This window comes from Brachyistius frenatus, unplaced genomic scaffold (genome assembly GCF_029030835.1).
Source record: "Brachyistius frenatus isolate BFR_SWC_R1_liver_20210118 unplaced genomic scaffold, ASM2903083v1 Contig_482, whole genome shotgun sequence".
NCBI classification, from domain to species: domain Eukaryota; kingdom Metazoa; phylum Chordata; class Actinopteri; family Embiotocidae; genus Brachyistius; species Brachyistius frenatus.
This window is the reverse complement of record NW_027211081.1, coordinates 1-110,000: the sequence shown is the minus strand read 5'-3', so window position 1 is coordinate 110,000 and position 110,000 is coordinate 1. Positions and strand designations below refer to the sequence as shown.

The 110,000-nt window shown below is 41.0% G+C and overlaps 6 protein-coding genes across 7 annotated transcripts in view; 5 read left to right on the top strand and 1 right to left on the bottom strand.

Moving 5' to 3' along the window:
• dnajc25 (DnaJ (Hsp40) homolog, subfamily C, member 25) overlaps positions 1-1,238 on the bottom strand; it is a 7,827-nt gene extending 6,589 nt beyond the window's left edge. Inside the window, exon 1 of the mRNA XM_069687701.1 lies at positions 827-1,238. Within this exon, the coding sequence (XP_069543802.1) occupies positions 827-1,201 (375 nt within the window). The 5' untranslated portion in view covers positions 1,202-1,238. The remainder of the gene's footprint in view (positions 1-826) is intronic.
• Positions 1,239-12,227: 10,989 nt separating this feature from the next.
• Positions 12,228-14,770, top strand: LOC138614333 (GTPase IMAP family member 4-like). Its single transcript, XM_069687704.1, is given in 2 exon segments — positions 12,228-12,256; positions 14,025-14,770. Coding segments are annotated over 2 exon segments (654 nt in total). The 5' UTR covers position 12,228; the 3' UTR covers positions 14,651-14,770.
• Positions 14,771-17,061: 2,291 nt separating this feature from the next.
• Positions 17,062-27,292, top strand: LOC138614332 (uncharacterized). Its single transcript, XM_069687702.1, has 3 exons — positions 17,062-17,098; positions 17,221-17,368; positions 23,980-27,292. Exons 2-3 carry the CDS (start codon positions 17,232-17,234, stop codon positions 26,702-26,704), a joined length of 2,862 nt encoding a protein of 953 aa, XP_069543803.1. The 5' UTR covers positions 17,062-17,098; positions 17,221-17,231; the 3' UTR covers positions 26,705-27,292.
• Positions 27,293-33,674: 6,382 nt separating this feature from the next.
• Positions 33,675-50,714, top strand: LOC138614330 (uncharacterized). 2 transcript variants are annotated; one of them, XR_011310264.1, is made up of 7 exons: positions 33,675-33,915; positions 37,101-37,242; positions 38,671-39,106; positions 40,814-41,056; positions 41,152-41,474; positions 46,312-49,147; positions 50,157-50,714. XR_011310264.1 is itself a non-coding variant. In XM_069687700.1 (6 exons), exons 2-6 carry the CDS (start codon positions 37,109-37,111, stop codon positions 48,767-48,769), a joined length of 3,594 nt encoding a protein of 1,197 aa, XP_069543801.1. In that variant the 5' UTR covers positions 33,675-33,915; positions 37,101-37,108; the 3' UTR covers positions 48,770-50,714. The 2 variants fall into 2 exon arrangements, 1 of the variants encoding a protein (XP_069543801.1); XM_069687700.1 differs by having other exon boundaries at positions 46,312-50,714.
• Positions 50,715-58,853: 8,139 nt separating this feature from the next.
• On the top strand, positions 58,854-64,554 carry tdgf1 (teratocarcinoma-derived growth factor 1). Its single transcript, XM_069687705.1, has 6 exons — positions 58,854-58,935; positions 59,021-59,061; positions 59,718-59,936; positions 61,084-61,198; positions 63,319-63,428; positions 64,457-64,554. The coding sequence occupies exons 1-6, from the start codon at positions 58,913-58,915 to the stop codon at positions 64,552-64,554; spliced, it is 606 nt and encodes a 201-aa protein (XP_069543806.1). The 5' UTR covers positions 58,854-58,912.
• Positions 64,555-73,408: 8,854 nt separating this feature from the next.
• On the top strand, positions 73,409-82,942 carry LOC138614329 (protein FAM240C-like). Its single transcript, XM_069687699.1, has 3 exons — positions 73,409-73,478; positions 73,574-73,698; positions 82,719-82,942. Exons 2-3 carry the CDS (start codon positions 73,577-73,579, stop codon positions 82,840-82,842), a joined length of 246 nt encoding a protein of 81 aa, XP_069543800.1. The 5' UTR covers positions 73,409-73,478; positions 73,574-73,576; the 3' UTR covers positions 82,843-82,942.
• Positions 82,943-110,000: the final 27,058 nt, after the last annotated feature.

The following is a 110,000-nucleotide window of genomic DNA, read 5'->3' as shown; positions in this document are numbered from 1 at the left end:
AGGAACATTAACGGAGTTCTATCTGAACATTAACGGAGTTCTATCGGAACATTAAAGGAGTTCTATCGGAACATTAAAGGAGTTCTATCGGAACATTAACGGAGTTCTATCGGAACATTAACGGAGTTCTATCTGAACATTAACGGAGTTCTATCGGAACATTAACGGAGTTCTATCGGAACATTAAAGGAGTTCTATCGGAACATTAACGGAGTTCTATCGGAACATTAAAGGAGTTCTATCGGAACATTAAAGGAGTTCTATCGGAACATTAACGGAGTTCTATCGGAACATTAACGGAGTTCTATCTGAACATTAACGGAGTTCTATCAGAACATTAACGGAGTTCTATCGGAACATTAAAGGAGTTCTATCGGAACATTAACGGAGTTCTATCGGAACATTAAAGGAGTTCTATCGGAACATTAACGGAGTTCTATCTGAACATTAACGGAGTTCTATAGGAACATTAAAGGAGTTCTATCGGAACATTAAAGGAGTTCTATCAGAACATTAAAGGAGTTCTATCAGAACATTAACGGAGTTCTATCAGAACATTAACGGGAGTTCTATCAGAACATTAACGGGAGTTCTATCAGAACATTAACGGAGTTCTATCAGAACATTAAAGGAGTTCTATCAGAACATTAAAGGAGTTCTATCAGAACATTAAAGGAGTTCTATCTGAACATTAAAGGAGTTCTATCTGAACATTAAAGGAGTTCTATCAGAACATTAAAGGAGTTCTATCAGAACATTAAAGGAGTTCTATCAGAACATTTAACATTATTTATTAAAGGTCCAACCCGTAAACAAAGTCTCGGACCTTCAACGTCTCGTACGCCGTCGCGATGAGCAGGAACTTCTGGTGAGCGACCTCCTGGGTTTCTCCCTCCGAGCCGGGCTCTCCCGGCCGGAACCGGTCCGGGTGGTACCGGCGGGCCAGCTGCCGGTAAGCCCGGGCGACCTCCACCTTAGAGGCCTCCCGGGAGACGCCGAGCACGTCGTAGCACACCTCCGTGCCGCAGTACAGGCCCTCCACCAGCGCTGCGGCCGCCGGCAGCGACGACACGGAGACGAGGAGCGCCGCCAGCCGCCACCAAGACCCCGCCGTCCGGGGACACCCGGCGGACCCCGCCGTCCGGGGACACCCGTCGGACCCTCCGCCGCAGCCGCAGCTCCGTTCCGTGGGCGCAGCCATGTCTGCTCGACTCGCCGCTGCTGACTGCCCAGGCTGCCCCGTCGCACAATGTTTACGTCATCGAGACGAAGGATGACGATCCAGTGAAGATCGTTTATAAAGTAAAAAGGTCGTCGATGTTCAGGCTTCGTTTATATGAAAGATTGAGTATTTGATAGCAGCTAAAAAAGACCAAGACTGTCGGAGTATATTTAATTGTATGTATTTATGCATTTCGTAATTATTTTCTGATACTTTAATCATTATTTTCATGTATTTCTTTGTATTATTTTATTTTATTATTTCCTTGTTTCCAATTTTTTTCTCGAGATATTTTGACTATATTCACCGACATCTTCTTTCAGTTCATTAGAAGAATATCCACATTAACTTGTTTTACAAAGCGTTAGATGAGCACAGTATCTGTCAGTATATTTATCAGAGGTTATTAACATAAACACTGGAAACAAGGTGAAACAGCCCGAAAGCTGAAGCAGGTTGTATATTTAACGGAATTCAATGTTATCGGTGTTTTAAAAAGAAAAGAAACTCCAACCTGTCGCTGCAGTAAAACCAGACTGCGTATAAAAAACTGGGTCAGAGTTCTGACTTCGCAGTGAACCTTCTTCCTGATATAAACAATCTTTGACTTCGGGAGAACGATGACGTGCCAAGCAGCTACTGACCCTCTGTCGCCCCCTGCTGGTTCATATCCTAATCGTTGCAGATGCCTGAATAGCAAGTTTTTCTTCGGGATTTCCGCTGAATCAGGGTTCATATCAGAATCAGGTTTCATATCTGAATCAGGTTTCATGTCTGAATCAGGGTTCATATCAGAATCAGGTTTCATATCAGAATCAGGGTTCATATCAGAATCAGGTTTCATATCTGAATCAGGGTTCATATCAGAATCAGGTTTCATATCTGAATCAGGGTTCATATCAGAATCAGGGTTCATATCTGAATCAGGGTTCATATCAGAATCAGGGTTCATATCTGAATCAGGGTTCATATCTGAATCAGGGTTCATATCAGAATCAGGTTTCATATCAGAATCAGGGTTCATATCAGAATCAGGTTTCATATCTGAATCAGGGTTCATATCAGAATCAGGTTTCATATCTGAATCAGGGTTCATATCAGAATCAGGTTTCATATCAGAATCAGGGGTCATATCAGAATCAGGGTTCATATCTGAATCAGGGTTCATATCAGAATCAGGGTTCATATCAGAATCAGGTTTCATATCAGAATCAGGGTTCATATCAGAATCAGGGTTCATGTCTGAATCAGGTTTCATATCAGAATCAGGGTTCATATCAGAATCAGGGTTCATGTCTGAATCAGGTTTCATGTCTGAATCAGGGTTCATATCTGAATCAGGGTTCATATCAGAATCAGGTTTCATATCAGAATCAGGGTTCATATCAGAATCAGGGTTCATGTCTGAATCAGGTTTCATATCAGAATCAGGTTTCATATCAGAATCAGGGTTCATGTCTGAATCAGGTTTCATGTCTGAATCAGGGTTCATATCTGAATCAGGGTTCATATCAGAATCAGGTTTCATATCAGAATCAGGGTTCATGTCTGAATCAGGTTTCATGTCTGAATCAGGGTTCATATCAGAATCAGGTTTCATATCAGAATCAGGTTTCATATCAGAATCAGGGTTCATATCAGAATCAGGGTTCATATCTGAATCAGGGTTCATATCAGAATCAGGGTTCATATCAGAATCAGGTTTCATATCAGAATCAGGGTTCATATCAGAATCAGGGTTCATATCTGAATCAGGGTTCATATCAGAATCAGGTTTCATATCAGAATCAGGGTTCATATCAGAATCAGGTTTCATATCTGAATCAGGGTTCATATCAGAATCAGGTTTCATATCTGAATCAGGGTTCATATCAGAATCAGGTTTCATATCAGAATCAGGGGTCATATCAGAATCAGGGTTCATATCTGAATCAGGGTTCATATCAGAATCAGGGTTCATATCAGAATCAGGTTTCATATCAGAATCAGGGTTCATATCAGAATCAGGGTTCATGTCTGAATCAGGTTTCATATCAGAATCAGGGTTCATATCAGAATCAGGGTTCATGTCTGAATCAGGTTTCATGTCTGAATCAGGGTTCATATCTGAATCAGGGTTCATATCAGAATCAGGTTTCATATCAGAATCAGGGTTCATATCAGAATCAGGGTTCATGTCTGAATCAGGTTTCATATCAGAATCAGGTTTCATATCAGAATCAGGGTTCATGTCTGAATCAGGTTTCATGTCTGAATCAGGGTTCATATCTGAATCAGGGTTCATATCAGAATCAGGTTTCATATCAGAATCAGGGTTCATGTCTGAATCAGGTTTCATGTCTGAATCAGGGTTCATATCAGAATCAGGTTTCATGTCTGAATCAGGTTTCATATCTGAATCAGGGTTCATATCAGAATCAGGGTTCATATCAGAATCAGGTTTCATATCAGAATCAGGGTTCATATCAGAATCAGGTTTCATATCAGAATCAGGTTTCATGTCTGAATCAGGGTTCATATCAGAATCAGGTTTCATATCAGAATCAGGGTTCATATCTGAATCAGGTTTCATATCAGAATCAGGGTTCATATCAGAATCAGGTTTCATATCAGAATCAGGTTTCATGTCTGAATCAGGGTTCATATCAGAATCAGGTTTCATATCAGAATCAGGGTTCATATCTGAATCAGGTTTCATGTCTGAATCAGGGTTCATATCAGAATCAGGTTTCATATCAGAATCAGGGTTCCGTATCAGAATCAGGTTTCATATCTGAATCAGGGTTCATATCAGAATCAGGTTTCATATCAGAATCAGGTTTCATATCAGAATCAGGGTTCATATCTCAATCAGGTTTCATGTCTGAATCAGGGTTCATATCTGAATCAGGGTTCATATCAGAATCAGGTTTCATATCAGAATCAGGGTTCATATCAGAATCAGGGTTCATGTCTGAATCAGGTTTCATATCAGAATCAGGTTTCATATCAGAATCAGGGTTCATGTCTGAATCAGGTTTCATGTCTGAATCAGGGTTCATATCTGAATCAGGGTTCATATCAGAATCAGGTTTCATATCAGAATCAGGGTTCATGTCTGAATCAGGTTTCATGTCTGAATCAGGGTTCATATCAGAATCAGGTTTCATGTCTGAATCAGGTTTCATATCTGAATCAGGGTTCATATCAGAATCAGGGTTCATATCAGAATCAGGTTTCATATCAGAATCAGGGTTCATATCAGAATCAGGTTTCATATCAGAATCAGGTTTCATGTCTGAATCAGGGTTCATATCAGAATCAGGTTTCATATCAGAATCAGGGTTCATATCTGAATCAGGTTTCATATCAGAATCAGGGTTCATATCAGAATCAGGTTTCATATCAGAATCAGGTTTCATGTCTGAATCAGGGTTCATATCAGAATCAGGTTTCATATCAGAATCAGGGTTCATATCTGAATCAGGTTTCATGTCTGAATCAGGGTTCATATCAGAATCAGGTTTCATATCAGAATCAGGGTTCCGTATCAGAATCAGGTTTCATATCTGAATCAGGGTTCATATCAGAATCAGGTTTCATATCAGAATCAGGTTTCATATCAGAATCAGGGTTCATATCTCAATCAGGTTTCATGTCTCAATCAGGTTTCATATCTCAATCACGTTTCATGTCTGAATCAGGGTTCATATCAGAATCAGGTTTCATGTCTCAATCAGGTTTCATGTCTGAATCAGGGTTCATATCAGAATCAGGGTTCATATCAGAATCAGGGTTCATATCAGAATCAGGGTTCATATCAGAATCAGGGTTCATATCAGAATCAGGGTTCATATCAGAATCAGGTTTCATGTCTGAATCAGGTTTCATATCTGAATCAGGGTTCATATCAGAATCAGGGTTCATATCAGAATCAGGGTTCATATCAGAATCAGGTTTCATATCAGAATCAGGTTTCATGTCTGAATCAGGGTTCATATCAGAATCAGGTTTCATATCAGAATCAGGGTTCATATCTGAATCAGGTTTCATATCAGAATCAGGGTTCATATCAGAATCAGGTTTCATATCAGAATCAGGTTTCATGTCTGAATCAGGGTTCATATCAGAATCAGGTTTCATATCAGAATCAGGGTTCATATCTGAATCAGGTTTCATGTCTGAATCAGGGTTCATATCAGAATCAGGTTTCATATCAGAATCAGGGTTCCGTATCAGAATCAGGTTTCATATCTGAATCAGGGTTCATATCAGAATCAGGTTTCATATCAGAATCAGGTTTCATATCAGAATCAGGGTTCATATCTCAATCAGGTTTCATGTCTCAATCAGGTTTCATATCTCAATCACGTTTCATGTCTGAATCAGGGTTCATATCAGAATCAGGGTTCATATCAGAATCAGGTTTCATGTCTCAATCAGGTTTCATGTCTGAATCAGGGTTCATATCAGAATCAGGGTTCATATCAGAATCAGGGTTCATATCAGAATCAGGGTTCATATCTGAATCAGGGTTCATATCAGAATCAGGGTTCATATCAGAATCAGGGTTCATATCTGAATCAGCATTTGTAGAAATAATGACCAAAGAAGCGTGAAATTAGCCGTGACTGCTCTAAAGTCTCGGTCACAGACTCTAAACCTGAATTTACAACCAAGTGGAGGTGCACAAGTGAAATGTTCTCCCAGACGAACTACAAAATGCTGAAAAGGTTATTTTGGAAATTTTGCCAAATGTCTTCAAGCTGTAAGAACTCATAATCTTGAAAAAAAAAAAAAAAAAGGTTTTACGCAAACTTAAAAAGCAATATATTAAAAATGTATGTCCAACATTTTCTTAAAGCTAATTTACGTGGAAATATTGGAATTTCCACATTAAATTCAATTAATGCCTTTTATAAACCAACTAATGACAGCATAGTTTAATCTAGTGATTGATAAGATCTTCTGCTGAATGTTTTATTGTTCAGAGACCAACACCTGAACTCCTCCTGTGTACTCACACTGTCATGTTTGAAAGCAGCCACGTCAGTGAGGTGTTAGTCTTAAAAAAAACACAACATACATTAAACATGAAGTATATTTTATTATTCAGTGTATTGCATTATTAAGGTATTCTTTAAGGATATTACGGATATTTTTTTGTATAAACACAAAAATGTTACGATAATATATTCCCCCACTGCACGAAAAAGGTTTTATATAGAGAAAAAAAGAGATTATACACACAATGCTGTAGATGTATATAAAGGTACCTGATATAGAATTAAAAATAAAATGAAGGTATGTATACATGTTCATGAAAAGAATGACTAAAACACGATCAAAGTATACTCTATAATAAAATAGGAAGGTTACACATTGGAAGACATTTAGACTGCATCAGTCAACATTCAGAACCAGTTTCCTTCATTTTTACAGTTTTCTACATTGAAGTTAAACACAAGACATCAAGACTATAAAAAAAAATACAGATGGGACTGTGTAGTAAACATAAGAGTGTAAACATATCAAAATGTCTAATGTTTTAGATTCTTCAGAGGAACCACTGATGACAGATTTGCACATTATGTTGACCAGCTTCATGAAGTTGCTCCTGTTTTCAGTTTGCTGGTAGAACCTCACTCTGCTGTTACATCATATGGACATCAGGCTGGTAGTTGTTCAGTAATCCTGCTGACACACGTCATCACCTCCTTGGTGGAGGTCACAGAGAACGTGTCTAGTGTAGAAACTTCAACACAAACAGTCTGCAGCTGCTTTTCCACGGACTTGGAATATCTCTTGGTTTTCTGGGACTTTCCTGATGAGCTCTAAGACTTGTTGAGTTCTTTTGGAGTTGTTGTTGAACAGGTGGTATCGATTCCCGCTCTGCTCGATGATGTTCTTCAGGTGAACGTTGCTGCCGATGAACTGCTGAGCAGAACCTTTCAGATCTTCCGCGTGCGTCAGCAGGACGGCGGCGAGTTCCTGAAGCTGCAGCCGAGCTTCTTCTCCAGCTTCTGTAATAGTCCTCTCTCCCCGTCTGTAAAGCGGCTCAGCTGCATCACCAGCAGCACCACCAGCAGCACCACGCACCGGCCCGACCTGTCGTCCTTCTTAAACTCCTGCACATCCGCCTCCACATTTCCGAGGTGCTCGTGAAGGAAGTCCGGAGTGTCGACCACTCTCACCTCAGTCCCGAACAGCTTCTTCACCGTTTTGGCTTCACACTGCTGGGTCACCGGCACGGAGCTCCACTCCGATTTAAAACCTTGTTTTGACTGCAGCTTGGAGTTTCCCGCAGCCCGGATGGTGTGAGCAGACGCACTGTTCCCGGTTCCAGTGAGTCCCAGCAGAATGATGTTAAACACCTGGTCTGTCGCTCCGTTATCACTGTGACCTGGAGACCGTTGGAGACAATAGTTCAGGGTTTGTAAAACGCTTTTATTGATGATTCCCTGTGAAATATGTTTTATTTGCAAAGGGATAAAACAAAACACAGATATGAGCGATTGAATTGGCACATTATTAAAATCTGACCTGCTGTATCTGTCCGGTGAAGCCGACCAGATTCAACAGGTGCTTCTACAGGTGCAGCCGCTGCATGTCGGCGGGAGGACGGACCTGCAAGCTCTGCATCTGAGAAGATGTTCATCAGAAAGATCAACAACGTGCAGAATCCTTCCGAAAAGCTTCTTAATCTCATCACCACAGTTTTACTGCTGACATCTGTGCAATTTTTTAACTTCTCACTGTCAAAATAGAAGGAAACCTGCAGCGAGTGATAAAAGTCTGAGTCCATGAAAAATCTAGAAAGGTCAGAAAAGTTCATGAAACTTAAACTGTGATTGTGTAAAAAGCTTGAATGACATAAAGAGATTAATTGATATGTGAAGGTGCTTTTTTTTAGGATAATTTTAAAGTTTGAATGAAGTTTCTTTTGGGTAAATTTATGAATGAAAAGGTTGAAGATGTTTGGTGGGATTTATGACATTTACTCAAATTATGACTGAAGTTGAAACAAAAGTGATTAAAATGATTTAAAAAATGAAGACAACCAAAAAATGTTTGAAGGTTTCCTAACTTTTGGACATTTATTAATGACTATTAATATGTTAAAAACTACGTGAAAATCTGTCATGAAGACTGGTCATACAGAACATTTCTCTGTGGGAAATAATGTCTAAAAAACATTTAATATTTTAGATAGGACTAAATATATATATTACAAAAATGGAATAGATGCAACAATGTCATAAGTGAGCTGAAGATTTTAATGTTTGAATGGAGTTTTTATTTTAAAGTGTGTAAGGTATATGAAAAATAAATAATACTGGAATAATATTAACCTGGACGTCACGTTTTCAGGGGTCAGGACTCAAATGCACGACTCGACAAGTGAAGTAAAGCTCTTTACTGAAAATGGTGAGTTCAACAGACAGAAGCATGAACAGCAAAGATACAGAAATTATGAAGAATAAATTCCAACCAGATCCAAAGGGACAAAAACAACACTTATGGAACTGGAAGATTTACTGAAATAAACCAGTAACACAACAACGATCTGACGGAGGAGGTCGGGAGTACGCAGACTTTCTCCACACGAGGTCAGAGGATGACTGAACGCAGCTGAAACAATCAGACACAGGTGGGAAGACGGGGACAGGAAGTAAAGACAACAGAAGGGAGACAAGAAGGTGAGATGTGAACGTGAAAGACTGGACGGACTGATAAAACTAAACAATGTGAACACAAAAAAACATGAGGAAACTGATATGAAAAAAAGACAAAACAAAACAACGATGAGCTGCGACACTGGAAGCAAAATGAATCGTTTGTGAACCTGAGAGGACGATCTCGAAGTATCCCACCAACTAAATGTTCGTAGACGATCATAAATCCAAATCATTGGTCCCTAATTTCTGGTATTCCTCAAACTACTTGTTTGCTGTTAGAAAAAGTATAAAACATGTGGTATGACTGGTGTTTAATGCATCAGTAATATGACCTGACACTTACCTGCTCTCGTGTCGTACGGAGGAGGGCTGCTCCTTCTGAAACAGTGAACATCAGTATTTATTTTTAGAAAGCAGAAGTCACATCCTGCTTTAAATTTGCTTTTGTTGAAACAAGTATTTGAACCGTTTTCTGCTATTTTACTGGACATTACATTCTAAGATTACACTGTGCACTAATCACTTTATTAGGAACCCCTGTACACCTGCTTCATCCAATCAGACAGGCTGGTCTGAGTAGTTCAGAAACTCCCGATCACCGACTTCACCACACCGACCTCAGAAATGAAGTACGAGCTCAACGTTTGATATGTGTTAACAGTAAATGTGGTGTTGCTCTATCTATGATCAGCCGGGACACCTGCTATTTATTTGTCATTTTCTGACACACTTTAAGAGTAGCCCAAAGCTTGAGGTGAAATCGTAATTATTAACAGTAGTGTAAATTATTCTAGTTAAATGCAAAATTGCCAACAATTTTGTTAAAAATGCATTAAAAGGATTCAGGGCCGCTTGGTCTGTTCGACTGTAAAGACAAGGTTAACTTCAGTTTGGTGTACCTACACTAAATCTAAAACAGTTTTCTCACTTAGGTCGGAAAAAAAACATGCTCAAAAAAGAAAATACTCAAAACCAGTGGCAACCATCAGTGATGTCATCAACCATCGGTGATGTCATCGTTGGTTTGTGAACGTTATGAATCCTCCAGTTCAGATTCTGTCCGTCACCATCTTGCTAGTTCGGAGCGGTTTGGAGCAGGAAGTGACCATATTTGGACGAGCTGGGGGAGGAGCCAGCAGTGGATCTGACTGATCTGATTGGACACCTGACAATACTACGTCCCACCCACCGATAGCTGTAACCTGACTGCACCACAGACCTGTCAATCAAACAGACACGCCCCCAAAAACAGGTCTTCTTGAATCTTCTTTTCTAATGAATGAGGGATTATTTTCAGATGGACCTCCAGAAAACTAAGAAGAAGGAGTGACTTTAGCTAACAACACCGAGATAACTGATGGACACATTTTATTCACTTTGGATTTGATGAGAGAAGTTGAATGGGAGTCTATGGAGCCGGAGGCTTTTTGGAGCCGACCTCTAGTGGCACTCGCTGGTATTGCAGCTGAAGACACTTCTGGATCGGAACCATTTTACAGACCTGAAGCTACAAACACTTTTATATAAAGTCAATGATTAGCCCTGAATCGGGGCGGGACTTCTGCTGTCCGTATCTACGTGGTAAGAACAGTTATAAAAGGATAAAGTTTCTACCTTTTCGTGTCCAAAGCATCCCGTCTTCTTAAGACCACGCATTCGCTGTAATCGTTGAACTTGTACACAAACAGCTGATGATTCAAACACCACTTCGTACATTCGCTGCTCAGATTTTCATTGCCGATTGCCAACTGGATGTTGAGCTCTTCCTTCAGATGACTGAGATCTGACATGTTGGGGAACATGACATCTAAATTAAACATGACTTCTTCTCCAAAGATAGTTTTGAGTTTTTTGATTTGAGCCTCGACTTCTTCCTTTGAGCTGTTCTCTTGATCTACTGCCAGTATGAAGAGATGAGGGACGGGATAAGAACGTGCCATGCAGTCAATGATCTGCTGGTCCGGGTGGAGACATTCTTCGGCAAAGATATCAACGGCGATGATTTTGAACGTCTTGCTGTCTTCCAGCTTTACAATGATGTCCTTTAACTGGGCTTTCTTTCCAAACAGAACAATGGTAAACTTGCTTTCACAGTTTTTCATATTTTCTGTAAAAACAGAAAACATAATGTTTGTAACAGTTTATATCAACAATTGGTAAATGATGTCTTTGTTTTCTGACTCCTGGGATAGTAAATGTAGACCTGTTAATGATCTGCTTCAGTTTCTATTTCCTCATATCTACATGTCAAAGAGAATTATAGCTGATGTGAAGAATTTTTTTCTTGTTCTCGTGATTAAGAAGTGAACAAGTGTTTTACAGACAATATTTGACCTTTATTTTGGTCTATCACACATTTTTCCTTGAGAAATACATGTTCTACCTTTAACTGCACCATGTAGTCATGTTTTAATGGGCAGTCCTTCCTTTTGTTATTATCCGCTCCACAAGAATGTCACACCGATGTAGATGCACTACTTTGGTTATGTAATAAACCTTCGGCCGACAGCTACAACTCATTGACACAGGTGGGGACAGAAGCTTTCATCAAACTGCTGTTTAAAGCAATCATCAGTATTTAATATGTAATAATGTTACGCTGTAAAGATCTGATCTCCACTGAAAACACAGTGAAACATTTGAAAACACATTTAGTCCTTTAAATTCAAAATACAGGTGTAGTTGTCAAAAGCAGAAAAGATAATATCATCACTGAAATAACTGACATTGCAGTTGGTAACTGGAAAATACTAAATAAATAATACATAAATAATCTTTAGAAAAGAGTAAGAAGAGCCTCATATTGATCCTTGTGGGACATCTTTATATTTCATATGTTGATGTAATATAATGTGAGGTAATATTGCTTACAGCTTGAAAAATAGGACACATTTCAGGAAGATATTCTGATAAAGTGATATCAATGGGGTTTTTAATTTTACTGTTTCATCAGACATTTTCAAATATAAATGTTTGTCAACAATAAAACACAAAGTTTAACAAAGCTGATGCCCAAAAAATTTAACCAACATAAAAGCATGTAATGGATTATGAATATAGATAATAAATGTTATTGATCTTGATTTGAAGTAATCAAAGACAATAAGAGAGAAGAAGTGAAATCACTTACGTGTTGGATTTCTGTTATAATAATCCATCTTCCCTGTTTCTTTAAGAGCAGACAGCAGGTTTCCTTGAGTTTCAGGATCAACTATGAAAAGTGTCAAAGTGAATCTCTGTGATATAGATAGAGAAGTCGGATCCACCCAGGAGGCGGAGGGTTAAAATGCCCCGGTAAAACAAAATGAAAGTATGCGTCTCTTTATTATTCACAAAAGGTGAGCAGAGATGGGAAACAACTCGTCAATCCCTCGAGGTAAACCTCTTTCTCAGCTTTATTAATTCTTAAATATTTGTGATCATTTCTGATCCGATAAGTAATATGTGGGCTGATACAGATATGATAAAAATATGCAAGCATTTTGCACAAAAGCTTAACGTGTTCAGAAAGGAAACGTACGCAGCCTCTCTAAATACATTTTAGCTAAGCGAAGAGGAACTGACAGGTTACTGAGATTTGCTGTTATATAAAGAATGTTCAAATGAAATGAAATCAATGAATCCAATACAAACATAGAAATAAGTCAATATTTACATTTTGAAATAATCTGTCAGCTGTCAGTCAAAACGACTGACATTGCAGTTGGTAACTGACGAATGTCAGTGAACATTATTGGATACTTGTAGGTACATTTAGTAGGTAAGATATCTTACCTCCAGAATAAATGATTTCAAATGTAAATTCAAATTTACAGAGTAATTATCAATAAAACAGTTGTTTCAGAATCACTTGGACCTTCGAATCGATTTTGAAAATACAAAAACAGAGAATTTTTTTCTTGAAGTTGCTGCCCTTCCCTCCCTATAGCTAATTTTTGTGGCATTTATTTATTTCATGATGTACATCAGAACTAAAGTTATTTATTCAGCTGTCATTCATTTCAGTTTGAATGAGTCGGCCTGCTAGTTTTAAGAATGTGGGGAACTCCTGATATTTTAACATCAGCACACATGAAGCCTGAACCAACTGTTTGTGTCCCAGCAGCATCTTCCTCCTCTTCTTCAAACCACTGCTCCGTCACCTCTTCATATTCTGGATTGTTATTCATTTTCGGACGTTTAACAATTTTATGATGTTGCTGTTTTCAAACTGAGCTTTGTCCCATCATGTGACTGTGCTATTATTAACTAGACAGGCGGAAGGAAAAGTAGTTCCTGGCTGACTCAGACTGATTCTGGTGTAATTACTTTCTTTTCCTGTTGATGATAAAAATACACATTTACTCCAAATTACTATGTTTAATTAAAACATTTTTTAAATGAAATTTGGTACTAGAAGAGAAATGTTTGGAATTGGAATTATCGATACTTGAGCATCACTCCTCGCACCACTGTTCAATATACAGCAGTCAACACTTGTTAGATATCACCGAGCACCAACCATCAGTGATGTCATCAACCATCAGTGATGTCATCGTTTGTTTGTGAACGTTATGAATCCTCCAGTTCAGATTCTGTCCGTCACCATCTTGCTATTTTGGAGCAGTTTGGACCAGGAAGTGACCATATTTGGACGAGCTGGGGGAGGAGCCAGCGGTGGATCTGACCGATCTGATCAGAAACCTGACGATACTACGTCCCGCCCACCGATAGCTGTAACCTGACTGCACCACAGGCCTGTCAATCAAACAGACACGCCCCCAAAACCAGGTCTTCTTGAATCTTCTTTTCTAATGAATGAGGGATTATTTTCAGATGGACCTCCAGAAAACTAAGAAGAAGGAGTGACTTTAGCTAACAACACCGAGATAACTGATGGACACATTTTATTCACTTTGGATTTGATGAGAGAAGTTGAATGGGAGTCTATGGAGCCGGAGGCTTTTTGGAGCCGACCTCTAGTGGCACTCAGTGGTATTGCAGCTGAAGACACTTCTGGATCAGAACCATTTTATAGACCTGAAGCTACGAACTCTTTTATAAACAGTCTGGTTTTATATCCAGTCTGTGGTCACCACAAGCACACTTAAAAACATTTCAAAATGTTATGAATTTATAAAGCAGATATCTTTTACTGTTTGCAGGTCCTCCTTTAAGGATTGTGATGATTGGGAAAACCGGAGTTGGGAAGAGTGCCGTCGGTAACACCCTCGTGGGTGAAAAGGTTTTCGAATCTTTGACGAGCGCGCAATCCGTGACGGAGACCTGCGAGAAAGAACGCGTCAAAAGTCGCAGAAAGATCCACGTGGTCGACACGCCCGGCATCCTGGACAAGTCCAAGAGCGCAGAGAGCATAAAGGAAGAGATCGTTAAATGCATCCAGGTGTCCACTCCCGGCCCTCACGTCTTCCTCCTGGTCATCCAGATCGGCAGGTTCACCAAAGAAGAAGAAAACTGCGTGGAAGCCCTGGAGAAGATCTTCGGACCGCAATCGTCCAGGTACATGATCGTTCTGTTCACGCGCGGCGACGAGCTGAAGGACAAAACCATCCAGGACTACTACTATTACTTAATAAAGTAAATACCTACCTACCTACCTACCTACGTGCTGGACGGCCACCCCAAACTCAGAGAGCTGATCAACAGGTGCGGGAACCGGTACCACGTCTTCAACAACGACGCTTCGACAGATATCAGCATGCTGTTCCGCCTTCTTATCAAACTTTATACGGGAAACAACTCGGCCGGGATGAAGAAACAGAAACTGTAAAAGAAGAGAGTGAACAGTATGTACGCATGTATGACCCATATCCTCCAACATACATCACATACCTTCACCTACTTACAGCACAGATATCCGTGTGATTGGCTGATATGCTGGCAGCATGTGGTGCTGCTGGTAAATATAGAGCCGCACAGTCTGTCCTCATCTCAGACATGCACGTGCTGTCACGCGAAATATAAAGATAAAATATCCCGCCCTCTGCTTTGGGTGAGCTAAAGGTCTTCAAATAGAAACTTCTAAGTAAAGGTGTTCAAAGGATGTATTTTATGAATGACTGACAATGCAGCGGTGAAGCACATGTTTATTATTGGTTTATTATTGGTATGTCGAACATTTGTCATGAGGTATTTAATAAACTCAGTGAATGCTGCTACAAACAGCTGAAGCACAAATACAACTTCTGTGTCTGTTAATGTTTTAAAACCAACTCACGGTGCCAAATTTGTTTCTGAAACGTATATGAATTTAGATTTAGTAAAAACACAAATTTTGAAAAACAAGATCTCATAAATTTGACTTACATACATTTTTTACTCCCCCAAAAAAATTGATTTGCCTTTTTAGGAATTGGATTTACTTTTCCATTATTTAAATTTAATATCTAAACTTAGATTTGTGAAATCAAATTGTGTACATTATCCCATAATTTTGACTCATAATCAAAGTCAAAGTCAACTTTATTTTTAATTTCACCATATATATAAGACATGCGGAGATGGAAATGCAGGTCCATATAGTGCAATGATTGCACCTGAGTCTATTTTTATAAAGTGGATTAGTTACTCATAATTAGTCAACTTCATTTTGACATTACTTTCTCTTTTCCACCCTGGAAGACTCTGGGACCGGTCGGCATCTCTTATAAATACTCAGGAGCCCTTCGGTACCATCGTGGTCTGAATGGATGCAGCAACTCTGAGACCTGTTGGAGGAAGTGACGCCTTGATTTGTGTGGAACTTAAGGGCACTTCAGCCTTCAATGTTTGACTTCCAAAGACTTCATTTGGAAACCCCGGTCCTGATCCCGACCTCTCAACCTCCACGCCACTGCTGAATCGCAAAGTTTGCCCAGTTGAAGTTTTTCCATCCTCCTGCTGTGATGACTGACTTTTTTGTTGTCATGTGACTCCATCTTTATTCAGCAGACATGAAGCTGTGCTCGTGAAGATGACAGTGTGGAAGACTTCTTATTAGTTTTCTGGAGGTCCATCTGAAAATAATCCCTCATTCATTAGAAAAGAAGATTCAAGAAGACCTGTTTTTGGGGGCGTGTCTGTTTGATTGACAGGCCTGTGGTGCAGTCAGGTTACAGCTATCGGTGGGCAGCACGTAGTATGGTCAGGTTTCCAATCAGATCGGTCAGATCCACCGCTGGCTCCTCCCCCAGCTCGTCCAAATATGGTCACTTCCTGCTCCAAACCGCTCCGAACTAGCAAAGATGGTGACGGACAGAATCTGAACTGGAGGATTCATAACAAACCAACGATGACATCACTGATGGTTGATGACATCACTGATCGCTGCTGCTTAGTTCCAGTAATGGTGACGGTGGTGGAGTTTCAGGACACAACATTCGGTTTAAGGTAGTCAGTACTGATTGGTTAAAGGCTTCAATAGTTTCAACAACTCCTCATCGGAGTGAGTCCAGACATAAAGCCATACATGACCACCGAGGCACCGCCAGCTGGAGGTGGCAAAGAGGAGGAGGACATTTTCTAACTGGTCATAATCTGCATTTAATGGTCTGTCGCTGACATCTTACGCGTTAAAACACTCTTCAGTAAACACATGAACTGATGGAGGGATGAACCTGACTCAACCTGACACTTCCTGCTTTTACAAAGCTGCGCTTCATTTGCTTTTAGTCACTTATGTTCCAGGCAAACATTATGATCCATAAATCGTAATTGGGATACGTTCACAGGGTCCTCAGCTGCAGTCGTGTAGTCAGAGAGTTGGTGTGTTTAACAAGAGAGTCTGAAATGATGAAATACCGCAAGGTTTAAATCCAGATGTTTGTTCAAAATCATCCCACTGAACTCCAGTAAATTTTTATTGTGACACGCTGAGCAGCAAAATCTATAAAAACAGTGAGTCGTAGGATTTTAACCACATTTACAGTCAAACTTTACCTTCAGATGAAATAAAATATAAAATCTGAGCGTGGTAGGTTTATGCACAGTCACTGTGTGTGTGTGTGTGTGTGTGTGTGTGTGTGTGTGTGTGTGTGTGTGTGTGTGTGTGTGTGTGTGTGTGTGTGTGTGTGTGTGTGTGTGTGTGTGTGTGTGTGTGTGTGTGTGTGTGTTGTATTTTTAGACAGGCCAGCCCCCTCACATATCTGACAGCAGGTTAATGGCCCTCAGTGACAGTATATCGGAGCAGAGCTGTCTGCAGGTCCTCCACACACATCCAAAGGATTATCACCATTACAAGGTACAACACCGCTGCCTCTGCAGGGTTCAGGGTGTGATCGATGTTATCAGTATCCAGAAAAGAGACCAAAAGGAGGATATCATAATTATTTTATGTATTTTTTTTCTCTGTGTGTGTTTGAGGCAGTTTGAAGATGTCTGGCGAGAAGAGCCCGGAGGTGGCCGGCTGCGACGCCTCCATCATGACAAACTTGTGGGCGATCAGGGAGCGAGAGTACATGCAGAAGATACAGCAGGAGGACGAGCGGATGGAGAGGAGCGCTCTGCCCTCGTAAGGACCAAACCTGTTCATGTCTGTGTGTGCACGACCCGTCTGCGGGCCCTCAGAACTCTTCATAAACCAAAACTTTATGAGATCCCAATGAAAGATTTTGCCTTTATTGGACAGGATATTATTTATTTGAATTTAGGATTAAACCTTTCGAGCAGTAGAACATGATACCGAACCCAGATCTCTGCATCCTGACCTGCAAAGAGATAATTACAAGCTAATCAGAAGTGACCTCCATGTATCTGAACACATGTAATTCATGTCACTGTTTTCAGAAGGAAACTAACATTTGCAAAGCTGAATGTATAAAAACAGTGCAAAGTGCACAAAACGTCATGGTTCTTTTCCAAAAGTAAGAAAACTTCATTCAAACTCCTCTCGAAATGTGTAACTCTGCTTATATCTCATAATCCCTGAATTTTCATCATATATTCAGAAATAATTAAAAAGAAATCCACTCAAATAGGTGGAACGAATCCATCCTGATGGAAATCTGATCCATCGGCACACTGAAAGGTCAGAAGTTAACTCTGACACCAGAACCGAGACGGGAGAACGCATCACATATCACAACCTTTTGGGCAGCGAACATATTTAGTCGGAGGTGTAATGAACACCTGAACATGGTGACACAAATACTGTTTTTACAGTTGACACTGACCACTGAGGGAAAGAAGTTCAGGTTAAACCTGCCGTACATCAGAGATCAAGCTCAAGAGTCAAGTCCATAAACTTACAACCAAGGACATTTTAAAATAAGATACTACATTTTTTTTCATGTTTTCATGTTATTTGCATCTCTTTGACATTTATAAAAAGAAATTGTTTTTAGGTTGATTTGATTCAACTAAATAACAGTGAAACGCCCACTACTGATCTTCAGTCCTGCTCTATGCATCAAAGTTTATTTGTACTCAGTTTGACTTATTACGAAGACAAAGTTTTTATGTTGTCGTGATACAAAGACCAGAAAGATTTTCAGCTGTCTGATATTCTATTTTTCTTCTGGACCTTATAATACACATTATAAGCAAGTTCATTAGTATGACACGTCTATTCACTGAAGCAATTTAAAGAAACAACATCAAACATTATGCTGGAGTGCAAAACTTTGACATAAATAAATGTCCGTTAATTCAAGCAATTTCCAAAAGAGTTGTATTTTCAGTCCCAGACGGATTAACCACGTAACCATGCTTCATAAATGGAAACCGCATCCATACATGTGGTTAAAATACATACATATGACAGACACATACGTGAGATATAATAAAAATAAAAAAGAAAGGCTCTTGTTCTCCAAAAGTCAGATTAACATTCAGAATATAGATAAAGTGCATAAATCCTCTCCTCTGAAGAGTCGCACAGTAACAAGGAGACATAAAATCCTCCTGTCGATGTTCTGTGGAGTAACGAGTTAATGAAGAGCAGCTGCTCAGACTAACTTTTTACATCTGATTTTCCCACCCTGGCTGGGTGAATGTAAACCGATCAAGCTCTGTGGGGAAGAATGGAGACAAAAAGTTTCCGTCATGCAAATCTTCTTGACTTTTCAAAATGTAATCGGACTGAATGGATCAAATTCTAACAGTGAAAAAGTCATATTTTGAAGTTTGTGTTGACTTTTATTTCATCTACCCTTCATTTATGCACAATTTAGCAACGTGTAGGACATACGTGCGTGTTGAGAGTTGAGAGGGTATTTGTTATTTTTCTCTCTGGCAGAAAGGGGACAGAAGTTCCACACTGCAGATTTCAAATGCAAATTCAAGAACAGAATAACCCTAAGCCCCGCCCCCTTTTATGACTTCCTCCAATCCTCTTAGTCCCGCTCCCCTTTTTTATGGCGTTGATCGTAGCTGTCAATTAATTAATGACCTATTGATCTTAGTCCGGTGTTGTTTGATGTTGATTTTACAACATGTAATAAACTAGTTAATTACCCTGGGAAAGGAAGGAAGGATTTTATGATCCATTGATCTTAGCTGACCTCAACCCCCATACACACTTCCCTCCGATCACGTGACCCAAGAGGTGGAGTTTAAAATGAACCAATGAGAGTGGAGTAGGTCGGCTTTATAGGGAGTGAATGGATTCATACGGTCAAAATGAAGTCGTCGCTCTAAGCACCGCCATGACAACAGGTAACTAAAAAGTTAAACCATCCAAGTCTCTGATTATCTAATCTATTGTCCCAGAATCAAACAATGTCCACACAAACACTGTTTAGCAAACATTTAGGGTATCGTGTCAGACAGTCAGCCTTCAACCACAGAGCACACAGAAAAGTTGTATTTTCTGCACAACACAATCAGACTTCTTTTGTCATCTCCACTCAAACATTGAAGCACTGAGGTTTAGATGATGAGGAGAGAGAAAGTTATTCAGGATATGAGGATCCAGAGTTGTGCTGCCGGTACCGACCTGTACTGAGCCGGCTGAAGCAGAAGAAACAAGCACGGGATAATTCTTTTACTTTTGATATCAGTGTTACTCACCTTCGACCACCAACATGAAACGGGAGGTTCAGTTCATATTATATCTTCAGGATCCCTCTGCAGGTCACTCACATGGTTGAAGACAATCTTTTTTCAAAAAGTGACCTTTTTGAATGACAAAACATCTTTATATAATCAGATCAAATGTAGTAATGCTCACTTTTTTTTTTTCCAACGTTTATCTTTTTCAAAATATTAAGCATTTTTGAACATGTTTTTAACATTTGAGTGAATGAGGAGATTCTTCAACTCCTCTAAAACTTTCTGTCGTTGTCACAACAGCAGCCAGACATCATCTCTCTGATTCCTCATGTTTCCCGTGTTTCTTTGTCTGACTGATTATTTGTGTAACGTGTCCGAGCCGTCCTCTCCTGAGTGGCAGCTCCACCTCACCTGCTCCTGATCACAGGTGACAAAACTGCACTCAGTGAACTCATCAGCCTCCTGATGAAATGATCTGGTCCTTCAACTACTCTGTGCCAAATGAAGTCATGCCAGGTGGAAGTTTCAGTCTTTGTGTACCTTTTGCATAGCTTGTTTTTTTGTTGTTTCTTCCTGGATTGAAACCTGTTCAGTCATCAGCTCATGTCTGCCTCGCCTCATATGCGTCTTTTGTTAAGTTTGATTATGAAATGAATTTCTTTTTGTTAAACCTCTGGTGTGCTCCGTCTTTGCTGTGGCCAAGAACCGGTTCATAACACAAAATACACTAAAATAATATAAAATACTCGTCAGAACATTTCAATATTTTAGTTTTTGTCATAAACAGCAACATAATTCTTCATAATGCTTGTAGGTAAGATTGGAGGGATATAATTTATGTTGTTATTTTTTGGACACCTGGTAGCAGTAATTGGATGCACATGGGTGTTTGGGTTAGTGTATATCCAGGGCACAGGAAACAGGAGAGGTGCACAGGAAGAGCTACCACTTCAGAGCACAACCACCAGACCAGAACTACACAACCCAACACATTTCATGGTATGATTTTTATTCATCTTGTACAACTACATCTCTTCAATAAACTGCAATCAAACATCAACAGACTAGTTCTCATCTCAATGATCTGCGTAAGAACTTCAACCCTTCATGTGACTAATGGAAAAAGGGCACTGGAAGGAAAGGATTAGCATTACAACCACTGTTAGTCTAAATGACAAAGAAGTTTTGGAAATGAAATCCCTTCCTCTAAATTATATCCCTCCAATCTTACCTACAAGCATTATGAAGAATTATGTTGCTGTTTATGACAAAAACTAAAATATTGAAATGTTCTGACGAGTATTTTATATTATTTTAGTGTATTTTGTGTTATGAACCGGTTCTTGGCCACAGCAAAGACGGAGCACACCAGAGGTTTAACAAAAAGAAATTCATTTCATAATCAAACTTAACAAAAGACGCATATGAGGCGAGGCAGACATGAGCTGATGACTGAACAGGTTTCAATCCAGGAAGAAACAACAAAAAAACAAGCTATGCAAAAGGTACACAAAGACTGAAACTTCCACCTGGCATGACTTCATTTGGCACAGAGTAGTTGAAGGACCAGATCATTTCATCAGGAGGCTGATGAGTTCACTGAGTGCAGTTTTGTCACCTGTGATCAGGAGCAGGTGAGGTGGAGCTGCCACTCAGGAGAGGACGGCTCGGACACGTTACACAAATAATCAGTCAGACAAAGAAACACGGGAAACATGAGGAATCAGAGAGATGATGTCTGGCTGCTGTTGTGACAACGACAGAAAGTTTTAGAGGAGTTGAAGAATCTCCTCATTCACTCAAATGTTAAAAACATGTTCAAAAATGCTTAATATTTTGAAAAAGATAAACGTTGGAAAAAAAAAGTGAGCATTACTACATTTGATCTGATTATATAAAGATGTTTTGTCATTCAAAAAGGTCACTTTTTGAAAAAAGATTGTCTTCAACCATGTGAGTGACCTGCAGAGGGATCCTGAAGATATAATATGAACTGAACCTCCCGTTTCATGTTGGTGGTCGAAGGTGAGTAACACTGATATCAAAAGTAAAAGAATTATCCCGTGCTTGTTTCTTCTGCTTCAGCCGGCTCAGTACTGTTATGTGGTGGGTGTTTTTCCAGGACCCAAATGCAAGCTCACAGACTCGAGGTATAAGTTCCAAAGTACAGTCTTTATTGTAAAAAACAACAAACCAAAAGGTGGCACCTATCGTGTCCACTTGCTTCCAGTCGGGAGGGCAACTCGACCGACAGCTCCAGGGGGACACGGCTGGCAGGGCAGCCGGCAGGCCAGCGGAAGGGACGGCGTCAACAATCCTCCGAGCCGGGAGGGCAACTCCACCGACTGGTGACTTTGACAGGGAATATCCGCAGGAGGCACAGAGGCCGGAGGAACGGGAACGGGAACAGGACTGACGGAGAGCTGACGGAGAGCTGACGGACGGGTGACTAACAAAAATGAACCGACAACCAGAGGAGTGCAGGGGCAGGGTACATATAGTCTGGGGAGGTGATCAGGGAGATGCAGCACACCTGCAGGTGGTGATCAGGGGTGAGTGGCTGCAGCTGCTGGGACTGGTGAGGGGCGTGGCCACGGGAGGTGAGGGGCGTGGCCACAGACAAAGACAGGGGACACAGGAGGAGAGGTGAAAGGGGGCAAAACGGAGGAAAAAACCGGACTCCTGACAAGTACAGGTCTGTACCGGCAGCACAACTCTGGATCCTCATATCCTGAATAACTTTCTCTCTCCTCATCATCTAAACCTCAGTGCTTCAATGTTTGAGTGGAGACGACAAAAGAAGTCTGATTGTGTTGTGCAGAAAATACAACTTTTCTGTGTGCTCTGTGGTTGAAGGCTGACTGTCTGACACGATACCCTAAATGTTTGCTAAACAGTGCTTGTGTGGACATTGTTTGATTCTGGGACAATAGATTAGATAATCAGAGACTTGGATGGTTTAACTTTTTAGTTACCTGTTGTCATGGCGGTGCTTAGAGCGACGACTTCATTTTGACCGTATGAATCCATTCGCTCCCTATAAAGCCGACCTACTCCACTCTCATTGGTTCATTTTAAACTCCACCTCTTGGGTCACGTGATCGGAGGGAAGTGTGTATGGGGGTTGAGGTCAGCTAAGATCAATGGATCATAAAATCCTTCCTTCCTTTCCCAGGGTAATTAACTAGTTTATTACATGTTGTAAAATCAACATCAAACAACACCGGACTAAGATCAATAGGTCATTAATTAATTGACAGCTACGATCAACGCCATAAAAAAGGGGAGCGGGACTAAGATCAAAGGGGTTACGTGATTGGAGGAAGTCATAAAAGGGGGCGGCGCTTGGGGGGGGGTCATAAATCACATGGCAGGTCATAAATCAGGTCGTAAATACCAGTTTGACAGAAGGTGTTGCATATCTCTCTCTCTCTCACACTATATAACTTATTTGATGTAGCTAAACTCTCAGTACAAGATCACACCAAGATTTCTCTGGTTCTTCATTTTCAGACTCAGGATAAGTGTAAACTTCCAGCTTTTTTCTTCTTCAATAACGTCTATTATCTCAGGTTTGCGGATATCGGTGGTAGGTAATGGTGTAAGAATGATAATGATGTTATTGTCGTGGTCCAAAAGAAGAGTGTAAATGACCTCCACACATCATGCTGCTCCTACTGGGGCAGGATTTACAAATTGGTTAGCTTAAATGTTAACCTATTTGATAACATAAACATTGGTTCATTATTTAGTCTTAACCCAATTTCAAATGTATCATCTGTCAGTGATTCATACTTTAAGTTGACAATTTAAACAAGTAATTTCCTGTGTTTTAGTAGCATTACTTCTGGATCAGTGGTAGCAGCACAACATATACCGTGTCAATATAAACAAGGTGGAGTTATTAAAGAGATGTCAGCGAGTATTTTAGCCAGAGTATCACTTCATCAGTCAGTAACATTACCTCACCCGACGCAAAGTGTCATCACAGGCCTAAATATAAACAGCAGTCATATATACATACTGCTGCCGTCACACCTCTGCGAATATAAATTAATCTTTACTTTACATTTAAGACGAATGAGATGATTCTTAAGTATTTTGTATTTCTTCTCTTGTATGTTTCAACAGCATTAACAAGGACTGGGCGAGTCGTTTGTCTGCCAAATTGGGAAGTTACAAAAGGGTGGAGAGGAAACCTAAACTGGCTGAGAGTCAGGCAGATAACAATATCTGGAAGAGCAAGCAACCCCAGGTTCCTCCTACTCTTCCTCGTGGATCAGGTTCAGATCCACTTGGCAGACCGGGAGTCCAGAACAGAGGCTTCTCCACTCCAGCGTCCAACAAAAAGGACAAAAAGGGCCAGGACAAGACTTCCAACAGGCTGCAGTTACTCGTCTCCATCACCCAAACCCAACCTTCAGCTTTGGTGTGGGGGAAGTCATGGAAGTACAACAAATCCTTACCATCACCAGCAGAAGGCCCCACAGCTACCTCAAGCTGGGGTCAGTGCTGGATGTTTGCAACCCAGCAGCCGTACTCTGAAGCAGGCGAGCCTTGGGTGAATGGGCCTAACTTCCTCGATCCTCACAGCCTTCATCTCTGGAGGAAACCGGGCTGCAGGGTGGTGGACTCACAGGACCTAGACTTGAGTCTTCCCCCTGAGGAGTGGCAGATATCCTGGAGAAAATCTGACAAAAACAATCAGGCGGATTCATCTGGAAATGGAAAGAATGTCCCGAAAGCTGAATTCTTTACTTTGCTGATGGAGACTCAGCACCGCAATGAAGCCTTGTACTCGTCAGAGTGGAGTGAGTCGTGGACATCCACCAAGCCAGCAGATCGGCAGGATCCCTCGACTGTTCCAGATGATGGTTTAATGAATGAGTGTGTATCTAATGCGCAAGATGAGGATAGAGAGATGAGCTCAGAGTGGGAAGAATGCTGGAAGCGTGTTAACCACCATTGCTGCAACAGATCCAAGTTGCCTCAAAAATCTCACAGTCTAGAGTGGGTCAATTCATGGAGAGCAGCCATGACGGTCCTCAACAACCACAAGAATTCAAATCCCTCCGTAGTAGGCAGCGAGAAGAAACGGTCCTCCATCCACGAAACACCCCAAGAGCATAAGTACAAAGATTTGTACTTGCAGCTCTGCAGTGAATTTGAGGCCCTCTCTGAGTGGAACAAGTCCTGGCAGGTGACCAAGAACAACTCCAAACCATGCGAAGAAATCGAGAAAGTCCTAAAGGCTGCACCACCAAAGATGGAGACCGGCGTGGAGGCTCAGCGGGTGGAGAAGAACCATCGGGTGAAATGTTCAACACCAGAGAGAGCAGATGCACGCTATGATGAACTGAAACATGATGTAATGTATATACCAAGGAGAAAATTCACCTATTCTAAGCTTCTTATTTTGAAAAACATAGAAAACACCTTGGCGTCTGAATGGAGGGACTCATGGAAGGTAATAAACCATCGAATGAGGGTGGAGAGAAGAAGAATGAGGTCTGACCCTTTGAAGCCTTTCAGAGAGTCGGAGAAGGGGGAGACCATGAGGCCAAGTGCCTCTGAGTGGAAGAACTCGTGGAAATATACCTGCCAGCCCTTGAACCAGGAGCCTGATCAGTGGCAGCAGAGTTGGTCCACCACAGCCCCAATCCTTGTGAATAGGGCATTGAACCAGAACCATTTTGTGCCTGTGGAACTCCCTAAGAATGGGCCAACCACAGAGCTGAGTTGGGGAGAATCATGGAGGTTCTCGAGGCACCAGCATCGATCAGAATCTGTACAAGGAAATTCACAAGTCAGCCAAAGAGGGTCAAGTGTGGCTTCTCACCTCCTCGAGAATCCGCGGTCACAAGAGACTCTCGTTGAGTCCATTTCTGACTGGCAGGCAGCCTGGATGGTGTCAGAAACTGAGTTCCGTCATGACAGACCATCCCTGACTCAGTGGAGGGAAGCCTGGATGTGGTCGGTCTACCACATTCAGCACTGGACTGAACAGGTGCCGAGAGTAAACCGGGTGGATGAAACGATGGAGATCCAACCCGTCAAAGAGAAGACTTCTCTGCAGAGCTCCAAAGCTAAAATGAGCCGCTCTTTTGACAATCACATATTCAGAGAAAGATACCCTGAGAAAGACTGGAGCACTTCATGGAGCACTGGGTCACTCCTCAACCATCAACCGGGTTATTCCGGATCTTCAGGAATAAATCAGCAAAGCGTAAGCAGCACTACTCAGCAGCAACACGGTGGTTCAAGTGAGTATGGATCGAAGTGGGGGAGATCGTTCAGGCTCGCCAACCCCATGCCGCACATTGAGCAACCATGGGTGGAGTCCTGTCCTAATCCAGGTACCTATTCAGCCATGTGGTCAAGAGGAAAGAAAATACAAAATGACATCAGAACCAACTTCTGCACCAACCCTGCAACCTTCAAGCTTTGGGGAAGCTCCCATCGGTTCCTGCAGGGTGCCGGTGCACAGAGCAAAGACAAAAGTAAGCAGAAAGTACCCAGTGATGTGAGAGTGATCGTAGCAGAGAAGACCAGGACAAGAAGGACTCTGTTCTCCATCATTGAGAAGGAAAAACAGTCAGAGAGGCGGTTGGCAGGATGTCACCTCTTGGGTAAAACACAACCACGTCCCGAGAAAGGTCCTGGTTCAGTAAAGATTCAGCTTAAAGACAAAACCGAAGACAAGTTCTTTGAAGAGTGGGCCGAATCGTGGAGGTTCTTGGTCCGACCTGTTAGTCTGAAAAAGCAGATGTCCCTCAAGTCCCCCTCAGGCTGGGATGAGTCATGGAAGTTCCTCATTCCATTGTACCATCCGATGAACGGCCCAAAAGCCAAATAGTTCGTTCAGTCATTTTTTAGCTCCATCAAATCAGACAGGTTTTTTTTTTTCAGAATTCAAACATCACAAACCTTGAACCATTAAAACATTAAACAAATTTGTGTAGCATTTCATGGCAATACACAAACAATTATAAGGTTTCCAACTTGCAGTTTTTGGCTCATCTCCCACTAGTTGATAATGTATTAGTAATGGTGAGGTATTACACAGATATAAGCTCGTAAAACACTTTTTTTTAGACAATGTGCAAACTTTTATTTTCCAAAGAACTAAACTGTTTTGCAAAAAGGGAAATCATCCAGTTTTGTCTGATATTCATCACATCCGTAGGAATCACCACTGTGTTCCCTTTTTATTATCATAAAAAGATCACGTTTTACATCACAACAAACTCTTTTAATCAGAACTCATTTTTATTATGGAAAGAAAAACATGAAGAGGAAAATTGTAAGTTGAATTTTGAAATGTAAAGAAGAAATTATTGTAATGTTGATGAGCTGGCAAATGCTGATTGAAGTACTTGTTTGCGTTTGTGGAAATGGATTTATTGCCAATCACTCTATTTTGAATAAAGGAGTAAAAAGATAAGTTTGTAGTGTTTATTTTTGTTCTGTACTACAAAAACAGTGTAACTCAAAATGTTACAGATTTACAGGAAGTGATTTACATAACTCTTCTTCCAGAAGGTCATAACTAAACCAGTTTTCCTGCAATTATCCATTGGTGTTTAATAGTTTTAAACTACTGACAACTTGTTGTCCAATATTGCATGCTTCTTTGTGGCAGTTTCTTGTTTAAAGTTTGGGAAAACATTCATATTTATCAGGAAAAAACACTGAAAACTCAAACTGCATGGTTTCAAAATGATTGAATCATAAATGTGAATGTGAATGAGTCTGTTTACACATTTCCTCCCCTGTCACTTGGATCCAAATCTGAAAGTTAAACCTGCAGATAAAATATGACTCAACTTGAAAATGGCACTTCTTCTTATAACACTCTCACCCATATTTATATATGACCTTTATTTAACCAGGTAGAATCAATTGAGAACCAATTCTCATTTACAATGATGACCTGTTATTTGATTTTGTTAGACCTGAAGTGCATGTTTTTGGATGATGGGAGGAAGCCGGAGAACCCGGAGAGAACCCACGCAAGCACAGGGAGAACATGCAAACTCCGCACAGAAAGGCCCAGGACCGGATTCGAACCCAGAACCTTTTTGCTGTGAGGCGACAGTGCTAACCACTGCACCACCGTGCCGCCCGGTATTTCAGTTCAGAGGGTTCAGACTAAAGGAAGAAACGATCCACTGTTTCCTTTTGGATGTGGTCTGTTTTTTTCACACTTATTTCACATAAAAAAACAAGAGGTGAAATGTTGCACACCAGTTTCATTTTCCCTCTCTGATCCTGGAAAATCCCTGCACCCATGTACTGATACATCAAACAACGACACATGTGTGTCTGATGATCTTGCTTGTACAGTAGCTACATTGCTAACACTGATTATGCAGATAGATGAGTTAAGAGTAGTTTGGATTGAATGAGTAATGGCTGCACGGAAGAGCAACACATTTGTTTATGGAGAAATTTCAATCCCAGACAGATTTTCATCAGTCCTGCTGGTAAATAGATATTACACCTATATAGATGGTTAAAATGTGTACATATGACAGGCATATATACATCTGACCGTTCAATAAGTGCACAATGATATTCACTCCCAAAAAGGGAAAATACAAAGAAAAAAAGACCTAAAAAAGAAAAAGTTAAAAATTCTTAAACAGAAGGAATGCTCTAGTTCTCATAAAAAAGACAGATTAACCTCCGTTCAGAAAATAAAGTACAAAAACCTGTTCTCTTAAGAGTAGTGCAGCCACAAGGAGACATGAAATTCTCCTGTCAATGTTCAGTAGAGTTATGAGTTAATGAAGAGCAGCTGCTCTGACAGGTGGCTGATTTCACTGACAGCACTCAAGCTGTAGGAGAAGGACGCTGAGTGCACCTAGTGGACAAGTTGGGTGTGACATGAATCTATTAGTTAAACAGAAAACAGAGACTGGTTCTCTTCCCTCTTCACACATTCATCAGAACATCTCCTCCTGAGGTAAAACCGTAACTTTCAGCCTAGTTTTCCATTTATCCATCGAGGCTGCGTCCAACATGAGATTTCCTGTGATTGTTATGCAACGTATATATTTCTCTCTGAACTAGTTTTAAACATAGTTTCTCACAACCTCAGACCACTGAGACCTCTGCTCACTCAGCTAACAGTTGCCTTGATCAGGTTTCAGACAGAAACTTCTGTTTTTAGGTTAGTCACATTTCAAGTGTGAAGTTGTTGTCATTTCAGTTCTTTATGAGGGTCGAACACAAAGTTAAGTTGGTTAACTTCACAGTTTCTGTTGAGCGTCAGTGGAGTGCAGCACCGTGATGTTCATGGAGCAGGGGGAAGTTTCATAAACAAAATCAGCACCTGGGTTCCACACGCTTTTGCGACCACTGGTACATGGACATTTCACCATGGACATGAAACTTGAGCAAAGAGTGCACATAGCATTTTGTGTTGGAGGTTTGGATTGTGTTGTTGCCGGTGAGAAACTTGACCGTTTTCAACACTGTGACCAGGTGCGTTGTCATGTTGGAGAACCCTGTTGCCATTGAATTGTAGTTCAGGTGGTTCACAGTGAATGTTGTCCATCATTGTTGTAGAACTTGGTGTTGCCAGTCTGACCCTGAGGGACGAATTCACGGTGACACAACCCCGAGAGTGTCAAATTAAAACCACCTGGTTGCTCCTGACCTGACGCGCCTGGTTCAGTCTTGAACGGTGACACTCAATGCTTCAGTGGCTTTCTGAAACATTTCAGGAGTCTCCCTTGTTGATTTCCTGAGTTTGACATCCAATTTCATGAGCTCCCTCTTGCAAAATCAGCTCATACCAGTGCTGATGGAAACATAACTCAGGTGCTGATGTTAATTAAGCAACCTGATGAAGCTTGTCGCTCCCTGTGCTCCATGCATGTCATGGTGCGGCGCTGCAGGAGCAGACTTGGAACTTTTAGATCCACCTTTGTAAATTAAGAGAAATGTTTCTTCCTGCATTTAATTAAAGGGTTTTTAATATGATTTGTGTTTGGTTAAGGAGGCTGAGGTGGTCAGGCAGCAATATGTTTATTACAATGTACAGGTAATACATCATCCGTCAATGCACAATCACATCATGTCCACTCCAAAGTTGTTCGCAGCGTGCTTAGGACACGACCAAGAACACAAACGGGTATATTCAGAGTATATACAGTATACAGTAACACTAAAACAAATAGAAGGGGGAAATGTATGAAGGAGCAAAATTATTCTGCAAAGCTAATACTTCTAATCCTGTCCCCCACCATGCCAACCCTTCTGTGTGATTACATCATCATATTATTCAACAACTGTGTGAAAAATGAGAGCAAAGACAGAGAAAACAAGTAGGGATACTTAATCATTGAAAGATATGAACAAAATAAAATGGAAAATATCCTAAACACTATTATGTTTAAATTTCCAACCCTGTTAATGTTCCTATTCAGACAGCTGTGGTAGAGTTCAGTGCAAGCAGTTCTCTGAAGTTTAGGATCAAATATACTTTGCATTTTGGTGCTCAGCACTAGAAACCTGAAGGCCTCCCCTGAATGCATCACCAAACAATGGGAGACAGTCAAACTCACTACTTCTTACCTGAAGAGTAGATTTTATTATACTTGCCTGCAGGAGAGACACAGTTTCACCAGCAGTTCATGGTGGATCTGAAGGGAGAGATATAAGAAGAAAGCATTTATACACATCATATTGAAGCTTGTGCAAAGTTCACTAAGGAAGTTCTGTTTTCTCACATCTCATATTCATTCCTCTGTGGGTGAATATTTGCTTTTCCCGGTTTCCTTTTCTTTTTTCTACATTACATTCTCTTTCCCACGCTGTCCAATCACTCATTCATAATTCATAACTTGCCCAATGACGTGTATTTTTAACCAATCCATTTCACGTGTCACCTGTCTCCACTCATTCAAAGGTCTAAAATCATCACAGAGCTCACAGGCTGCAAACCTAAACACATTTACCAATCACAGCTTAAACTGGGGTCCATCTGTAATGTGACATACTCTACACATGAAGCATTAAGTTTGTTTTCTTAGTCTTAAACCAGCTGGTTCAGTGATGACGGACATGCAGACTGCAGCAAGAGATCAGGTTTCATCAGTGACTCACTCGCCTCGATGTTTCTGCTGCTTCTGTAGAATGGAGTCTGAATCTGATGTGGATGAACTGAAAGTTCGACTGCGACAAAATAGGATAATGAAACAGACAGACGGGAGGAAAAGAGGGAAAAGGTGAACGATGTGGGGAGAAATGATGTTGTTGGTGTAAAAGCTAATAAAGGGAGTTATAAAGCAAATATGTGGAAGACTTCTTATTAGTTTTCTGGAGGTCCATCTGAAAATAATCCCTCATTCATTAGAAAAGAAGATTCAAGAAGACCTGTTTTTGGGGGCGTGTCTGTTTGATTGACAGGCCTGTGGTGCAGTCAGGTTACAGCTATCGGTGGGCGGGACGTAGTATCGTCAGGTTTCCAATCAGATCGGTCAGATCCACCGCTGGCTCCTCCCCCAGCTCGTCCAAATATGGTCACTTCCTGCTCCAAACCGCTTCGAACTAGCAAAGATGGTGACGGACAGAATCAGAACTGGAGGATTCATAACTTTCACAAACCAACGATGACATCACTGATGGTTGATGACATCACTGATGGTTGATGGTTGGGGGCACCTCTGACTGGCTTCCTCTCCATAGCAACAGCTGCTGAATCTTATGGGTATCATAGTATTTAGTGCCACCTCTCATACCAAAGTGACACAAAGGTGAAGTCATTCCAACTAGTTCGGGTGGTATTTTTAAAATAGAGGTTCTCTTCTATGTTGGGGAACGCTGAAGGTCATGAAAAGGACATTTTCCAGTGCAAAAAGACGTGATGGTGAAAAAAATCACCACCAACCGTTCCCAGAAAACTGTATCCGAATTTTCTGGCTGCAAAATCCACTTAAACAAATCCACTGTCTGGAAACACATTCATCACATCCAGGATATAGAGCTGACTGCAGGTTGAAATGTAGTGGTTGTTGTAAAGATAGTAGTGACTCTCAGTTTGAGACCCGTCTGGTCTGCAGCTCGACTCGATGATCTGAGGATCCTGTTACAGGTGAAGGGACCTCCCGCTGCTGGGTGACCTCACAGAAAAATGAACCCAGAACAGCAGCAGTGCTTCACTTTGTATGAAGAGAGTTCAGTAAGTCACAGTAAAGTGTGTAAGACACATGAAGTCACAAGGACAGATAGGTAAATGATTTATTCTGGTGATCGTCCTGCATCATCAGACTTCACGTGTCAAAACAGTTTGTTCTGCTGAGTCACGCTGAAATCCTCACAGCCTGTTGACCTGAAGTATAAATAGTTGTTTACAAGGAATATTTGTCCAAATTGTATCTGAGGTTTTTTTTAGACTGATGCAGCAAAGTGCGAAATACTTCTCATGACAAACCCACATTTCCCAGAAATCCTGCCACCTCCATTTTATGTTTTTTTCCTGATGGGGTTTGTGTTGATGATGAGAGGAGAAGTTGGAGAGCTTTGCAAAGAGCCATATGGGTATTTTATTTAATCTTCTTTAAGTGTGCGGGCAGCCATAATGAAGTTGGCGCTCTGTGGACCTGCAGGAACATGAAGAACATGAAGATACTTTATAGAGGGAGAAACATTTCCACTGAGCAGCTTTCATCAGAATGAATGAGGTGCAATTATATAATCCTGTGTCCATTTTCGACCCGGTATCACGGCAAAGCGTGAAATAGACACGCCCGTCTACTACACCAAAACGTGAGATTGACACGCACCTAAATATCATGTGATGAAGCACTACGTGACCAATGTAGAGCAACAAAGGTATCGACACCAAGCACAAAGGACATTTTTCAGCAGTATTAGGAGGAAGTTGTGGCTCGGTGGCATAAATCTAGATGAATCTCTGACTGCCATGAGTTACCACGAGGTTCAAATCCAGGAGTTGACAGTGTTGTTCTCCTGAAAGTTTAATTTCCTGTAAATCACATGGCTCTAAGCATGCAGTAGGTTTCATTTCTGTCCACTACAAGAAAATGTGTAACTGTCACTGTAAAAGCCAAAGCGTGTCTATTTCATGTTTCTCTGTAGCGGACGGGCGTGTCTATTTCACACTTTGCAGTGATACCGATTTGCCATTTTACCTTATAACATTCATGGCTGATACCCAGTTAATCAGTATACACCTCTTACTTATTTCTTATGTATTGTCATCACCAGGCTTCAACCGTTGTCATGACAAAGCCTCTCCTTCAGTTTTTATGTCTGTGATCTTATGCCTGAGACTGTTTTGTTTTTTTTAGTTAATTTTCAGACACCTGTACTGATGATTCAACCAGGTCAGTTTCACATCCATCCCAGCATCCCTGCCCTCCAAGTGTCAGTCATCAACCCAACTTTTCTCACACGCACCCTGGATGCCTGTAATTGTATACCGAGATGCTTCACAGTCTTGGCAACGATTGGCCAATCGCCAGGCAGCGAGATGGAGGCGGAACCATGACTTGGATTCTTGTCAAAGTAATGTAAATGTCTCTGCATTTAGAGCGACTCATGAACTGGTGGTTTGAAAACCAGCCGTGATGCGATGTGATTGGCTCACACCTGCTTGCGGCTGTCCGGTCTGTTTGTGCTGTTACACCTGTTAAATAAAGAGTAATTTAAACTTCAGTGTTTTCATACAATTGATGTCACTTCTCTCCGTTTCCAGGCTGCTCGCCTCGTGCTTCACCCCGACACTAAATTTAGAGCTGCAGCTCTGGATCTGTTAACATCTGATATAAAAATAGCAAAGGAGGGAAGTGGGCTCACAGCGGAGCAGATACACAGGACGGACTGACAGTAAGCTGTTAAAAGTTAACGGCAGAAACAGGCTGAAGACAGACAGACACAAAGAGACAGACAGGTGCCTGTAAAGCTGCTGTAAAGATTAGAGACAGACAGGTCCAGAGGTTGAGACAGACAGTGGACACACACTGTAGTTCACCTTTAATTGTACTTAGTTAAAACCAGGAATACAAGACAGACTGAGAGACAAAGAGACATCAGGTAAGTCAGGACCAGTTTACTGATTTCTCTGAATTTATTAAACCTGAACAATATATATTTTTCACATTATATGTTTTGTCTGACAATATTTGTAAACAGTGTTGGTGTTGTTGAAAAGAGAAGGTTGGGTTACATAGCTTTGTGCTAAGCTAGGCTGAATAACATACAAACTCAGGGTCATGTGAGCAAAGTCCACAGAGGGAGGTTTGAAAAATGTGAAACCTTCATGGATTAAAAATTCATGATGAAAGTCTGCAGTTGGAGTTGTGCGCTTAACAATTTCATAGACATCTTTTATACAATATACGAGAAATATTTGATTCACGTCGCAGTACCGCGAGCAGTCACTGGGGCAAATTGGCAGCGAGTCTATATGGCACTTCTGTATCCAGCTCTCTTAATACATCCCTGGGCTATCATCTTTAGGCTACATTGATTGTACCCTCTAATCTCTGACATAGACTGGATATAAAAGTGTCCGTAGCTTCAGGTCTGTAAAATGGTTCTGATCCAGAAGTGTCTTCAGCTGCAATACCAGCGAGTGCCACTAGAGGTCGTCTCCAAAAAGCCTCCGGCTCCATAGACTCCCATTCAACTTCTCTCATCAAATCCAAAGTGAATAAAATGTGTCCATCAGTTATCTCGGTGTTGTTAGCTAAAGTCACTCCTTCTTATTAGTTTTCTGGAGGTCCATCTGAAAATAATTCCTCATTCATTAGAAAAGAAGATTCCAGAAGACCTGTTTTTGGGGGCGTGTCTGTTTGATTGACAGGCCTGTGGTGCAGTCAGGTTACAGCTATCGGTGGGCGGGACGTAGTATCGTCAGGTTTCTGATCAGATCGGTCAGATCCACCGCTGGCTTCTCCCCCAGCTCATCCAAATATGGTCACTTCCTGCTCCAAACCGCTCCGAACAAGTAAGATGGTGACGGACAAAAAAAGCACATTATTTACTTCAAACAGACAAGTTTCCTATTTACAACAAAGATGCACATTTAATGAAGTGTAGAAGGCTCATCGTCCAATATGTGATGATAACTTTCACATACACATTTTCAATACAACAAATAAAGCTCAAAACAGCTTAGCCTGGCCGCCGTGGGGCACTTAATAGAAACCACTATCTGTAGCATTAATAACACGAACATACACGAAACAAAAATGTGCTTTTCTTTGAGTTTCCCAACACAAAATGGTGTTAAAAGCAGAGTAAAATAGTTCCGAGAAACAAACTGCACTCTATAAAATGTGACATTAAGTGTTATGTGTGTTTGAAAAGACAATATATTCCTGGATGAGAGAATATATTTGCTGATTTGTATGCGTTGTTACTTCAGTTGTTGAGATCACTGCTATTTAATTCTCTGTCATTTCCACTGGGGACATTTCTTACCATCCTGTGTCGGGAGGTGATGAAAGAGGCCTGAGCTCATATCCGAATTTGAAATCATCATCATTAGTCTGTTAAGTCCGTCTCATTTAACACCGCTAAGTCCCCGAATCCATCCTCCAGACACACAGATTAAAGCCTCTATATCGTTCTCTGTATCACCATTGACTTTATTTCTCGTCTGGTAGTCATTTAAAGGTCCGTACAGATGTTTTTGTAGATCTAGCCTGTTAACTATACCCTTTTTTTTAAATTAGGGTTTTAATTTATCAATTTTTTTTTTTTTTTTTTTAATTAACTAAGACAAAGACACTGTGATGTCTGGGATTTCAAATGTGAAAAAAGCAGAAGGATGGAAAATGACCAAATCTTTGTGAATAATATAGTAAGCACAGAATGAGGATCTCCATCTTTCCCAACTGAGAGCTGTTTTCTTGTTGTTGTTGCTCCTTGAAACACGTTGCTGAGTTGTGTTTAATTATAGAGCGATGCTGGTCGTCTCGTGTCACAGTTAGATGAGTCGGTCTTCAACAGGACGCTGCGCTGAGAAATGGATCAAAACTGGTCAAAGACAGTCCTTTATGTATAAACATATGCGCTTGTAAATATTGTGTTAAATGTTTCATACAACTGTTTTATATACGCAGACTGAGATGAATCAGAAAACCAGTATTTTGTCTTGACATTGTGTTTTTCAGTGAAATTCAGTGAAACTTTAAAATCCTGAATATTATCCCAGGAACAGTTGTGTCCTTTTTGTTGCGCTGTGGTGTGTTCGTGTGCTGTGGGAAATTGTGATAATCTGTTTGAGAAGTTCACAAACTCACATGACCTTTTTTGATTGTTTTCCAGTATAGCTTGTGAACTCAAGTATCAAATCAATTAATCAATTAATCAACCAAACAGGTTAATGTGATTCAAATATATTAATAAGACAAGTTAAATGTTGACAGGAAATCGTTTGAGACTAATTCACACAAGAAACAAAAATTGCAAAACAGTATTAATACCCTCAAAAGAAATTAAATGAATAACACTAATTTACAAAAATAAAAGAATGAAATAAAAGTAGAGCAGATATAATTGCAAAAAAACAAAGAGGGAATAAAACACTCAAAAGCTTTTTAATTCTAATTTTAATTCCCTAATTCTAAGATCCTCAGACTGTTCCAACTTTAAGATACAGTTCCTGCAATCTGGAACAACTAAAAGATACTAAAACTGCCAGAAGACCAGAGAGACGGTCCTGGTTCATAGATTGGCAGCATGTTTGATAAGTGGGCTGCTACAAAACCATTCAGTGGTTTAAAGAGAAGTACAAGAATTTTATTATTAACATATATCTGACGATTCTTCACCACAAAAGCCACAACAGGAACTTTTTTCCAGGAACTTTGTATTACATGCGTTTCCATGGGATGAACCAGGATCTAAATGAAATCCCAGGCAGATTGTTCAACGTGTCCCTGATATGGGAATACTGTAGTACAGGAACCTTTAGGGCGGGGCTTAAAGCACTGAACGTTGCTGATTGGTCAAATGTGTCAGCGTTTTTGCTTTGACTTGTGTGTAAAGCTAGACCTTACAAGTTTATTAAAATCGCCACTGTTTTGTAAAGTTGTGAGCGAAGATAAAGGCTAAAAGAGGAATAAAAGTTCGCTGACATTAGTCCCTGAGACCAAAGTTTCTGAGCAGTTTTGGGGAAAACCTAAGATATAAGTTAACCGGACGTGCTGAAGAAATGCAACCTGCCTGTTGCTGACTGTTATTTCTGCTTCTTTGTGAGCGTCTCCTAGGCGACAGGATGTTGTCAAAAAAAGAGGGTCAGAGGACATTCAGCAACGGGCCTCTGAGAGACCAGTGGGAGAAGAGAGCCCAGAGCCTGGCGGACCAGAACAAGCAGGAGGCCGAGAGGAAGGAGAAGAGCTCCGTCAAAGTGTGAGTTGTTGTTGTCGAACAAACAACTGGCAACACGAACCCCAGAAAGTAGAGCAGAACTGATCGTTGTCATGCGATGGGTGAAATGAACACACATCCAACAAACAATTACTGAATCACTTCCAGCTGCGCAGTTTTATCTTATGATGACTGTCGTGAGGAACTCAGGTCACAAAAAAAATAATCTGAGGATGTCATCGACATTTTTATTTAAAACATACAAACTAGCGTCAGAGCTTGTTGCTAATATCTTAAACAATCTGCGTTCTGTCGCCAATTTACCGTTTTAACATACATTCACTCTTCTTTCTGTTTTGCGCGACTAACCGAGCGAGTGCTTTTCAAAGTAAGAGCCTCAAAATAAAACAGGAAGCGAGACCGTGGAAACTCAGAGGAAGACGTACAAAATAAAACAGCAACTGTCTATAACTGTCTGGCCATCCTTAGATAGAAGCAAAACACATATCAGGTTATTTACATCAGTCGTCACTCTTCATTCTCTATTTCCCATGTAGAACATCCTACGTACACATTACTGCGTATTCAGACATGGGACAGTTTGAAGTTGTTTTATTTTTATGTTATTGACAGTTGTTGGTGCACAACAGTCATTTCTATATGAATAAAATGCAATAGTAGGGAGGCGAGGTCATAAAACAAGGAGAGTCAGGACAAAATGACAGAAATCAACCATAACTACAAGGACGTTTACAAGATTTGTAAAAACAGATTATATCTTATAATTACATTCAATAGTTATGAGAGCCTTTCTAAAAAAAATTACAAGATGTCATCATTACGAGGAAAGAAAACATCTTTTTACAGTTCAAAACCTGTTTATGAATAAATATTTTGAATGCTGTCAAACCTCAGTTAATAACATGAGATGTTTGGTTCACTGAAGCTGTTTTTAACACTAGAAATAATTAAGCAAAGCATCAATTAAATGTTTTTTAGGAGGATGTTTTAAGAGGCCGGTTTTTCTGTGTCTGATAACATCCGGAGTCTCCATGATACGTGGAGGACAAGCAGCCATTACTGTTTTAAAACCTGCACACAGTATGTTATGTATCAAAGGATTTATCTTTTTAAGCACCTTTGCCAATAAAACTGTCCAGCAGACCAAGTAGGACTGATGATATGTTGAAAATAGAGTCATTGAATACATTTAAGATAAAGGACATAATTAAATTTAGTCCAGTTTTAACAAATGGCCTGACATCTTTTCTCAGCTGCTTCATGGACTTCAGAATAAAACTAAAGTAACAAGAGCGAAATCACAGGCTCCATGAAAAATATTTCACTTTTATGAATCAGTATTTAAATCCTCCATGTTTTCGTCATATTCTGAGCAAGTGCAAATACATCACATCCTTGTATTTGTACTTACTTGTATTTGTAATTATTGATGTATTTTTCAATCTGCAGACTCTTCTCAAAGTGGAAGTATCACTGGTCGGTTGTTGCCAATGGCGAAGTGTCAGAGTTCAGCAGGATCACCAGCGGCGCGGATGAAGCCGATTCAGCCAAGCCCAGAATTAAATTCAAAATCGGGCCTCCTCCTCCCAAAACCAAAGCGGCGCCTCCCCCCCCTCCGCCTCCTCCCAGGAGGTCGGCTTCACCCAAACTTAAAAGGCCAAAACGCACAGTGGAAGTAGATGTGTTCAGGCTGTGTTGGAAGGAGTCCTGGATGAGCCTGAAGCCTCCGAAGTATCTTTACCTGAAAGCCAAAGAGATGAAAGCCAGAATCGCCGGTTTCACAACCATCGAGATGGCTGACAACAGGAAGTACAAAGCCGAGCGCTGCGGATCAGAGCCCGAGTGGACGTCTTCGACCAGTAAATGGAGTCAGTCCTGGAAACAGGTACCGAGACCGACACCGAGCGATGGTTTCACATTCAAACATGTCCGTTTCAGGCTGGTCAGGACATGTTTTGGGTTCAAGTTTGACTATTTGAAGTGTGTGTTGGCTTGACGAGGTCGAGGGAACATTCAGTGAGTTGAGACTTTTCTCTAAAGTTTTAATTTAAACTAACCATTATAAATAATAACGTCATGCCAAAGAGTTGCTGTGTAGTAAATTGCACCAACAATCATGGTAAAAACGCTGATCTCAGATTTGTTGTCTCCTGACATGTCTGAAAAAAAAGATCCTGAAAGAAGGACTTCATGGCACCACTCTGCACTATGGAAGGGAAGTCAGCTGGCAAAGCACACTGCTAATGTTAGTTAGCATGCTATTTGTGGAGAATTACTGAAAAGTAAATTATTTTGGTGGTAATTAGACCCAATAAGGTAGAATTAGATGTCTGTGGAGGACCTCCGACCACTAGGTGGGGTTGTAGCACCAGCTTGATGCCGGCCTGAAGGGCCTGATGAAGACTCAAACTAAACTTTTCGATCTCGTGTGTTCTGTGGCCGGCAAAGTAGACATACATGAAATTGACTTGGCATTTTACAGTCATTTATAAACTAATTTCCCTCTGGTGGTTTGGTTTTGTACCATTATTTTACACTATTTATTATTTTACACCATTATTTTGCACGGATGTGCTGATCTGATCTGTGGGGACACGAACATTATAGTCTAAGAGCAACTTGCTTTTCTCGGTAATCACAGAAAACTTGTCAGGCATGATTCTTTGCTGTATTTACAGCTAAATAAACAGGCGTGTCGGAGTCTGGTGCCGTTTACGATGTGAAACCGTTGGATTTAAGTTTACATCTTATGGGGTTTAACTCTGAACATGCCTGTGATTGGTTGACACTCCTGCATGTGCTGGAGTTTTATTACTATCAAAGCACAACCATGTCGACACACTGACCAGACACAACTTAGATTTTACTGTGAAAATCAAGAATCCACAGCAGAGACATCTACAAACTATTGAAAGAAAAAAGTTTGCTTTTTGAATTTTCAAGTGAAAATGACTAAATGGAGTTTTTGATAGATCAGTCGGCTTCTTTCACACCAAACTGGAAAAGTCTTTTCTCCAAGGATTTATCTTTGTCCTCTGTCATGTTGGAACCATGAAAAGAATGGATCGTGTTGAGAGCACACTATGGTCATATCATTGGATACTGAAGCGTTAAGATTTCACCTCATTTGAATTATTACTAACCCAAAACAGAAAACATTCAGAGTTAAGATTACGCAACATCTACCAACGGACCACCACCAGACGCTTGGCTTTGTCCACGGTGGTCCTGTCTTGCAGTATATCTGTTATCATGCCAAGCAGAAGTTCAACAGCTTGGAAATGTAATATAACAGAACATCTCCAGCTCCAGATCTGCAGCTTCTATCAACATAGAACCAAAGTGGAGCAGCTGAGATGTGGTTTTCTGATGGTTTATTTTGTGCTCCATCATCTATTGTAGGAAAATAATATCCTTCAACACCACTCCGTAAAATCCAGTGGGTTTTATCTCTTTTCTTGTTCAGCTGTCATCAGTCTCAAGCTAGATCCTCCGTGACCCAATCAAACCACAAGTGAAGAGAAACTGTGAGCGAGCTACAAATGGGACATATTTTTTAAAGCACCTTTTGTTTTCTTGTTCTTGTTTCCAGGTGAAGAGTCCGGCCCAGCTGGAGCTCTCTGAGGAGAAACAGTTCCAATGGGAGGTTCTGTTCGCCAAAGAAATGGTTTGCAGAGCTGAGATAGGAACATATGGCCTTCCTATCTGGGCTGGCACCTGGAAGATCATGAACTTTGCCTTCAGACAGCAGAAGAAGGACTGGGATCACATCTGGCCTGAATACCAACAAGATATCAGCGACAAGTTTGAACAAATAGAGCAACTGGAGGAGCAGGTGGGGGTCATTCACAAGATCTCTGCATCCTTGTTTCTGATCTTTTGGGCTTTTTAATATTCCTGTTTAAAATATGTACTGTGATGATCATACAGGATGAGCTCGGCTGGGACTGGGAGGATTCATGGAAAATGTCTGAGGCAGAACTCGACACAGAAGACATAACGGACGACATCACAGACGACATCACAGACGACGACGCAGACGACATCACAGACTACGACTCAGACTACGACACAGACGACGACGCACTAAGTGGAAGCTCCTCCACCACCGACACCGAAGTCGTTATCAGGATACATGATGTCTTCATGCCAGGATGGAGCCAATCATGGCTGCTCTCTGCAGCTCCTCCGGAGGAGCATGAAGAGCGTGAGAGAAGCTGGAGCTCCTGCTGGGGGTTCAGTCAGCAGTTCAGGTGGGTGTTTGCTGGGCATGTCATGTTTGGTACTAAACTCAACAAGAGCTTTTTCATCATGGATATATGCTGGGATCAATTTCATGAATGACAAGGCTTTTGATATTTAATATTTAGCCAAAAACAGAGAAGACCAAAATCAACAACCTCTTTCTCCATCTGCTGATACTTTATGACCTTCTGTTGCTCACTGCAGTTTCTACTGAAGATGTAAATAAGTTAAATGTGATTCGTTGATTTAATTTAATTGAATTTAAGTCACTACATGAATATGTGTCCGTTCACCCTCTATAGAGAATCGTTTGCAGTCGTTCCATCCTACTGGGCGTTGACCTCCAGTTAATTTAACCAATCAGACACTCTGCCACCGCTGCAGCGACCTACCATGTACAGAATATTTTTTAATATAAGCCAGCAGCTTGACGAGGAGCTGAGTGTTTTATTCTGCACTGAACGTTGGACAATTATTTTCCGGTCAGCAAGAGTAGACAAATATTAATGCTGTGCTCATCAGCAGCCGTCCAATCACAGTGAAGAAGGGGCAGGACAAACGCAGGTAACCACCGATGCTGGTCTCTGATTGGTCCACCCTTCAGAGCGGCTGTACAAACGCTCTGTATTCAGAGAAGAGAACTGAAGCTGTGAGCGAGTAGGTGCAGATAGGCTATGATTTCATATCCAACAATGCCAAATCAATAATCAATAACCAACCTCTTTTATCTTCACAACCTACATCAGTCACTTCCTTGCAGTAAATGATGATTCCAGATGCTGCTATTTTACTGTAGAAAGTTTATTCATGAGTGAGTGAGAATTCTTCCACTGACAGAAATAACCTTCAATATTTGGACACATTCAATGTCCGTTGTTGATTCGGGGTCCCTGATGAAGGCAAACGTGCACAGATACGATAGACACCAGAGATAGGCTAGACACCAGAGATAGGCTAGACACCAGAGATAGGCTGGAAACCAGAGATAGGCTAAACACCAGAGATACGCTAGACACCAGAGATAGGCTGGAAACCAGAGATAGGCTAGACACCAGAGATAGGCTAGACACCAGAGATAGGCTGGACACCAGAGATAGGCTAGACACCAGAGATAGACTAGACACCAGAGATAGGCTAGACACCAGATATAGGCTAGACACCAGAGATAGGCTGGACACCAGAGATAGGCTAGACACCAGAGATAGGCTAGACACCAGAGATACGCTAGACACCAGAGATATGCTAGACACCAGAGATACGCTAGACACCAGAGATACGCTAGACACCAGAGATAGGCTAGACACCAGATATAGGCTAAACACCAGAGATAGGCTAGACACCAGAGATAGGCTGGACACCAGAGATAGGCTAGACACCAGAGATAGGCTAGACACCAGAGATAGGCTGGAACCAGAGATACGCTAGACGCCAGAGATACGCTAGACACCAGAGATACGCTAGACACCAGAGATAGGCTGGACACCAGAGATAGGCTGGACACCAGAGATACGCTGGACACCAGAGATACCAGAGATACGCTAGACACCAGAGATACGCTAGACACCAGAGATAGGCTGGACACCAGAGATAGGCTGGACACCAGAGATAGGCTAAACACCAGAGATACGCTAGACACCAGAGATAGGTTGGACACCAGAGATAGGCTAGACACCAGAGATAGGCTAGACACCAGAGATAGGCTGGACACCAGAGATAGGCTGGACACCAGAGATACGCTAGACACCAGAGATACGCTAGACACCAGAGATAGGCTGGACACCAGAGATAGGCTGGACACCAGAGATAGGCTAGACACCAGAGATAGGCTAGACACCAGAGATAGGCTAGACACCAAAGATACGCTAGACACCAGAGATAGGCCAGACACCAGAGATACGCTAGACACCAGAGATAGGCTAGACACCAGATATAGGCTAAACACCAGAGATAGGCTAGACAACAGAGATAGGCTGGACACCAGAGATAGGCTAGACACCAGAGATAGGCTAGACACCAGAGATAGGCTGGAACCAGAGATACGCTAGACGCCAGAGATAGGCTGGACACCAGAGATAGGCTGGACACCAGAGATACGCTAGACACCAGAGATACCAGAGATACGCTAGACACCAGAGATACGCTAGACACCAGAGATAGGCTGGACACCAGAGATAGGCTGGACACCAGAGATAGGCTAAACACCAGAGATACGCTAGACACCAGAGATAAGCTGGACACCAGAGATAGGCTAGACACCAGAGATAGGCTAGACACCAGAGATAGGCTGGACACCAGAGATAGGCTGGACACCAGAGATACGCTAGACACCAGAGATAGGCTAGACACCAGAGATAGGCTAGACACCAGAGATAGGGTGGACACCAGAGATACACTAGACACCAGAGATACGCTAGACACCAGAGATAGGCTAGACACCAGAGATAGGCTGGACACCAGAGATAGGCTGGACACCAGAGATACGCTGGACACCAGAGATACACTAGACACCAGAGATAGGCTGGACACCAGAGATACACTAGACACCAGAGATAGGCTGGACACCAGAGATAGGCTGGACACCAGAGATAGGCTAAACACCAGAGATACGCTAGACACCAGAGATAGGCTGGACACCAGAGATAGGCTAGACACCAGAGATAGGCTAGACACCAGAGATAGGCTGGACACCAGAGATAGGCTGGACACCAGAGATACGCTAGACACCAGAGATACGCTAGACACCAGAGATAGGCTGGACACCAGAGATAGGCTGGACACCAGAGATAGGCTAGACACCAGAGATAGGCTAGACACCAGAGATAGGCTAGACACCAAAGATACGCTAGACACCAGAGATAGGCCAGACACCAGAGATACGCTAGACACCAGAGATAGGCTAGACACCAGATATAGGCTAAACACCAGAGATAGGCTAGACAACAGAGATAGGCTGGACACCAGAGATAGGCTAGACACCAGAGATAGGCTAGACACCAGAGATAGGCTGGAACCAGAGATACGCTAGACGCCAGAGATAGGCTGGACACCAGAGATAGGCTGGACACCAGAGATACGCTAGACACCAGAGATACCAGAGATACGCTAGACACCAGAGATACGCTAGACACCAGAGATAGGCTGGACACCAGAGATAGGCTGGACACCAGAGATAGGCTGGACACCAGAGATAGGCTAAACACCAGAGATACGCTAGACACCAGAGATATAGACACCAGAGATAGGCTAGACACCAGAGATAGGCTAGACACCAGAGATAGGCTGGACACCAGAGATAGGCTGACACAGAGAGAGATACGCTAGACACCAGAGATACGCTAGACACCAGAGATAGGCTAGACACCAGAGATAGGCTGGACACCAGAGATAGACACCAGAGATACACTAGACACCAGAGATAGGCTAGACACCAGAGATAGGCTAGACACCAGAGATAGGCTGGACACCAGAGATAGGCTAGACACCAGAGATACGCTAGACACCAGAGATAGGCTAGACTAGACACCAGAGATAGGCTAGACACCAGAGATAGGCTGGACACCAGAGATACACTAGACACCAGAGATAGGCTAGACACCAGAGATATAGGCTAGACACCAGAGATAGGCTGGACACCAGAGATAGGCTAGACACCAGAGATAGCTAGACACCAGAGATAGGACACCAGAGATAGGCTGAACACCAGAGATAGGCTAGACACCAGAGATAGGCTGGACACCAGAGATACGCTAGACACCAGAGATAGGCTGGACACCAGAGATAGGCTAGACACCAGAGATAGGCTAGACACCAGAGATAGGCTAGACACCAGAGATAGGCTGGACACCAGAGATACGCTAGACACCAGAGATAGGCTAGACACCAGAGATAGGCTGGACACCAGAGATAGGCTAGACACCAGAGATAGGCTGGACACCACCAGAGATAGGCTAGACACCAGAGATACCAGAGACACCAGAGATAGGCTAGACACCAGAGATAGGCACCAGAGATAGGCTGAACAGCACACCAGAGATACACAGAGATAGACACCAGAGATAGGCTGGACACCAGAGATACGCTAGACACCAGAGATAGGCTGGACACCAGAGATACGCTAGACACCAGAGATAGGCTAGACACCAGAGATACGCTAGACACCAGAGATAGGCTGAACAGCAGAGATACACTAGACACCAGAGATAGGCTGGACACCAGAGATACGCTAGACACCAGAGATAGGCTGGACACCAGAGATAGGCTGAACAGCAGAGATACACTAGACACCAGAGATACGCTAGACACCAGAGATACGCTGGACACCAGAGATAGGCTGAACACCAGAGATACACTAGACACCAGAGATAGGCTAGACACCAGAGATACGCTAGACACCAGAGATAGGCTGGACACCAGAGATACACTAGACACCAGAGATACGCTAGACACCAGAGATACGCTGGACACCAGAGATAGGCTGGACACCAGAGATAGGCTAGACACCAGAGATACGCTAGACACCAGAGATAGGCTAGACACCAGAGATAGGCTGGACACCAGAGATAGGCTAGACACCAGAGATAGACTAGACACCAGAGATAGGCTGGACACCAGAGATAGGCTGGACACCAGACTGAAGAGATGCAAAGACTCAACCACATATTTGTGGTGGTTTTGCATCTCACTTTGTTTCTGTCGGACCTGTGGAGACTCGATTCATTCAGCAATCTTTCCATGGATGAAGGAACAGATGTGGTTTCATATCCACTCTGTTAAGAATACATTTCAATGCTCAGTTTTTCTGTTGTAGGTGAAGCTGATTTGACCAATCTTAAACTATATCCACAGATGGTGCAGAGCTTCACTGAAGTCCCAACATCAGCACAGCGCCATGTTGGAGAGGAGACGCAGATCTACCAACCTCTTCCTCACATCAGAGCTAGACGATGACATCATAGACAGCGTGGAGTGGACTGAGGCCTGGAGGGCTCCTAAAGGATGGATTCAACCAGAGGAGGAAGAGGAGGAGGAAGAAGATGAGAGTGAAGCAGGAGAAACAGTGGAAGGCACAGAGGAGGAGGAGGATAAAGGAGTAGACAATGAAGAGGATGAAGAGGAGGAGGACGATGAAGGTGTTGAAGAGGAGGAGAGAGCTGTCTACAAAAATGAAGAGGGCAAAGTAGTAGACAGTGAGAAGAAAGACAAAGACTTTAACAAGGAGGAAGAGGAGGAGGAGGAAGAGGAGGAAGAAGAGGAGGAAGAGGAGGAGGAGGAAGAAGAAAAGAAGAAGAACATGGATATGGATAAGGAAAAGAGAAGTGGAAGAGAAGTAGAAGAGGAGAAGGGCAAGGAGACGGAGGAGGAGGAGGAAGAGGAGGAGGAGGAAGAGGAGGAGGATGAAGACGCAAAGAAGAAGTACATGGATGTGGATAAGGAAAACATAAGCGGAGGAGAAGAGGAAGAGGAAAAGGGCAAAGATGTCAATGAGAAGGAAGAGGATGACCTAGAAGGAAATGAGAAGAATGAGGACAATGAGGAAGAGGAGGAGAAGGAAGAGGAAGAGGAGGATGAAGCAGAAAACGACGTTGAAGTCAACAAATCAAACAAGAAGGATGAAGAGGAAGATGAGGAAGACGAGGAAGAAGAGGATGAAGATGTTGACAATGAGAAGGACAAGGAAACACAGGACGAGGAGGATGAAAGAGTAAACAAAGACACGGATGTGGACAAGGAAAAAGAAAGCAAAGAAGATGATGAAGAGGAGAAGTACGAAGATGCAAAGGAGGAGGTGGAGGAGAGTGAAGAAGAAGATGAAGAAGAGAAAGACAAAGTTGTGCATTTAGGAAAGAAGAAACAGGAGGAAGACCAAGAGGGAAACAAGAATGGTGAGGACAATGAAGAAGATGACGAAGATGAAGAGGAGGAGGATGAAGAGGAGGAGGAGAAGGAGGAAGTAGAAGAGTTAAATAAGAAGCAGGAAAAAGACAAAAACATAAATAAAAACACTGAGGATGATGAAGCAGAAACGGAGGATAAAAAATCAGAGAAGGAGGATGAAGAAGAAAAGGAGGAGGAGGAAGAACTAGATGAGGAGACTGCAGAAGGAAAAGAAACTGACCAAATAAACAAAGACAAGGACAAGAACATAGAAGATGAAGAGGAAGAGGAGAACGAGGTAAACAAAGAGAAAGAAAAACATGAGAATGACGAGGATGAAGAGGAAGACGAGGAGGAAGAGGAGACAGAGGAGGATGAAGACGACAAGGATGAGAAAGATGTCAAATCAAAGGAAGAAAAGGATGTGAAAAATGAAGATGAAAAAGATAACAGCAAGGAGGAGGAACAGGAGGAAGAAGAGGAGGAAGAGGATGATGAAGAAGAAGATGAGGATGAAGATGATGAAATACATAAGGACAAAAAGAAAGAGAAAAAAGAGGACATCAAAAAAGTAGATAAGGAGGAGGAGGAAGATGAAGACGAGGAAGAGGAGGAAGAAGAGGAGAAGGATGATGTTAAAGCACATCGAAAGAAGGAAGACAATAAAGTCGACAATGAAGATGATGAAGAGGCCGAGGATGAGGAAGAAGATGAAGATGATGAAGAAGAGGACAATGAAGAGGAGGATGAAGAATCAGAGAAGAAAGATGTTAAAGCACATATGAAGGAGGAAGACAATAAAGAGAAGGACAAAAAAGTCGAAAATGAAGAGGAAGAAGATGAAGATGATGAAGAAGTGGATGAAGAGGACGATGATGAAATACATAAAAAAGACAAAGAGGAAGACAAAAAAGTGGGCACTCAGGAGGATAAGGATGATGAAGAGGAGGAAGAGGAAGACACCGGTGAAGCAGAGAAGATAAATGCTGAGGAAGAGAAGAAGGTGAAGAAGCGTCGGAGACGCGTCACAGCTGACGTCCCGCTGCACCTGCAGTTCCACAAACTCACCGCGTCCTTCGCCTCCTGGAAGCAGTCGTGGGCGGTGGCGGTGGCGCACACAGGGGGCGAGGACGAGGAGGAAGACGAGGAGGAGGCGGGCGAGGAGGAAGAGGGCTGGCGAGCTTGGAAGGAGTCGTGGAGGATTTGTCGCTGGAGGAAGCCGGACGAGGACGAGGTGGTGTGTTTCTCCGCGCAGCGCCGGACTCACGGACTCACGGGGCTGACAGGGGGGGGGGGCACGCCGGAGACGGAGTGGACCCTCAGCTGGAAAATGAACAACGCTGCTGCGACGGAGGAAGAGGACACTGAAGAAGAGGAAGAAGAAGAGGGGGAGGAAGAAGAAGAGGGGGAGGAAGATGAAGAATGTTGAAATGTTCACAAAGATGTTGAGTTGTGAAGGACAACGACATTTTAAAGTGTTGCTGAAGTTGGCGGGGTCGGGAATCGAACCTGTGACTAAACGAGTCGATGGTATCGGCTGTTGTTTTATGAGGAAGTTGTTCCTTTCAGTCCAAATCTTCCTTCTTCCCGTGTTTCCCTCAGAGTCCGCCTCGTTTCTTAATAACTGCAACCAATCTCTGTTGTCATCGATTGGCAGCAAATAGATGAACATCACTTGTTACCTGAACATCTTCAGATCTGTCAGCCCTGAGGAACACTGCTCACCTGGCGTGTGCGTTTCCTCTCGCGTGCCGCTCAGGTGTGCGTGTGCGTGTGCGTGTCCACATCGGCTGCGTGTTCTGCATCAGTGAGTGTCTCTTTGATAACGGCCATTAGTGTTGCATTTTTTAATGTATGACAAGTGATAAGTAGTGATCACAAAGAGGAGTTTTGTTCACCCTCGTTTAGAGCGAGAGAGAGACACACACACACACACACACACACACACACACACACACACACACACACACACACACACACACACACACACACACACACACACACAGGAGCAGGAGGGCGAGACAGATCATCAAGATATAACTGAAGCCCTCACTGGGTTTCTGCTGTGATTTGATGACACGGTTTCCCTGTTATATCTTAGAGGAGGATATTCTATACGGTTCTATGATACAAATGACGTGTTGCTGCTATAATTCATTCGTATAGACGCAGGAATGAAACGACGCCACGGAGCAACAGGTAATGCACTCAAAAAGACATTTAAAATCAATCATGCACACACCTTTCTTTTTTTGTGTGCAAAGCTGCAGGAGGCTCACGTTGCCGTTTGTACGCTGTTTTACGGGCTGCTCGTTTCCTCGAGTTTCCAGAGGTGGTAAAGAGTGAACAGTTAGCATGAACCATGGAGGCACTGCAGCCATGTTCATTATGAATACGCCTGCTTGAAGTAAACTGGAGGTATTCCTCAGCAAACCTCAAAGTTTAACACTAAATGAGACATTTCAGGAAACAAACAGCTGGATAAGAACATCCAACATGAAAGCAAAACTTTGGTATCTGAAAGAAAAAAGACACAAAACGACCTCGATAAGAAGAGCCGCGTTCTTATCGAGGTCGTTTTGTGTCTTTGTTTTAATGGATGCACAAAAGACAGTTTTGAGAGCAAATTTCTTGCACTGCGATCAGAAATCAAGATGTAAGTTAAAACATATGAACTGGTTTTGTAGCCGGAGTCATTGCTGTCAGTTTATTTAGAGGTGAGATCTTAGATCAGCTGCTGAGAAAGTGTGAGCGGCTAAATGAAGTGATTTGTTGGAAATCTGTGACCTCTGACCTGAAGCTTTATTTCCTGAAAGGTGTGGTGATGTCATCAGTGTGTAAACGTGGCCACCTGGAGTCTGGAGTCTTGTTCTCTCTCTTCACACTGTAACTGATTCCTCTGGACGCTGTCAGAAGATGATAAACTACCTTCTGCTGCTCAAAATACAAAAGAACACCATAAAGTGAGCAGTTAATGTTCAATGAACTGGATGGAGTGACGGTCTGAAAGTACGCAGCACTTTAACAAAGACCACAGACATAAACGAAGAATTTATCAAACTGTGTAAAAAGTGTCTTTACTGCATCGTTTTATGTTCAAAGTAAAGAAATGTTAAACTACAAGTTTTACTAAAGTTACAAACCAAACATGTATTAAATTAAATGGTCTGTGTTTTGTTTTTGACACATTTTAACTCCATTTTATGTCTTTATTTAGTGTCAGATGATGAAGAAAAGAGATTCAAGAAAATGTATTTCAATCTCCATTAAGTATTTATTTATCATGTATTTACATGTTTATTTCTTTTACTGAAGTCATTCTTCTTCCTTCATATGCACAGATCTCTTTTTGTGGTCATAAAAGGTTTCTTTCACTTTGTCCTGAAACACATTATTATAAAGTCCATTAGATGAATTCCTCCAAAGTTCACTTGCTGCCTTCAGTCTGACCGAGTATTCATATTTCTAGTTATCCTCATTTCATAATGTCATAAAACATCATAGAACTCACTTTGTGTCACAAAAAGTAGAAGAAAAAACACATGTAGTTCAACATTTTTAAATTCTACTTCAGATAAAATCACTATGACATATTCAGGAAGGAAATCTAAAGCTGAGGAAAACTAAACTCACACCTTTAAAAAAAACCTGAAGTGGAAAGTGGGTTTTGATCTCTTTCATTAACATTGAAAGAGAAATAAATTAATATTAAAGAGCATCGTGGTACACTTGTACAACATAAACATTACACCTGAATCCTGATCTTCCTAAAATCGTGAAAAGTTCCAGGATGTTTTGGTCTCATAATGTCAGATGCAGCTGAGCTACAACAAGTTCCTCATATTTGTAAAATATAAATCATGAAATCAGAAGCGCGTCGGTAGATACTTCATAGCAAAGGCAGGATTAGGAAATGAGGTGTGTTTTTAGTTTTCTCCAGTCACTTTCCGGACAGTTAACGTCATGAATCTACTCACTCCGACACACTAGGTGGCGCTATGCACCGAGAACACGTGTTTACGACCTGCCAATAAAGCAGAAGAAGAAGACGTGCGGAAGTGGTCGGTAGAATTTACGAGGACATTTTAAAACATTTAGAGTTGATTTTTAGATGAAATGGCGCCGCGGGAGGAAATGAAAGAGAAATGGAGCCTCAGGGCGGTGAAGGCTTTCCAATCATGGAAAACGGGCCGGCATTTGTGAAGGCCCGGTCCGTCCGGCGGCCCGGTGGGACCGGAACCTGCAGGGTGGTACCGGAGCCCCCCCCGGTGGGACCGGAACCTGCAGGGTGGGACCGGAGCCCCCCCCCCCCCGGTGGGACCGGAGCCTGCAGGGTGGTACCCCCCGGTGGGACCGGTGGTACCGGAGCCTGCAGGGTGGTACCGGAGCCCCCCCCCCGTGGGATCGGAGCCTGCAGGGTGGTCTGGTGTTTGGCCTGCAGCAGGATGCTTCTTTTTTTATTTGATCTGCAATAATGATGAAATATAAATATATCATCTCATATAATATAAATATCTCATATAATATAAATATCTCATCTCATATAATATAAATATCTCATCTCATATAATATAAATATCTCATATATTATAAATATATCATATAATATAAATATCTCATCTCATAATATAAATATCTCATCTCATATAATATAAATATATCATCTCATAATATAAATATCTCATCTCACATAATATAAATATATCATCTCATATAATATAAATATATCATCTCATAATATAAATATATCATCTCATAATATAAATATCTCATCTCATATAATATAAATATATCATCTCAATATAAATATCTCATATAATATAAATATATCATCTCATATAATATAAATATATCATCTCATATATAAATATCTCATCTCATAATATAAATATCTCATCTCATAATATAAATATATCATCTCATAATATAAATATCTCATATAATATAAATATCTCATCTCATATAATATAAATATATCATCTCATATATTATAAATATATCATATAATATAAATATCTCATCTCATATAATATAAATATATCATCTCATATATTATAAATATATCATATAATATAAATATCTCATCTCATAATATAAATATATCATCTCATAATATAAATATCTCATATAATATAAATATCTCATCTCATATAATATAAATATATCATCTCATATATTATAAATATATCATATAATATAAATATCTCATCTCATATAATATAAATATATCATCTCATATAATATAAATATATCATCTCATAATATAAATATCTCATATAATATAAATATATCATCTCATATAATATAAATATATCATCTCATAATATAAAGATATCATCTCATAATATAAATATCTCATATAATATAAATATATCATCTCATATAATATAAATATATCATCTCATAATATAAATATCTCATATAATATAAATATATCATCTCATATAATATAAATATATCATCTCATAATATAAAGATATCATCTCATAATATAAATATCTCATCTCATATAATATAAATATATCATCTCATAATATAAATATATCATCTCATAATATAAATATCTCATCTCATATAATATAAATATATCATCTCATATAATATAAATATCTCATCTCATAATATAAATATATCATCTCATAATATAAATATCACATCTCATATAATATAAATATCTCATCTCAATATAAATATATCATCTCATAAATATAAATATCTCATCTCATATAATATAAATATATCATCTCATAATATAAATATCTCATATAATATAAATATCTCATCTCATATAATATAAATATATCATCTCATATAATATAAATATATCATCTCATAATATAAATATCTCATCTCATAATATAAATATATCATCTCATAATATAAATATCTCATCTCATATAATATAAATATATCATCTCATATAATATAAATATATCATCTTATATAATATAAATATATCATCTCATATAATATAAATATCTCATCTCATATAATATAAATATCTCATCTCATATAATATAAATATATCATCTCATAATATAAATATATCATCTCATATAATATAAATATATCATCTTATAATATAAATATATCATCTCATATAATATAAATATATCATCTCATATAATATAAATATATCATATAATATAAATATATCATCTCATAATATAAATATCTCATCTCATATAATATAAATATATCATCTCATAATATAAATATATCATCTCATAATATAAATATATCATCTCATAATATAAATATCTCATCTCATATAATATAAATATATCATCTCATAATATAAATATATCATCTCATATAATATAAATATATCATCTCATATAATATAAATATATCATCTCATAATATAAATATATCATCTCATATAATATAAATATCTCATCTCATAATATAATTATATCATCTTATATAATATAAATATCTCATCTCATATAATATAAATATATCATCTCATATAATATAAATATCTCATCTCATATAATATAAATATCTCATCTCATATAATATAAATATATCATCTCATAATATAAATATCTCATCTCATATAATATAAATATCTCATCTCATATAATATAAATATATCATCTCATAATATAAATATATCATCTCATAATATAAATATCTTATCTCATATAATATAAATATCTCATCTCATATAATATAAATATATCATCTCATAATATAAATATATCATCTCATAATATAAATATCTCATCTCATATAATATAAATATATCATCTCATATAATATAAATATATCATATAATATAAATATATCATCTCATAATATAAATATATCATCTCATATAATATAAATATCTCATCTCATAATATAAATATCTCATCTCATATAATATAAATATATCATCTCATAATATAATTATATCATCTTATATAATACAAATATCTCATCTCATATAATATAAATATATCATCTCATATAATATAAATATCTCATCTCATATAATATAAATATCTCATCTCATATAATATAAATATATCATCTCATAATATAAATATCTCATCTCATATAATATAAATATCTCATCTCATATAATATAAATATATCATCTCATAATATAAATATCTCATCTCATATAATATAAATATATCATCTCATAATATAAATATCTCATCTCATATAATATAAATATATCATCTCATAATATAAATATCTCATCTTATATAATATAAATATCTCATCTCATATAATATAAATATATCATCTCATAATATAAATATCTCATCTCATATAATATAAATATATCATCTCATAATATAAATATCTCATCTCATATAATATAAATATATCATCTCATAATATAAATATATCATCTCATAATATAAATATCTCATCTCATATAATATAAATATATCATCTCATAATATAAATATATCATCTCATATAATATAAATATCTCATCTCATATAATATAAATATATCATCTCATAATATAAATATATCATCTCATAATATAAATATCTCATCTCATATAATATAAATATATCATCTCATAATATAAATATATCATCTCATATAATATAAATATATCATCTCATATAATATAAATATATCAGACCATCAGTAGGAATCATTTAATTTGATCATGTGAAATAGAAATTCTGCCTCCACCGGTTGGGGCGAGGGGAGAACAGAGAGAGAAAAGGACAGCATAGAGATAGAAGAGAAGAACTGTTGGTGACAATTCTGAAAGATTTAGAACTGAAGTATATTGACAAGCACTTTAAAGAAATGTCTTATTTCATGGTGACTGAGTGTCTCAGGTCCACCATGATGTGTTCATGGGACTCTCGGGGATCAGACATCCATTTGATGCACCACGAAGACACTGGGCGACTTCAGAGCTGCTCCTCTGGTACAACGCTGGGAGGAGAAAGCCTTTGTGTTTTAAATATATTCTCCCATGTATTGGTGATGGATATCAGGCAGTTTACAGATACAGGTACAAAGAACTCAGTGAAAGCTGCTCATTTCTGCTCTGTATTCTCACCACTGTTGTTTTTCCACAGAAACAAAACAGTTGTGTTGTTGTTGTGTTAAAGTGACAGATGCCCAAGTTACACATCTTAATGGTGAATTATGTATATTCCAAGACTTTAAAAAAAAAAAAAAAAAATCCTCTTGAATCCCCTTTGCTGCCACAATTTGAAATGTGACCGTTCATTAGTCTTTTGTAAATAAAACGTTGAACATTGTATGTTTGTCTTGTGTCGCTTTGACTGAATATTGTCATTGAAACTGTTCTCTGGACTTCAACCCGTCTCACTCCGCGTCTTCTTGAATCCGGTCACCTCAGGTTGAACAACGCGGCACAAACCACCAGTGGTTCCCACTGAGCATGCAACGCAGCAGTCTGCAGGTGGCCAGCAGAGGGCGCCCTCGTTAAACACAACTCTGTCCTGGTGGGAAACTAATACAACTACATACAAACAATTTGAAACAAAATGAAAAAAGAGAATATCTTAATATTAGAATGGGAAGAAACTAATAATGAATTAAATTTACAGTTATATTGGCAATAATTAATAATTGAGGTCAGTGTTTATTTTACAGGAGGAGAAAAATTCTTGCTTTTTTAGTTTTTCTATGATGAAGTATTGAAACTCCAATAAGGAACCAGTCTCCTCATTCAGACCATCAAGTGATGAAGGCCAACTCTGCATAAAAGTCTGTCAACATGCCGGTGACAAAGAAACCTGACTGGGTACCTGAGTGTGATGTAACCATCAGCTGATAAAATCGAAATGATGTTTTACTGACCTCTGAATCTCTTATTTAAGCTATAAATGTCTGTGCTTTCCGACACCAGTCCAAGCAACGACTTTCACTGTTTCTTCACCCTAGTAATGGCGAATCTGTGCCCTCCTCCCCCTCCCAGTCCTCCAGCAGCTCGCCAGCTTTCAGATGCAGATTTCCTGTTGTGCTGAAATCAGGCTGTCCCTCCTGCTGCTGTGTATTAGCATGCGATCAGACTGCATTGTGATGCTATGCAGATTACAAAATACCCATTTCCACATTTCCACCTCTGAGTTTAAAGCACAGACAGATTAACAGAGGGGGGTAGAAGGGGGGGGGGCAGTCTGGTCAGAGGAGTTGTGAAACTTCTACTTTCAGGGTCCACAAGGGCTGTAATGATGGAAAGATGCTCATCATCTCAGAGCCATGTTGTCTTTAAAATGAACACAGTTGTTCTGTAATGTTTCTTCCAAGTTAACTTTCATTATAAAGCAGCAACCAACCAGTTCTTCATGGTTTCAGGATATCTTTCCTAGAAGCTCTGGTTGACACTCGGCCCCATGAACGTGTCTCCTGCAGCGTTTACGTCCACCAGCTTCAAATGCAGGAAAAAAAGGAATAAACTCGACTTTTCTGCTGGTGTTTTTACAAGTTTGATACGTGTCAGGTTTACACTGTTGTGCTCACTCTCAGCCCAATACTACAAAAGCTTTTATATGTTACCAACTAACTGCAAATGAAGGCATTATGACATTAATACTGTGGTGATAAAAAGATGGATAAAAGGTCAAAAGTGGAATAAGAAAAGTTTTCTTTTTGTCTTCCTGAGTCTCTCTCTCTCTCTCTCTCTCTCCAAAGGTACTCACTCAACACCAATCAACATGTTCACATTTACTCACATCTTATTGAAAAAACAGAAACACAGGAAAAGAATAAAAATAGAAACATAAAAAAAGAGAAATAGAGAGAAATCAAATGTAAAACTCTTTATTTCAGTAGACTGTGGCGAGAGCAAACAGGCCATGTGAATATAATTGTAATTTTATGAGGAATCTGAAATCCAGTTTACTGTTTAAAAAAAAAACACATCTTAAAAAGCATGTTAAACTAAAAATGTAATTGTACTTAAAAGATGTGAAATATCTGCTTCGGTTTTAGAAATCTCCAAAGTGGCTTAAATTTGTCTTTTTTTTTTTTTCAGCTCAGCGCAGCGCACCTGAAATAACGTTGTCTCTGGTTCGTTGGTATCTGAACATGATTACATTCCAGGAAACTTGAAAATTCAAAGTCAATAACGAATCACGTGTTGATTTATTTGTGCATTTAACAGGTTCAATTAAATAATGAAAACATCTGCACCATTTGTCAATTTTAGGAAGTTTGAGGGTAAAATGAGAGAAATCAGAAGCTTTGTGATATTTGTTTGTTACATGACATCTTCAGCAACAGGATGTGATTTGAAAGATAAAATATATGTATTTGTGTTTTCATGTGTATAAAAGCCAAGTTGCTTTCTGTTGCTGTCTGCAGTGAAGAATGTTTCTGTAAAGGAGGACTTCCTTTTAGCAGCAGGCTCATTAAGATGTGAAAGTCAGACTGCACCAGGGAGTGAAGTTAATATACATGTCTATAGGGGGCGGAGGGTGGGGTGGTTGTGGTGGTGGTGGGGGGTACAGGGAGGTAATGGCTGAGAAAGAGGAAAAGGAGGCAAACTTGAGGGAGGGGAAAGATTTGACTAATTTGTCAGCAGGCAAAATGGAATGATTTCCATCTGACAAAGAAAGAAAGAAGAATACAAGGAACATAAATGAGTCATGTTTCACTCTGTTCTTTAATCTCATTAAAAGTGGAGTCAAAGTACAAATGATCTGAACTCAACATTTGTAAAATGGCTCAAATTTCAACCTGTTGATCTTCAGATCAAGAGTATTAAAACTAGATTATTATTATGTTTAAAGTCACCCAGGTTTACTAGTAAGTAGGTTCTTATCTCATTCTTTCCCATACAATCGGTCTGTCTTCACCTCATAACAAGCTGTCATTTCAAAACTAAATGCAAATTCTTTTCAGGCTGGGTTTTAAAAAAAGTATTAAATTGTTCAATTAAAGTTCAGACAAGTTCTTACTGTTCAAACACACTGAACGCAAAGAAGAAAGTCATTGCAGAACATCGAAACAGCTTATCAGGTTGAGAAAATGATTACCTTCTTCAGAGAAACAAACCCGTTATTTAAAAACAGAAACCAGATTAAAACTTTTTTTCAGGGGTTTCTGTTGTACAATTTGCAAAACTTTCCATCGTTGTTGATTCAGACTGAAAACCCACGAGACAGACGGAAACGAAGAGCCATCGAGAGTGGGCGTGGTTTCCGGAGCCCCTCCCCCTGTGATGGAGTCACCTGGAGTCAAACCTGTTGTGGAGGAAACCAGCAGAGAGGCAGAGAGCTGCAGGCTGAAGACTCAGAAGAGGACTCACTGCTTCTGATGTGGATTCTGTCAAAGTTCTCAAATCTCTCCAGAGAAGAGTTTACTTCGTATTATTTTTACAGATTTCTAAATCGATGGATAAGTAGATGAGTGAAACCTCTCAGGGCAGGAGGAGGACTCTTTTTAACAAAATATAGATCTTTATGGACATTTCCTTTTTCGGACTTTTGAGACATCAAACGGAGATTTCTGGAGATCTTTTCCGGTACATTTGAGCGTTTCTTCTTCTTTTTTTTTTTTTTCATTTACGACGACTGTGAGTTAAAAACTGTGAAGAAACGTGCAGAACGTGTTTGGTTTCTCCGGTGAAATGATTTGTCCGGTGCTGCCCAGGTGAGTCTGAGGACCGAATCAAGCCGGTTAATCGAGTCTTCCTGTTATCTCATTATTGAATGCGTTTGTTTGTGGCTGTTTTCAGGATTGTGCTGTGTGCGTGGATGTGCCTCCAGGCTGCTTCAGGTCTCTTCATCACTCATACAAACATTTTGAGAGCTTAACACGTAAACAAATAAACAATGTAGAAAAGGTCACATTTGTTTTCAGATTGTAAAAAGACATTAATCATGTTGCAAAATCATTTTGAATTCTCAGTTACAAGAATCAGATTTTCCTTTGATTTAAACATTTTGTGATAAACTACAAAATGCTTGATGACTTGGGGGGATTTTTATATGCAGCTGTGTGTTCCTAATGTCACATCAGCAAAGCAGCTGCTGAGGTTGTGTCCTTAGAGAGTTCAGGAAACAACAGAAAACTAATGGACCACAACAAAGCTTTAGCCCTTTAAACTCAAAATTTCCGGGTTATTTTCAAACTCTGTATTATTTCAGACTTTCTGCACTCTTAGAAATTAATTTCCATTAATTTGCATACAACATGAAATCAGCTGAGATTCAATAAATTCTTTACTTTTTAAGTCAAACAACTTTTCAGAAGTGTGCTGAATGATTTTCTGTACCAAACTGGAAAAATCATGACATCAGCAGGATTTGATGGCCCGTTTCCTGTGATGTCATGATGGATGATTTGCTGTAGATGTAGATTTGTCCTCCTACTTTGATGATTTTCTAAATTTAAAATCTTTTCTTTTCTGCCTTTTTTCTTTTATTTTGCAGGCTGTGAAGGAGATGAGTGTAGCAGAGACCAAACCTCACCTTCATCACCTCCTCCTTCTTCCTCCTCCTCTGCTCCTGCTGCTTCTCCCTCTGAGGTGGTTCAATCCAAGAACTTCCAGGACCTCCTGGATCCGTTGACCCAGGTGAACTCCTCAAACAGCGGGGACCGTAAACATCGTGACGCCAGCGCCGTCCTGCCCTTCATCGGCCTCACTGGCAGTGAGTTCACACTTCACTACTGTACACACGGGGGAGGGGGGGGGGAGGGGCAAGAATTCTGCAGTTTACTTAAAAGTTTGTACAAGTAAAGTTTCACTTGGTGAAGTAAAGAAACAATTAAAAACAACAAATGTTGTTTAGCCTTTTGGAGATTTCAGAGCATAATAATTTGAACAAATGCTCTCATAAGAATTTACTTATATCTTCATGTATTTTAAAACCATCCAATAATGAAGTAACATGAGGAAAATTAGCAACGTTTTTTTTTTTTTTAAATTAAATTTACTTCGATAAGAGTGATTTGAAATTTGAAAAAAACAAGTCGGCTTTCATTGAATGAACATTGAAAACTTTTTACTGCAGACTAAAAATTTAAGAACTAAATTACAGAAATATAAGCTTAAACATTTCTGCATTAAATAGCACAGAAAATCAAACTTTTTCATGGATATCTGAGCCAAATTATTTAATTAAAGTTTAGGAAAAAATAGTACGACACAATTATTTGAATAAAATAATGAAAAAGTACATTTCATAGAAAAACTATTAAATCCATAAATTAAGAACAATCTTTTTTAAGTAAAAAAACCCAATAACAACATCATGTAATGTATGTAATGTAAATAAGATGTAGTTTATTTCCTTTTGAAGGGATGTGAAGCTAACGAACACACACACACACACACACACACACACACACACACACACACACACACACACACACACACACACACACACACACACACACACACACACACACACACACACACACACACACACACACACACACACACACACTGGTTGTTTCAGGCCATCGTCAGCTGAGTTTTAGTGTGTTTCTGTTATTTTCAGATGTTTGTTCAGACTTCGTATTTGCTGATGTGAAGCGGAGGAGTTCAGGAATGTGCTGCCAGATGGAGACTCTGGTTTATCTCACAGATACTGATACAGGGAGGGAGGCTCAACCTGAGGTCCGATGGCCCTGCCACTGACCACCCTCTTATCAACTAATTAAAACGGCACAGATCGTACAATAGTAGAGAACAGGGTTATATGTGCGACGGTCTAAAGTACAGTTGTCTATTTGAAGGACATGAATGTCGACGTCATTGTTGGTTGAAGCTGTAATGTGTTTTTTTTCTCGGAGGTGCGGAGCAGAGTCGCAGCTGCTGTCAGAACGGAGGAACCTGCATCCTGGGCAGCTTCTGCGCCTGCCCTCCGTCCTTCACCGGGAGGAGCTGCGAGTACGACCAGCGCGTCAGGTAAAGCACCAGAAAACGCTGCGCTGCCACGTTCTCTGTGAAGAAGCTGCTGCTTCCGTTAACGTTGAACTTCATGTTTCTCAGCCACTCAGGAGGCTTTTTAAAACCTTTTCCAGTCAGGTGATATTTTGGAAATCAAAGTTTTAAGATTGTGTAAAACACATTTCTTCTTCTCAAAGTCGTAACTCCGTCAAACGTCATACACAGACTTCTGAAAGCTGCTGACTCTGACCTTCAAATGACCTCGTTGGGATGATTTCTTCAATATGAAAAGTAATCAAGCTGATCGTTTCTATGGTTACAATTCAAACAGGAACCGCCTGTTGCAATTTATTATAATGCAGATAAATATATATACTTAAACTCACATCACCCAAAGCATGATGGGAACTCTCAACATATATACAAAATCCATTCAAGTCAACTCTTAGTTCTTTTTTACAAGCTTTATGCTGTGTTCCAGATGTTGTACTAGTGTTCCAGATGTTGTTCTTGTGTTCCAGATGTTGTACTAGTGTTCCAGATGTTGTTCTTGTGTTCCAGATGTTGTACTAGTGTTCCAGATGTTGTTCTTGTGTTCCAGATGTTCTACATGTGTTCCATATGTTGTTCTTGTGTTCCAGGTGTTGTTCTTGTGTTCCAGGTGTTGTTCTTGTGTTCCAGGTGTTCTACTTGTGTTCCAGATGTTGTTCTTGTGTTCCAGGTGTTCTACTTGTGTTCCAGATGTTGCTCTTGTGTTCCAGTTATTCTACTTCTGTTCCAGATGTTGTTCTTGTCTTCCAGGTGTTGTTCTTGTTTTCCAGGTGTTCTACTTGTGTTCCAGGTGTCGTTCTTGTGTTCCAGGTATTCTACATGTGTTCCAGGTGTTCTACATGTGTTCCAGATGTTCTAAACGTTTTCCAGATCTTGTTCTTGTGTTCCAGGTGTTCTACTTGTGTTCCAGGTGTTGTTCTTGTGTTCCAGATGTTGTTCTTGTGTTCCAGGTGTTCTACTTGTGTTCCAGGTGTTGTTCTTGTGTTCCAGGTGTTGTACTTGTGTTCCAGATGTTGTACTTGTGTTCCAGATGTTGTTCTTGTGTTCCAGGTGTTGTTCTTGTGTTCCAGGTGTTGTACTTGTGTTCCAGGTTTTGTTCTTGTGTTCCAGGTGTTGTTCTTGTGTTCCAGGTGTTGTACTAGTGTTCCAGATGTTGTTCTTGTGTTCCAGATGTTGTACTAGTGTTCCAGATGTTGTACTTGTGTTCCAGATGTTGTTCTTGTGTTCCAGGTGTTGTTCTTGTGTTCCAGGTGTTCTACTTGTGTTCCAGATGTTGTTCTTGTGTTCCAGGTGTTCTACTTGTGTTCCAGGTGTTGCCCTTGTGTTCCAGTTATTCTACTTCTGTTCCAGATGTTGTTCTTGTCTTCCAGGTGTTGTTCTTGTTTTCCAGGTGTTCTACTTGTGTTCCAGGTGTCGTTCTTGTGTTCCAGGTATTCTACATGTGTTCCAGGTGTTCTACATGTGTTCCAGGTGTTCTAAACGTTTTCCAGATCTTGTTCTTGTGTTCCAGGTGTTCTACTTGTGTTCCAGATGTTGTTCTTGTGTTCCAGGTGTTCTACTTGTGTTCCAGGTGTTGTTCTTGTGTTCCAGGTGTTGTTCTTGTGTTCCAGGTGTTGTTCTTGTGTTCCAGGTGTTCTACTTGTGTTCCAGGTGTTGTTCTTGTGTTCCAGGTGTTGTTCTTGTGTTGCAGGTGTTGTTCTTGTGTTCCAGGTTTTGTTCTTGTGTTCCAGGTGTTGTTCTTGTGTTCCAGGTGTTGTTCTTGTGTTCCAGGTGTTGTTCTTGTGTTCCAGGTGTTGTTCTTGTGTTCTGGAGACTTTCCACCCTAAACGGTTGCCATCTTGGCTCTGTAGAGAAAGGGGGCGGGGCCACCGATGTAAAAGATTTTCAAATTAAGCTGCAGATATTTTGGAGGGTGCTGTGTTCACATGCTGATGTCATGTCCTGTCTGTCTCTACTCTACCAGTGAGGGAGGGATGTGATGTGGAACACAGCATGGGTTGCCAGAGTAAACCTTTATGAATCAGGCTTGTAAACCATTACTTGTGTTTTCCAGGTTATTAATTCCCAGCTTCTCTGTGTGTCTGCAGGAGCTGCGGTCCGGTTCCTCACGGCGCATGGGTTCGGAAAGGATGCTCCTACTGCCGGTGTATCTACGGCGTCCTGCACTGCTTCCCCCACGTCTTCCATAAAGGCTGTGGTAAGATATACTTTGCACACGAGACACCAAAAGGTAGACTGAGAACTTCCACCCGCTGCGACGGGTCGGGCAGTATTTGTGTTGGTGTTTTTCCATTCGATCAGTCCACCATTTGAGGTGCTCTTCAGGTGAATGGGTGAGCTCCCTAATCCTCCCGAGGTGTGGAGGGACAGTCGACGCCTGCCGTTCGGATCAAAAACTGTCGTTCACACTGTTTCTATCCCTGAAACAATAACACATCCCCCCTCAGTGTAAATGCTTCTTTGAATGAGTGCTCCACCCGCTCATTTACAATTCAAGACTTTTAGTCCAAAATGCAAAAACCTCTCTCCTTTCACTCCTGCACAAACAGTTAGAAAGTCTCCACATCAACAGTTTAAATATAAAGACCCTTTTTTATTCTCTGAAAAATGGATTTTCCAAAAGAGATTCCTCAAAATGTGGAAAAAAAATCTTTTATTAAACATGTCTCAGAGTAGGGCTGATTGAATATTGAATGTTTTACTCTTTTTCTTACTTTAATGTAAGAAGCAGAGCTAAATGTTTGCTGCTTTTTTTCAGCCCTGGTTTTGCCTCTTAAAATACAAAACAAAGCAACTGACTTTTGCTTGAATGATCGTAGTATTTATTAATGTCATTTTTATGACTATTTATTGTTTGGTTGAAGAACTGGTGACTTCACTTTGTCCATCACTTGTGAAACCACGTGCATGTTGACGTCAACATATGCAGCAGCTCTCTTGTCACTTTCCAGTAAAAACGAGGTGTATCTGGAGGAACTAAAGGAGAGCATGTTACGATAAGATAAGATGAACCCTGTCGAGAATCAGGGAAGGGTCATCACTGCAAAAGGAAGCACAAGATAACAGCCTGAAAGAACTAGAAGACCATCTACTGTAGACATGAAGCGCTGAAAATAAAACCACGCTGGAATGTGAAATTCACCATAAAAATAGAAACCGCAAAAATAAATGCAGCTTGATATCAAATGAAATCAGTCCATCAGTTTTGTGTTCTTCTCTTTTCAGACGACTCGGAGGAGGTGCGTTGGTCTCGTTCATCAGCTGTCAGGACCGTTCCCTTCAGCTTCGTCCTGCTGCTTCTTCCTCTCATCCCTTTCCTCTGATATATATCGTTTTTAAATGTCTGCTGGATACAAACACCGAGATGTATGTGAAACACTGACCTGTGGACTCCAGAGTTTCTTCTGCACTAAAGACCAGTTTCCAAACACTCGATCCTTCATCAGCAGAACATCGGAGGGGAAGTTCAAATCTGGAGTTGGTCCTTAAAAAGTGAAGACATGCTGCTTTCTGGAGGGTTTCCAGAAATGTTCCACTCTGTTGTGGTTTGTGGAGACGTGCTGAGATGGTTTACGAGGACTTGCAGGAGGTCTTCTCACTGAGATCAGCTGTTTTCTTGCTGCATCGTGTTTGAGTGAAAGCAAAATGATTTAAACCATCAAATCAATTTGAACTCGGCATTGAATGACTTTTTAAAACAGACATTGGTGATTGTTTTAACACACAGCCGACATGTCATGTGGTATTTATCTAAGTTATTCTGGTTCTCAGAACTTCCAGTTTAACAGTGAACGCAGCAGCGACAGAAATTAGGGAATTGGAAGGAAGTTGTACATACGATTTTTATGGATTTTTCTTTTTCTTTTTTTTGAATCTGAAGCTGAATTTCAGCAGATTTTTTTTCTTTGTAAAAGACGAGTCAAGAGTTTCTTTCTTTAAACTGTGTAACTTTGTCTGTTTGCACAAACTGAGCCGATGTGACCTTCTGTCCTTAAATGTAAACGTGTATGCGTTATGTGTTTATTAAAGATTTATGGTGCTGGTACACTTTGTGTTGTGAGAAACAAATATTACATAGTAATCTAAAAAAAACAACATTTAAAGTCATGAAAACAAACATGACGCTGGATGTAATGACATTTTTTGGATATGAAGAAACTTCTATAATTTCCCTGGAAACGTTCCTGCCTTCCAGCTCTCCGACTCCGTTATCTTTAAATACAGTATTTTCAGGCGGGCTGTTTTCTCCCTGTTATCTCCACAGTATTGATGAGGTTTGAATTCTCTCTTATCTTAAACAAACACATCCTCTGCTGCTCTGCAGTCCGTCAGCCTGCTCACGACTCTGAAACTAACAGCCACAGTAAGAATTAAAACGTATGAAGGTAAAGACTTCCTTTTTGATCGGTTGGGGCTGAACAGGGCTGCTGGAGGACCTCCCATGATGCAACTCTCCCCTTACAAGCATCTACATGACACTTTGACCTTTGTGTGTTGTCTCCTGTAGTTTGTCCTTTCTCTGTCACAGCTTTCTGCAGGTGTCTCCAGCTCCACCGCTCAATGTTTATGACCGTGAATGTGATTGGTTCGTTGTCTCTCCATGCTGTTCTTTTCTTTCTCTGCTCTCCTCTCCAACCGGTCGAGGCAGATGGTCGCTGACGTCTGAATCTAATTCCGCCTGAAGTTTCTTACTGTTATAAGACAGTTGTCCCCAATATGGCTGACAATTAAGTGCTGCTCCAGGAGGGGTTGTCGGGTCTCTAGCACTATCAGGCCTTGACCTTATAGAAAGAGGATTTGGTTCTTCATTAATAAAACTGAACTAAATTAAACATCTTACTTTCCTCCATTGGGAGCCCGTCTCGCTTGCTGCTTTGAGTTCGTCTCACGTGGAAATAAGAGCAACACAAAACATTGGCTACGCTGCTGATGAGGAACACAAGGATGAACTGAGAGGAAGAGGATGGATGTCGGGCCTTTGTGAAGAAGCAGAGGGCGTTTCAAAGTTTAATCTCAATAATCTGGATGTAATCTCTCCTTTGTTCTCTGGTCAACTCCACAGAACAACTTGTTCAAAGGGAGAGTTCTGATTGGACAGAAACCACGAATTGGAAAATGTGATTGAACCTAAAATCCTCTCAGACTTGTTCCTTCCCTCAGTGAAGAATCGTCTCTTCAACCTGGAAAACTCATGTGAACGTGTTTGTGGATCGCCCGGAGGAGGACGGTAAAGGGAGGCGGCTGGAGGAGACGGGTCTGAACAGGAGGAGCAGCAGGAGATCAGGACACATTTAAAAGGGATTAAAGAGGGCGTGAACGAGGGGAGGGATGTTAAATTATTCTGTTTCACGTTTCCACGTCCTCCTGTGACTCTAGAAACGTCTTCGATGCTCAACTATTGTTATTAAATGAAGCAAATACGGAAAGAACATGTCTTAACTTCAGAAAAGGTTTTATTATCCGTGTGGAGTAAAACAAATAAACTGGGAGAGAGATAATGAAGAGGATAGTGTGTGTGTGTGTGTGTGTGTGTGTGTGTGTGTATGTGTGTGTGTGTGTGTGTGTGTGTGTAGTGTGTGTGTGTGTGTGTGTGTGTGTGTGTATATGAGTGTGTGTGTGTGTGTGTGTGTGTGTATATGAGTGTGTGTGTGTGTGTGAGTGTGTGTGAGAGTGTGTGTGTGTGTGTGTCCATCTTATCTCCCAGAGTTCCTCAAACAACAGCTTAATTGGCTGATAGCAGATAACTGTATTAACACATGCAGTGTACACACGTTTGTCTTTATAAGCTTGTGAGGACTGTTAGTGTTGTTAAACTTTAATTACCAAGACAAATAATTTATCCATCCATCCATCCATCCATCCATCCATCCATCCATCCATCTATCTATCCTCTGTCTCTCTGTCCTCAATTTTCCACATTCATTTCCTGTTTTATTTTGGTAACTCCCTGCGTCTTGTTCTGTGTTGTCTTAACTTCCTGTCCTCTCGTCTTCCCACCTGTGTCTGATTGTCCACCCTGATTATTTCCACCTGCGTCCAGTTGTCTCTTGTGTATATCAACCCGTGTCTTCCTCTCACTTCTTTGCCAGTTGGTTGCAGATCACAGCTCTTGTTCCAGCGGTCTTTCCTGTCCTGTGTATTTCTGGATCTGGTCTTGCCTCCCCGTGTCTGTGCCTGTGTGGATCGACTCTCTCCAGACAGTTAATGAACTTTTCACAGCCACCCAGTGTTCGATACCAAGCTCAAAGATTTAGTTAAACACATAAAAGCAGTGGAACGGTCCTTTAACAACATCCACTTTTATTAACCCACACACACGCAGACGTGCTACTGTCAGCTGTTTTAATCCGAGCGCTCTCTGGTGCTGATCATCAGCTGTTTACATGGATTCAAATTAAAGTCATTGGTGTGACATGATATCAAAGTTTTGTAATACCTTCCATCTGACTCGCCTGTGAGGGATTTTGTCAGCAGCAGTAGCACATTAAACTGTATATCAGACTAGCACACACACACACACACACACACACACGCGCGCGCGCGCACGCACGCACGCACACACACACACACACACGCACGCACGCACGCACGCACGCACGCACACACACACACACACACACTGTAGTGGATGAGAATGAAACCTGCCTGCCTGCTTAGAGCCGTGAGATTTACAGGAAAATTCAACTTTTAGCTAAAACACGTTGGGGTTTGAAAAAGCAACATGTTGTTGGGGTTAGGAAAGAAAAAACAACTCAACAAGACTGTTGTTACCGCCTCGATTCGAACATCATCTTTCTGCATAGCAGTCTGTGACTGATGTCATCAAGCCACCCCTCATTCCTCCTAATCCTGATAAAAAATGCCCTTTGTTGCCTCTGTTGCCGGACGTCGGTCACATGATCCTGCGTCACATTACATTTACATGCGTGTACGTTTCACGTGTAACTGTCACGCTCACACAAGCCAAAGCGTGGCGATTTCATGCTTTGCCGAGACACCGGGTTGGACATATTAGTAACTCGAGGAACATTCACTATCAGAGCGACATTAACAACCAGGTTACCTTCACCTGCTGTGGTGTTAATAAGTGCATTTGTGCGGCCATCTTTGAGGAACAGTTGGAGTTTTACAACTCGCAAGTGAAGACATTTTGTCCGGTTGCAGCTTTGAGCCAAAGCTTCAGAGGGCTTCACATGGAGCTCATTTAAATACAAATGTACAAATAAAAAAAGTTCCTAATAAATAAATACGCAACATATTTCTAATACATTGTGCTTTACAAACAAAACAAAACATGTCTTACAGATACAATAAATATATTAATTAAATATCACGTTTTTTTGGCACAATCTTGTTGTGGTTTCTCACCTGTTTAATTTGCCCTCGTCAACAGTAGGTGGCGCAATTAGTCAATTTAATCAGATAATATCAGTGTGCAACTGAGCAATGTGTAAATAAAAGTAACACAAATCCAACTGTCTTGTTTACAAAATCCAATTTCATTTTCTCCAATAATGTTGGAGGGAAATTGGACTGCTGTCTGTATTATGTGCGGTGGCAGCTGTTTTTATAATTAGGGTATATTTTTGTACCTCAGAGGATTTAGGGAGGCATGTTTACGGATTTTGTTTTTGTCTCCAAGAAATTACATTTCCCTATAATTAAATTACAAAATAGTTTGAAGGAAAGGTAATTACAATTGAATTACATTTTCTATAAACATAAAGTGAGCACATGATCCTTCAATGTGTGCAGCGAGATGTTGGAGATGTTCTACCATCTGTTGTGGCCAGTGAACTGTACTTCTAGTAGTCTGGAAAAGGTGGTGAAGAGGAGGATGCTGAGGAAACTATTATCTATATTGGATAATCCTGACCACCCTCTCCACCACCTGCTGCAGGGACAGAGGAGGACGTTCTCCAAAAGACTCCTTCAGCTCCGCTGTCATAAGGACAGATACAGGAGATCATTCCAGATACAAGAGATCATTCCAGATACAGGAGATCATTCCAGATACAGGAGATCATTCCTGATACAGGAGATCCAGATACAAGAGATCATTCCTGATACAGGAGATCATTCCTGATACAGGAGATCATTCCAGATACAAGAGATCATTCCAGATACAGGAGATCATTCCAGATACAGGAGATCATTCCAGATACAGGAGATCATTCCTGATACAGGAGATCATTCCTGATACAGGAGATCATTCCTGATACAGGAGATCATTCCAGATACAAGAGATCATTCCAGATACAGGAGATCATTCCTGATACAGGAGATCATTCCAGATACAAGAGATCATTCCAGATACAGAAGATCATTCCTGATACAGGAGATCATTCCTGATACAAGAGATCATTCCAGATACAGGAGATCATTCCTGATACAAGAGATCATTCCTGATACAGGAGATCATTCCTGATACAAGAGATCATTCCAGATACAGGAGATCATTCCAGATACAGGAGATCATTCCTGATACAAGAGATCATTCCTGATACAGGAGATCATTCCTGATACAAGAGATCATTCCAGATACAGGAGATCATTCCTGATACAAGAGATCATTCCTGATACAGGAGATCATTCCTGATACAAGAGATCATTCCAGATACAGGAGATCATTCCTGATACAAGAGATCATTCCAGATACAGGAGATCATTCCTGATACAGGAGATCATTCCAGATACAGGAGATCATTCCAGATACAGGAGATCATTCCTGATACAAGAGATCATTCCTGATCATCATTCCTGATACAGGAGATCATACAAGAGATCATTCCAGATGATATTCCAGGAGAGATCATTCCAGATACAAGAGATCATTCCAGATACAGGAGATCATTCCAGATACAGGAGATCATTCCTGCCCACTGCAATAAGACTTGACAATAAATCACCTCTGGCAAAATCAATCTCACAACAATAACACCGTTGTTTGTTTGTTTAAATCTTTGCACTATTGTTCAGTTAGTTTAATTTAATATTATTCTATATTTATTTGATATATATTGCATTTTCACATTTTTACTTTTAATATTGGTTTTCTTGCTTAACCTTGTATTTATAAAAGCTGCTGTAGCGAAAAATTTTTCAATTCAGTTCAATCGGATCCATGTTTTGTCTCCCAAAGGTTTTTAAACAATTGGAAAAATACTTTTCTTCTTTTTGATTTGATTTTTTTTTTGATTTTATACACTCTATTAATCCCCGAGGGGAAATTTCTTCACTACAGCAGGGGGGCTCTCAGGGGGGGCTCTCAGGGGGGAGCTGCTGCAGCAGGCTGCCACTAGCGCGGCGCCAGGTAACCTGACCTGAGGTGCATGTTTTTGGATGATGGGAGGAAGCCGGAGAACCCGGAGAGAACCCACGCAAGCACAGGGAGAACATGCAAACTCCGCACAGAAAGCCCCAGGACCGGATTCGAACCCGGAACCTTTTTTGCTGTGAGGTGACAGTGCTAACCACTGCACCACCGTGCCACCCAAATTTGAAGACATTCCTTAATAATAGCCTCAGATTTGCCACGAAATTGATTTTACAAAATGAGAATTTGACTAATGAGTTTTGGATGTTTTAACCCTTTTCAGCTCTGCACAGGACCAGCTTCTATCTGCTATTTAAACTCAAACCACCACCAATTCTTTGAATGTTGCAAAGCACAACACACTCATTGTAAATATCACTCTGCCCTGGTAATGAGGAGTCTTTTAAAATGATCCTGAGAGTCTTTAACAGTTATTGAGCTGGTACTCTGGATTTGGAGATATTTTTTCAGGTGAAAATTTTCCCAAATTTTTCTATTTAAGGAACTCAAGGAGTTTAAACATAAAAATAATTTTCTCCTTCTATTGCATCTCTGTTCTTTCCCGCACATTACAAAATAATTGTTTTGCATGAACTGTGACTACGTGCTTCTCCTCAAGCATGAAGTATATCTGAACTTGTTATAAATTGTGGTGTCAACAGGATGTATATAAATCTGCTGTTCTTTAAGATGTTGGCTGTTTGCCAGCTGAAGAGGTCGAAACGTTTCCTCTTTTCAGTCCAATAAAATATTTGTCAGCTTTACGTCAGTGGGTGGACATTAAATTTGTCCGGCACCTGAACTAATAATAGTACACAATGTACACACACGACCTCTTCTGCTCCCCACCAAAAAATAAAGATCATAGTCTCTTGGTGATGTCATCAATCTCCCAAATTAGAAAGTTTGAACAATAAACACAGAAGAACAACTGCAGACACTCGTATGTACAGTTCTGTGTAAGATTGTTGATTTTCAGTGAACAACTTTTTTACACTGTTACTGATCAGACCATGAAAACAGATCTGTTCACTGATTCATTGCAGATATGAAGGTTTCTTTTTTGACGCACACGCACACACACGCACACACACACACACACACACACACACACACACACACACACACACACACACACACACACACACACACACACACACACACACACACACACACACACACACACACACACAACCAGACTGTGCTGCAGTGGGAGTGTAAAGACGACTAAGCTGTGCAGAGATCCTGGTGCCTTTGGTTAAGCCATGTGACATCTGTGTCTTTATGTACGGTGATCTGTGTGTGTGTGTGTGTGTGTGTGTGTGTGTGTGTGTGTGTGTGTGTGTGTGTGTGTGTGTGTGTGTGTGTGTGTGTGTGACAATACGACTGTCGGTACATAAACAGAAAAAAGAACATTTAAATGTCCATACTGTCTGTGGCAGCAGTCTGAGTTAAAATTTATCTAAAAAAATATGATACGGTATCAATGTGTTCTGTGTTGAGTCTTTATTACAGTCAGTGTGAAAAATTATCACACTCACACTCACACACACACACACACGCACGCACGCACGCAAATTCTTCCCCAAATTCCATCAGTAACAGCTCCACGACCGACAGGCTGAAATGAACTCCTCTGGCTTAATGGATGAGGGAAACTTTGGAGAAGCTTAAAATTCAACACGTGTCCGTTTCCCATCGCCAGGCCAGACTGAGAGTTTAAAAAGTATCCAGGAAGAAACAGACATTTGCACCTCTACTTAATCAAAATGTAAAATTAGACACAACCTTGTAATAATGGCTCAGTGACCATGGTGTTCAACGCTGCATTGCAGTACTCTTCACTGAATGTTCCCGGATCGCTAACCTTTGAAAAACGCTGTGTGCTTATGTTTTACAATATTATGTATTATGACAGAAATGGTTTGGTTCCAGTATTGGAGTTAAATTTAGATTTAATAGTTGGTGATTTATTTCCTCATTAACTGCCTCCAATGATTGGTTTGGCAAAGAAACAAGTTATCTGCATGTGCAGCTTATTTATTTATGTTTTCCTGTCCAAGTAACAATTATGGTATTTTAGAACGACATCTTTTTTCTTTAAAGGATTTCTATGAGCAAACTGAAAAAAAAAGTACTTTTATTTTGCCCATGAAACCCTTTGCCTTTTCCCTCAGTGATATGTAAACTTTAACCACCTGGTAAAATTAAATTTTAATTGTTCAACACACCTTAAATATAAACACCAAGAGATCCTTTGAAGCACCTTTTCTGCATCAAATGTCATGATCAGCATTTTACATTTTGTCATTTTTCAAGAAACTACACATAGTAGCTGAAATGAGGCTCATCCACACACTATTACAACTCTGCTTATACCTATAGACCTATTTTATGTTGTGTATTTATTCCATTTACATATATACATAATGATGAGTACTTCATAAGTGAACAAAAACAGTAAGAACCGAAAGAAAAAGAATAAAACAAGATTAAGGAAATATAATATTAAATACAGAAAGAAAAGTGGAAAAGTACTAGTGAAGTGGAAAAAGAGGAGGTTAAAGAAATGAAGAGAGGAAAGAAGAGGAGCAAAGGAGGAGATAGAGATATGATAGAATAGAGGTGGAGAGCAGGGGGAGGAGCTAAAAGAGGAGATAAAGGAGCAGGTGGAGAGAGAGGAGCACAAGAACCGAGAATAAATGTAAAGAGAAGAAACGCAAAGAAAAGAAGAAAAGAAAAGAAAAGAAGAAATAAGAAGAAAAGAAAAGAAAAGAAAAGAAAAGAAAAGAAAAGAAAAGAAAAGAAAAGAAAAGAAAAGAAAAGAAAAGATGATTATGAGGAATCTCTGAGACCGAACAGCACACAGAAAGGACACAGAGAGGAGAGAGAACGATATCAAATACAGGAGGAAGAGAAACAGAATTTGCAGTAAGTACAAAGAAAAAAAAAAGAATTATTGTTGTGAAGGCTGAAAAGCATCGCGTTCCTCGAACGTATGAAAAGTGTGTGATTCCTGCTGCCAGGCGATGAACGCAGCTCGAATCCACGACAAACACAAGCTGAGGTTGTTCTGGGAGCAGAAGATCGTGGAGCAGGGAGAGCAGATGGACGAGGAGGAGACCCGCAGGAGGAGCAGCGCTCTGGGACGGTCAGACAGTTTTTACATTGGAAGACAGGTGTCCACCAACCAAATGTGGGACGTAGAGGACGTTTAGGAGGGACGATGGGAGAGGGACTCTGAAGTTTAGATTTATTCATTCATAAAAATAAACACACAGAAGACAGTGCAGGTTACAGATTTTTTTTTTTTGCATGTGACTTAATACAACAAGGCAAGGCACGTTCATTTATAGAACACATAAAGGTCATTCAAAGGGCTTCACATAAAACCATTAAAAGCATCAAAACATCAGGCGAAAGAAAAGAACATTTAAAAACAGTTATTAAAACATTAAAAACAGTCATTTTAACAAGCTAAAAATAGAATAAAAGTTACAGTGCAGTTTAAGAAATAAAATACAGTAGTAAAATGCTGAAATACAGTAAATTGATCAACGTCCTTACATCTGGTTCAATGAAAGGCAGCAAACAGAAAAGTCTTCAGTCTTGATTTAAAGGATCTGAGAGTCTCAGCAGACCTGCAGCTTTCTGGGACTTTGTTCCAGATATGTGGAACATAGAAACTGAACGCTGCTCCTCCATGTTTAGTTGTGACTGTGGGAACAGAAAGGCGAGCAGCAGACGACCTGAGGGGTCGGGATGGTTCATAAAGGAGCAGCAGATCACAAATAAACCGTTCAGAGCTTTATAGACCAGCAGCAGGATGTTGAAGTGGATTCTTTGTTGGACAGGAAGCTGGTGTAAAGACCTCAGAACTGGAGGGATGTGGTCCAGTTTCTTGGTCTCAGTGAGGACTCGAGCTGCAGGGCTCTGAATCAGCAGCAGCGCTCTGACTGACTTTTTACAGAGACCCTTAAACACACCGTTACAGTAGTCCAGTCTACTGAAGATGAATGCACGGACAAGATTTTCCAAATCCTGTTGAGACATAAGTCCTCTAATCCTCGATATGTTCTTCAGGTGATAGCAGGCTGATTTTGTAATTGTCTAATTTGTCTGTTCAGATTGAGGTCTGAATCCATGACGACAGACTCCTGACTTGGTTTGTGATTTTTAACATCAATGACTGACTTTCAATCAGTCCAAAAACAATGACTTCTGTTTTATATTTGTTTAATTGAAGAAACTTCTGGCACATCCAGTTGTTGATTTGTTCAATGCATTTACAACCCTTGTCTGGGATTATAGTCCGCTGGCGATATAGTTATGTAGATTTGTGTGTTGTCTGCATAATTATGAAAACACACTTTGTTGTTTTCCATAATCTGTAGATGTTGAACAGAAGAGGCCCCAGAATTGAACCTTGGGGAACACCACATGTCCTTTTAGTGCACTCTGATGTGTGATTAGCTGCAGACACAAAGTCTTCTCGGTCCTTCAAGTAGGATTCAAACCAGTGAAGTGCCAGAAAGTCCCACCCAGATTTCTGGTCTGTCCAGTTGTCTGTCAACAACAGACATGAGCACCAGCGTGCCATCCAAACACCATCAGATTCAATTTATTCAAACTTGAACTTAGAACTTAGAACTGCTGCATTTAATTTAATATAAATTTTAGATGTGTCAGCACATCTGTCTTCATATCCGTTACTTTCGTCCGACCACATTACTTTTTCTTTGCAATCTACGAGCTCCAGCTTCGTCCCACAGTGTGCTGACCGGTACGACCGGGAGACATGAACAGTGACCGGTACGAAGGTAGAGATGAACAGTGACCGGTACGACCGGGAGAGATGAACAGTGACCGGTACGACCGGGAGAGATGAACAGTGACCGGTACGACGGTAGAGATGAACAGTGACCGGTACGACCGGGAGAGATGAACAGTGACCGGTACGACCCGGAGACATGAACAGTGACCGGTACGACCGGGAGACAAGAACAGTGACCGGTACGACGGTAGAGATGAACAGTGACCGGTATGACGGTAGAGATGAACAGTGACCGGTACGACCGGGAGAGATGAACAGTGACCGGTACGACCGGGAGAGATGAACAGTGACCGGTACGACGGTAGAGATGAACAGTGACCGGTACGACCGGGAGAAATGAACAGTGACCGGTACGACGGGAGACATGAACAGTGACCGGTACGACGGTAGAGATGAACAGTGACCGGTACGACCGGGAGAGATGAACAGTGACCGGTACGACCGGGAGACATGAACAGTGACCGGTACGACCCGGAGACATGAACAGTGACCGGTACGACCGGGAGACATGAACAGTGACCGGTACGACCGGGAGACAAGAACAGTGACCGGTACGACCGGGAGAGATGAACAGTGACCGGTACGACCGGGAGACATGAACAGTGACCGGTACGACGGTAGAGATGAACAGTGACCGGTACGACCGGGAGACATGAACAATGACCGGTACGACGGTAGAGATGAACAGTGACCGGTACGACCGGGAGAGATGAACAGTGACCGGTACGACCGGGAGACATGAACAATGACCGGTACGACGGTAGAGATGAACAGTGACCGGTACGACCGGGAGACATGAACAATGACCGGTACGACCGGGAGAGATGAACAGTGACCGGTACGACGGGAGACATGAACAGTGACCGGTACGACGGGAGACATGAACAGTGACCGGTACGACCGGGAGACATGAACAATGACCGGTACGACGGTAGAGATGAACAGTGACCGGTACGACGGGAGACATGAACAGTGACCGGTACGACGGGAGACATGAACAGTGACCGGTACGACTGGGAGACATGAACAATGACCGGTACGACGGTAGAGATGAACAGTGACCGGTACGACTGGGAGACATGAATAATGACCGGTACGACGGTAGAGATGAACAGTGACCGGTACGACGGGAGACATGAACAGTGACCGGTACGACGGGAGACATAAACAGTGACCGGTACGACCGGGAGACATGAACAGTGACCGGTACGACGGGAGACATGAACAGTGACCGGTACGACGGGAGACATGAACAGTGACCGGTACGACTGGGAGACATGAACAGTGACCGGTACGACGGGAGACATGAACAGTGACCGGTACGACTGGGAGACATGAACAATGACCGGTACGACGGTAGAGATGAACAGTGACCGGTACGACGGGAGACATGAACAGTGACCGGTACGACGGGAGACATGAACAGTGACCGGTACGACGGGAGACATAAACAGTGACCGGTACGACCGGGAGACATGAACAGTGACCGGTACGACCGGGAGACATGAACAGTGACCGGTACGACCGGGAGACATGAACAGTGACCGGTACGACTGGGAGACATGAACAATGACCGGTACGACGGTAGAGATGAACAGTGACCGGTACGACGGGAGACATGAACAGTGACCGGTACGACGGGAGACATGAACAGTGACCGGTACGACGGGAGACATAAACAGTGACCGGTACGACCGGGAGACATGAACAGTGACCGGTACGACCGGGAGACATGAACAGTGACCGGTACGACCGGGAGACATGAACAGTGACTTTTTGATCGACACATTTCATGTGAGACTTACATGTCGATTCAGGCCGTAAAATTGAAAAATACGTTTAGCAAAAACTCTCTGAGAATCACCTTCTACCGGTTCCACCGGTTATAAGTAGTTTCCAGTCTTTGTCGCGGCTGCATCTTCTTTACTTTGAGGTAGTTTTCATCATATTCTACTGACATTTGTGCAGCTTGTGACTTTTTGATTCGTTATATTCCACGTTGGTCATAACGGTGACAGACCAACCTGAACTTCACCTACGAGCGCAGTTTGATTGACATCAGTCACAGAAGCATCATGACAGCCCTCCCTGCTTTACATATGTGGGACATCGTGTCAATATGTGGGACATCGTGTCAATAGGTGGGACATTGTGTCAATATGTGGGACACCGTGTCAATATGTGGGACACCGTGTCAATATGTGGGACATCGTGTCAATATGTGGGACATCGTGTCAATAGGTGGGACATCGTGTCAATAGGTGGGACATTGTGTCAATATGTGGGACATCGTGTCAATAGGTGGGACATCGTGTCAATAGGTGGGACATCGTGTCAATATGTGGGACATCGTGTCAATAGGTGGGACATCGTGTCAATATGTGGGACATCTTGTCAATAGGTGGGAAACGGAAAAAGGAAGGAAAATGCTGTGCAGTCGCACAAAGCGAGACACCTGGTCACCCAATTTTAAGTGTCTGTTACAAGTTTGTAGTTTCCAGAGAAAAGACTTGTTTACAATCCCAGCAAACTCTAAGATGGTTGTTAGACATGTAGAAGTAGCTGCTCACTTTAATGTTTGCTCATCATCTGAGGGGCGGACCAATGAGCGAGTCGTGTCGGTGGTTCAGTGCGATGATAAGGAAGTGACATACAGTGAGTATTACCATTACTGAAGTATTACCATTACTGAAGATTTACCATTACTGAAGTATTATTATTAATGAAGTATTACCATTACTGAAGTATTACCATTACTGAAGTATTACCATTACTGAAGATTTACCATTACTGAAGTATTATTATTAATGAAGTATTACCATTACTGAAGTATTACCATTACTGAAGTATTACCATTACTGAAGATTTACCATTACTGAAGTATTATTATTAATGAAGTATTACCATTACTGAAGTATTACATTACTGAAGTATTACCATTACTGAAGTATTATTATTACTGAAGTATTATTATTAATGAAGTATTACCATTACTGAAGTATTACCATTACTGAAGTATTACATTACTGAAGTATTACATGACTGAAGTATTACCATTACTGAAGTATTACATGACTGAAGTATTACCATTACTGAAGTATTACATGACTGAAGTATTACCATTACTGAAGTATTACATGACTGAAGTATTACCACGACCCTTTGGGCTGCAGTTGACCCTGATTTACACACGGATCCTGGTCAAACCAAGATAAATACAACCAGTTTTGTGTTCTGGCCATTAAAGAAAACTACTTTAAAAGCATTTTACGAGAGTAAATCAAAACGTTCCGGGACTAGTGCTCGTGCGTGTGCACGGAGCGAAGCACGGCGACGTGCACGGAGCAGCAGAAAGATCAAACCCTGATGAGGAACTGGAACAGAGTTGATCAGCATCAGTTCCTGAGTTCCACCGTGTTTGTGAGCAGCGGATCGGTGCGTCAGATTTACTATCAAACTCTGGAAATCATCAACGGAGATTCTTCGGATGCTCCAGGAGGTCCGAGACCACGAAGACACGATTGGTCTCCCTGAGACATCTCTCTGTTCCCCAGAAATGTTTCACAAACTTTGATGTTCGCTCTCTGATCAAGTTTCAGGAGTGAAAACCATCACAGACGCGGCAGAACGCTGCTCAAACACCAGTGGACCTCAGGAACTGAGGACGATTGGACCAGTTCCTCATCAGGGTTTGATCTTCCTGTCTCGGAACTTATTGATTTACCCTCGTAGTATTTGTAATAGTCTTCAAGCATCTTTGTCTCCAACAAAAATCCCCCACATAATTTCTGACTGTGTTTTTAACACTGTGTTGGAGAAGCCAGTTGTTCAGGTCACAGTTGAGGTGGTGAATGTTTCCCTCAGAAGGTCCCAGTGGAACTCAGTGTTGACAGTCTTTCTCTGGGGGACGAATTCACGGTTGCACAACCCCACCAACGTCAAAGAAAACCCACCTGGTGTCTCCTCGCCTGACGTGCCTTCTTCGGTCTCGGACAGTGAAGCTCCGCCCCTCTTTGAAACGTGATGTCATCAGAACACCTCGCCCGACTCATCACTTCACCGCTGTAGACTTTCTGAAGACTTTCAAAGGTCAAGGAACGGCCTTGGAACTTTTTCTACTCCCCACACAGCCGTGCAATACTAATATAAAATAATATGTGTTCCTGTCTTCAGTTTGTGTCGAAGTTTTACTGAGAAGATGATTCAACATTCAACAGGATGATCATGTTTGTTAGTTTGCCCTTCAAAGTAAAGTGTTTGTTATTTAGCCTCGTCTAACTGATGTAAAGTTAGAAGATGAGTTCAGGTTTAGGTTAAATACTAAATATACAAGTTTAATATTCAAACCTCAAAGTATTTATGGATATAGTATTATATCAGAAGGGAAATATCTTTCATGTTTTATGCATTATTTTAGCAAAACTGATCAAAAACTCCCCCTGATATATTTGGTGTCTTTGGAAACTTTATAAACTTTATTAAAATTTAAAATAAAGTTCTGGGGTTTGATGAAGAGCACACGTTTGATAGAAGGATGAAGTGCAGGGTTCAGCAGAGTCACAGAGGAAAAGAACATTCAAAATAAACCTTCCTTTGTGTCATAACTTGATTAGTTTAGAAAATGCTTCAGTTATGTTTACAGCTCGTCTGTCTGTCATCACATAGTAGCCTGAGAATGTTGATTAGAGCCGGCTCGGCTATAGGTTCGAATCCCGGAGATCAGTGTGGATATCTGAGGACGGACGAGCACAACGCTGCAGATTAATGGACACGAGATGGACCGCGCTGACAGACGAGTGTGAGCTAACACAGACACAACAATATTAATCCTGCAGCCTCACACACACACACACACACACACACACACACACACACACACACACACACACACACACACACACACACACACACACACACACACACACACACACACACACACACACACACACACACACACACACACACACACACACACACACACACACAATTCCTTTCCCAAAACACAACTATCCCTGACAGCGTTGACTGAAGATCGAGTTTCACTGGATGTGTGCATGATTAATTTAAGCCCAGGAGTTACGGCCTCTGAAGCTCCTCACACATCCGACACACAGCCACATATAAATGACTTTATTCTTCTTTGGAGACACTTTACAAAATCACTGCCTGTCTTCTGCAGGGGAACAGCTGGAGGTGATTTGTGACTTAAAATTATTTGGTGCATCATGAAAATCCTTCATTTGACATACATCATTGTTTCAGCAGCATTAAAATAACAATATTTTTTGTGTAAAGTGGGTCTTAATAGAGAAATATAGCTCAAAGGATTTGTGTAAGCTGGGTCTGAAGACAACATTTAACCCAGCTGTAACCGTACGGGGACTTTTTCATGTTTTAGCCCCTGACAGTGAAACATTTTACAAACTGTGCTGCTGTTTGAGAGGAATTTAAATGTCTGACATGCTTCAGTCGATTGTGAGAACCTATTAGGGTACTTTTCAGTCTGTCTCTACCAAAGTAAAACTAAAAGATGGATTGCTATATCACATAGGTTACTATATGTAGACATATTCATTAGTGATCTCCAAACGCTGCCTGTTTGTTTCCGTGAAGCTGTCGTCCTCGCTGCTGCAGCTTGTCATGAAGCCTTTTAGTGTTTCCCAGCAAAAGTAGAAAAGGAAAAGATCTGTGCTCACTTGTAAACTATAAAATCATTGCAGAAACCCCTTGTAGGCTATAATTATATATCATGTTAATGATTTAACAGGTCAGTTTTTCTGGTTCACTTTTCTTACTCATAAAAAAAAAAAATCAAGTTCCTGTGTTTTGGTTACGACTTTTCACTTGTTGGACCTCAGACTGTCTATAACAACCGATGGCTGTTATCCAAAGGAAACTAGGTGTAGAAGCACAGAGCTGGCAGCACCAGACACACACACACACACACACACACACACACACACACACACACACACACACACACACACACACACACACACACACACACACACACACACACACACACACACACACACACACACACACACACACACACAGAGCGAGCTTCAGCAGCCTTGCTGTGACCAATGTGGTGATTTCTGAAAATCTCACTCAGCACCATCATCAGGTCAAAACCTTTTTTATTTTCGGTCCGGTGACGCTGACTTTGCAGGCATGTCCAGACCCCGCTCCACCTCCGCTCCTCCGCTCCACCACCGCTCCACCTCTGCTCCCCCCCGCTCCACTCCCCTTGCACCCCCCTTCACCCCCGCTCCACCCCCACTCCACCCCCACCCCACCCGCCCGCAGAATCCACTTGTGACTAAAGCAAATCTCAGAGAGGATAAGTTGTCATTATTGCGGCCCACTTCCTGCTGAGTTAAGCTCAGTGTTTCCATCGCGACCCGACCGGTTCGGGTCACATTATTTAATTGTTGCAGTGCTGAGCTCTGCTGCTGTGGATTAATGAACAACCTGAGAAGGATGTCTGAACAAACATGAAAATGAACAGAAAGATAAACCCAGAGGAGCTTTTGGTGAAACAGCGTCATACAGCCTGTGTTTTATATCAATAAGCAGCTTTATGGCTGTAAATCTCTCCTGCTTTCTGTTCAGTTCAGTGTCAGAGAGACACAGGAGATTTTTTTTCTGGTAGCAAAAAAATAAGAAGAGCAGGCAGAGATGTTCAGGTGAAGATTGAATGGAGGAAAGAAAACAACCAAAACTAACAAACCTGCTGTACAAAACGGCAAAATGTGGAAGCAGCCGGTCAGATACAAACACAGAGACACATTCATTTGTATTTCTTATTCAGTGGACATGTGCTGAGTAGGCGGCTTTCCAATGTGAACCAAGATGCACTGAGGATGAATTATATACACACATTATGAACACACTGACGAGGTGCTGAGAGTTTTTTTCTGCACTGAGCGCTGAACTTGTCCAATCACAGTGAAGGAGGGTCGGGACAAACGCAGTTAACCACCAACACTGGTCACTGATTGGTCCGCCGCTCAGAAGGACCAGACCGCGTTCACAGAGAAGAAAACAGCCAGCCTCGCCAATGAGCGCCATTATGTGCACATTTTAAACATTTTATCCGACCTACAGCCTCGTTTCCTGATTATCTATCTCATGTTCTCAGATGAATTTGTCGCACCATCGTTCCATTTTTACCTGAATTGCTACTTTGCGTGATATTTTCTAAAACTGTTTTGGATTCATAACATACACAATGTTGATGTCAATGCTAATCCTTTTATTTTATTTGAAGTAGAGCTGTTTTCACTCTGAACACCAGCTGACTCTTTTCCTCCTCGTTTGTTCTCCGTCTCCAGACTCAGGCAGCAGTGGGTGGTCCGGCTGGATCAGAGGAATCGGTTCCAGCAGAGTTTCTTTGATGAGAGAACGAGACGAGCTCAGAAAGCTCAGCAGAGCTTCAGAAAGTTGGAGTCGCCCTGAAATCAGCAGATCAACCAGGAGAAGGTGATAAAAACACTTCCACCCATCAGCCTCCGGCGAAGAGCCGCTGCCTCGGGAAGAGAAGAAAGTTGTGCATTTATCGTGATTAAAGTTACATGACAACATGTATATTTAGAAAATATTCAAAAAAATAAATCCAGTAAGAATTCAATGAAATATCTCACCTTTTTGATTCATAGCAAGTATTATTAAAATGTTTTTGTTGGTGTTGATGGTTAAAGAATCACTTTATTGCTGCCTGGTGCCAGAGGCAGTGGGTCATACAATATGTTTTTCTTACCTCATATCATGGAATCATTGCTCTATAGTGAATAAACTCATTCACTTTTGGGGATTTCCATCCTTTTAATGACGGCATGAAAACATAAAAATCTAAAAACTCATGAACATTTCTAACAGAATCAACACACAGATGCAACTTCACTGTGTAACTTAAAGAAAATTACAAGTACTGTACCTCAGTATGATATGAAGGTACATAACTCAAGTATTTTCCGTTTACAGTTCTTTATACTTCTCCTCTTATATATTAGAGGCAATTCATTAATGCATTTCACTTCATATTTATTTATCACTGGGACTTTGAATGTATGATACTGGTGATGTTATGTTGCTGTTTAGACTTGCTGAGATTGGAGTTATGCATTTATGTGAAGTTATCGATTCAAATATCAAAGTTGTAACATTTCCTGCAACAAAACAGGCAGAAGTTAACTTGAGGTGCTGATTTTTCAAAGACTTGTAAAGACACTATAACTTTTTTGTATAATATCTTTACAATGATGAAAATCTTTCAGGAGCCTGAAGCCTCCACACGTCACCACTGAAAACACCTGAATTTATAACGAGGACTTTCACTTTGTGTATTCAAAGAACTTTTACTAAGATAAAATCTGGAATACAAAACTAACTAAAACTGAGCATTTTTAACGTTTTTTAAGGAAACTAATTAAAACGGTTAATTTTTGAGTATCTTCCAACTCTGTCAACATTATTGTATAATTTGTAAGAGGGACAAGAAAAACTGCAGCATAATAAAGTAATGTCAGAATACACTCTAACATGCATTATACAAATATATTTTGTTGGTACGTTTCTATACAACAAAATGACTCATCTGTATTAGACAGTGTGACAAAGAAAGCTTTTGATTTTGATTTTGTTTTTTTTATATTTCGAGATAAAACAAGAAAACAATCAACGTCCATTTTTCCTGCCAACGAAGAAATTAAAACCATAAAATCTTGACCCAGAGTAACACAGTCCAACTGAACCAATGTTTAATATCACTGAGAGGTTAAATGATCCAAAATATCATCATCTCATTACAATTGTAAGATCTGAAATTGAAGTGTGGGCTATCTGATCTCATGTATATTTAAAAACAAACAGGTTTGCTGCAAAGTTCAATCTCAATCTTTCAATCTTTAAGTGCATTAAAATCCTCCACACCCTGAATTAATGAGACTATCCTATTGTTTTAATATGTTGCATGTCGGCCTTTCCTTTTGATGACAGATTGAACAGAGATCCTACCAGTCTTCCACAAATCTGCTCTGCCATGCGTCATGTGATTCCTTTCAGCTGCTCTTTGCTGGAGGAGTTTTGTTGCACCGCCTTCCAATTTCAAACACCCCAGAGGTGATCTGTTGGATTCATGTCAGATAAGAGACTTCTTGGCCAGATTTAGTTTTTTTACTTCTTTTTTTTTTTTTTTTTTTTATCTTTAAAACTCTTGCACTCTCCAGCAGTGTGTTTGGGATCGTTGGCATCCTGGAGAATTCCTCTCCTGCCAAGCTTCTTGAAACTGGGAATCATCTTTTTATTTAGTATTTGGGAACACAAGTTTGCATTCATAGTGCCACTATAAATAGACTGCACACACACACACACACACACACACACACACACACACACACACACACACACACACACACACACACGCACGCACGCACACACACACACACACACACACACACACACACACACACACACACACAAGGGAACATCTTGGAGTTCAGTGTCTTGCCCAAGGACACTTGGGCACATGGACTGGACTCGTTCTACATCAAACACGGTCGTCACCATCTGATTCCACCTGATTTATTTTGGTTTCATTCGACCGAACAAAGTGCTGCCTGCGTGCATCAGGCTTCTTTTCAAATTCTTTGGCAAAGTTTCATCTGGAGCGTCTGTAGACGTTGGCTTCATGCCGTGTCCTTCGCTCTAAAACATCATCTTTTATCTTTTGTGCCAAGTCAGAAGCACGTTTTCATCTCTTTTAATGCAGAATTGTGTCGGTAGAAATTATTAATGCACGTATTGTGTGTCATTTTTCATGGACAACCACTGTTTCTGTTATTTCCTTTACATGTGAACTACTGCTGCAGCTGTGTTTCAGCTTATGTTCAACAGCCACTGATGTGCTTGTACCCAGTGTGCAAAATCCCTGGTGGCAGGTGGTGGAGGGGGTGGGGGGAGTTGCTGTCCATGGTGTGCACACACATGAACCAGGCTAGTATCATTATCATGTAGGTAACTCCTATGCACTGCCGAAGAGAGCTCACAGGACACTCGCCTCACCGACACCCTCATTTTTCAGAAATAGACCCGCCGGTCTACTGCAGCAAAACGTGAAATAGCCAGGCCTTGGCCTGTCTAGGCGTTACAGTAAAGTACTTTTTTCACAGTATCAGGGGGCAGGACTTTGGTTTGGGGACATCAGTCATGGACTACCATGCAGGATGATGTCCGAATCCAGGAGGTGACCACGTTTTTGTTGAGTTGTTTTTTTGTGTTTTAGCTATAAGTTTCATTTTCCTGTAAATCACATGGCTCCAGCATTCATTTTTGTCCACTACAGGAACATGTGTAACTGTCACGCCTAGACAGGCCAAAGCGTGGCTATTTCACGTTTTGCTGTAGTGGACCGGCATGTCTATTTCACATTTTACCAGGTTGGAAGGTAAGTGCACCTTGCTATGCATAGTCTTTGCAGGTTTATGCTCTGTGGTGTTCTCTACAGTTTCTGGCTTCTAAACTGCTCCACAGCTTTCCTATCTGGTTCCCATAGCGATTTAGATTCGCTGTGTGCTTCATGTTCGCCGTACAAAATCAAGGCCTCCTGCTCTCTGCCAAAAGTGCTTATCAAGAGCTATGAGCTTCTGGACCATGTTTGACTCCCTGAAGCGCTTGGCTTGACTGCCAACCACCAATTCATAAAAGTGATGCTTGTTTATTTTCCGGCTGCCGTCTGTCAGCTCCACGGTCTGATGAGACACGCTTTAGCCTTCATCATTGATTTCCCACCAGATGTCTTCATGGCTGTGAAAACATCGATGCATTTTGCCTCTCAGCATAAGAGGAGACGTTTTAAAATGGAGAGCGAGTGCAGAGATCTTAGAGCTTTTACTTTCTTCTCGCCACTGGAGACGCATCTGATGGTGAAAGTTTGGCCAATATCTCATATTTGTATGTTGAGCTCATCCACTACTTCTATCATTTCTAGTTGCTGATGGAGTGAGTGGAGTTTAAAAAGATAACTCAGTGATTAGTGAGTCCCTTCTTGAAGAGCTTCTCTGACTAGTTGTAATCAGTGTACCAGGCAGTGACATTAAAGGCGTTTTTCTGTCACAAGGAAAGCCAGTCGGCAATTAATAATTACTGTTATTATTATAATAATAATTATTATAATGACTGCAGCCCCATCGGTGGCGATGCTTTTAAGATGCATGCTGAAGAACTCTCCATCTATCTCGGCTTTATGTGGACTCACCATCACAAGTCAAATCTCGAAGTTCCACGATGACCAGGAAAACATGAGCTACATGACGTCAGGCAGAGAACAGGCCATTTTAGTTTTGCTGTGTTTGGTTGCTTTTATATCGGCTTTAGCATGTTTTTATTTGCATTATGTGTTTTTTAGCATGCAGTGTTTAATTTGCATGTTTTATAATCTACATGTGTAGCAGGCATGTTCATGGCCACGGCTCAAGTCTTTAATCACTGATCTGCTGCACCCGCACAAGTTCGTCTTTGTTTGAAGGACAGCTGAAGACACCGATCATCAGAGCTGGCACGGCAGTCGTAGGTGGGCGGGACTCCCCCCCCCCCCACAGCCAATCAGTGGAGCGAGTGAATATAAAGGAGGAGGGTTTTAGATTTTAGAAACATTTCAGCTATAATTCTTTGATTGTTGTGTCTTAAAGCAGCTCTCTGACCACTGAAACCACATCTTGCATCAATGATTAGCTAGAGACGCCTGTGAGCTGTGCTTTCATCAGCCTGTGTTTGCATTTCTATCGTATTGGTGACAACCTTGAAGTGCATTTTGAAATATGGCCGACTATTTCTGCACAGTCATGGTCAGATTTGTGGATATTGCCTCCTTATCGACTTGAGTACAGTTAAGCTCCTGCAATGTCATGAGGGTGATGATGTTTTTGTGTTTTATTCCTTTGCTTTGCCACAGTGTTGTTGTTCAGAATGAAACTGTTGTTTTCTGGAGTGAGTCAGTCTGTGAATCGATAACGCTGTTTGGGAGGGCCGAGCTTGTTCCGCTGACCTTGTGTGGGCTCGGCTGTCTCTGTGTTTATGTTTTTTTTATTTCTGTGGCCTTCCTCCTTGCATCAGGACCACTAACTTCACCATTGATCTATTTTTTCTGTGAGGTGCATACACAGCTCCTTTCACAACCACAAAGTTCTTTCTTACCCACCAAACAGACAAACTTTTCAGCCTGGATGTCGACCCAGAGGTTGTAGTTTTTCTGTTTGTCCACTGAGAGGAGCCCTTAGTCTCAACTTGACCTGGTTATTGGGAGTCACTGCGTGGAGGAAGAACCTGTCTGTGTGTCTCCAATAGGATTTTGGCTTATTTGGATTCAGCTTTTTTTGTTAATAATAAAAGTAAATAAAAAACATAGTTTCCCCTTTATATTTCTGACATGATGCACATTGAGTCCATATTTTTAACCGAGTGGAACCGATGTTGAAGCAGAAAAACATCCACAGCCTTCAAGGTGGTATGGGTTAAGTTTGAAGTATGAACTTTAAACAGGTTTCAAGTGTTCAGTCAAGGTCCTCACAAATATAGAAAGACACACACACACACACACACACACACACACACACACACACACACACACACACACACACACACACACACACACACACACACACACACACACACACACACACACACACACACACACAACACAACACAACACACAATGTCTTCAGCAATAATTAATTGAGCAGATTTTGTTTAGTTGTGTGTGTGTGTGTGTGTGTGTGTGTGTGTGTGTGTGTGTGTGTGTGTGTGTGTGTGTGTGTGTGTGTGTGTGTGTGTGTGTAATTGAAGGAAAGATGCTGCAGCTACAACAATCTCTTTCTAATGAAACCTTCACACACAACAAACAATTTTCTCAGCAGGAATCCAAAAGTGTTAACATGTGCCACCAACCAGACACGCTTCACACACGCAAACATCATGTCACCAACACTGATCTGAAGTCAGTGCATCAGAGGACTTTGCAGACACTAAACAAGGAGAGTCTGTTGTGTAAATACCAATACATTTTTTGATTTTTTTTTTGATTTTATACACTTTATTAATCCCCGAGGGGAAATGTCTTCACTACAGCAGGGGGGCTCTCAGGGGGCTCTCAGGGGGGCTCTCAGGGGGGAGCTGCTGCAGCAGGCTGCCACTAGCGCGGCGCCAGGTAACCTGACCTGAGGTGCATGTTTTTGGATTTAATGTTATCTACACTCAGTTTATGATGCTGGATAACTTAGAGACCAAATAAAAAGACAGACTACTTTTTGGTTTTACATGGACGTGATTGATATAATATTTCAAACACACGTTCTTTCTCAGGTAAACATTAAAAAGTGGACGGAACAGTTTTTAATAGACAAATATGAGAAAGCATCACTTTATTATCTCCTAATGATCCTAAAAGAGTCGTATAATATTAAACATTCTCTGCAAATTTGTTGGACTTGGAAATGTTTTAATATCTGCTATATATGTGTTTCATGATTTTTATCTGAGTGAATAATGTTGATGTCACTGGTCAGACTGTGTTATTTAAATGTCCTTTTAATCTTATTGTATACTATAATTATGTCAAGGTTGAAGGACTCTAACATGTTGACACTCTTATACTTCCTATTTTACGTAATAGATATTATCCACGCATATAATTAATTTTTCTAACAATCAAATAGTGTCATTTCAAAGGTTTCATAGAGTGTAAAATGAACATAATATTCACTAGGACATCTTTTGTTCACATTGTGAGATAGACTGAATATATTGTCGTTTCCTGGTTGAAGTAGTGTCAGTCATGTCAAAAAAAGAAATAGACAAAAGTGAGCTTTTCAAATATTTTTGTACTAAACTGAGTTACTTCGTTACTCCATTTACAACCTTTGACCCTTTTAATGACTTTTTTAGTTCGTAAGTAAAAGTATTTTTACTTGAGTACAGTTTGTGGCTGCAGAGTATCTTGGTGAGAAGATGACACGGTTTGATGCCAACAACAACTAAGAAGATCATATCACAACAAACTAATACGACAAGACCACACATGCTCCATCAAAAACAGAGGCTTTAATAAAGTGAGAAAAATGTCACTTCTAAGATAAATAGATAGACGGACAGACAGACAGTTTATTCATCCCAACAAGGAAATTAGATTAAAAAAAATGATCTGGATCTGAAGACTGAAAGCACGACCGAGACCAAAATGGATTACCGAAGAAAAATCAACCAATCAATAAATCAATAGATGAATGGAATAAAAAGTGCACTCATGAAAACACAGTCCAACAGAATGTGGAGAGAGCCGAGGCAGGAGAGGAAGGAGACAATCAACAGTCCAAGTCACGACCCACTGCCTCTGGATGGAGGTTTGTGAGCTGCAGCTCCTTCTCTGACCTGCGGGGATGTTGTGTCATGCTGCCACCTCAGCAGCATACAGCAGGACACCCACCACCACCACCATCTGAAACGTTGCAGTCAGCGAGTCCAGGGTGTCCTGATGATGCTGCAGTTCTTCATGTGACCACCAGAGAGCAGCAACACACAGTGAAGAACTCCAACCAGACACCATTCTTTTTTATACTACATAGCCAAAAGTATGTGGACATCTTTGTCCACACTGGATTTGACTCTGTTTCTTCTGGTTTGTTACATCCAGAGAGGGAAAATCTCTGATAGTGTTGCTTCCAACATCACAGTTTGTGTTTGTCTCTTACTTGTTTCAATTTACATTCATGCACAAAGCAAAGTAGACAAGACCTCCGAAGATCTCTGACCTCAAACTCATCTGACCCCTGTGAGAGAACGGGAGCATCAACTGACCTCACAAATACTGTGGCGTCTGAATGTGAGCAGATTCAACATCTTCAGGAAAGACTTGAAGCAGAGGAGTGGTAACGATGCGCCGAGGGATTCTCTTGGTATGTAGAGGAATACAATCACCTTCGGCAGTGGAAGAGGAGACGCTATAAACCAGAACAAATAGGCTTCCTGCCATGACTTTATTAGGGCCCGAGCACCGAGTGGTGCGAAAGCCCTGTTGTTCTTCAAGGAATTCTGGAACCCGCATCAGTCGTGGTGAAAATGAACATATTGTAGTGGTTTCGTGAGTGGGCGTGGCCAAATGGCTCACGAGCGCCCCCTAAGCTGCAGTCCTGGTACCTAGTTTTACCTGCATGCATGAAATTCGGTGGACATGTAGTATGTAGTATACCTACATATAAAAAAAAGTCTTTTGGCACTAAGACCTAAACTTAACATGAAGTCTGCCATATTGAATTTTTGCCGATTCGTACATGTTGTGCTTTAATGAACTCCTGCAGAATTTTTCTTAACACCTTTGGGATTAAAAGTTGTTAAAAGATTTTGTTTTCGTCGATCGGTGTGTCTCGCCATGAAACTATAATAGCTTTAAATCTTATGTACATGGACCGACTGTCTCCAAACTTTACACGTATGATAACAGTCCGGCCCTGAAGACATCTGTATGGTAAAATGCGCTCATAGTCATAGCGCCCCTGCTTTAAACTGGAAATTCAACTTTTCATACTTTCACATGCTTCATTGAGCTGGTTGATCACATGAACCTAAAGTCGGGTCAGAATAGCCTTAACATGTTGATGAGGATATATTCAGGATTTTGCGTGACTTTTCGAAGGGCGTCACCGTGGCGATGCGGCAAAGTTTGATGTTTCGCCGTGACACAGGAACTTTATGTTTCAGGTGAAAGGATGCTTGAAACCTCATGAAACATGGCAAATACATCCGGCGTGGTGAGACCATATGTGTTTTGCGAGTGGGCGTGGCCAAATGGCTCGCTACCGCCCCCTAAACTGCAGCCTGGCACCCAGTTTCACCTGCACACACCAAATTCATTGGACATGTGTTTCTCTTGGCATCATGACCTCCACTAGCATATTTTGCTATAGTATGACTTTTTTAGATATTGTGGACGACATTCAGTAGTATGACTTGTTTTTCATAATTTGGACAAAATACTATAATATTACTTTTTTCCATATTTCATATGACTTTTATGTAATATTTTGCACAAAATACTATAATATTACTTTTTTTCATATTTCATATGACTTTTATGTAATATTTTGCACGGAATGCTATAATATTACTTTTTTTCATATTTCATATGACTTTTATGTAATATTTTGCACAAAATACTATAATATTACTTTTTTTCATATTTCATATGACTTTTATGTAATATTTTGCACGGAATACTATAATATTACTTTTTTTCATATTTCATATGACTTTTATGTAATATTTTGCACGGAATGCTATAGTATGACTTTTTTTCATTAAATAAAATAAACTAAAACAATGAAATTGAATTAAATTAAATACAATTTGAACTGTTTTAGTGGAGTCCCGAGTGGGTGTGACCAAATGGCTCCCTAAACAGATGCCGCTACATTTACCTACATGCACGAAATTCGGTGGACGGCCCGACCTGCTGGATCCCTGACGTGCAGCGTGCGAGGGCACGCATATCACTGGTTGCAGTTTTAATTAGCTATTCTTATTATAATACAATATACTAAATGTAAGATATTCTGAAATTCACTGACATTTTTCAACGTTTTACTCAAACCTTCAAATTGATATCATTTGTAAAAGAAACTATCGTATTCAATTATCTTCACTATTGGTCTCAGATGCATAAAACACGCTCTTTAACTGAGGAGGTGGCTAGAAAGTAGCATTTTTTTAAATGCTTTAATATTCCACGATCCTACAGAACCTGTGGTTTGGTCACAGATTCATCAGTGAACGGATGATGTGAACTGATGCCGCCTGATGTGTCCTTGATGTTGCTGAGGTGTGGTGTCACTGGAAGGTAATGATGTCATTGTAAAAGACATGGTGAATAGATGGGACTGGACGTGACCTGCTAAATTTAAACACTGGCCTCGGCGCTGACGCAGAGAGCTGCCTGAGTCACAGCCACCACTGATGGAAGTACAGACGACAGAAACAGATTTTTCTGTGATTACAAATGATGATGATGACAGTCGTGATGGCGGGTGATGATGGTTTTGTCCTGCTGGGGCTGAGACCTGAAGCCTGTTACAAATTAACTCTGACCGTGTGGACTCACCTCGGAGAACAGCTGATCAGATCCAGCTCAGTCTAATGTAAGATAAGTATTAAGCATGTGGAGCTCTGACACTACAGTTTGGAACCTCCATTTTAATCCAGGAGGTCTACAACCCTGTTTCCCAAAAAAATTTGGGACACTGTGTAAAATGTAAATAAAAACAAAATGCAATGTTTTGAAAAACATGTAAACTCATTATAATTTTGCTTCATCAGACCACAGGACAGTTTTCCACTTCATCTCAGTCCATCTTAAAAGAGAAAAAAGAGAAAAAGCAGCGACGCATTAAAATGTTTTCCATCATTTTATACAATATCATTAAATGCAACTAAATAAAACGAGGCTCATTGAAGAGCCTGTGCTGTTGTTCATGCTGAAAATCTAAATTTTTCCAAACTTGTGGGGAAGTGAATCATCTGAATATCGGATTGGACAGCTTGACTCTGCTTTGTGCTTCGGTAGTCATCGTCCAATCACATTTAGGTGTGAAGACAGGGTCAAAGGTCAACTTTAGATGCGGTTTTCTGCTTTGCACACAAAACCACGTCACTTTCTTCAGTGTCTTTTTAAAGTTCCTGTACATTTACTTTACATGTTACATTCTGAAAGTTGTTCATTGGGCAAGGCTGCACCCGGCAGCAGAAGCAGCAGTGTGGGTGATGCTCAGCAGGGGGCAGCGATGGCATGATTCAGAGAGAGAAACTGCTGGATCCTCACATTATCGCCTAATCTCCACCAGTTCCGAACGTAACAGGCGGACTCCCCTCCATGATGACTCTGTTTGCTCTGTGATTTTCGGGACTGAAGCTTGCAGCCGCTCATTATGAAGCCTGTTCACACACTAAGGCTCTCAAACACTAAAGCTCATTTAGCTAAAGTGCTCAGCAGTGACCCCAAATCCCCTAATTTCCCCTCCACACTGTTGGCACTCAGAAACTCAACACAGTTCACAACTGAGCCGTGAAGCTCAGACAACTACTGCAGTCTTTGCTATGTTGAAGCTTTCACGCCACGGCGGTGACGTCAGCAAAAACACAGTAAGAGCCCGAAATACGAAGAGACACAGACAACAACAAAGAGAAAATGAAGACATAAGAACAAATCCCAAGGAGCAATTTATGTTCTTTATTGTCAACAAAACTCCACTTCCATGAATGTGGTACGTCTGTCTCGACTGTTGCATCATCAGCTTGTTTTCACTCTCATGCAGCACATGTGGGTGGTCTGTGGATGCTGCGCCGTATCAGCAGATTGTAACACTGATGACAGGAGGGTACAATGTGCCAGCAGAAAACAAAGCAAGCAGGTCTGAATTAGCAGAAGGACCGGAGAGAGGGAGTCTACCGAGCAGAGAAACAGGTGTGCAAAGTGATGAGAAGTGTTCACAAACACCAGGGAGGTTTGAGTAATGGCTACTTCAGACTGTGAGGGGAAGGCAAACAGGATTTATGTACATTTAGTCTCCACTGCAACCCTGTTTATCTGGATTTGGATACACATACAATACTTCTTAGTCATCAAACTGTTGACTTACAATGTCTTGAAGTTAAAAATGTAATAAGTAAGGGGACTGATTTAATCTCGTCATCAAAATAATATAACTTGTTGCATTTGATTATTTTATTGATGACTTTTAAAACTGTCTTCATTTTACAGCACAAACATCAAAACAAATCACAAGTATGTATGTCGTAACTGACTGCAGTAAAGGAGAAATATTCACACAATCTCAACTCAAGTCTACATTCAGTTCAACTCCCTGCTGAGTGATGATAAAACTCTCATCGAGGCTCGGTGCCGTTTACATGTTGACACTGGATTCTGCATGTTGCTTCGAACAATGTACATTGAATTGATTTGCAGATGGTCCAAATTCAAACATGAGACCTAAACACAAACACGGCTGAAAGTTTAATTCTGCCAGATGAAGGAAGCCTGTCCAGACGTATGAAGGGATGGATATTATTAACATACAAGCTTTTGTTTTACAAAAAATAATATATTTGGATGTAATCATCAACATTTTGAACAGTAAATGTGATTTAAATGTTTTTTTCACAATCTATAATAGATAATTCCGTTTATTTTGTAATTTAATTACTTAACTCAGTCAGATGATTTCTAATTCAGCTCTTGAAATTCAATTTCAGTTTGTCTTCCAATAATGTAACGTGGAGGACTGTGTTGCACTGGTCCTCTCCATTAAGAAAAACAAATTAAACTAATTTCCAGAGAAAAAAAAATCACATTACATTAAGGTCACCAAGGTAATTTTGTGATGCGCGCTGTCTGTCTGAAGAGTGAAGGGTGAAGTTCATCTGGAATCCGCACAAGAATCTACATGTACTTTGTAGACTTTAAAAAGTCTTAAAGCAGCTATAATGGAGAGTTTTTCCATAACACTATAAAATAATGGTAAAAGGAGTCGATTGTGGTGATAAACTTAGTTCCAACAAAAAAGGTCAAGAGAAAAGTTCAAACTGAGCCAATTAGAAACCAGGATTTTAATTTCCATATTGTAGATTAACGGAAACAAAGACAGTGAGGATGGCAGTGAAAACACAAACACGCAGTAGCAAGCTGTTTGTCAGGCTCAACAGATAACGACAGTGGAGCCTGATAGACGTACAATTGGTCTGTTTTGGGCTCAGACGGAAGCTCATACATTCAGCTCCCGACAGCCCACTTATTGATCAGCGTCTGTGTTTCCAGCCTGCAGTCAGTCAGAGGAGTCTGCCTTCACCATCCGCTGTGTGACTGACAGTGAAACCACATCAACATGTTGCCCCACCCCCCCCACTCACCGGGGAAAACACTGCACAACGTCTGTATTAAGGGACTGTCCCTGTGTGTGCAGCATTTAAAGACTACAATGACCTCCAAGGACAAAATACATAGAAGAGAGAAGGCACACTGAGGGAAACATCAATGGATGCGTCCCAATTCACACACTTATATTTACTACACTTATATTTGGTAAACTTACAGTGAGTACTCTAATATTTGGTAAATGTACAGTGAATACTCTAATATTTCATAAACGTACAGTGAATACACTTACTAGTGTGGTGCATGCATTTTAACAGGGTAGTGTTGTCTCAAATCCATTGTGCACTTTTGTACCCTGTTTCACGCACACAACTTTGTGAAAAATAAACCCTTTTGTGGACATATACAACTTGCATCGGTATAGTGCAGCGGTTGCAGCAGTTTAGAAACAGCTTGCTGGTTCCTCCCGCTGCACTTCGTAGCAGGATGGTGACTGTTTAGGGTAAAAACTAAAATCCCGATTTGACTCCATCCAGGTACTCGTAGTGAAGTACATACGTATGTAAATTGACACACAGCAAAGGTTTCGGTGAAAATCCATTGTGGAAAAAGTATTTAGCTCCTTTAATTAACATATAATGCAGGATGTTTAAATATAGATAAACATCTGCTATATTTAAGAACTCTTCAAACGACTTCATAAAAGGTTGGTGGAGCTGTTGAAATATGATCCTGACTACACACTCCTGTTTGTAAGATGTCAAAAGTCCAACTTACGAGGCTATGAGCCCCCTCACATATTTCAGACTGGATATAAGTGTTTTATTTAGCTTTATTTATGCAATTTTGAAAGTAAACTTCTTTGTACGTTGTATTTGTTCTGAGTCTGATAAGTACACACAGACCCTCCCATGCTTTTCACAGTACGCTTCGCTCCGGGCGAACAGCTCCCGTGTGAAAAGACCACCTTCCAGCTGCAGAGCTTTGTAGTAACAGCAGAGCTCAGAGTAGCCATGGATGTATCACAGGTCCCACAATGTACAACTTTATTTCTTTATTTCTTTATCAAAGCAGAATGAGTTTGATAATTTAGTAAATTATTGAGAGCTTCAGAATTTCCCTGAGTAACAACAGTAGCCGTATGTTGAGTAAGTCATCTTTATCTAAGTGAATAATCAACCATGTTGGCTACCGAATCTGTTGATACCTCCAGGAGGAACATCTATTCACGAATCACTAAATTGTATAATGATTTAAAGTTTTCATGAGGATGCCGTGGGATTGAGAAACTGTTCTCTTTCAATAAAACATGCACGGCAACTACACTTTTATGTCTTTGGTAATTATAGTGTTTTTGTTTTTGGAGCAGCATGTTGCCTTAAACATTTGTGCTTTATCTGTTTTTTCCTTCTCAGACGACAACATAGCGAACCCAACGCTGGACAATAAAATAGAACAAATGCTCCCAAAGGGAAAAATAACTAGTGGAGAAGTTCTTTAATATGCTGCAGCTGTGGTTCTAATAAAAGGAGAGGACTCCGCTGCCTGTCTGACAGCTAATTAACATTTTATCAAGCAGGAAATTAATGTGATGGTCGGTCCAGATATCACATCGTCACTGACAGCATTTCATTGGTGGATTTCATTCAGTCCATTTTAATGAACACTGAACATTGAAACAGAGCAGAGCGGCTGTTTACTTCCTGTCCACACGGCAGTGCTATTTCTGTCACCTGATCTTAAGTTACTTTGAGTGTTTTGACAATAAACTTTATTGAATAATATTTCCGTCATCACATATTTTTGTATTTTTGAGGGATGTTTGCTGTACTGTCTGTCTTTTCCCGTACGTTGTGGTAGTTCGTAGATGAAGGATGGCTGACTTAAATGCTACTAAGGTGCGGGTTGTGTAACCAAAGTAATGGAGAGGTTGGTAGTGTCGGGTAATTATGCTCCAAATAGGCTGAACCCTAATCGAGAAAAATGATAAGAAATTCTTCACATTTATTGAGTAAAGGCTCAATATAACTAAACTATAAAGCAGTAGCACCATACGTAAAACCTCAGGCTGCAACTCAGACCTGGAACTTGCAGGTAAGAACATCGCTCCAACTTTTTTTTATTTCCTATATTAATTTTAAAATGTAATTTTCCTCCGCATTTCCCAAAATCACTGCAGGTCATTCTGGCTGAGAGAATCAGCTGTGTTGTTTCCTCTGCTGCAGTATGAGCATGCTGTTTGCTAATCTCCCTAAAATGAGCAGGGAGTGGATCTGACAGCTCTCTGTTCACTAACTGACAGCCAATTAGCCCAGTTTCCACACGGAAATTAAACAGACACTATTCTTGGATTGTGAATCGATGTGACATGTTTCACTGTCACACTGTTTAGAAAAGCTCTCCGTTTCATTTTAATTGCACTGTAACTAGAAACAAATTTCTAATTAGAGTGTTTGTGCGAACTGACAATAATTCTGCTGTTATGTTTGTTGACACAAACAAAATCTAGTGTTTTAAAAGAGGAGGCTGTAGGTTGATTGTGTTATGGTGGGGATTTGTTGGAATTGTGTGCTGTCAGAAATTGTCATGTTAGACAACAAAAATATCATTACTTCAGTATTAGTATACTTCAGGTGAGGACAGAGCTCAACAAGTCTAGCGTCAAGTCACAAGACGAACCCAATAAGCCCCGAGTCAAGTTTCACACGAAGAATAATAAGCCTTCATGTGAAGAACAAGTCCTTCAGTCAAGCCCATCGCCAAAACCAACAAGTCTTGAGTCAAGTCTCCAGTTTAAACCAAAAACTCTGAAGTCAAGTCTTACATTGAGAATACAAAATCTTGAGTAACGTCCGGCGCCAAAACCAGCGAGACTCAAATCAAGTTAAATGTTCAAGTTCCAGTTCAAGACCAAGAAGTTTCATCTTCATCGGCAGAATACCTGGAACAGCAGTTTCACATGAATCTAGAGGAGCAGCATGACTTTAGTATTGTGTCAGTGTCAAGAACTAACATGTTGAATTTCAGTTTGTTGTTGTGGTGATCTTGGTACCTAACAGGTATCCTGCACGCACCAGCCAGGTGTAGTAAAGCGGAGAGGAACTTTGTGTATTCCATCTTTGTTTATTTTCAGTTGTTGCAATCAAGACGCTGTCATTTGCATGTCGGCGTGACGGATAAACGAATGTCCTCCAATAAAAAGTCATTTCACAGCTCAATACACTGATCTAACAAAAGCAACACCATCTGTGTGTGTGTGTGTGTGAATATGTGTGAATGTGTGTGTGTGTGTGTGAATATGTGTGAATGTGTGTGTGTGTGTGAATATGTGTGAATGTGTGTGTGTGTGTGTGTGTGTGTGAATGTGTGTGAATATGTGTGAATGTGTGTGAATGTGTGTGAATGTGTGTGAATGTGTGTGAATGTGTGTGAATGTGTGTGAATATGTGTGAATGTGTCTGAATGTGTGTGAATGTGTGTGAATGTGTGTGAATATGTGTGAATGTGTGTGAATGTGTGTGAATGTGTGTGAATGTGTGTGAATGTGTGTGAATGTGTGTGAATGTGTGTGAATGTGTGTGAATGTGTGTCTCACAAGGCTGATAACAGGCAGAACGCAGTCTGTGGCTGGAAACGCTTCAGACGGTGACGGGAAGTTCGAGGAGCTGAAGGGATGTGTGATGAGTTCACAGGTCAAACACACCTCCCATGTTCTGTGTTTACAGTATCATCACTTCCTGTCATAATGTAGGAAATTATGACACTTTAACAATACAAACAGTAACAGTGAAGTTTACCTTAACATTGGCTTCCAAACCTTTATTCAGGCTGTTTGTTGAATAAAATAAGGGAATGAAATACAAAGTAGAAGGTGAAGACAAAGAAACAGAAAAGAGGAATTCTGGGAGAAAAGACAGAGGAAATGCAGCAGAGAACCAATGATGAGGAGGAAGCTGATATAATTTGCCTGTCAGAATTCATTAAGGCTAAACTGCTGACACACACACACACACACACACACACACACACACACACACACACACACACACACACACACACACACACACACACACACACACACACACACACACACACACACACACACACACACACACACACACACACACACACACACACACACACACACACACACACACACACACACACACACACACACACACACACACACACACACTCTCAATGGTTTTAATTCCAGAATCTCATTTCAGATCTGATTAATTACTCTCTCACGCTTGACGAAGAAAATCAGCAGCAAAACTGAAGGGATTAACACACACACACACACACACACACACACACACACACACACACACACACACACACACACACACACACACACACACACACACACAGATGGTGAATGAATTATTCATCCGACTTGCCTGTTTTTGTTTTAAATTGAAACCGCAACACAACACCAACACAATTATATCGACAAAATAATGGCACCTAAACCGTGTGTGTATGTAGATCTGTGTATTAATGAGCTCAGCAGAAAAACATCCAAAGTCAAATAAAAACAAAGGTCTGGCATTTGGTAACCGCGACAACCACGAGATCCCCACGCAGTTTCACAAGGCTCGTGACAGCCGGTACTCGTCGGTGTAACGTACCGCCTCTTCAACATTTTTCTGCCCTCTGAATATCAGGTTATCTGGACAAATGATAACGGCCCTAAATAAACTGCATTACCCAGAGGGCACGGCATGACGCTCATCTATTCCCTGACTCCAAAGGGCAAACAGAGAGCACAAACAGAGTCACGGGTATGTCATCAAATATTCAAATAGGCATTAACATATAAAAAAAACATGTAGTACAGGCAACTGGGCTGGTGTTAGCGTTTGTACAGCGCTCTGAAGGGCGGACCAATCAGAGACCAGTGTCGGTGGGTAACTGTTGGAGAACAAACGCTGAGCACGTCGTCACGCTGCCGCTCATTCAAAACAACTTCAAAAATGTGCTGTACGAGAGTCGGCTGGTTTCTGGCACGATTGTTGGTTGTTGTTACGGCCAGTAGTCTGTCGGGGTGTGTGTGTGTGTGTGTGTGTGTGTGTGTGTGTGTGTGTGTGTGTGTGTGTGTGTGTGTGTGTGTGTGTGTGTGTGTGTGTGTGTGTGTCTGTGTGTGCGCGTGCGTGTGTTTGTGCGTGTATGTGCATGTATATGTGTGTACGTGTGTGTGTGTGTGTGTGTAACTGTGTGTGTGTGTATATGTGTGTGTGTGTGTGTGTGTGTGTGTGTGTGTGTGTGTGTGTGTGTGTGTGTGTGTGTGTGTGTGTGTGTGTGTGTGTAGGTGGGGGGAGGGGCATTAGTTGATGAACAGTCGAATGGTTCTAAACCACGTCTCTCCAACCAGTCGATCATAATCTATCCAGTAAATCAAGAAGCTCTCAGAGGAAGAAATGTTGGAGACTTCTGTTCTACACAAATATTAAGTAGTATTTCCTGTTTGAAAAGACCATCGACGAAACAACAGAGCTTTGGAAGTCAAATGCTACTGAAGCAGTGCTAAATGGAAACCAGGAGCAGGAAGCTAATGTTAGCGCCAATCAAAGGCTGGGGGCTCTGTTATTGTTTACTCGTGTGATCAGCTGATCGCGCTGAGTAGACCTCTACTGCTGCTGCGAGGCCTGAGATCCCCGTTGAACTTCGGAGAAGACGGCGGGGTTGCAGAGCCGGAGCTAAGCTAAAGGCGGAAAGGAGGAACTACAAACCAGCAGTACCGGAGATCTTAATGGGGAACGTGAGGTCGTTGGCCAACAAGACGGACGAGCTCGGCGCTGGTAAAGACCCAGAGAGAGTACCGGGAGTGCAGCATCATGTGTTTCACCGAGACATGGCTGCACTCACATCTCCCGGACCACAGCGCGGCCGTACCGGCTTCAGGACTGTTCGGGCGGACAGAGACGTTGTTCGGAGCGGCAAGAAGAAAGGTGGAGGGATTGAAGTCTATGTGAACGAGAGGTGGTGCAATCCCGACCACGTGTGTGTGAAGGGACGTTTCTGTAGCCCGGACATTGAACTGCTAGCCGTGGGGATGCGCCCTTATTGTTTGCCGAGGGAGTTCACGTCCGCCATTGTTATCGTTGTTTACATTCCTCCATCAGCTGACGTAGAGGCAGCAGTGGACACCATCCACTCCACTGTGGCTAAACTTCAGACTCAGCATCCCGGTGCATTTTTGTTAGTTACTGGAGACTTTAACCAGTCTGGATAAAGTCCTGCCAACTTTTCACCAGTATGTGAACTGCCCCACAAGGAACAATAAAACTCTGGACTTACTGTATGCTAATGCCATGGATGCATACAGTACTACTGCCCTCCCCTCCCCACCTGGTAGGTCGGATCACAACCTGGTCCTGCTGACACCAAAGTATGTTACAGAGGCAGCCTGTAACCACCAGGACTGAGGAGGTGGACACAGGAGGCTAAAGACGCCCTGCAGGACTGCTTTGGGTCCACGGACTGGAATGTGCTGTGTGGACCACATGGGGACGACATCAACAGCATGACGGACTGTATCACAGAATACATCAGATTCTGTGAACACACCACCGTACCATCCCGGACTGTAAAATGCTTCCCCAACAATAAACCATGGATCACCAGTGACCTGAAAGTTCTTCTTAATCAGAAGAAAGCAGCCTTCAGGTCTGGGGACAGGGAGGAGCTCAGGAGAGTGCAGCGCCACCTGAAGGAGAGGATGAGGGAGTGCAATGACTCCTACAGGAGGAAGCTGGAGGCCAAACTCCAGCAGAACAACGTGAGGGAGGTGTGGACCGGTATGAAGGAGATTACTGGGTTCAAGGGGAGAGAGAGACAACCAGGGGGAACCTGGAGAGGAACAACCAGGGGGAACCTGGAGAGGAACAACCAGGGGGAACCTGGAGAGGAACAATCAGGGGGAACCTGGAGAGGAACAACCAGGGGGAACCTGGAGAGGAACAATAAGCTAAACTGTTTCTTCAACAGGTTTAGTTCACCACCCTCATCTGTCTCCTCCACACCTCACACCTCCAAAACACCTCTGCTGCCTCCCCCCCTCCCCCCTCTGCGCCCCCTGGTGAACTGCGTAGAGCTCTCAATCTCAAAGGGCTCTTCCTCCATCGACACCTCGACCCCCCCACACCCCTCACCCCCCTCTCTGTGACGACTGGCCAGGTTAGGAGACAGCTGGAGAGAATCCACCAGCGCAAGACTGCAGGACCTGACGGCATCAGCCCCGTGGTCCTGAAGACCTGCGCCGCCCAGCTGGCTGAGGTCCTACAACACCTCTTCAACCTGAGCCTGAAGCAGGAGGAGGTCCCGGTGCTGTGGAAGACGTCCTGCCTGGTTCCTGTCCCCAAGAAGACGACTCCATCTGGCCTCAACGACTACCGACCGGTTGCCCTCACATCTCATGTGATGAAGGTGCTGGAGAGGCTGGTCTTGGCCCACCTCAGGCCGCTGGTGAAATCTTCTCTGGACCCTCTGCAATTTGCGTACCAGCCTCATGTGGGAGTGGACGACGCCATCATCTACCTGCTGCAACGAGCTCAGTCTCACCTGGATGGAACCGGTGACTCTGTGAGAATCACTTTCTTTGATTTCTCCAGTGCATTCAACACCATCCAACCACTGCTGCTGAGTGAGAAGCTGCAGGTGGTGGGGGTGGACACGTCCACCGTCTCCTGGATCACTGACTACCTGACAGGCAGACCACAGTTTGTCCGTCTGGGCAGTGTGCTGTCTGATACGGTGGTCAGTGGTACTGGAGCTCCTCAGGGAACTGTTCTGTCTCCCTTCATGTTCACCTTATACACAACTGACTTCCAGTACAACTCAGAGTCAAGACATCTGCAGAAGTTCTCTGATGACTCTGCAGTGGACGGTGTATAAGGGATGGACGGGAGGAGGAGTACAGGGCAGTAGTGGAGGACTTTGTGGAGTGGGCGGGAAGGAATCACCTGCTCCTGAACGTGGCCAAGACCAGAGAGATGGTGGTCGACTTCAGGAGGAAGACGACGGCTCCACAACCGCTGAGAGTTCTGGGAGAGGAGGTGGACATGGTGGAGGAGTACAAGTACCTGGGTGTGTCCATCGACAACAGACTGAAATGGAAGACCAACATCAATGCTGTCTACAAGAAGGGGATGAGTCGACTCTTTTTTCTGAGGAAACTTCGATCCTTCAATGTGTGCAGCAAGATGTTGGAGATGTTCTACCATCTGTTGTGGCCAGTGCTTTGTACTTCGCTGGGGTCTGCTGGGGGAGCAGCATTGGAGCCGGTGACACCAACAAACTCAACAAACTGGTTAAGAAGGCCGGTTCCATCATCGGCTACAAACTGGATAGTCTGGAAAAGGTGGTGGAGAGGAGGACGCTGATCAAACTATTATCCATATTGGATAATCCTGTCCACCCTCTCCACCACCTGCTGCAGGGACAGTGGAGCACTTTCTCTAAAAGATTCCTCCAGCTCCGCTGTCACAAGGACAGATACAGGAGATCATTCCTGATACAGGAGATCATTCCTGATACAGGAGATCATTCCTGCCCACTGCCATAAGACTGTACAATAACTCACCTCTGGCAAAATCCATCACAGTACAAAAACACTGTTGACTGTGTTTCTTGGTTGCTTGTATATTATATGTATATTATATATATAGATATATACTGTACCGTATGTATATATATATATATATATATATATATATATGTTGACTGTGTTTATTGGTTTGTTGTATATAATATATATAGATATTTAATGTACTGTATATATACTGTATGTACTGTGCATTTTATATTTTATATTTATATTTTTTATTTTATTATATTATTCTATTCTATTATTATTTTATTCTATTGTTTCTATTATTGCTCCTGTATGTATGCTGTTGTGGCGAAAAAATTTCCCCTCTGGGATTAATAAAGTATATACCTACCTACCTACCTACCTACCTACCTACCTACCTAATACATGACCATGGCAACGGCACCATCTGATTGTAGTTTTCTTTATTGTGAGGAAACATACATTCTGGATGGAGATCCACAACACAGAGAGCAAAATGACTGTTTCAAGTGGCATTTTTTTGTGTTTACTATCAGTGAACAAAATGCTTCAAATGAATCATCCAAACATTTTGGATTCTGGCAGCTGCAGGGAGCTCTGGACCCGATAAATGCTGTTTCGTGTGACTCCTCATTTACCCAAATCTCTGCAACAGAGGTGAAGAGTGCAAAGTCAGCATGACCCAAAGAACCAACATAAACACATTAATGGGAAATACACTTGGTGGAAATAAACTAGAATTATTCCATAAAGTCAATATCACTTTCAGTGGGTAACAAACTCTGATCAGCATGAATATCCAATATGTCTGTCTTCGCCCTTTCCTCCACACGGATGATGTGTGCTAACCACTGGTTTCCTTTCTGATGTCATGCCAAGTAAAACCCACCCTGATATCGCAGAAACTGATATAATACCTATATTTTGTACAAAAGCTTAATGTGTTCAGAAAAGGGAAATAACAAGGAAAGCTGCTTTCCAAAATACAGACTGTAGCCTCAGTAACTGACAGGTCAGAGGTTTGCAGCTTTATCCAGAATGTTATGTGTTATTGAATGTTATTGGATGCTCATAGGAACATTTAGTTGGTAAGGTTTGTCACCTATAGAGCAAATCATTTAAAATGGATACTAAAATTTGCAAACCCCCACAACTATTTCTCCTCGGACCACATTCAGAGGTGGTCTGAGGACCACATCCTTCCAGCAGAGTGGACATGAATGTGTCCTGCGCCTCGTTGAAGGGTCGCCTACTCAAATGATGTCCTCTGTGTAGGGAATAGAAATAATATCCAATAGAAATGATTCTGCAGATTACAGCTGACCTTTTTTTTCCCCATTAAAATGAACACTTGAAATGACGAAGGCCCTCATATCACTATGGCAGCGCAGAACTTAAGCCTCTCAAACATGCTGGAGAGCTAATTAAATCATTGGAACTGAACTGACATCATCGAATCGACCCTGATGGGTTTCAGAATTAATTCTCCAGAGTTCAGACATTTATATCTTTCCACATATTTGAAATTAGAGCACAAAATTAAAGATGACAAACAATCAGAACCTCAGTTAATTTTCCTCATCAGAATATTTGTGTCCTTCTGGCATGAAATTGCATTTGCTGCGTCCAAAATTTGTTTCCCCTCGGGGATTAATAAAATAACTACCTAACCTAACCTAACCTAACCTAACCTAACCTAACCTAACCATGGTGAAGCAGCAGTAATGTTGAACTCTTTACCCACAATCAACTATTTCTTAAATGCAATACATCAGTTCATGGTTCTGAGAACTTTCAGATACATCTTTCACATCATCATCTTTGTCATCATACCAAACTTTATTTACTTTATCATTTTGTAATGGAACTAAAAGAAAAGAAGTGCAGTGCAAGTTAAAGCAAACACTGGTTCCATGGGTGGGTGTGAAGCTGCTTTAACTTTCAGTGGTTCTTTCTGCACAGTCCCACTGTGGTCGTCTCATTAAACACAGAATTAAAGTCTTCACTTCCACATGTCACTCTGAGCACATCTGAAGGACCAATCATAATCCATTACCACGGTGGCAGTCACCAACACCCCATGGAAATATATTCTAACTGGTTTCATGCCTCATCATCTGAGAAAATCATTTTCTCCTCGGTTTGAAAAAGCTTTTTATTTATATTGGTATTCATTTTTACAACCACGTTTTCAAAAAAGTTGAAAATGTTTGGGAACTGAGGAGACCAGTTGCTGGAGTTTTGAAAGTGAAATGTTGACCCATTTTTGCCTGCTATAGGAATTCATCTACTCGACAGTTCAGGGTCTCCTTTGTTGTATTTTTTGTAAAATGTGCTGAATGCAGTTTGACATTGTTGAATTGAGATTTGCTTTCACTTAAATATGAGTTTGTTTGATTTGAAATTCATTACATTCTGTTTTCATTGACGTTTTATGCACTGTCACAACTTTTTTGAAAACGGTTGTATTTTTCTTTGCCAAATTCTTAAAAAAAAAAACCCACAAAGTAAAGACATTCGGTTAATTCCAAATAATGTGATGTAAAGACTGTCAGATAATTATGAATGTAAAGAAAATTTAAATAAACTTGTATTTATATAAAAAAAATATCACAAATATTCACCACAGTATCATAATATCATATCATCATATATCCTGATAACAATAATAGTGATGCAGGTTTTTTTTCCAGCTGAACCAGTTCTGTGAAAGAGAAGAAAGCTTGTGGCTTCATATTTATATAAAAAGACATGAGCGATAAGTGAAGAAACTAAAACTTAGAGACAAAACCACACGGAGTGGGTGGCACAAAGAAACGCTGCTGGCTTTAATAAAAAGAAGAAAAATTATTCAGAAGGAAAACAAAACACAGAAATGAAGAGGCAGATGACAGACGAGGGAGGATAGACACTAGACTAAAAGCTGAAATGACAAATTTAGTGGGGAGAGTGAAGCAAACAGAATAAAAGCTCTTCAGCCCCAAAGGGAACTGACAAGCGACATGTTCAGACTGAGGGTGAAGTCGATGCTCTCGCTTCATCTCACTTAACAGATGCAGATCTGAGCAGGACTGACTCTCATCTCAAAGTAAAAAAACTGCTGGTTAAATCACAATATTTATTTACCACACACATTTTCACTCTGTACACATGTGCAGAGAAATGCTGAGTAATCATTTTCATCAACGATCATTCATTTACTAAAAAGAGCCACTGTTGGAAAAAAACAGTCTGAGATTTCAGGAAAAAAGCCAGCAATATTATCAGTTTGAGAATCAGTGCCATTTTATTTAATTTTTTTTTTTAACTTTTTCTGAGATGATTAGGCAAGAAAAAGTAGTTATAGCTATTGTGAGGAAAAGTAATCCTTCAGCAGCGTACCAATATTACAACAATAAGTACCAATATTTCAAGAAAATGTAAGTATTATTCCAAGAAAAAAAAATACCAATATCACATGGAATATGTACTGTATTCATAATATGAAACTACTATTACAAGAGGAACATACAGATTTCCAGAGAAAAATAAAGCTTCATCGTAGCAAACGGGTTCATGTGAGCTTTTATGTGTCAAATGATTCAAGCTGATGAGTTGATGCTGAATTTGTTGATTATTCTATTCATTTGATTTCTTAACAAAGATTTTAGCATATTGAAATGAAACCAGTGGCATCATGTACAACTCTTTAATCTGATGTCTAATAGGCAGCGGTTATAAGGACTTTTACCTTCCAGCAGCTGAACCAAAGAGCATCAGATAGTATTCAATGCAAGCAAAACATCTGCCAAACTTTAATGTTGAACACAACAAGTTTTGTCCAGACTAGTTTCTAAAAGTATTTGATTTTATTATAGTATAGTATATTTTAGTCCCCCAAATGTTTTTCTCCAAATGTTTTGACTTTTATCAATCCGACTCTATTACTGCGTTGGGTCAACTATGCATAATTCAAGTATAATCAAATAAAATTCACATTTTAGCCACATTTCTAAACATTTTGGAAATTGGGGACATTATAAAGGAGAGCATATAGGCTGAAAGAAAAAAAAGAAAATAAAGAGAAAGTGACTCACTCTCTGTGTCTGACCAAGTTCCCTTTAACTGTATTCACCTGTTTGTGTTTCTGCAGCCAGACGCAGTCAATCGATCGATCTGTCTTAATCCCACGAGGAATTCTCTCTCTAAAATCTAACAGTGCTGAGAAGACGGAGGGAAACAGCACTTCCCCCCTTCTGTTCATCTTTGAGAGAATCTGCACTGACAAATACAAATGGATTTGTCATGAATAATGAGGTGAGTGAATCTGTCGACAGCCTGTGTCAGCTGGATGATTAAAATGTGATGTGAATGTTCTTACCGCTGTAATGTCATTGTTCCAGGAAGTGAGTGCTAAATGAAGTGACGGTGGTCTAGAGAAGTCAAACAAATCTGAGATGAAGCTTCAAATGACAGTTCATGAGGTTCAAGTCTGATGTAAATGAAAATGAGGCTAAAAGATACATTTTCCAGTTTGGATCAAACAACAACAACAAAACATTACACAACAACCTCCTCAGTCAGCAGTGCTGTCGTATGACTACAGGAGATGTAGATAACACTCTTCCTTTATCCAAATTCACTGCATGTCATGTTGAGCGAGACGGGTCAGGCCTAATAAAGCCTCGTTTACTCTCACTGTCAGAATACTTGATGTGCATTTTCTAACTCTTGGGATTCGGCGACGGCCCGATCATCATCTGTTGTATCCCTCCATTGAAGCAGCGATCAGGTGACACTCAGGTGGATCTGATCGACTTGTTCTAGTAAATCAACCTGCAGCTATTGATCACTTGATAGAAATATGACTGTGCCTCAAGTTTCCTGCAGAACATTACTGAGTAGCATTATGATGGGAAACATGACATCAGAAATATGTGAACGTGTCAGCAGTCAGTTTGCAGCAAAGAGATGCTTTCTGAGCATCAACCGTGCAGACTGAAGGTTAATAAGTGGGCAGTGCATGGAGCTCTGAAACAGTTTGTAGAAACTGGATTTGTTGAATCCAAAGCACAATCAGGCGAACCGAAAGTGAAACAAACATCAGAAGATCAAAACAACAAACTTTGCTCACAGAAATAGAAAATCACAGAAACAGAAGTTGATAAATGAACATCAGACTCTAATCAGTCTCGATAACAGATGTTTGCCCAGTCGGGGTCTCAGAGGACACGTCTCTAAACTACTTATTAGGAGGGGACACAAGTCCGAACACTTGGGGTTGAGACGTACCAGCCTTTCAGTGTTTCACTGTTGAGTTGTCTGACATGTTTTCATTTTAACACGCTATACAACCATCATTGTTATTGAGCAGGGAAAGCAAAATGCTATGGTATTAACAGTGACATATACTGTTTTATATATTGTTCACAACGCTTTTGTTTTTGGCTCATTGAGCTTTCTTTTGTCTTTTTTGCAAAATGTGAGATAGCCACACTTTGGCCTCTCGAGGCGTGAACGTTTTCCTTTCCACGTTTGCCAGTAGTGCACGAAAGTGAAACCTACTGCATGCTTTGAGCCATGGGATTTACAGGAAAATGAAACCTTTTGAAAAACATACAGTTGGGTTTACTAAATAATCACATTTTGGGGTTTGTGACAAAAAAACATGGTTGAGGTTAGGGGAACATAAAAACATGGTTGGGGTTAGGGGAACATAAAAACATGGTTGAGGTTAGGGGAACATAAAAACATGGTTGGGGTTAGGGGAACATAAAAACATGGTTGGGGTTAGGGGAACATAAAAACATGGTTGGGGTTAGGGGAACATAAAAACATGGTTGGGGTTAGGGGAACATAAAAACATGGTTGGGGTTAGGGGAACATAAAAACACGGTTGGGGTTAGGGGAACATAAAAACACGGTTGGGGTTAGGGGAACATAAAAACACGGTTGGGGTTAGGGGAACATAAAAACACGGTTGGGGTTAGGGGAACATAAAAAAACATGGTTGGGGTTAGGGGAACATAAAAACATGGTTGGGGTTAGGGGAACATAAAAACATGGTTGAGGTTAGGGGAACATAAAAACATGGTTGGGGTTAGGGGAACATAAAAACATGGTTGGGGTTAGGGGAACATAAAAACA

Coding starts and splice junctions, on each gene's coding strand:
- LOC138614329 (XM_069687699.1), top strand. CDS start 73,577: ATGAACGCAGCTCGAATCCACGACAAACACAAGCTGAGGTTGTTCTGG. Junction 73,699..82,718: donor AGGAGCAGCGCTCTGGGACG/GTCAGACAGTTT, acceptor CTCCGTCTCCAG/ACTCAGGCAGCAGTGGGTGG.
- LOC138614330 (XM_069687700.1), top strand. CDS start 37,109: ATGTTGTCAAAAAAAGAGGGTCAGAGGACATTCAGCAACGGGCCTCTG. Junction 39,107..40,813: donor GGAGTCAGTCCTGGAAACAG/GTACCGAGACCG, acceptor TCTTGTTTCCAG/GTGAAGAGTCCGGCCCAGCT. Junction 41,057..41,151: donor TAGAGCAACTGGAGGAGCAG/GTGGGGGTCATT, acceptor ATGATCATACAG/GATGAGCTCGGCTGGGACTG.
- LOC138614332 (XM_069687702.1), top strand. CDS start 17,232: ATGTCTGGCGAGAAGAGCCCGGAGGTGGCCGGCTGCGACGCCTCCATC. Junction 17,369..23,979: donor GAGAGGAGCGCTCTGCCCTC/GTAAGGACCAAA, acceptor ATGTTTCAACAG/CATTAACAAGGACTGGGCGA.
- tdgf1 (XM_069687705.1), top strand. CDS start 58,913: ATGATTTGTCCGGTGCTGCCCAG. Junction 59,062..59,717: donor GTGCCTCCAGGCTGCTTCAG/GTCTCTTCATCA, acceptor TTTATTTTGCAG/GCTGTGAAGGAGATGAGTGT. Junction 63,429..64,456: donor CGTCTTCCATAAAGGCTGTG/GTAAGATATACT, acceptor TTCTCTTTTCAG/ACGACTCGGAGGAGGTGCGT.